The sequence below is a fragment of the Cibotium barometz genome, chromosome 59 (assembly GCF_041138505.1).
Source record: "Cibotium barometz isolate CiBa-2024 chromosome 59, ASM4113850v1, whole genome shotgun sequence".
NCBI lineage: Eukaryota > Viridiplantae > Streptophyta > Polypodiopsida > Cyatheales > Cibotiaceae > Cibotium > Cibotium barometz.
In genome coordinates this window covers 17065665-17209843 of record NC_141104.1, presented here as the reverse complement: position 1 = coordinate 17209843, position 144179 = coordinate 17065665, and the positions used below count along the sequence as shown (strand labels likewise).

At 40.1% G+C, this 144179-nt stretch overlaps 1 protein-coding gene across 5 annotated transcripts; it reads right to left on the bottom strand.

The window, feature by feature from the left end:
- Positions 1–55205: 55205 nt before the first annotated feature.
- LOC147605545 (phosphatidylinositol 4-kinase beta 1-like) lies at positions 55206–107903 on the bottom strand. Of its 5 annotated transcripts, none has more exons than XR_015265174.1 (16): positions 105042–107903; positions 88741–88932; positions 88597–88645; positions 88340–88472; positions 86492–87089; positions 85604–85684; positions 77575–77697; positions 77395–77464; positions 75412–75509; positions 75167–75271; positions 56840–56893; positions 56606–56749; positions 56452–56505; positions 56287–56361; positions 55818–56029; positions 55206–55680 (listed from the first exon to the last, which is right to left on the bottom strand). XR_015265174.1 is itself a non-coding variant. In XM_086793552.1 (16 exons), the coding sequence occupies exons 1-16, from the start codon at positions 106575–106577 to the stop codon at positions 55579–55581; spliced, it is 3498 nt and encodes a 1165-aa protein (XP_086649678.1). In that variant the 5' UTR covers positions 106578–107903; the 3' UTR covers positions 55206–55578. The 5 variants fall into 5 exon arrangements, 2 of the variants coding, with proteins under 2 accessions (XP_086649678.1, XP_086649679.1); XR_015265176.1 differs by having other exon boundaries at positions 55818–55901; positions 56606–56658; positions 105042–106585; XR_015265175.1 differs by having other exon boundaries at positions 86492–87086; positions 105042–106585.
- Positions 107904–144179: the final 36276 nt, after the last annotated feature.

The following is a 144179-nucleotide window of genomic DNA, read 5'->3' as shown; positions in this document are numbered from 1 at the left end:
AAATATCATCATGTCTAGGCCTCAAGCAAGTCAGGGATTCCATACAATTGCGGTACTTCCATTTGAAGACCCAATTACCTATTTATGAATCTTCATTCTGAATATCAATTTGTATGAATTTCATCACACAATTATAACCTTTTACTGCTACTTCATAAATTTTTGACATTTTTGGTTTCTCAGTTGATTCACTTTAGCCAATTTGCTCTAATACTAGCTGAAAGATCCATGCCCCCACCGTGAAACAAATTTTGGGATGCTAGCAGCGGAAGTAGCAATTTGAGAGGCACAACCGTTGATTCTTTTCCATAGAATAATTTTTTTCCATTCATCTATCATACCATAATAGAATTGAGTCTCATTTTAGGGATCCATCAGTCCATCCTAACCCCATCGAGTCTTGTGGGTTAGCCAACCGCCCAACCACTGTAGTGATGGGATCCATTTAAGAATTTGGTTAGGTTTTGTCTCGGGTACCAGGGAAAAGAGTTCCCAGGCCCCCTAGCCAGATATTCATGCAAATTAAAACTAGTCACACCACTTACACACCCAATATGAAATTGCCTTTTTCACAGATTCAGCTGTCTTTAAAACAATCATTTTATGAATCTATAGTATCAGTGATCATAATCCTCCAAAATATATGTTTGAATCCTAATTTCTAATTTTTTCCTTCATCGGTGTACCTATGGCATCATTGGCAACCAGAACGCTCACCACCTGTCCACTCAGGGGCCTTTTCGATAGTTCCTAACTCTCATAGTACCCCACAATATATTCACGTATAAAAATCAAAATGGAATCTCTGTTGTTGAAGTTCAACAAGATCAACCAACACATCCATATAAAAGAGCCATGGACTCATCCAGCAAGGTCAGGCAACAAGATCCATGCCCGAATTCGGAAAACATCTCTTACTCCTTGCTCCAATATCTTCTGCGACGCACGTGTGGGTATCTTCGGCGACCCAGAGCCCAAGCACCGTATGGTCAGCACCCTCTAGGATCCTTCGCAGGTCACCTAGCGCATCACTCATAGGCCACTTCCTTGGTCCCTCATCCACCGTACCAAAAGATTACCACTTAAATCCAACCGAGGCTGGTCAAGACCTCGGCCGAGACCTTGCTACGCGAGACGTCCTCCATTGACTGTGCGTCAGCTATTACAAATTTATCAGTAAGGTCTCCAGGACCTCATTTACAAGACGGTCAAAATGCCTCTCCAACATTCTTGACATAAAATAGTCTTTTAAAAACAGGTCATAAATACGGTTTCTATAACGAACTCTCGTCTTTCCACATTGTTCCACATCAATCCACATTATTTAATCCACATCCATTTCATATGTATTTCCATTCTCATCTAATCACATCAATTTCATCTCATCACATCTTTCCTCATTTATCCTCATCAGATCTCAGTCACTCGCATCTACCCATATATACATCACATTCATTCACATCTCATCCATTCGTATTTACCCTAATCCACATCACATCCATTCACATCTCATCTCATTCATTCACATCTATCCCGTATCACATTCATTCACATCACATATCAACCATTCACATTTATCCCAATATACATCACATCCATTTCACATTTATCCCAATATACATCACATCCATTTCTCATCACATCTCATTCATTCACATCTATCCCAATTCACATCACATCACAACCCACATCTATCCATACATTCATATCTATCACTTCACATCCACATATATTTATGTCACATCACATCTCTTTACTTCACATCACATTCTTCACATACACATCCACATCCAATCTTTCACATACACATCCACATCCATTCTTTCACATACATCCACCTCCATTCTTTCACATACACATTCACATCCATTCTTCACATACACATTCACATTCCATATCATTCATTTACATCATGATTCCCATGACATCACATCTCATTCATTCACATCTCGTTTCATATCACATTACATCTCATCTATTCATTCACAACTATCTGATTCACATTGCATCTCATCACATCTATTCACATCACATCTCATCACATCTCATCCATCCATTCATTCACATCTATCTGATTCACATGACATCTCATCATATCTATTCACATTACATCTCATCACATCTCATTTCTATGCAAGTTTTCACTTTGATTTTCTTTTGAATGCAAGGAGTATTTCTTGAATCAATATCCCCAAAACTTCTTGATCGGAATTTTGAATTTTATACTAGAATTCCTCGAATTCTATAACCTTGATCCACATATCAATTCGAAGGGTCTCAAGAATATTCACTTAACTGATTTCTAAAATAGTTACGAATTCTAATGAGGAATAATTAATTAATCATTTATCTAAATATTTCGATCTCGATAGATTTCCTCAATTTTCTTTTTACAATCTGTGTGAATATAAAACGATAGAAATTTCTCTCTTTAGAGTATTTAATTATTCATTTATCAAATACTCATAGAATTTAAGAGAATTCTAATCTTGATATAAAAATTCTTTATGCATCTATTTATGCATAAAAAACAACTTCAATAGGAATAACACTTTTATAAAAGAAATCCTTTTATGCATCTATTTATGCATAAAATCAAATTTGATAGAAATACCACTTCTAAAATAAAAAGAATTTCTTTATGCATCTATTTATGCATAAAAATCAATTTTTATAAGAATAAAGCTTTTATAATAAAAAATTCTTTTATGCATCTTTCTTTGTAGAAAAATCAGATTTAATAAGAATAACACTTTTGTAATAAAAAACTTCCTTTTTGCATCTTTCTATGCATAAAAATCAAATTCAATAAAAATAACACTTTTGTAATAAAAAAAATCCTTTATGCATCTTTCTATATATAAAAATCAAATTTAATAAGAATAACACTTTTGTAATAAACAAATCCCATTATGCATCTTTCTATGCATAAAAATCAAATTTAATAAGAATAACTCTTTTATAATAAAAAATTTCCTTTATACATCTTTCTATGCATAAAAATCAAATTTAATAGGAATAACACTTTTGTGATAAAAAATTTCCTTTATGCATCTTTCTATGCATAAAAATCATATTTAATAAGAATAACACTTTTGTAATAAAAATTTCCCATTATGCATATTTCTATGAATAAAAATCAAATTTAATAAGAATAACACTTTTAAAATAAAAAAATTTCTTTATGTATCTTTCTATGCATAAAAATCAAATTTAATAAGAATAACTCTTTAATAATTAAAAATTTTCTTTTATGCATGTTTCTATGCATAAAAATCAAATTTAATAGAATAACTCTTTTATAATAAATAAATCAAAATTATGCATCTTTCTATGCATAAAAATTAAATTTAATAAGAATAACTCTTTTATAATAAAAAAAATCTTTTATGAATCTTTCTATGCATAAAAATAAAATTTAATAATTAATATTAGTGATATCCATGCATATTCATAAATGAATATGTACATGGAGTAATCAAAATATTTCTTTTAGATGCAAAAATGGTGGGAATTACTCTTTTAGAATAACATAAAAACAAACTTTCTTTTTCACAAAATTCTAGAAAATTTTGCCATAACCTCCTTTGTATGGCTGACCATTTTTCATTTTTATATTCTTCTTTTAACTTAAATTAATCCAAATTAGATTTATATAACTCTAATCTATATAATTTTTTAAATTCAAGAGAGTAAACAATAAGAAGAGTTTAATTAATCTTTCTAGGATTAAGAAAGGTTGGAATGTAAAGAAGAGAAGGGGGTGGCCTTTTTATCAAGGCATAGCATTTGAATTTAATTCAAACATTTGCAAAACATAAAAATTAAGAAAACCATAGATTTTTCATTAACCAAAGTAAGAAAATTAACTTACATAGAGCTTGAGGGATTGAGGGTTCTACTCTTGTTTGAAGCAAGAGTGGCCACCAATTCACCTTGGAGAGGATTAGGCCAAAAATAATTGAATTATTAAAAAATTCAATGTAGGTGGCTCAGGACCAGGAGCAGAGTAACAGTGCATAAACACCATTAAGATTTTACAAAGGGGGAGGCTTCTATTTATAGGAAAAAGTGAGCCTCTAACCAAGCAAACTGATTCTAGAATTTTCCAGATCAATTTGGTCAATTTTTGACATTTTTGGGTCAGTTCAGCTTACCTTTTGGATCTAGTTTTGAAATAGGAGAGAGGAGAGATGAAAATATCTCATTTTATTGATTAAAATTGGGGTAAATGATGAGAAAAAGGCACCTACTTCATGAAGGGAGATCTCCACACTGAGGTGTCAAAATTCAAATATTTAATTGTTTTCTTTGGTCCTTAGTCCACTCTTCATCTTATGTGAGCATTTACTCATTTTTGGGGGTTTTTTTTATTCTTCAATTGATTTCCTCCCTATATTTGGATTAATCTTATTGGTCCATAGGAACCTTAATTGGACCATAATCCAAAAATTTCTGAAAATCTAGACCCTTAGGCTAAGGTTCTTTATACCTATTTTCAATTAATTCCAATTGCACATTAGAAAGTTCTTTTTGAATTTCTATTTCAGGGGAAACCATTTTAGACACTAGGAGGATTTTTATATCCAAAAGTATCTCAATTTTGAATTACCTCCCTTTAGACATTTTCTCTCTCCAAGCCAAAACAGGATCTTTCTTTTATTTTAGAGAGGGAAATAATTATAAGATCAGAAGGGAAGGTTCTTACACCTACACACCTCAAAAGTTAGAGGAAGAAATCTTACATCCTACCCCACTTAAAAAATGCGAGATGTCCTCATCTTGCAAACTAGAGGACAACTCTTTCCCTTAAGATCCAACTGATTCTGGGGTTTCTTATAGTCTGGTGAACCCAACAGAATCCTGAGATAAAGATCCCTTATATAGAACTCATTCATCAGATAACAATTCATTCACATCATATCATTCATATCCTTAATACAATAATGGTCCATTAGACCAAAATTTCCATCTGAACATTCCTCCATGGGAATTTCAATTATACAGGTTTTTAATTTGTCATCCCTTAACTTGATCCATTGGGTCGTGTTAACAGTAGCAATTTGTAGGCACAATCCACTAATCTCATAGTGATTTGTTGAAGTCATTATCGTCATTCTAGTTACGAGCATGATCACATGGCCTCGTCCCATTCATCCTCATTGTGGTTTTGCTCAGCTTATCGCTTTTCAACCAAATTTTAGGAATCATCATTTTTCAATCAGAATCCAAATCAACTCATTAGTTCTCAACCAGAATTCTAAAATCATATCAACCACATTCGAATTCATCATCTGGGTAGCATTTTTGCTTACAATTTCAAGGTCTTAGATTTACTCATATATACTACCAGTAAAGAGCTGCAGTTATATTCTCGGTATATACGGGTAGTCACGGTCCTTGGAATATTAAGGTAAATATCATCATGTCTAGGCCTCAAGCAAGTCAGAGATTCCATACAATTGCAGTACTTCCATTTGAAGACCCAATTACCTATTTATGAATCTTTGATCTGAATATCAATTTGTATGAATTTCATCACACAATTACAACCTTTTATTGCTACTTTATAAATTTTTGACATTTTTGGTTTCTCGGTTGATTCACTTTAGCCAATTCGCTCTGATACCATAGCTGAAAGATCCCTGTCCCCACCGCGCAACGAATTCTGGGGTGCTAGCACCAGAAGTAGCACCTCTTGCACGGGGCAGGGTCCCTCACTTGGGGCCTCGCCCTAAATATCCGAACAAGAGACTAATCCATTGGTTCTTCCAAAACCGAACCCGAAAAAAACTTCCCTCGTCCGGAAAGCACGGGCGATTCCTCCATGATAAATTTACTCTAATGTAGTCAAGAGTCTTAACTAACAGAACTGATCTGACCAAACCCGTAAGTCCCATAGTCAGATCAAGGAAAAGACTTGCACTTGGATCATAGAGACCATCGCTTTTTTCCTCTTTCAGAGGCACAGCTGTTGATTCTTTTTCTAGGATTTATTTCATCTATCATACCATAACAGAATTAAGTCTCATTTTAGGGATCCATCAGTCTAGCCTAACCCCATCCAATCCCGTGGGTTAGCCAACTGCCCAACCACTGTAGTGATGAGATCCATTTAAGAATTTGGTTAGGTTTTGTCTCGGGTACCAGGGAAAAGAGTTCCCAGGCCCCCTAGCCGGATATTCATGCAAATTAAAACTAGTCACACCCCTTACACACCCAATATAAAATTACCTTTTTCACAGATTCAGCTTTCTTTAAAACAATCATTTAATGAAACTATAGTATCACTGATCATAATCTTCCAAAATATTTTTTGGATCCTAATTTCCAATTTTTTCCTTCATTGGTATACCTATGACATCATTGGCAACCAGAACGCTCCCCACCTGTCCACTCAGGGGCCTTTTCGATAGTTCCTAGCTCATGGTACCCGGCAATATATTCACTTATAAAAATCAAAATGGAATCTCCGTTGAAGATCAGCAAGATCAACCAACAGATCCATACAAAGAGCCATGGACTCATCCGTTGAGGACCAGCAAGGTCAATCAACCAGATCCATGCCCGAATTCAGAAAACAACTCTTACTCCTTGCTCCAATATCTTCCTTGACGCACGTGTGGGTATCTTCGGTGACCCAGAGCCCGAGCATCGTATGGTCAGCACCCTTTAGGATCCTTCGTAGGTCACCTAGCACTTCAATCATAGGCCGCTTCCTTGGTCCCTCATCCACCGTACAGGAAGCTCACCATTTAAATCGAATCGAGGCTGGTGAAGACCTCGGCCGACCTTGCTACGCGAGACGTCCTCCATTGACTCTCCGTCAGCTGTTGCAACTTTATCAGTTAGGTCTCCACGACCTCATTCACAAGACGGTCAAAATTCTCCCCCAGCATTCTTGACATAAAACCGTCTTTTAAAAACAAGTCATAAATACAGTTTCTATTAACGAACTCTCATCTTTTAAAAACAAGTCATAAATACAGTTTCTATAACGAACTCTCGTCTTTCCACATTGTTCCACATCAATCCACATTATTTAATCCACATTCATTTCATATGTATTCCCATTCTCATCCAATCACATCATTTTCATCTCATCACATCTTTCCTCATTTATCCTCATCAGATCTCAGCCACTCGCATCTACCCATATCCACATCTCATCACATCACATTCATTCACATCTCATCCATTCTTATCTACCCCGATCCACATCACATCCATTCACATCTCATCCATTCTTATCTACCCCGATCCACATAACATCCATTCACATCTCATCTCATTCATTCACATCTATCCCGTATCTTTTTCATTCACATCACATATCATCCATTCACATTTATCCCAATTTACATCACATCCATTTCAGATCACATCTCATTCATTCACATCTACCCATATCCACATCTCATCACATCACATTCATTCACATCTCATCCATTCTTATCTACCCCGATCCACATCACATCCATTCTTATCTACCCCGATCCACATAACATCCATTCACATCTCATCTCATTCATTCACATCTATCCCGTATCTTTTTCATTCACATCACATATCATCCATTCACATTTATCCCAATTTACATCACATCCATTTCAGATCACATCTCATTCATTCACATCTATCCCGATTCACATCACGTCACATCTCATTCATTCACATCCCGATTCACATCACATCTCATTCACTCACATCTATCCATTTCACATCACATCACCTCCATCCATTCACATCCATCACATCACATTCATTCATATCCATCACATTCATTCCCATCACCATCCCATCACATACATTCTATCCACATAGCATCACATCACATCTATCCACATCATATCTCATTCATACACATCTCATCTCATTCATTCCACATCCATTCAATCGTTCACATGTATGACTACCCACATCTATCCATACATTCATATCTATCACTTCACATCCATATATTTATGTCACATCACATCTCTTTACTTCACATCACATTCTTTCACATACACATCCACATCCAATCTTTCACATACACATCCACATCCATTCTTTCACATACACATCCACATCCATTCTTTCACATACATCCACCTCCATTCTTTCACATACACGTTTACATCCATTCTTCACATATACATTTACATCCATTCTTCACATACACATTCACATCCCATATCATTCACATCCATTCTTCACATACACATTCACATCCCATATCATTAATTTACATCCCGATTCCCAGACATCACATCTCATTCATTCACATCCCATTTCACATCACATTACATCTCATCCATTCATTCACATCGCATCTCATCACATCTATTCACATCACATCTCATCCATCCATTCATTCACATCTATCTGATTCACATGACATCTCATCACATCTATTCACATCACATCTCATCCATCCATTTATTCACATCTATCTGATTCACATGACATCTCATCACATATATTCACATTACATCTCATCACATCTATTCACATCACATCTCATTTCTATACAAGTTTTTAGTTTCATTTTCTTTTGAATACAAGGAGTATTTCTTGAATCAATATCCCCAAAACTTCTTGATCAGAATTCTGAATTTCATACCAGAATTCCTCGAATTCTATAACCTTGATCCACATATCAATTCGAAGGGTCTCAAACTTAGTTTCAGATTTGGCGGGAGTTTTGAGTGTATTTTTCTAAACTGGTCACACCTTCTTTCCTCGAACTGACGAAAGAGTTTAGTCTTGGTCATAGTCTGATTCAAGGTTCGAGTCGGAAAAAAATTTTCCTGAACTATCTTTCTAAAAAAGGTTTAGTAATTCACTTACTATTTTACTGAATTTCTTTCTTTGAATATTCACTTAATTGATTTCTAAAATAGTTACGAATTCCAATCAGGAATAATTAATCATTTATCTGAATATTTTGATCTCAATAGATTTCTTGAATTTTCTTTTTACAATTCGTGTGAATATTAAACGATAGAAATTTCTCTCTTAGAGTATTTAATTATTCATTTATCAAATACTCAGAGAATTTAAACATAGAATTTAAACATCGAATTTAAGACAAATTTAATCTTGATATAAAAAAATTTTATGCATCTATTTATGCATAAAATCAACTTCAATGGGAATAACACTTTTATAAAAGAAATCCTTTTATGCATCTATTTATGCATAAAATCAAATTTGATAGGAATAACATTTCTAAAATAAAAAGAATTTCTTTATGCATCTATTTATGCATAAAAATTAATTTTTATAAGAATAACGCTTTTATAATAAAAAAATTCCTTTATGCATCTTTCTATGCATAAAAATCAAATTTAATAAGAATAACACTTTTGTAATAAAAAATTTTCTTTATTCATCTTTGTATATGCATAAAGATAAAATTTAATAAGAATAACACTTTTGTAATTAAAAAAATTCCTTTCTGCATCTTTCTATGCATAAAATTTAAATTTAATAAGAATAACACTTTTGTAATAAAAAAATTCCATTATGCATCTTTCTATGCATAAAAATCAAATTTAATAAGAATAACTCTTTTATAATAAAAAAGTCTTTTATGCATCTTTCTATGCATAAAAATAAAATTTAATAAGAATAACTCTTTTATAATAATAAAAATTCCTTTATGCATCTTTCTATGCATAAAAATCAAATTTAACAAGAATAACACTTTTGTAATTTAAAAAAATTCTTTTATGCATCTTTCTATGCATAAAAATCAAATTTAATAAGAATAACACTTTTGTAATAAAAAATTTCCATTATGCATCTTTCTATGCACAAAAATCAAATTTAATAAGAATAACACTTTTATAATAAAGAAACCCCTTTATGCATCTTTCTATGCATAAAAATCAAATTTATAAGAATAACTCTTTCATAATTAAAAAATTTCTTTTATGCATCTTTCTATGCATAAAAATTAAATTTAATAAGAATAACTCTTTTATAATAAATAAATAAATAATTTATGCATCTTTCTATGCATAAAAATTAAATTTAATAAGAATAATTATCTCTTTTATAATAAAAAATTCTTTTATGCATCTTTCTTTGCATAAAAATCAAATTTAAATCTACATAATTTTCTAAAATCAATAGAGTAAACAATAAGAAGAATTTAATAATCTTTCTAGGATTAAGAAAGATTGGAATGTAAAGAAGAGAAGGGGGTGGCCTTTTTATCAAGGCGTAGCATTTGAATTTAATTCAAACATTTACAAAACATAAAGATTAAGAAAACTATAGATTTTTCATTAAACAAAGTAAAAAAATTAACTTACATAGAGCTTGTAAGCTCTCCTTTGGCTTGAGGGATTGAGGGTTCTACTCTTGTTTGAAGCAAGAATGGCCACCAATTCACTTTGGAGAGAATTAGGCCAAAAACAATTGAATTATTAAAAAATTCAATGTAGATGGCTCTCCAGGACAGGAGCAGAGTAACAGTGCATTAACACCATTAAGCTTCTACAAAGGATGAGGCTTCTATTTAAAGGAAAAATTGAGCCTCTAACCAAGCAAACTGATTCTAGAATTTTCCAAATCAGTTTGGTCAATTTTTGACCATTTTTGGCTCAGTTCAGCTTACTTTTTGGATCTAGTTTTGAAATAGGGGAGAGGAGAGATGAAAATATCTCATTTTATTGATTAAAAATTAGGGGTAATGATGAGAAAAAGGTGCCTAATTCATGAGGGGAGATCTCCACATTGAGTTATCAAAATTCAGTTTTATAATTGTTCTCTTTGGTCCTTAGTTCACTTTTAACTCAATTTTAGGAATTTTGGGAAATATGCACAATTTTGGGACAATTCTTTGTTAGATCCAATACAATGTTTACTGTACGATATGCAAGATTTATTATTGGATGTTCTCAATAAGCATTTGAATAATGCGATATGATTTATATACTATTGTACATTTGTAACAAGTATATGATGTTCGTGGGATGTAAATTTTCCTGCACACACACACACACACATGCACACCAAGAATTAAGCTTGTTTATATCACATAGCCTCCAGTTGACCATCAAACACAGAAACTTTAACAAAGAAAGGATATTCAATGTAACTTTAAGTTGTAAGAAAGACTAGGTGATAGAATTAAAAAGATCACCATCTGTATTGAATCAAAATTCTTGAACAATGGGTGAACCATAAATCTAAAAGCTTAAGAAAGCCTTACAATCTGAATAATGATTGAACTATGAGTTTGGTAGCTTCATAAAACATTTCTAAAAGATTACGAAGCTAGTTGCCCATGTGCTAACAAATCATTCTTGCTCAACTGCACTGACATGTTGATTCAATTGATTCTGTTTGGCCTTGAGTATTATAGCCTTTGGAATCTTGATTTTCTCTGGAAGTCGTCCACCCTTGGGCTTCCATGCCCGAATGATGCAGCTAGTGTCTTCCCAGCGCTGAGGATCATTTCTGTTCTCTCGCCAATACTTGTTCCAGCAATCCTTAAACCTCCACATCACTTGCATCTTCTTTGAAATTGGTGCCCAATATTGTATCTGAACTTGTAGGTAGTTTATCGAGTTGTTGTTTTGATCAACATCACTTGTTGTCACTCCCAACCATATTGGGTAATTTGCATCTGCTTTTATATTATTCGATATAGCAGCTTTGTGCGCTTCAACTTCCCTTTGGTGCTGTTCCTCTTGCTGATGCCTTCGCTCTTCAGTTTCCCTTGTGAATTCACCTACCCATCTGTTCTCTTCTTCTCCACGATCATGGACCGCCAAAATAAATTTTTGTACAGCTTTGGTCCTAAATCATTTTATGTGTAATTGAGTATATTTGTGAAGATTAAGTTCCTATACACAAAGGAAAATGTTTTGTCAGAAACCTCATAGCTACGTTAGATGATGGAGATGTAGATTATAAACATCACTTACATCGAGAATATTAAAAATCTTTTTTAACAAAAGAAATGCGTTTAGTCACGTCCTCCATCCATAGCTAACATCTGCAGGCTAGACTGGCACCCTTATTCTTCGATATCTCATGTTCTGAACAAGATTTGGCTCTAGTAAAAGAGGTTCTACAACTGATGCAAACTTTCAAGCACATTTGAGAGGTTGACAAAACAAGCATTAGTTTATCCTACTTAAATAAATCTATCTATATGCTTATAGAAGAGGAAAATGTCAATAGGGACTTAATCTCTAACATGACCATGATATCCTACAATAAAGTTTGCAAAGTAACATATATTTTGTGCAATGTCGTACAGAATCAAACTCCAATGTTGGCTTAAAAAAAACAAACAAGACATAGGGATGGTCCTCATTTACATCAACCCTTCATCTACATTATCCTCCACTTGAAGGTTGAGACTCAGCTTTTTCGCATACCCTCCTTGGCCAAAATTCATGAAATCCAATGTCTTCCCTTGCACTAGGGGTTTGCATGTTTAGCATAAGATTCTCCCAATAGGCAAGGACCAGATTGATCCACTTAGCATAATCACTTTGGTCTCCTTTCTCTTGCAAATTCTCTTTCCACCAATTGACATATTTTTTTAAGCCCTCCACAACCTTCTCATTTTCCGTAACATACTCAAAGGGTGGCAATACTTTTGGAAAACCTTTAGGAAGCTTGGGTCCTCCCTGGTCATTTCTCTTCCATAACTCTATACCGCTTTCTGGTAACCAATCAACATTTTTGGGGTGTACTTTGTATTGCATCAAAGGTATTCCATCACTCATATAAAACTTGAATTGCAATGGCTCTGAATGTCCAATCAAGCTATCGGCTCCATCATGTAAGCATCCCTTGACACAAAGCCTTTGAAGTCTGCCACCTTTTGTAGGAGAAAGGGTGCTAGATGCATGCTAACACACTCATTAAAGATCTTCATCAAATGTGGAAATGTGAAAATGGTTTGTTTCCTCAACTTCTCAGAGAAGTGACTAAACAATGCATCAATATCTTCATGAGTATGACCAACCATAAGAAAACCAAGCTGCACCATGTCAAACACTCCTCGTGCAACCAATACGGATAGATAGGCAAATACATAACAGTTCTTATTTTCAGAACCACAATTGTCAAGTTGCAACAACAACGTCCTTGGCAATCTCTTAAAAAATGTCCTTGAATTTGATGGCATTAAACTCGAGGCATTTCCATTGCCCCTATCCTGCACATGTGTGCTAGTATGAAAGACTGACTACATATGTGAAGAACAATTTCCCTCTGTATCCACATTTATTTCTGTCTCTGCATGTGCATCCTCAATGCTCTGCTTGCAATATGCGTTTCTCTCCTTCAGCACTTCCATATGCTGATACAGGGCCATAGTAAACAAAACACAATAAAAAAGATCTGTTCGTGGTTCAGCATCTGAGTTTTGTGAGCTCAAGTCACCATACATGTGTTGCTCTCCTCTTTCTAAGTTTCTTAAACATTTTGAGAGAGATGAAATTGTGAAGTTGGGATCACTTGGCCATAACCCCAAGGCAAAGTGACCATAAGTTGTTTGTCCATGTCCATGAGTGAGCATTCCTGTTAAGGATACTGGAAGCCTCTCAACCCCATTGAGAGATTTAGGAACTGGTTTAATTTGTGGTATGGGAGTCTTGCTCTGGTCCATCTTATCATGTATAATACACAAATACCTGTTTGGGTTCATTTAGGAAGAGCTCCTCCAAGCATAGTATAGATTTCTACAACTCATTTGTTGCAACATGTGTGCCCTTCTTTGTGCCATGTATCTGAAACGCTCCTCTTGATTTTTTGTTGATTCCAACTTGACCTTGATTGCCGTACAAATGTCGTATTTTGAGAAGGTGCTGGTTTTTGATAAACTAACTGTCTTGAACTCTATGTTCCACAATCTTGAGAATGATGGTTGTGACAGTGGCCGGTATTCGAATGAGACAAGTGTGTCATTCACTTCATGCAATATGTCCACCTGTTTGTACATTGCTGGTAGAACACATTGGGTCTCGTGGGCTCCATGTATAGTTGTCCTTGACCTATGTGGCATTTGATCGGCATTATTATCTATGAAGCCTTGTATGATTGATTTTGCCATCTCAACATGTGTCATGCCCTTCCGTATTATCCCATTGTTGCCATGACTGACATTACATACACCATTCAAGAACTTCTTTCTGAGCCTATAGAACGTTGACTTACCGATGCCATGCATTACATACCATGCTTTACTACAAACCTTCTTCCCATCAAATGTGAACTCAAAGCACTCGTCATCTTGACCTTGTCTATAGGCCATGCCCATGCAATCTAGTACAAATGTGTATCGTGTACTATAGCTCTGTCCCCAAAAGTGTACCCTAGCTTGCATGATTTTGGATCTATCTTCAATTTGACAACATCGGTTCTCGCAACAATTAATGTTGCGACGTTGTGAATGTTTGCAACATCACATTTTTTGCTAGCTCCATGGGTTTTATCGTAATTTTTCATTACCCTTACCCTATGGACATAGCTCCTTTTCTTATTTGTCCCTTCAATGATATCATAGTCAGTGATCATGGCATCATGGTGTCTATCATCAGAACTATTGCCATCATTGCCCTTTACATCATCATCCTCGTTTTCATCTCACTTAAATTGTTTAGGCTGTCAATATTTTTTTACATGAAGTGATCTTGAATACCCTCATCAATAGAAGAAGATTCTGTGTCCTTCACTAATGGTTCACCATTCTCAAATGTGAGTTGCTTGATCAGCCAACTAACCAAATTCAGACCTGAAACACAAGTTGAACTTGGATGCAAAGATCCTTCTATAATGACACCCAAGCTACTCTCCCCTAGTTCTCTACAATTTATAGCCTCGTATGGGTGGACCAGCAATACTACTCCATTGCCAAGTTTTGTAGATCTGTTGTCATCCCAGAGGATGACACTTTTCTCTTTCCAGCTCTCCCTATCTATAAAGTGATCTTCTTGATCAACAAGAAGTTTCGCAAAATTATCCTCTTTGTTGATCTTCTTGATCAACAAGAAGTTTCGCAAAATTATCCTCTTTGGTATTAGTAATGTCTCTGTCCATAACAAGGTTGACCAATGGCCATTTGATGATGCTTTCAACTGCTTTGAGACATTGTTCTTGCATCCATTGTGGAAAATGGAATGAGAAATGTGTCATCAAAGCTTTGTTGAACATGTATTGCTGCACATGTCTCACCAATGAATTGAAAACCAGATGTTTGAGATGCATCAATGGAATGAACAACCCCGCGTGCCTTCCTTGCAGAACCATCAATGAGAAACACTGAAGCACCTTGTTTTAGACCTTGCAATTCCTGAGAAAATCAAAATCTCAATAAGAAAGATTGAAGCGATGTTTTTGTGGTAGTACACAAAACTATAAATGTAATTCAATCTCAACATGAGTTCAGGCTCCAACCAAAGTTTGAATCTCACCTATCAATGCTAGTTTGCTAGGAGGCTAGGCACCATCTAAAGCTTGAGCCTTTGCCTGCATATGATAGCTTGTTATAGTAGGAGGCTCCATGAGCCTCACCATCATATGTTAGTTTGCTAGGAGGCTCCAGTTAAAGTTATCATTCTCACTTGCATCATATATTAGTTTGCATATGTTAGCTAGAATGGTAGGCTCCTCCAACAAAAGTTTAAGCCTCACCCGTGGATGCTAGTTCGCTTCTAGGAAGCTGAAAGTAAAGTTTGAACCTCACCCACTGATGCTAGTTTGCTTGGAGGCTCCAACCAAAGTTTGAGCCTCACCTTCATATGCTAGTTTGCTATTAAGAGGTCCCAATTGAAGTGATAATCCTCACCTCATGTATATGCTAGTTTCCCAAGAGGTAGGCTTCATCACCCTCTGCATGTGGCCACACCGTTTCATTGGGATATTGAATCAAGATATGGTGTCAATTAGCCATCAATGTTTCATAGCTACCAAAGGCAAAGGTGAGTGGTTACAACAGCAGCAAAGGCAAAGAGAAAGCAATAGAGAGAAACAATATGCTAGTGAAGAGAATGTGACATGGAAATGAGCAAATGGACATTGGATTTGAGACTCTTCTCCTTCGTGAGACTCAAACTCAAGTTTGAGCCATTGTGCATTATATAGATTTTAGTTGAATTTTTAATCGCATAGTTTATAAGTATATTTGGGTGTATGGGGAAAGAGGGAAGAAAAGAAGAAATCTCAAGCTCAAGGTCAAGCTCAAGGCTCAAACGTGAGTTTGAGCCTTGTCTATTACACAAGTAAGTAGGAATAGAGAGGGAAGCTAGGATAATCCCATAGAACAAGTGGGGTGTGGGTGAAGATGGGTATATAACCAAAAGTGAAAGTAACTACTATAATCAAAAGACCTGGGACCTGGGCTTGGGCTTGGGCTTGGGCTTGGGGAAGAAACCGAAATCGAAACCCGACTTTCTGCTGCACTAGGATGGGACGGCTTTCTGCCGCGCTCCTCGGGCAATGCTCGGCCTCCTCCCTGGCCCCCTCTCCTCCATCTGGCGTAGCTCGCCTCCTCCTCGCCCGGCCCCGGCCCCCTCTCACCTCCTCCTCTCCCGGCGATGCCGGCCCCCTCTCCTCTGTTCGACGCAGCCCACGCCCCCCCGGCGGGATTTGAAATTCAAACTCCCCCCCCCCGCCCTCCCGAAATTTGAAATTCAAACTTCCCTCCCCCGAATTTGAAATTCAAACTTCCCCCCCCCCCTCGCCCCCCCAAATTTGAATTTCAAAATTTCCCCCCAACCAAATCCAAAATTTTTACCTTCCTCCCACCGACCTCACAAGATTTTTGCCTTCCTCCCACTGACCTCACAAGATTTCTGCCTTCCCCCCACCGACCTCACACGAAAAAAAGGCGGGCCGACCTCGCGTTTCAACCAGACAAAAGGACCTGCGAACCTTGGAGCAATTCTCTCTGGTGAGCGAACACGATTCTTTGTGGTGAGCGTGCGGTTCTTGTAATCGCCATCGTGCGCAATAATCATCTCTGTTTCCTGTCTCTGAAGTCCTCGCTCAGCCCTGCGTTTCAAGCAGTTCCTTTTCCTCCCGCAATCGACACGTCTGCGTTGGTTCCGACCTCTGTTTCTTGCAAAACCATCACACCCACACGCCATCGGGGATACTTCAAGCATCCGTCACGTCTGTGCGACATCGGAGACTTTCGTGTGCCCATCTGTGTTTCATGTTTTCCCTCATCTAATTGAATACTTTACGCAGCAAGTAAGTCCTTCTTAAATTGATTGTTTATATCAATATAAATGCTTACTTGATTGCACACTAAGTGTGCCATTTGTCAATCATTGCTCGTCGTAGATTATTTGCACTTCTTGCTGCTCTCTTTTGTATCTTCACATATGTCGAGAACCTGTAAAACTGATCTTTGTGCACATTATATAATCTAAATGACAAGGGTTCCCTATATAAACATGGCATATGTGTCACATATCTGAGTGCACAACTTGGATATAGATTCCACCTTAAGTTCGAGCCTCCCCTACATAGAACTTATGTGTTAATGCTCGACCTAGATTGAGTCTTTGTTCTCCATGTTAGTGCACCGGCCTTAAGGCTCAAACTCAAGTTCGAGCCTTGAGGCTCAAACTTGAGTTTGAGCCTTTGCTCTCCATGCTAGTGCACCGCAGCCTTAAGGCTCGAACTTAAGTTTGAGCCTTTGCTCTCCATGCTAGTGCACCCCGGCCCCTTAAGGCCCGAACTTCAGTTTGAGCCTTTTCTCTCCATGCTAGTGCACCCCGGTCCCTTAAGGCTCAAACTTCAGATTGAGCTTTTGCTCTCCATGCTAGTGCACCCCGGCCCCTTAAGGCTCAAACTTAAGTTTGAGCCTTTGCTCTCCATGCTAGTGCACCTCGGCCTTAAGGCTCGAGCTTCAGATTGAGCCTTCGTTCACCGGCCTTAAGGCTCGAACTTGGGTTGGAGCCTTGGCTTTCCATGCTAGTACACCCCGGTGTTAAGGCTCGACCTTTAGATTGAGCCTTTGTTCTCCATGCTAGTGTACACCTGCCTTAAGGCTCGAACTTGAGTTGGAGCCTTTGTTCTCCATGCTAGTGTACACTGGCTCGAACTTGAGTTGGAGTCTTGGCTCTCGATGCTAGTGTACACCGGCCTTAAGGCTCGAACTTCAGATTGAGCCTTTGTTCTCCATGCTAGTGTACTCCGGCCTCAAGGCTTGAACTTGAGTTTGAGCCTTTGCTCTCCATCCTAGTGCACCCCTAGCATCTGAGTGCACAACTTGGATATAGACCCCACCTTAAGATCGAACCTCCTCTACATGGAACTTATGTGTTAAGGCTCATTCTCCATGCTTAACTTTACATGGAACTTGGCCTTAAGGCTCCAACTTGAGTTCGAGCCTTGCCTATCTATGCTAGCGTATCCCTACATATGAGTGCACAACTTGGATCTAGGCTCTAGCTTAAGTTCGAGCCTCTCCTACATAAAACTTGGCCTTAAGGCTCGAACTTGAGCTTGAGTCTTGTCTCCATATGCTGGTGTACCCTTGTCATATGAGCTTGAGCCTTGTCTCTATATGCTGGTGTACCCTTGTCATATGAGTGCACAACTTGGATCTAGGCTCTAGCTTAAGTTCGGGTTTCCCCTATATATGGAACTTGGCCTTAAGGCTCCAATATACTAGTGTACCCCTAGCATATTAGGGCACAACTTGGATCTAGACTCCAACTTAAGTTCAAGCCTCCCATACATGGAACTTCACCTAAAGGCTCAAACTTGAGTTTGAGCCTTGCCTCTCTATGCTAGCGTACCCCTAGCATATGAGTGCACAACTTGGATCTAGGCTCCAGCTTAAGTCGAGCTTCTGTATAGATTAAGTAAATTCAAGTGAGGCCCCCGCTATTCAAGAAAACTTTTTGTAGCATGCATTAAGTTTCTTAAGTTTGATAGGTTTTGATTTGATATGTAGCATTTAAATCCATTTTTTTCTAAGGTTTTGAAACTTTTTTTGTGCTTCACAGGAATGGAAGCTAGCAGAGCGCCCGCTATCTCGCAACCACATGGTGCACCAATCTTTACTCTGGATGCTCTCGAAACAACAACTCAAGCTAAAGGTGTCACTCCTAGAATTAAGGTGGATAAAACCTTCGAATTGAGTAACAAAGAAGGAGTAAAATGGTTTGTGGATAGCTACGATGCTAGTGCAAACTTCAAAGGAGTCCTTCATTTGTTTCTGTCTCAAGGTGATACATCATATGGAGATATGGGGATTGTGGTAGGTGCTAAGGATGATGTGGATGCAAGAGCAAACCCATGCTTCACATGCATTGTATTGCCAGAAGGAGAAACTACAAAAGCAAATAAGTTTTGCTATCATTGGACACTTTTCACCTAGCAGACATGACTGGCAGTAAACTAGGAAAGGACAATTCTATTGTAAAGCTAGGATTGAAGATCATTGACTTTTCCAATCAAAGACTCAAGGGTGGATAATGTGGAGGACCTAGTGAAAGCGGTGAGGCATGCAAAGAAGGCTTTGGATTCACGAAAAAAGTCCATACCTGAAAAGGAGACAACCACCACACTCAAGTTAGGAAAATTGTGGAGAAAAAGGCAGGGCCATAGTGAAGAGTGCACTTGAGCATCTACAAATGTTGGTGCAACTTCTTCACTTGAGGGGAGGTGTTGAAATATACAAGTGAATAGGGTGTGTGTGGGAACAAGCCCTTGGTTAGAGGCTGTAAAAGAGATGTAATTGTGAAAGAACCTGTGAAAAGGTGAGAAGAATCTATTGGGAGAGAATAAAGGGTAGCATGAGAGAATTTAAGAAGTGTTGAGTTATTCAGGGAGATATTCAGGGAAAAGAGAAGAGGTGGAGAGAATCAGGCAAGAGGTGGAGATATTCTGGGAGTGAATCATGGAGAAATCAATGGGATTTAATGCTTGATGTAAACTCTATAAATTGAGGCATAGCCCTAATGAGAATTTGCTGGTTTTTTTAGTATCCATGCTTACATTAATCTATTTGTTAATTACCCACTAATTACATCTTAATTATTTGTTAATCACTTTGTTAATGATGTTGATTCTAGTGTTTGATCCACCATAGCTCATCACAATGCTCAAATTTCAACAAAATAGGGGCACTTACTTGCTTCTCCCCCACTCTCGAAGAAGACTCAAATGCTCCAATGCTCAATCAACAATCCAAAATCTAGGAAATCTCCAACAAAACACAAAACAAACAATGTTAACCAACCAACCGGTGGATTTCACTCCAACAGGGCTAAATCAAGCTCTAGCTAATGAATCAAGTAGAGGACCCTAAGCCAAATGCCACTCCTTAGCAGCGTCGCCAAAGATGTTAATGAAATAACATACTACCTCACAAGCACAAGAGAGAAGAAGAAGAAGGAAGTGCATACAAGGGCCAAATCTGGTGATTAGCACTTGTCTAACCCTATTAGTGTTAACTCCACGATGTGATTCCACTAGGGGCTCACTCTACAAAGAGAGATCCAAGCAAGCTAGGTAAGAGCAAGAGGGAAGGAGCTATGGATAGCTTAACCTCTACCTCATGCCAATCGTATGCAAACAAGACAAGGTGGAGAGCAATAAGAAGGGAGTGAAGGATAGAAGGGAGAGCAACACCATAAGGAGGTATAGTAGCCACGCAAAAGGTCATGTTAACCAGAGTAGTTATACTACCGGACTGAAGCTACCAACAACACTATTATGGATCTTCTTAGATCCTACACTATTGCCTCTACTTCAATTCGCTTACAACAATACCTCCCATTCGGCTACTCATTGAGCTCCCTTTGAAATTATCTATGGCAAGAAACTTTCCATTCCTGTCTTTACCATAACTAGTGATGTTCCAGCTGTTGACACTTTAGCTCATGACCGTACTTGGTGGTCTTGAAGGAGGCTTTCATGGAGTTGTCGAGAATGTGTTCCCTTGAAGTTATCCTCAAACTTCAAGGCTGTTAACAATCTAGCTGTTGACACTTTAGCTCATGATCGTACTGGTGGTCTTGAGGGAGGCTTTTGTGCAGTTGTCGAGAATGTGTTCCCTTGAAGTTATCCTCAAACTTCAGAGCTGTTAACAATCCAAAAAATGGGATTGATCATGGTGAAGGACATAGATTATGCAACATAATTAAGGTGGATTAAACCACCTTAAGAACTTCATAAGTGAGAGAGAGAGAATGCACACTCAACAATAGCTCTATTGTTTCATTCACAATAATGAATCATACAATGATATAGGATTTCTAGCCTTATCCCACTTTACACATCATCCTCCATGTGGCACTCCCTTTTTCACTCTTTTGGTCAACACACACACCATACAATATTACATGTGGCATTCTTATCTTGCCACAATATCTTGCACCTCTAGGGTGCTTTCTGACATACACACAACACCGTGATTACATCTCTCAACACCCCCTCTTAATCGAGGTGCTCCACAACTCACCCATCATCCATCACCCATATCAATGTAGCATTGCACAAATGCAATCGCTACCTCTCAACACTCCCCCTCAATGATACATTGGAGTGTACATCAACCAATCATGTGTGCGCATGTCTACTATCTTAGACACACCAAGTCCATTTTGAGCCGACTCGCTCACAACGGAACCATTGAGTCCGATTTGAACGTAGAAGTTCGGGTGGGAACCAACCCATGCGCATGCACCTCACACATACATCGCTCATGCACACATCACGCGACAACCATTTTGAGCTTCTTGGTGAGCTCGGGCAAGGAAACCCTCATACCATGGGTGATTACCAAAAAAAATCCTCGTTTTGAGTATGTAGGTTCGGGGATGATTTGCCCATCATTAATTATTGGTGAAACTCAAAATTACAAAGCCTTTTTGGCCAAAGCCGAGTAGCGGACCCACGTGTGAAGTAACTTTTATTGTTACATCATAAAACAAAAACCAATCCAAATTTATAACTCCTTACACCATGCGGACAAGGCTTTCAAAAGAAGCATGTGTGTGAATGAACCCTTGTTTAAGTGTGTTTTACACCACACATCACACATGAAACCTTATCTTTCTATCTTATGCCTATTTTTTTTTAATTAAAAAAATGTGAGCCACACTCTTTGCTCACAATGGCAACCACCATCCCTGTGCTGTATCATTTTCAACCGAAAAAATATCACTTGTGCTGTATCATTTTCAACCAAAAACATCACTTGTGATAGCCATTCTGGCTTCAGATTCCCCTACTTGAACTTGTCCTAGAGATCGATGTCCTTGAATGGGTCCTCTTTCTCACCATCGTCCGCCTTGTTCACGTTGTGCACCGAGGGCCTTGTGGGGCTCTGTGGGTGCCCGACTGTCCTCTTCGCAGCATCAATGCCACTAGGGGAAGATGTGAAAGAAACCTCAACCAACCTCGATTTTGTCTTCATCTTGAGAAGCTCCCTAGATAGCATCACAGACCTCAAGCTACTCATCTCAACTTTGCCGTTCCTTTCTGCATTAGAACTAGCCTCTAGTGATGCTCCTCCTTGAGCTTCTCAATCTTTAGTTTGCACAAGCTACCAGTTATACTCCCTATCTATCTAGGTCTGTGCCTGTCTCTCTTGGGTGTCTTTCTTATTCATGTATCTTCTCTTGTGATGTACAGGCGCAAATCTAGTTGCCAACTGCTCCCATCTTGTTGCTTTAATTGCTCACGGCCTTGTTCTGCAAAACAGCAGCTTGAGCTTCTCCTTCTTGCTGTGCTGGCTGAGTGATGAGGTCGATGGTGGCTCTCTTTCTTCATGGATGATGTTGGTCATGATGTTAACATTGCTCAAAGTATACCTTCTCACATAATGCTGCCCTTCTATTTGTGCTTAAGGCTTTTTATACAAGCTTATCTTGCATAGCCATGCTATTCCAACAATGTTTGTTGCCTTGCAACTCCTCCTTGAGGTTTTCACAACCATCAGTTGTTAATGAGCTCCCAAGTGAGCCCCTCACTTTGCCTCATCCATTTAACCTCCCTCTGGAGGTTTACATAGCCATTGTTATGACGACCTTGAGCTCCCAAATGAACTCCATAACCTAGCATGCTCTCCTCTTTGCATGCTGAGCCTTCAAGGGTGCTTTTCATATGGTCTCTCAAATGAAAAACCACAGGTGATATACCTTGTGAAAGCTTCCACTTGCTTCCTCTGAACATTGCTCATCTTTCATGAGCAAATAAGCACATCCCTCCATTTGATGTGCACATTCATGGGCTCCTTTTCTTGCCCACAATGCTTGCCCCTTGCTTGGACAAGCCTTTTACTTCCACTTATTTGTACTCTCCGCTTGACCATTTGCTTGTGGATAATAAGGGGATGACTTCTGGTGGACTACAAGGAATCCAACAAGTAAGTGATCAATCACCTCATTAATGAAGTGTGAACCGGCAATCACTGACTAATTCCAATGGGAAGTCGAATCTTGAAATAATTTGTTCGTTTTAAGAACTTAGCCGCCGTTGTTTGTGCATCAGCTCGCTTAGAGGCTCTAGCCTCTGTCCATTGTGAAATAGTCTAGGGCCACGATCACATATCGAGCTTGTGTGATGAATGCGTAGCTGGACTAATAGGTCCAACAAAATAAATTCCCTATTTCTCAAAAGATTTTCTTACAATAACAGGGGTAAGTGGCATTATGTCTCTTTGTTACGGAATAGCAAATCGTTGACACTCTTCGCATCTTTTTATATAAACTCCATGGCGTCCCCGAATAACGTAGGCCACCATAGTCCCACTTCTTGAAGCACCCTGTGAGCTGTAATTTCCCCAGCTATTCCTAAGTGTGCTTCATCTAATATTGTGACAGGTTTTGACCAGGCGATGCACGGACTCGTGGTGCCTAGGACACCCATGCGTATGTCGTGGAAGATATGTATGATGGACGAAATGATTATTGTAATCTGTTACTGGATCTCGTTGTTGCTGACCAGTGGTCTCAATAGAGAGTCCAGAGTGATACTATTTTTTGAGTTGTGATATCTGTAATAACCAATATCTGTTTGTCAATGGATTATTTTATAAGTTAAAGTTGTGATATCTGTAATAACCAATATCTATTTGTCAATGGATTATTTTATAAGTTAAAGTTTTAAAGAGGAGTGTGTGTATATGTATTCAAAAGTAAAAGTTAAGAAAGGCATTCAATTATGGGTGGGTGAGTAATTGTCTGGTTCTACCGATTCCAGTGGTTGGGTGGTGGCTAACCCATGGGCTGAAATCAATGGAGTTTTAATAATTAAATTGAGATAATAGGATTACGCTTAGAATTCAAGTAGTTAAATAAAAACCTGAAGAATTTCTCAAATGAGTAGATCAACGACTGTGCCTGATTTTGGTTAGGAAAAAAGCGTTGAATTCCTCAAATGATTAGATCAACGGCTGTGCCTGATTTCGGTTAGGAAAAAGCATTGATTTCTTCAAATTTAAGTCAGTGATAGTTTTCCTTCTATCTGGCTTAATCAGGTGAAGGATAGTTTAGTCTCTTGACCCCATTAGAAAATTCGTTAAGAAAATCAAAAAGGTGAAATCGTCCCCGTTTTTTGGGCAAGGAAAATTTTTCCGGTTTTGGTTTCGGAATGACCACCAAATTAGTCTCATGCCTGGACATTTGCGGGCGAGTGGGAAACCCTGCCCCACGCAAGAGGAAGATATTTTCGCTCTGCTAGCAACCGAGAATCTGGTGCGTGGAGGGGGCAGAGGGGTCTCACAGCAGCTGGTATCAGAGCGCTGTTGTAAACTTACAAAATAGCAGCAAAAATTACCTAAAATTTTAAAGTAAATCTGGGAAATAATGTTTTCACTTGCTAAGATTATGTTTGAAATGAATTCATAAATTGAAAACTCATAAATTGAACTGGATTTTTAGATGGATACCCCAAATCTGTCTAGCATTCCTGGACTCTCCCAGAGTTAGGATATGATCGCCTTTGCCTTTGAAAATCTCATCAACTCCGCTACTACAACCCGAGAAAGCAGAGTGAGACTCGCTTGTCACTTTGAGGATCTATACTTTCGTGATCCATTAGAGCGACGTTAGCATATGTGGTCCTCTAGAGGGTGAAGTATGTGCGTCAATACCAATCAACGACAGAGACTCAGACAGAATATATCTTGCTAGTCATAATCTTAATAAGGCTAGGAGTTGATGTACAACTCTATAATCATTCACCCCGGAATTTTAGAATTTCTTGCCGTATTTTTAGACTTCTTAGCCACTTTATTCCTAGGAGTAGAATTAGAGCACCATTATCACTGATGAATCGTGTATATCATAGCATGTCTCCATCGCAGTATCACCTTTTTATACATACACAATTGAGGCGATGACTTTTGAAGCCAAGACACTCTATGTATTCTGACACAAAGTTGGGGTTTTGACTTCGGTCACTTCTTAGAATCAAAACACACTTGTATGAAACCTCACAGCCTCCTCACCTCCCTTTCTCTCTCTAGGTTAAGATAAAGATAAACACATCAAAGTTGAGATCATAATTCATGTTAGAAAAAGTGATCTATGTCATATCATAGACAAGGTCAAAGGGATGTGGATGAATGTGGTGAAGGCTAGGAGTTATCCCACATGCAAAGGCAAAGCCCATATGGTACTTGGACCTATATAAAGGGTCATTTCAATGTAATGTGACACAACAATTCATTCTCAAGTACACAATCTCTTGGTCAAGTAAGTGCATCTTGTGTTGCTTTGTATTGCTTTTGTCATTTGTTTATAATCATGTTTAGCATTATGTTTGAGCCTCCTTAGGCTAGCCTAGTCCTAGATCCATGATTTCCAACATGGTATCAGAGCTAGGTTAAGCTAGGCTATGATGAGTAGTATTTTTAATGCAATCTTACTTAGCCTTGGGAGTGGCCCGAAAATGGAAGCTGCTAACCTTGACCATGTAAGTATGCATTAAAATTGAGATTAAATTCCTCTCATTGCATTAGTCTCTTCATTAGGAGTTAGCATTGCATTAGGGTTTCTCTCCTCCTTTACATGTTTTATTAGGATCTCATTTTAGGAGCTATAGATTTGGTCTAGGAGATCCTTAGCATTTGATTATGATATAGAAGCTTCATTGGTATTCATTTCAAAGAAGCATTCATTGGTAAGCTTCATCAAAGCTCTTAGCTATAGCACAATATCCTCTGCACAAGAAACTCACAGCAAAGAGAGAAGAAGAGTGATAGCAGTGCAGAGCTTACACAAAGAGACGGCTCAATCAACAACCAGCTCTTGGGCAAGAGCAGCTCGGCGGGCATCCACTCGTCAATCAGAGCAACTACTAGCATCAAACGCAGCGATAGCGTAGCAAGCTTGCAGAAGCGGCAGCAGGCAGAAAACGAAGAAGCAGCTCAACCTGAAGGCCAACCCACATGCAGCAGTAGCAGCTACTACAGCCAAAGCAAAGAAAAGAAGCAGCAGCTTCACACCGACAGCAGCAGGCGGCTCCTTCAAGCAGTCAACGAAACGGCTTACAGCAATGTCGTCAGCAGGCAAAAACATCAAAAGCACGAAGCAGCGCGACGCATCAAAGTAGCAGCAGCACTCAGAGAAGAAGCTCAACCATCTCCACGCACAGCTCGACACAGTTGGCAGCAGTTGGCAGCAACAACCAACACGAGCTCTTCAGCTCCTCAGCACAAGAAATCAGAAACGGTGAGACAAAGAAGAAGACGTCGAACACCAAGCAGATCCGAAATCGACGGAAAGCGCTGACATTTGGCGGTGCCCATCAAAAATACTAACGGTGCACTGACAACGCAGTTATAAAAACCACCGTTGATACTAAGGTATAAAAACCTTAGTGTAAAAGAGGCCTCCATAGTGGGTGTTCACATGGGAAGCAAATGCTTCATCATCTTGTGATTTCTTTCTTTGGAATTTGTATTCCACAGTGGCATCATCAACAAAAATGCATGCATCAAATATGGGAGATGTTTTGGATCTAGTAGGGGCACAACTCCAAAAATATGTAGGAAAATTTGTTGGATGTAAACCACCTCTAGGCACCTATGATGTAGCCTAAGTGGCAATGGTAGTTAGAATGGGTATGATTGATGGGAATGCACGCAGTCTATGAGCAATGTCAGGACGAAGAAGATGCTATGCAAAATGAAGATGCAGATGAAGATGCAAAAATGAATGAAGACAAAGACGAAGATGTCAATGAAGATGAACAAGATGCTGTCTATGTTGATTATTATGTCATGGCTCACATGTCATAATGACGAATGATTTATGCCCTCTCTTACCCAAATGTTTATGTATGACACTACTACCACCGAACAATGTAATCATATAACCACCTCTTATGATGATGAAGAGGTACCTGATGATGAATGGGCTTTCTAAAGCCATGATGATGCACTCCTTTACTCAAGATGTATGTTCACCTCTGACCACCGATGATGTAGGTCATGTGATATGATGTATGCTCACAGTTCTCCTACGTTGGCCATGTAGCCCACAAGGGGGGATTGATGGGAGTTGGGTCTCCATGCTCAACACATGATGGTGCACATGAGGCACAATGTTCATGGATATGATGATGATGATGCTATGATGATGATGGGGTATGGGAGAGGAATGTTTTCATGTAGGAATGTTTTTCATGTCATTTTCTTTTCGCAATGTAGAAGCTATGCTCCCTATGAGCGATGCTAATTTCTTTTATGTACTGTAGAGCTATACTCCTTATGAGTTAAGCTTTTCCTTTCATGTAATGTTAGAAGCAAGGAAGGGCATTATGATATGCCATGATCAAGGAAGGGTGTTAGAAAAAGTGATCTATGTCATATCATAGACAAGGTCAAAGGGATGTGGATGAATGTGGTGAAGGCTAGGAGTTATCCCACATGCAAAGGCAAAGCCCATATGGTACTTGGACCTATATAAAGGGTCATTTCAATGTAATGTGACACAACAATTCATTCTCAAGTACACAATCTCTTGGTCAAGTAAGTGCATCTTGTGTTGCTTTGTATTGCTTTTGTCATTTGTTTATAATCATGTTTAGCATTATGTTTGAGCCTCCTTAGGCTAGCCTAGTCCTAGATCCATGATTTCCAACAATTCATGGAAGGAAAGATGAAAGGCTCAGGAGAGGCAAGAATTTATGCCAATCTTGCAGCTCCAAACAAGAGGGTAATTCTTTGTTGGAAGAAAATCTTTCGACTCAAGATTATGTGAACAGAAACATACGGGGAATGTTGGTAAGGTTCATCCGTTTGAATTAGGCAATTTGGACAGAACATCTTAAAGTAAAAGAATATACCAATCACTTAGAAGAGGATAAGATACATGGGATTTGCTTTTTGATAAGAGATTAAGAGGAATTAATCATTATTAAGAAGAAATAATGGCCAAAAGTCTATAAAAATAGAGATACACAGAGAATTGCAGTTTAAAATCCATATAGACTGTACAAAAAAGGATTACATAGGTACGTAGAGCTTGAAGAGAGCTTTGTGCGCCTATATAAAAACTTTCAAAAATGGACAACTGAGCGAAACGTTATGAACATTTTACTCTACAAGACTATAAAACTCCCGAAATTTACCGAAAACGTTAGCAACTTTGGGAGAAATTATAATCATCAATGAAGTAAAGGATTAAGAAATTAGTTACATGAGTGGAAAGAGCATATAAAGAGCTTCCTAGTCATATGATCAATTTTAGAAACCAATACCCGAGTGATGAGTAATTACCAGTTGAAATTTGGGTATTAGACCACAAAAACTGCACTTCCCTCTCTTTTCATGAAACCTCAATTTTCACATAGCCTCTTGCCTTTCATCTCCTTCATGATTCAAGCTAGAGGGTAAGAGTTAACATTGCTCAGCAGACAATCGCGTAAAGATTTACCTATGGTCCCCAAAGTCTTTCCACATGCTCATTGCCACACAAAGGAGGGCGGCAATAAGGCAAGGGCTACCTTGAGAAGTCACAGGCCCACCAAGATAATAACTCCTTATCCCACTTATCATGAATCATCAAAGAGGTCCAAAATTGGGATAAGCATGAGGAGCTAATGCTAAATAAGACATTTACATGTAAAGAGACTGTTTGAATAAGGGTTTGAAGATAAGAGAATGGCAATGACACAAAATGATCAATTGAGGAGGCTTCATTCCTTTCTTTAAAAGGGAGAAGAGGGCTTCTTTTATAGGTGGAGAATCACCCTCTCTTCCATTGTTACAAATTACAACATAAAAATCTTCAACCCTTCAATGACATAAGGGTAGATGTCACCATCAATTGTCCTCTTAGGCTAAGTCTTTTATTGATTATTAAATTGAAGACTTTTTTACTTTGAAAGTGTGATGAGATAATAGCCAAGCCTAAGTGGCATGTAGGTGGAGATCCCACTTACACATGGCGGAATTCTCCTTTTCCATGTAGGCATTCTAGAAGAATCTTTCCCAATTATGCACCTACACACACTCCTCCACATGCCTTCCACACTTCCCAACTTGTAGCCTTAGTGAATACTATATTAATAATACAATTAAAATCCATGTGAGCATGAAGGCCCACTTTTATTTTCCACATCACTAGCCTATCTACCATACCAAAGTATTTATCAAGCATACTTGTGGAATTTACAATGTGTGTACCCTAAATCAAATAAAACCATTATATTTGAAGATAGAATGCTGTTATCAGGGTAGCTCAAGCCGCCGCATCACCACGCCATTATTCCATTGTGGGCGTCGCAATCTTCTTGGACAAGCTTCCACCTTATTACCATTGAGAAACCATCAAAATATGTACAAAATTGAAAATGAAAGATATCAATTTTTCATGTCACATCTTTCCCCCCCGAGCAGATCCTCCATGCTTGTCTTGGGGGTCTACTGGCCATGGTGCTTGAAGGTAAAATATCTTTAGCCAGTACTCATCATCGGCACGTCAGGATCCTCCTGGGCCACTTGTATCCTCTAGAAGATAGGTGTTATTTTTAAACTTTTGCTTTATCTTGAAGGGGCCTTCCCAGCGTCGAAGAATCTTCTTATCTAGCCGTTTCTCCACACGGCCATCATACCTCATGACTAAGCTTCCTTGCTTGAGTTCTGGCTTCTTCTTCTTCTTTGTGAGAGTGTCATGCCTTGCCTTGCACCGTTGTTGTGCAGCCTCCAAATTTTGAAGTGCCTGAAGTCGCCTCTTATCCAAGGTCTCCAATTGTACTAGGTGTTGGGCATGTGTTTCTTCTTCATTATTCAAGCGTGCAAAAGATGTGCGAAGGCTTATGATTTCCAATTCTATTAGCAAAATAGCCTCCATTCCATAAACTAACTGAAAAGGTGTGAAACCAAGAGAGAGTTTGTGAGTTGTCCTATAGGCCCATAGGACCTTTGGCAAATGCACATCCCACTTTCTCTTCATAGTATCCACTAGCTTAGACAAAGATCCACAAAGCAGTCCATTAGTTTTTTCTACTAAACCATTACATTAGGGATAATAGGGAGTTGACATAGTATGCTTTATTTTTAATTTCTGCACCAAAGCTTCAATCAAGTCATTCTTGAAAGACCTCCCCCCATCCGTAAGGATTTCTAATGGACACCCGAATCGGGCACATATATATTCCCTGAGAAAGGATGCCACAGCCACTGCTTTATTATTGACCATGGCCTTTGCTTCTGCCCACCTTGTTGCATAATCTGTGGCCACCAATATGTAATACTTCCCATGTGAGGAACGAGGAAGTGGGCCCACAAAATCTAATCCCCACCTTTCAAATGGACCATATGCTGGGATAGGATTTAAGGGTCCGGGAACCAATTGCTTATGCGCATATGCCTGGCATACTTCATAGCTTTTGCACCACTCATAGACATCTTTGTTGAGTCAAGGCCAATAATAACCTATGTTAAGGATCCTCCAAGTTGTGCTGGCTTAGGCAAAGTGACCTGAACATTCATGACATAATTCCATAATCCTTTTAGATTCTTCCAAGCTAACTACCCTCCTAAGAATCTTATCCTTACCTTGCTTGTAAAGAACATCCCCTAGAATTGTGTAAGGATGAGCTTTCCTTGCAAGCCTTTGCTTCTGTTGAGGATTCAATCCAGGAGGGAAGTATCCTGTATCTAAATAGTGTTGAACATCTTGGAGCTCATGCCAACCTGTATCCATTAATGTAAGAATAGCTATTTTGAAAGAAGCCAAAGTTTTAGTAACCAATTCATCAGCCTTTTGATTATCCTTCCTATTAACATGCACAAATTTACAAAACTCAAAAGCTTCTTTTAACTCCATTGTCCTTTTATACAATTCATGGAGATTAGGACTCCTTGCCTTATATTCTCCTTTCATTTGTCGGATGACCAATTGCGAATCCCCTTTAACCTCTACCTCTTTAATTCCATCTTTTATGCAATCTTCTAATCCCCAAATTAATGCATTGTACTCAGTCACATTATTTGATATAGCCCTTGGAAATTCCCTACCCTTGGCCCATACCTCTTTTCCTTCTAGATGAAATAAAACTATCCCCCAGGCCCACATTGCCTGCTGGAAGGACTAAAGGCTCCATCAAAATGCATAGTGAAAGCAGTTGATGGTGTCTCCAAATCTTCATATACTTCTTGAACCTTTGTTCCTGTTCCTTATTCCTCTTCCTTCCTTGTAAGCAAATCTGCAAGAGAGGCCCTAGTAGTGTTTTCTATAATAAAAGTGAAAGAGAATTCTTGAAGCTCACAAATCCACTTTCTGCAGGATTGGGTTTGCAAACCAAGAATTGTAAAGAAGGTTGAGATGTGAGGAAGAAAAAAGGGCGAGGTAACAAGTATGACGACCTGAACTTCTTTACTGCAAAAACAAGAGACAAACCACCTTTCTCCATTTCACCATACCTCTACTCGGCATCAGGTGAGTTGTCGGATTGCATAATACACTGGTTTCATATGCCCTTGCACTCCCTTTTGCAAGAGTATAGCACCCATTGAATGTGATGAGACACTTGGGTTTACATAAAAGTCCTCCCCCCACCTAGGAGGCTACACAATTGGACTTTGACCCATGCATTCCTTGAGCAAATAAAAAGATTGAATTTGATCGGGCCCCCATTGGAAAGAAACATTCTTCTTTGTCAACAGATTTATAGGATACATCTTCTCAGAGAACATGTCAACAAAGCGTTGGTAATACTTTGTTTTACCCAAAATTCTCCTTGCCTCCCTTACATTGGTGGTAGGTGGTAGGAGGGCCACAATTGTCTGCACCCTCTCAGGATCCATCTCTATGCCTTCTTCTGAGATAACATGTCCCAAGAGAACCACCTTCCTTGGTGCCAAAAGCGGCATTTTTCAGGATTAAAACACCATTTTGCATAATCAATACTTTGTAAGGCCAACCTCAACTTTTTCAAGTGATCCATGCGGCTTGAATAAATGCAAAAATCATCCAAAAAGACCCTTATAAACTTTTCCAAGTAAGGTATAAATACCTGAATCATGAAGCGTTAAAAAGTTGCTAATGCATTGCTCAAGCCAAATGGCATCACCCTATAGGCATACACTCCCCCAAGGGGTGATAAATGAGATTTCCTTTGATCTTCTTCTTCACAAATTCGGATTTGAAAGTATCCAGAGTATCCATCACACACTGAATACAACTCATGACCTGCAACTTAATCCAAAATCTCATCCTGAAAGAGTAGAGGATAATTATCCCTCTTTGTGCATGCATTTAGAGAGTGAAAGTCCATACACACACACGCCATTTTCTACCCTTTTTGGGAGTGACTACAACTGGGAAAATCCACTCTAAATTCTCTACTGGAAAAATAAATCCATCTTCAAGCAAATTAGTTACCTCATTCTTAAGCACCTCCACTTACACTACTCCCAAACGCCTCAGCCGTTGTACCACTGGCTTACTTTGGGGCTTGAGATCAATCTTGTGCTCTACTAGGGTAACTTGGCGTACTTATGAGTAGTTGTTTTTGCAAAAAGGTTAGGAAATCTATCCAACATTTTTAAGTTATTCTCTCTTTCAGTATACCTGCTATGGACTCATCAAGAAGAAGTTCATTCTGTTGGTGAAGACTAGTGAGGTCCACATCTCCTTTCTTGAACATGGTTGAAGAAGCATCCCCTCGATCCCTTCTCATGCAACTCCCTCCACCTCCCCTTCCGAGATCCTCGAAGCTACCACTTATCTCGGATGACTTTGACTCTGAACTTTCGAAAGTTGAAGGTTCACCTCTGACCACTTTCTTGCGAGCAGGAAGACTCTTGATGTTATAGTGGACCTTCTTATTCTCACCTTGTAGAATAAGATCACCTGTCTCCCACTTTTGAATTGCCTTCACTTGGCGAAGCCATGGCCTGCTACCCAATATCAATGGATAAGCCCTAGAATTAGGCTTTGTAGGAATGACCTGGAAAGTTGTAAGCACAGAAATACCACATACATCCACTCCCAAATTCCTGACAATTCTTAAGGTTTTCACCCTAGTATTATCAGCAAGTTTGATGTGATAGGGAGAGTTAGTAAAAGACAACTTTAAATTGGCATCTTTCATTGCTTTTTCACTCATGACATTGATTGACACACCTCCATCAATGTATGCATTAGAAATTGTTTGCCCCTCAATGATGACGTCAATCACAGGCACATCATCTCCTACATCAATATCCACCTTTTGAGCCATAGGAGTCCCATTATCCCTCTTCTTCTTTTTCTTAGATTCCCTTGTGCTAGCCAGCTTACCCCATTCTTTTCTGAGCTTTAGAGAGTGCCAAAAGCTGCCCAAATGTGATTTGTGTCGTTTTCTTCCTAAGATCTGTTAAGAGGTCATAAACTAAGAGATCCTTGTCTAAGAGGAAAGTCAAATTGTCCAATTTTTCTCCTAGACGACTTCTTCTTCTTCTTATTTTTCTCCTCTTCTTCAAATTTATCTTCTTGTTCTTCTTCTTCTTGGCTCCTAGTTTTACGACCCCTTTTTGCCAATAATGGCATCAATGTTTCCTCTTCTTCTTCTGAGCATGTTTCTTCTAAAAGTGCTAAACTTTTATCCTCTCTTTTTCTCAATTTTGGACACTCATCAGTGCGATAGTGCCCCTTCTCTTGACATTCATAGCATGTGACACTACTTCTATCCCTAGGTTTATCCTCAACTCGTGGAACCCTAGTAGGTGGCCTTGCATTGACTAAGTGTAAATTCAAATCAGCAAATTCTGCCATAAGTTGTGCAATGTTATGATCCAAGGATGGAGCTTGTACCTGAGATATTGAGGCTATCTCTACTCGTGGGTGGGGTCGGCACACTTGGAGAAGATTGGAATGCGGACTAAGAACTTTTCCATGCAAGCGGGGATCCAAAGCCATGATAAACTTGCTCATCTTAAGGTGCTCCATTACTAAAGAACTCTTTGAATCTCCCATAGAAGGTGAAAAAGAAGAAGCGACATGTAAAGCAACTTGTTGATATTTGATGAACAAGGCTTCATACCTCACTGAAAAGGCAGAAACTGACTCTCCTTCCTTTTGGAAAATCTGATCCAATTGCAATGGTAAAGCATTTGGTGACTCCACTGTCCCAAATCCCTCCTTCACTGCTTTGGTCAACCTTTCCCAATCATTCTTGGACTCCTCTGGCAAAGCCACATGCCAAGCTAAGGCCACACCCTCCAAAGAATTTGGAAGTATTTCTGCCCTCTCCTTCATAGGACCAACCTGTCAAGTGGCATGCTCGGTTAAACTCTTGGAGATAACTCCCCAGGTCTTCTCTTTCCGATCCTTGAAACACCGGAATGTTGATCATCTTGCACCAAAAGATGAGTAGCAACAATGAAAATTTACGTATTTCAAAATAACTTTTCTTTAATCATGTGGGACCTTAAGGTTAAAATAGAAAAATTCTAAGTAAAACCTACCCGCCGTCTCCACCAAAAGATGTGACACAAAGTTGGAGTTTTTGACTTCGGTCACTTCTTAGAATCAAAACAGACTTGTATGAAACCTCACAGCCTCCTCACATCCCTTTCTCTCCCTAGATTAAGATAAAGATAAACACATCAAAGGTGAGATCATAATTCATGGAAGGAAAGATGAAAGGCTCAAGCTAACTATGGACAATTTGGTCATAACCCAAAATTATTAACAAGGGTGAAAATCACATTTTGTATCATTCCATCAATCAACTCAAGTCTCCATCAATCAGCTCGAGTCCTCAATAACAAAACTAGTTTAAACTATGATCCCAAGTAGTAAACTAGAAAGATTTTAAGTTAGGATTGACTTACTTACAGTCTCGAATAAAAAAGAAGAGAGAATGAAGATGGATAACTTGAATACAAGTAGTAGCGGGATAATCTACATTCACACTATATGTTGTCTGGGTGTAATCTACCTATTTCTTCATCTTTTCACATCACCCTGTCTTGTACTTATACTGGCAATGTCAACTCTCCTTTTCTTAGTCCTCCTACCTTTTCTTAGTCCTCCTACCTTTAACAATAGTCTCATCATCATGAATTTCAATCATACAATAGTCCCCGCCGCCAAAGATGGATATGATCACCTCCACTCCGGTTCCACTTATGGATGTTTGAGGTGCCCGTATCCTCATCTTGTTCAATCCTGTCTTCATGCAATATGGGAATTCTTCTTGGTCTTGGTCTTGGTCTTGGTCTTGGTCTCACCCTAGAAATCAAGATACTGAACACCAGTGGTGGAAAGGGTGCATGTCTGTTTTATTGTTTGTGGATGTTGTCAAATCCTCCTCGATGGGTTCAAAACAAGAGAGAGAGAGAGAGAGAGAGAGAGAGAGAGAGAGAGAGAGAGAGAGAGAGAGAGAGAGAGAGAGAGAGAGAGAGAGGTATTAACGTCGGTAGAATGCAACACGAGGACATATACAACCATGGGTAGAAAGAGAGAGTGATATTCCATGAAGGGAGGGTGAGTAGGAAGCGCAAGGGCAAGCTAGCGAAGACTTACAAGGGAGCAACGAAGAGGGAGTGAGGAAAGCCGTATAGGGGGTGGAGCGCATACACGTGAGAAAAAAGATAAGGAGTCGACACCATTATCACTCTGCACAAGGAGGAAGAAAACGACAAAGGGTCTATGCTATAGCAGCATGGGGCTGGCTGGTGGGAAGGAGAAGAAGACGAGAAGTTAGTGGTCGGCACTGTCGTGCAAGAGGAAGAAGGGTCCAGCCAGCGCCGATGTAAGGGGGGCCAACACTAAGAAGAGGGGAAAGTGGTCAGCAAAAATCCTGGGATTTTACATCCTTTCTTCCTTAAAGGAATCGAGATGTCCTCATCTCAACAATCAGTAGGGAAAATCTTGATACGACTTAGATTCATCTTTTCAAATAGCATCTTTTGTTGGGAGGTCTTTCCACTAAACTAGATGTTCTCTACTGGTTCTATTTCTGAGCATTCTTTCTCTAGAACTAAGGATTCTAACTGGTTGAATTTCTAAAGTGCTCTGGGATGGCATAACAATTTGCTCACCATCAGCTTACTTAATATCTTTACTTCTTTAGCATTATTCCTCTGACAAGCTAGGCATTGTGTGGCATACCTAGGTATATCCTTCTTTAATCCCAATCAAAATAAACTCCTTTGTAGAACATTTCAAGCATCATCACATGTCTTGGATGTGTGGCTCTAATGCTTCATCATAAGCTTCATGTATGATTTGATCTTTTAGCTCTTTGATGTTTGGTATACACACTGTAAGATTCCTCCCCCACCCCCTTTTTGATGTCTAGTATCTTTCCCTGTAATCAATCCCTCTTCAGAAATATAAAGACCTTGTTTCTATCTGTTTTAGCCTAGAGAGAGAAAAATATTCTAGAGAGAGAATATTCAGATTTTGAATATTTTTGGATAGAAAAATATCTCTTCTAATTCAGATGAGTTCCCCTGAAACAGAAATTCAAAAAGAAATTTCCAATGTGCAATTGGAATTAATTGAAAATAGCTATAAAGAACCTTAGCCTAAGGGTCTAGATTTTCAGAAATCTTTAAACTATGGTCCAATTAAGGTTCCTATGGACCAATAGCATCAATCCATGTGTAGGGAGGAGATAAATCCAACTTGTAAAAAGAAAATACCCAAAAATGAGTAAATGCTCACATGAGGTGAAGAGTTGAAAATGTACAAGGTTTATTAGTAAAAAAACTATGAGCAATATTAAAAGTATGACATATGTAAGGAAGAGGAGTTCTTTAAAGGAGGTGCATATTTCACATAAGATGAAGAGTTGAAAATGTACAAGGTTTATTAGTAAAAAATTATGAGCAATATTAAAAGTATGACATATGTAAGGAAGAGGAGTTCTTTAAAGGAGGTGCATATTTCACATAAGATGAAGAGTTGAAAATGTACAAGGTTTATTAGTAAAAAACTATGAGCAATATTAAAAATATGACATATGTAAGGAAGGGGAGTTCTTTAAAGGAGGTGCATATTTCACATGCTTGAATGAGTTTTAAACTCATAAAAATTGAGATATTTCATCTCTCCTCTCTCCTCATTCAAGTCTAGTTCCAAAAAGTTAGCTTAACTGACCTAAAAATGGTCAAATATTGACCAAACTGATTTAGAAAATTCTAGAATCAGTTTGTTTGGTTAGGAGCTCAATTTTTCCTATAAATAGAAGCCTCCCCCTTGTTGAAAAATAGTTAGTGTTTATGCATCGTTACTCTACTCCACCTAAGCCAAGAACTGTGAATTCATTTAATAATTCACTAGTTTTTGGAGCTTCCCTCTTTCTTCAATCCCCATTAGTGGCTCCATCAACATACTTAACCAATTGATTGGTTGGGGGCCTCTACCGTGAACAAAGAATCAAGCAAGTTGTAAGGTAATTAGTGAATATTCATCTTTCTATAATTTCTCAATGTTTCTCTCTTCTCAACCCCTCTCAAGCTTGAGAAGTTTAATTGGTATGGTTTTTTTTTAAATGCTATTGAAGTTTGAATAGTAGTGAAGAGTTACATAATTTAATAAATGCTATTGAAGTTAATTTTCATTTATGTTTAAATTATAATGATTCTTATGTAAATTCTCTCTCTCACTCAAGAAATGGTCATACTCATGACCCATTTTCAATCCAAATCAAGCTTTTCATAAAGCTTTTCCTTAACCCAAGATAAAGCTATGCTTGAGGCCAAATTAATGGCTTTTTCTTATGCTTTTAGTTTATGTATATTGATGATTCAATCCATTATGGATTGAGGATCCAATTAGAGAATCATTTTAATTATTTCCTTAATGATAAGCTTTATCCGTTAGAAAAATTGAGATTTATCAGTCATAGCAGCGGAGCTATGGCAAAATTTTTATAAAAATTATACATAAAAAAATTTTCATTCAAAGCATAAAAAGAGGACTTCCTACCATATTCTAGGAATTATCATCCTAGATTAATTGAAAGAATTTCATTATAATCATGGAGAAATTGAATTTTAATATCATGCATAAAGGATAATTTTTTTATATCAAAAGTGTTACTTTTATCATTTTTAATTTTCATGCATAGAAGTATGCATAAAGGAAAAATTTTTATATCAAAAGTGTTACTTTTATCATTTTTTTAATTTTTCATGCATAGAAGTATGCATAAAGGAAAATTTTTATATCAAAAGTGATACTTTTATCATTTTTAATTTTCATGCATAGAAGTATGCATAAAGGATAATTTTTTTATATTAAAAGTGTTATTTTTATCATTTTTAATTTTCATGCATAGAAGGATGCATAAAGGAAAAATTTTTATATCAAAAGTGTTACTTTTGTCATTTTTAATTTTCATGCATAGAAGTATGCATAAAGGATAATTTTTTTATATCAAAAGTGTTACTTTTATCATATTGGATTTCATGCATAGAGGTATGCATAAAAGTTGAATATTTTATTATAAAAGTGTTACTTTTAGCATAATTGAATTTCATGCATAGAGGTATGCATAAAAGATATGGGAAGTGATAAGATATGATAAGATGCATGTGGATGTGGATGTGGATGTATGAATGTGGATGTATGGATGTGAATGTGGATGTGGATGTGGATGTATGAATGTGGATGTATGGATGTGGATGTGGATGTGGATGTATGGATGTGAATGTGGATGTGGATGTGGATGTATGAATGTGGATGTATGGATGTATGAATGTGGATGTATGGATGTGAATGAGGATGTAGATGTGGATGCATGGATGTAAATGTGGATGTGTATGTATGGATGTAGGCATGTAGATGTGGATGCATGAATGTGGATGTATGGATGTGAATGAGGATATAGATGTGGATGTATGGATGTGAATGTGCATGTAGATATGGATGTATATATGTGAATGGGAATGTGGATGTGGATGTATGTATGCATGTGGATGTGGATATGGATGTGTATGTATGAATGTGGATATGGGATGTGGATGTATAAATGAGGGAGTGAAAATGGAGATAAGCATGTAGATGTGGATGTATGGATGTGACTGTGGGTGTGGATGTGGATGTATGAATGTGGATGTATGGATGTGAATGAGGATGTGGATGTGGATGCATGGATGTAAATGTGGATTTGTATGTATGGATGTAGGCATGTAGATGTGGATGCATGAATGTGGATGTATGGATGTGAATGAGGATATAGATGTGGATGTATGGATGTGAATGTGCATGTAGATATGGATGTATAGATGTGAATGAGAATGTGGATGTGGATGTGGATGTATGTATGTATGTATGTGGATGTGGATGTATGAATGAGGACGTGATAATGAATGTATGCATGTGGATGTGGATATGGATGTGTATGTATGAATGCGGATATGGATGTGGATATGGATGTGTATGTATGAATGTGGATATGGGATGTGGATGTATAAATGAGGATGTGAAAATGGAGATAAGCATGTAGATGTGGATGTATGGATGTGAATGTGGATGTGGATGTGGATGTATGGATGTGGATATGGATGTGAATATATGATATGTGATGTGAAGGAATCTGAAGTGAAGAGATGGAAAATGATATGATTGGATGAGTACACATATAAATGAAATGTGGAATAAGTAATGTGGATTGCATGAGGGATAATGTGAAAAAATGAGAGTTAATATAGAAATTGTATTTGTAAACTGTTTGTAAATGCTGTTTGTAAATGGCTGTTTTATGTCAAGAATGCTGGGAAAGCATTTTGACCGTCTTGTGATTAAGGTCGTGGAGACCTAACTGATAAAGTTGCAACTGCTGACGGAGAGTCAATGGAGGACGTCTCGCGTAGCAAGGTCGGCCGAGGTCTTGACCAGCCTCGGTTCGATTAAAATGGTGAGCTTCCGGTACGGTGGATGAGGGACCAAGGAAGCGGCCTATGAGTGAAGCGCTAGGTCACCTGCGAAGGATCCTAGAGGGTGCTGACCATACGGTGCTCGGGCTCTGGGTCGCCCAGGATACCCACGCGTGCGTCGAGGAAGATATTGGAACAAGGAGTAAGAGTTGTTTTCTGGAACCGGGCATGGATCTGGTTGACTGACCTTGCTGGTCCTCAACGGATGAGTCCATGGCTCTTTTATATGGATCTGTTGGTTGATCTTGCTGATCTTCAACGAGAGTCCATCTTGATAAGTGATTATATTGTTGAGTATTATGGGCTAGGAACTATTGAAACGGCCCCTGTGTGGACAGGTGGTGAGCGTTCTAGTTGCCAATGATGCCATAGATACTCTGATGAAGGAATGATGGGAAATTATGAATCAACTGGATAAATTGGGAGATTGTGATCAGTGGTACTATGGTTTCATTAAAGGATTGTTTTAAAGTTAGCTGATGCTAAGAAAAAGGCAATTTTCATATTGGGTGTGTAAGTGGTGTGGCTAGTTTTATGTTTGCATGAAATTCCGGCTAGGGGGCCTTGGAACTCTTTTCCTTGGTACCCGGGACAAAACCTAACCAAATTCTAAATTGGATCCCATCACTACAGTGGTTGGGCGGTTGGCTAACCCATGGGATCGGATGGGGTTAGGCTGGACTGATGGATCCGTAAATCGAGACTCAATTTCTGTTATTACGATAGATAAAGTAAATCCCGGATAGTAATTGTTCTATGGATAGGAATCAACGGCTGTGCCTCCTTGGTGGGGAAAAAAGCGTTGATCCCAATGATCCAAGTGCAAGTTTCTTCTTTGATCTGACCAAGTATCTTTATAGATGCAGTCGGATCTGTTTGATCAGTAGAGTTTTGACTACGTTAGAGTAAAAATTATCGTGGTGGAATCGCCCGTGCTTTCCGGATAAGGGAAGTTTTTCCGGGTCTGGTTTTTGGAAAAACCGACGGATTAGTCTTTTGTCCGGATATCCGTGGACGAGGCCCCGAGTGTGGGACCCTGCCTCGCGCAAGAAGTGCTACTTCCGCTGCTAGTACCCCGAATCCGTTGCGCGGTGGGAACAGGGATCTCACAGTTGGTATCAGAGCATTTGGTTAACAAAGATCAACTGAGAAGACAAATATGTCAAAAATTTATCAAGAAACACAAAAAGATTGTAATTGTGTGATATAATTCATACAATTTGATATTCAAACTGAAATTCGTAATTAGTAATTGGGTCTTCAGATGGAAGTACCGTAATTATATAGAATCCCTGACTTGTTTGAGGCCTAGACATGATGGTATTTACCTTATAATTCCAAGGGCCGTGACTACCCGTATATACCGAGAGTATACTGCAGCTCTTTACTGACAGTATATACGAGTAAATCTAAGACTTGAAATTATAAGCGTTAATGCTATCCAGATGATGAATTCGAATGTGGTTGATATGATTTTTAATTCTGTTTGAGAATTGATGAATTGAATTGGATTCTGATTGAAAATTCTGATTGAAAAATGATGATTTCTGAAATTAGTTGAAATATAAAAATCTGAACAAAACCACAATGAGGATGAATGGGACGAGTCCCAGTGATGATATTCATAACTGGAATGATGATAATGAATTCAGCAAATCACTATGAGATTAGTGGGTTGTGCTGTCAAATTGTTACTGTTAACACTTGATCAGTAGATCAAGTTAAGGGATGACAAATTGAGAACTTGTTTGACCGAAATTCCCGTGGAGGAATGTTCAGAAAGAAAAAAATTTCGATCAGATGGACCATTATCGTATTAAAGATATGAATGATATGATCTAAAATGAATTGTTATTTAATGATGAGTTCTATATAAGGGATATTTATCCCCGTATTCTGTTGGGTTGACCAGAATATAAGGAACCCTAGAATAAATTGGATCTTAAGAAAAAGAGTTGTCCTCTACTTGGCGAGATGAGGACATCTCGCACTTTTTTAAGTGGGGTAGAATGTAAGATTCCTCCCCAGCCTTTGAGGTATACAGGAGTAAGAATCTCCCTTTTTGATCTCTAAAATAAAAGAACGATTCTGTTTAAGAAAGAAAGACCCTTTTCCTAGAATACTTCTCAGGAGTTCCACCTGTTTTAAGGATTCAGAACAATGAGTTCAAAAGTAAAAATCGGTGTTTTGGATACCAAGGTTTTGGTCTTCATTTGAGTACGGCCCAAAAGAAGTTCTTTATCTATTGGGGAGTTTAAGAAGTTATCCCCCAGATATTGTGAGCCTTATCTGAATTCAATGAAAGTAGGTGACTTAGCCTACAAGCTTCTTTTATCTCTTCACCTCAAAATTCTAAATGCCTTCTATAGAAAAATATGCCAAACCCAAATCATGGAAAGACGGTAAAACTTCAGTGGCAAGTTACCGTTGGCTTCTAAGTTACGCTAGCTCCTTCCTTTATATAAGTCGTAACTTTTACTTGTCGCTCACAGTAATCTTACTTCCATCGATCTCCTTTCTTTCTTAATCTCCTTCATGGCTTGGCAACAAGAACTAGTTTTATCCCTAATGATTTCTCACCTTCAAGACGCAAGGGAGTCTGTGAAGAAAGATTTTATAGAGCAGTATGAGCGCTCACTTTTCCCTCACTTGGGAACTTCTGTAGCGCAGACAAAATGGCGGACCTATCAAGACATAACTAGGGTAACACCCTGGGGTCAGCAGCACTTTCGTAACAATGTCCGCTTGGCCATGGTTATTGAAGCTTTGGGTTTGGGTCCCCGATACTACTGCGTCATGAGATCAAGGCATCCTGGGTTTTCTGAGCGGGTCTTCTTACTGGCGTGTTTTCTTCCTCATGAGAAGATATGCCTTTACCCCGTTTTTGGCTTGCCTCTCAGAGGTCCTTTTGTTAGAACACCTCATACCACTGAGATAGGCGCAGCAATAACCCACAGAATCATTCCCATAGATGAGTTACCTTATACTTGTGCAGCTTGTGAGGACTGCTTTTGTGATCATATGATGGACGGGCTTATGGAAGTGTAAAGAGTTCTTCTATCTTTACTGTATAAGTTCCGAGAATGAATAAAGTTTAAATCTTGTTCTTATTTTGAATCTTGCTCTCTTTAAGATGTTTCTTGGTGGTTAATCTTGATTAAAATTTTTCTCTAAGTCTCATATTCGTGAATCTTACGAAATTATCACAAGTTGCGAGATGAGGACATCTCGCGTTTTTTAAGTGGGGTAGAATGTAAGATTCCTCCCCCACCCCCTTTTTGATGTCTAGTATCTTTCCCTGTAATCAATCCCTCTTCAGAAATATAAAGACCTTGTTTCTATCTGTTTTAGCCTAGAGAGAGAAAAATATTCTAGAGAGAGAATATTCAGATTTTGAATATTTTTGGATAGAAAAATATCTCTTCTAATTCAGATGAGTTCCCCTGAAACAGAAATTCAAAAAGAAATTTCCAATGTGCAATTGGAATTAATTGAAAATAGCTATAAAGAACCTTAGCCTAAGGGTCTAGATTTTCAGAAATCTTTAAACTATGGTCCAATTAAGGTTCCTATGGACCAATAGCATCAATCCATGTGTAGGGAGGAGATAAATCCAACTTGTAAAAAGAAAATACCCAAAAATGAGTAAATGCTCACATGAGGTGAAGAGTTGAAAATGTACAAGGTTTATTAGTAAAAAAACTATGAGCAATATTAAAAGTATGACATATGTAAGGAAGAGGAGTTCTTTAAAGGAGGTGCATATTTCACATAAGATGAAGAGTTGAAAATGTACAAGGTTTATTAGTAAAAAATTATGAGCAATATTAAAAGTATGACATATGTAAGGAAGAGGAGTTCTTTAAAGGAGGTGCATATTTCACATAAGATGAAGAGTTGAAAATGTACAAGGTTTATTAGTAAAAAACTATGAGCAATATTAAAAATATGACATATGTAAGGAAGGGGAGTTCTTTAAAGGAGGTGCATATTTCACATGCTTGAATGAGTTTTAAACTCATAAAAATTGAGATATTTCATCTCTCCTCTCTCCTCATTCAAGTCTAGTTCCAAAAAGTTAGCTTAACTGACCTAAAAATGGTCAAATATTGACCAAACTGATTTAGAAAATTCTAGAATCAGTTTGTTTGGTTAGGAGCTCAATTTTTCCTATAAATAGAAGCCTCCCCCTTGTTGAAAAATAGTTAGTGTTTATGCATCGTTACTCTACTCCACCTAAGCCAAGAACTGTGAATTCATTTAATAATTCACTAGTTTTTGGAGCTTCCCTCTTTCTTCAATCCCCATTAGTGGCTCCATCAACATACTTAACCAATTGATTGGTTGGGGGCCTCTACCGTGAACAAAGAATCAAGCAAGTTGTAAGGTAATTAGTGAATATTCATCTTTCTATAATTTCTCAATGTTTCTCTCTTCTCAACCCCTCTCAAGCTTGAGAAGTTTAATTGGTATGGTTTTTTTTTAAATGCTATTGAAGTTTGAATAGTAGTGAAGAGTTACATAATTTAATAAATGCTATTGAAGTTAATTTTCATTTATGTTTAAATTATAATGATTCTTATGTAAATTCTCTCTCTCACTCAAGAAATGGTCATACTCATGACCCATTTTCAATCCAAATCAAGCTTTTCATAAAGCTTTTCCTTAACCCAAGATAAAGCTATGCTTGAGGCCAAATTAATGGCTTTTTCTTATGCTTTTAGTTTATGTATATTGATGATTCAATCCATTATGGATTGAGGATCCAATTAGAGAATCATTTTAATTATTTCCTTAATGATAAGCTTTATCCGTTAGAAAAATTGAGATTTATCAGTCATAGCAGCGGAGCTATGGCAAAATTTTTATAAAAATTATACATAAAAAAATTTTCATTCAAAGCATAAAAAGAGGACTTCCTACCATATTCTAGGAATTATCATCCTAGATTAATTGAAAGAATTTCATTATAATCATGGAGAAATTGAATTTTAATATCATGCATAAAGGATAATTTTTTTATATCAAAAGTGTTACTTTTATCATTTTTAATTTTCATGCATAGAAGTATGCATAAAGGAAAAAATTTTATATCAAAAGTGTTACTTTTATCATTTTTTTAATTTTTCATGCATAGAAGTATGCATAAAGGAAAATTTTTATATCAAAAGTGATACTTTTATCATTTTTAATTTTCATGCATAGAAGTATGCATAAAGGATAATTTTTTTATATTAAAAGTGTTATTTTTATCATTTTTAATTTTCATGCATAGAAGGATGCATAAAGGAAAATTTTTTATATCAAAAGTGTTACTTTTGTCATTTTTAATTTTCATGCATAGAAGTATGCATAAAGGATAATTTTTTTATATCAAAAGTGTTACTTTTATCATATTGGATTTCATGCATAGAGGTATGCATAAAAGTTGAATATTTTATTATAAAAGTGTTACTTTTAGCATAATTGAATTTCATGCATAGAGGTATGCATAAAAGATATGGGAAGTGATAAGATATGATAAGATGCATGTGGATGTGGATGTGGATGTATGAATGTGGATGTATGGATGTGAATGTGGATGTGGATATGGATGTATGAATGTGGATGTATGGATGTGGATGTGGATGTGGATGTATGGATGTGAATGTGGATGTGGATGTGGATGTATGAATGTGGATGTATGGATGTATGAATGTGGATGTATGGATGTGAATGAGGATGTAGATGTGGATGCATGGATGTAAATGTGGATGTGTATGTATGGATGTAGGCATGTAGATGTGGATGCATGAATGTGGATGTATGGATGTGAATGAGGATATAGATGTGGATGTATGGATGTGAATGTGCATGTAGATATGGATGTATATATGTGAATGGGAATGTGGATGTGGATGTATGTATGCATGTGGATGTGGATATGGATGTATATATGTGAATGGGAATGTGGATGTGGATGTATGTATGCATGTGGATGTGGATATGGATGTGTATGTATGAATGTGGATATGGGATGTGGATGTATAAATGAGGGAGTGAAAATGGAGATAAGCATGTAGATGTGGATGTATGGATGTGAATGTGGGTGTGGATGTGGATGTATGAATGTGGATGTATGGATGTGAATGAGGATGTGGATGTGGATGCATGGATGTAAATGTGGATTTGTATGTATGGATGTAGGCATGTAGATGTGGATGCATGAATGTGGATGTATGGATGTGAATGAGGATATAGATGTGGATGTATGGATGTGAATGTGCATGTAGATATGGATGTATAGATGTGAATGAGAATGTGGATGTGGATGTGGATGTATGTATGTATGTATGTGGATGTGGATGTATGAATGAGGACGTGATAATGAATGTATGCATGTGGATGTGGATATGGATGTGTATGTATGAATGCGGATATGGATGTGGATATGGATGTGTATGTATGAATGTGGATATGGGATGTGGATGTATAAATGAGGATGTGAAAATGGAGATAAGCATGTAGATGTGGATGTATGGATGTGAATGTGGATGTGGATGTGGATGTATGGATGTGGATATGGATGTGAATATATGATATGTGATGTGAAGGAATCTGAAGTGAAGAGATGGAAAATGATATGATTGGATGAGTACACATATAAATAAAATGTGGAATAAGTAATGTGGATTGCATGAGGGATAATGTGGAAAAATGAGAGTTAATATAGAAATTGTATTTGTAAACTGTTTGTAAATGCTGTTTGTAAATGGCTGTTTTATGTCAAGAATGCTGGGAAAGCATTTTGACCGTCTTGTGATTAAGGTCGTGGAGACCTAACTGATAAAGTTGCAACTGCTGACGGAGAGTCAATGGAGGACGTCTCGCGTAGCAAGGTCGGCCGAGGTCTTGACCAGCCTCGGTTCGATTAAAATGGTGAGCTTCCGGTACGGTGGATGAGGGACCAAGGAAGCGGCCTATGAGTGAAGCGCTAGGTCACCTGCGAAGGATCCTAGAGGGTGCTGACCATACGGTGCTCGGGCTCTGGGTCGCCCAGGATACCCACGCGTGCGTCGAGGAAGATATTGGAACAAGGAGTAAGAGTTGTTTTCTGGAACCGGGCATGGATCTGGTTGACTGACCTTGCTGGTCCTCAACGGATGAGTCCATGGCTCTTTTATATGGATCTGTTGGTTGATCTTGCTGATCTTCAACGAGAGTCCATCTTGATAAGTGATTATATTGTTGAGTATTATGGGCTAGGAACTATTGAAACGGCCCCTGTGTGGACAGGTGGTGAGCGTTCTAGTTGCCAATGATGCCATAGATACTCTGATGAAGGAATGATGGGAAATTATGAATCAACTGGATAAATTGGGAGATTGTGATCAGTGGTACTATGGTTTCATTAAAGGATTGTTTTAAAGTTAGCTGATGCTAAGAAAAAGGCAATTTTCATATTGGGTGTGTAAGTGGTGTGGCTAGTTTTATGTTTGCATGAAATTCCGGCTAGGGGGCCTTGGAACTCTTTTCCTTGGTACCCGGGACAAAACCTAACCAAATTCTAAATTGGATCCCATCACTACAGTGGTTGGGCGGTTGGCTAACCCATGGGATCGGATGGGGTTAGGCTGGACTGATGGATCCGTAAATCGAGACTCAATTTCTGTTATTACGATAGATAAAGTAAATCCCGGATAGTAATTGTTCTATGGATAGGAATCAACGGCTGTGCCTCCTTGGTGGGGAAAAAAGCGTTGATCCCAATGATCCAAGTGCAAGTTTCTTCTTTGATCTGACCAAGTATCTTTATAGATGCAGTCGGATCTGTTTGATCAGTAGAGTTTTGACTACGTTAGAGTAAAAATTATCGTGGTGGAATCGCCCGTGCTTTCCGGATAAGGGAAGTTTTTCCGGGTCTGGTTTTTGGAAAAACCGACGGATTAGTCTTTTGTCCGGATATCCGTGGACGAGGCCCCGAGTGTGGGACCCTGCCTCGCGCAAGAAGTGCTACTTCCGCTGCTAGTACCCCGAATCCGTTGCGCGGTGGGAACAGGGATCTCACACACACCCTAGAATAAGTATCCACACTAAGAGTATAATTAATTGTTTTGATTATTATTATCCTCCTCTCTTTCTCAGAGTGAGTTGTTTGGCCCATGAGTTGTAAAATTATCCAAATACTCATCTAAGGCTATTTTGTCCTTTACTTCCATAAGCAGAGGGTTACCTGACATAGAGATTGCAGCCACAAACAAAGGACTTCTTACTCAACACATCTACAACTACATTATCTTTACCATGTCTATATTTGATTTCAATATCAAATTTTGATAAGACCTATATCCATTGCCTTTACCTCCTATTGAGATCTGGTTAGGTAAAAATCCACTTTAAGCTCTTATGGGCATGAACTTCCTACCTAGTAGATAGTGTTGCCATAACTTAAGGGCATGAATTATAACCAAAGTTCTAGGTCATGAGTAGCATAGTTTCTCTCATAATCTTTGAGTTTCCTTGAAGTGTAAGCTACTAGTCTTCCTTCTTGTTTTTGAGAGGTCTCCACTGATAGCTAATCCACTAACGTTTATGACTACTACAAAATATGTATCAAAATTGATTAATTGAAGGATGGGTGCAATTGTGAGAGACACCTTGATTTTGTTGAAGCTTTGTTGATGCTCCTTAGGCCCAAACTACTTTTACATTCTTTTTAAGTAGCTTCGTTAAAAGTGTGGCTATCTTTGCATAATCCTAAATAAAGATACGGTACTACCCTATGATACCAAGAAATCTTTGAATTTCCTTGATGTTGGATGGTTGAGGCTATTTCACGATATCTTGTACCTTGGCTGGATCTACCATATTTGGAGACAATGAATCCCATATATTCAATTTTGTCTATAAAGAAGGTACACATTCTTTTTTGTGCTTCCTTAGGATTTCTAGAACTTCTCTAACTTGGGTTTCGTACTCTTTCCCATCCTTAGAATAGATCAGAATATCATCAAAGAACATCAAGCCATGATTGTCTGGCTTCTTGTTGAATATATCTTACATGAGCCTGTTTGAAAGTTGTTGGGATATTAGTCAACACAATTGGCATGACAATCCCTACTTAGAATTGAATGTCGTCTTTGCAATATCACTCTTATGGAGACTTTAGCTCTGTGAAACCAATCTAGAACTTAATCAACCCTAGAAATAGAATACTTGTGCTTCACTATGAGTTGATTAAGACCCTATAGTTAATACATGACCATATGGTTCCATCGTTCTTCTTCTAAAATAGGATCGGAATTCCATAAGTGATACACTCGGCTTGATGAATCCTTGCTTCAACATTTGTCAGGTTTGTTCTTTGAATTCTATGCACTCAAGCACTGACATTTTATATGCCCGTTAAACCACTGGTTGTGCTTTCTCTATGTGGATGGCATCTGAGTAAGCTCTTCTAAAAAGAGATTCTCAAACTCTTATTGTTGGTTTGGGTTTCTCTTTTTACTATCATTATTGACTTCGATGAGTTTGACACCCTTTGATTTAACCCTTGGAAGGAATGAAGTTCTATCATATAATGGATAGGCTAACTATGGACAATTTGGTCATAACCCGAGATGATAAACAAGGGTGAAAATCACATCTTGTATCATTCCAATGAACTCAAGTCCTCATCAATCTTTATTAACAAAACCTATTTAAGCTATGATCCCAAGTAGTAAACTAGAAAGATTTTGAGTTAAGATTGACTTAATTGCAGCTCCGAATAGAAACGAAAAGAGGATGAAATGGGTAACTTGAATACAAACACACATTGTATATGGCCTGGGAGAGAAAGTGTATGAGAGGGAGAGAGAGAGAGAGAGTGAGAGAGGGCTAGCGAGGGAGACGTTGGCAAGGACGGGAGGGTGAGTGAGAGAGCGAGAGGGAAAAGTTTCGGAGAGGTTCACCAGAGGGGTTGACAAAAAGGTGAGCAAACCGGGGGGAAGCTGGAGAGAGGGATGACGAGAAGGGGAGTGAGAGGGTGATTGGCGAGGAGATGATTGAAGCCCTCTAGAGAGGGGAGGGGGTGAGTTGGCAAGGGGATGAGAGGTGGAGGAGATGAGAGAAAGGAGGAGTGAGCCGGGAGAGGGGAAGATAGCTGGTGAGGGAGAGTGAGTGTGAGTGTGAGTGGAGTGAGGGAAGCCAGATGGAGGTGGTGGTGTCGAGATGGTGGTTTTAGAGGAGTAAAAGGGGAGATGGCGTGAGAGAAAAGATAAGGAGTCGGCACCGTCATCCGTATATACATATTACATATATATATGTACATATGTACATATATACATATATACATATATATATATTACATATATATATATATATATATATATATATATATATATATATATATTACATATACATACATACACATACATATATATTACATATATATATATATTATACATATACATACATACACTTACATATATATTACATATATATATATTATACATATACATACATACATATGTAAGTATATATATGTATGTATATGTATAATATATATATATGTAATATATATGTATGTATATGTATAATATATATATATGTAATATATATGTATGTATGTATATGTATAATATATATATATGTAATATATATGTAAGTGTATGTATGTATATGTATAATATATATATATATATACATATATATATGTATTATATATATATATAATATATATATGTATATATTATATATTATACATATGTAATATGTATAATATATATATATATATACATATATATATATATATATATATATATTATACATATATACATACATATATATATATTATACATATACATACATATATATTACATATATATATATTATACATATACATACATATATATACTTACATATATATATATATATATATATATATATATATATATATATATATATATATATATATATATCCGCATATTATACACACAAAGATGCATACATACATATGTATGTATGTGCGCTTGCGTGCACGTAGGTTTAAGTTAAGAGCTTTACTGAATCATATTTTGTTTGGTCTTGCCTTCGAGCTTGTGCACGTGTGTGTGTGTGTGTGTGTGTGTGTGTGTGTGTATGTATGTACGCACGTAAGGTACACACACACACACACACACACACACACATATATATATATATCCACATATGTATACACACACATATATATATACATACATATGTATGTATGTGTGCCTACGTGCATGTCTATGAAATATATATATATATATTCCCAATAGATAATAGTTTACAATTATTTAGGGCAAGCACATCATTAGCAATGCTTGAGAGAATAGCCAAATGGCCATTGAAGGAGACACGGTAAGAAGTTTCAAAACCTAGAAGATTAGCGGAAGTCCTTTTTAATTTAGTAAGGCATCAGCATTGTTAGTTCTAGAGAACTCCCAGAGCTTTGCCAAATTATTATAAGGACAAGGGGTGGAGTATAAGAGGTTTATAGTTAGCAAGGGCATTTAAGTCATGAGCAACTATGAAAGCATGGAATTCTCGATCAATAATGCAAGCCAAGATGGAAGGAGGTGGTAATTTTATGACCCAAGGATTGATCCCAAGAAAACCTTTATATGCAAATGATCCCACGAAACCTATGTATGCAAATGATCCCACGAAACCTATGTATGCAAAGGATTGATCCCACGAAAACCTATGTATGCAAACACTTAAAATGAACATAGGTTTTTGTGACCCAAGGATTGATCCCAACAAAACTTATGTATGCAAACAATTAAAATGAACATAAGTCAATAAAGTGTTGTAAGAAACCAACCAAAGTTACATAAGTGTGTTTTTATCTTAAACCCTTTATCCAAGTCAGATGAAGAGAGTGACCTTAGCATTTAAAAAAGGAATGCAAATATATGATGGAAAAAAAGAAGTGAATCATTTGTATTCAAAAAGTGGTATATGATGGACAAAAGAAGTGAATCATTTGTATTAAAGGAGAGATACAAAGGAACAAAGTGTACTAACTCCACTTAGCTTTAAATTCCTAGAGATTGTTTCCTGCTACCATCCACAAGCAAAAAAAAAAAAAAAAGAGGTTTAAGTATTACACCTTGATTCTGGCTTTAAGGTAAGCAAAGCGTCAAGACTCAAAACCAGTCCCCCTTTGTTATCACTCTCACAAATATTAAGCATTTAAAGCTGAGTTAAATGATATGTTTATTGTGTTGATAGCTCAATAGCATACAAAGTTAAATTATGCTTATGAAAAAAAACAAAAAACAAAACAAAACAAAACAAAGGAAATCATGGGATTACGACGTAAGTAGTGTTATGAAACGAGATTAACAATAAATCAAAATGTAAAGCAATAAAATACAATATTTGTAAACAATTGATTTCACATGTGAGTGCATCCCAGTTTGATTTTGAAACCAGGATATGACTTCAGAGATTAGGTTCTAATTGAATATAACTACATGGTTTGAGTCACCCAATGCCATATCTAGAAAAGCTTCTATCAACTCAATTTCCAACACAATTTCAATATAGATGTTGTGTAGCTAGGAAATATCTAATGTACCTCTTCCCTGTTTTGCTTACCAGGTTTGAGTCACCCAATGCCATATCTAGAAAAGCTTCTATCAACTCAATTTCCAACACTATTTCAATATAGATGTTGTGTAGCTAGGCTCGGATTAGATTGTGTTTTTGATTACTGGATCAAGTGAAACAATTGTCTTTGCCGTTTGGTTTTTTAAGAATAAAAGCATTCCACCAAGCTGCTTCACTCCCACTACCATGTTCCTTGTCCACATCTATGTTCATGGTATATTGAATTCTCCACATAAAAAGTTGTACTCCATGTGTGTAGCATGTAACTCTTCCCCTTCATCTTTGCCTCTGTGTCTCCTTGTTAGGAGCATAAATATTGCACTTCGATTAGAGGAGACCTTTGAATTGAACCTTGTACCCAACACCACCTAGCTTGATCGTCAAATGTTGATGCATACAACTAAGCAATTTCAATTATCCCTCTTACAGTTCCTCCCCTCCCCCTTTCACCAATGTTCTTGATTCCATGTCTCCTTCCTACCACCCTTAAATGTGCAAATGCATTGAGGTGTAGAATTGGGGGTCTGGTGGTCAAGGGCTTAGGGGTAGCTCTTTCTTTGTTTTTAACTTCTTTTCATTTCCCCGGGCCGAAGGGCAAGGAAGCATGGATGGTCCCCTCCTGTTTTTTGGGTATTTCCCTTTTGTGTGGGAACTCCTTTGCATAATGTTTAAGCCCTCCATAATAACAAAAAGGTTTAGGTTGATTCGTGAGGAAAAATATAGCTATAACTCTTACGTTAAAATCAAGAGTGAGACTCATCCTTTTTGTAGATTGAATTGTTAAAATCAAGAGTGAGACTCATCCTTTTTGTAGATTGAATTGGCACGCATGCTCTACAAGTGAAACTAGATTTATATCTACTTGCTTTTCCAACATTGTTTTTAGAGCAAAAAAAATTTCCTCGTGAGCCACTTTCGTCAACGCGTTTGGGAGGCGTGTATTTCAACCCAACATGGCATTTCATCCACTCTTGCTTGTTGCACATCAAAGTTGGGTCACCACCAAAGAATAATTGCCCAAATATATTACTTCCTCTGTTCCCCAATCTCCGAATCTCTTTTATCCACCCAATGAGTTCTATCTGCGGCCTTTGGGTTTCTAATTTTGAAGTACACAAGATTACTTTTACTACTATATTTGTTTTTTTGCACACAACTTTGAGATGCAAAGCCTTTTTTTTTTGTACAAAGTATAGTGGAATCAAGCACATCCTTAACCAAACTCATTTCCTCCTCTGCGCTAAGATGCCTTGGAGTAAAACCATCTCTACTTTCTCCTCACAGTTGAATTTAAACTCGGCTTAAACCCTTTTACTTACCTTAAACTTGTCTTTTTCATAATTGCTTGCCTCCTCTTTCTAGTGATACCTCTCTCCTACCGTTGGTCTTTGAATGTATCCTTCCATGCTTGACACCATGGCATACTGTGTTGTTAAATAGGGTCAACATACTACGTTAGACCCTGTTTGCATAATGGAAATAGCACAAAAAAACCTCACATGTCAATGCGTCATCCTTCTCTATGACATTATAAATGGAGGTAGTGTTCGCTACATAGGGAGTTGGCCTGGAGACGGGTTTCTGTGTGTCATCTCTCCCAAATCTCGACTTGGGGACAGGCAAAAAGCGTCTAGACCTTTCAAGGGATTGTGCACAATCCCTAGTGACTTTAGATATGCGAATCTGGATAGGTGCCTTATCTTGAATCTCGTGACCTCTAATGTTGCGTGGACTGAGTATCTGTCAAAATCACATAGGGAAGCTAACAGAAAATTATGATGATCTATCTGGTGTTCTATCTCAATAGTCTATCTCTATGGTGACTACACTCTAGTGAGTATCACTGTAATGCATTACTCCTGACAAAGATAATCAAGATACCAATCTCCCTTGCTAATCTCTATCTCGGTCTCAAGGGGGCATGATGCTCTCAACTAGCTAACGGCGATCTTCATGGCATGAGACGTGTGTGTAGCCATGCATCACTCGCAATCTCCATGGCTTATAGAAACACATCGTTCAATGGGGAGACCCTTCTTTGGTGTCTATAGAAGCAAGCCAGAGCCCATTCCTGTCCTCCAATTATGTCTACTAGTCATCCCTACGTAAAACATTCTATTCCTTAATAGGCATTGGGTGATTCCTAAATGCTCACCAAACTAGTCAAGAGCAAAGAAATGGTTAAGCGCTTAAATTTCCACAATCGTCGTAAGGAAGCCCAGGATTTTGACCATTAATATTCTCACTTCATGGATTCATGGACAGCACGCACTTTACACCAACCAACACGCACTTTACACCAACCAAAATTGATGGTCCTTTACACATTGAAAGAACTTTACATGTTACATAGCTGCAATCAAATGGAGACAATGCCAGATCTCAAACACTGGCCACATGCTCTCAAAAGTCTCCTCTTGAAAGCACACCTCTTCCAATGCACGTTGAAAACTTGTCACCTGCCATTGTGAAACTGAAGCTCTGGCTTTGACAACATTGAGGCCAAATAATCAAGAGCTTGTATGCCTATGCAAGGTGGATCTCTCACTCATAGAATACAATTTACTCAGGTACACCTGAGTATCTAAGACTTGGGAAGGAACTGAGAAAGCTTTTGAGAAGAGAACCAACACAAAGAATATTGCAGACGACAAGAAGCCATAGCATCAAAGAATGCCATTAAGTACACGCTGATAGTAGTCATACTGCCGTGTTCTCCAAGCATCCAAACTGTTGCTAATGAGGGAGAGCACCAGTGAAACACATTGCTGTTCAGAACAAAACAAAATTTATGATCCTTCTGGCTAGATATGAGTCACACATTCCTACAAGGAGGCATTGAGATTCTGGTAAAGTACACCCTTGAATAACCACACTAACAAGTTCCCATGAGAGAATTTATTACCTCTTCTGTCAAACTTAGGTAAAAGCGTTTTCGTAGATTTTGAATAGTCTTTGCTCCACCTTTAAAGCATGGAAAACCAGAATCCTGTGGCAATACATGGCATGCAACAACCAACGGTAACATCTTTTCATGAGCTCACTTCATCCTTCGAAACCCACGGTGGCAACCACACAGACATGTGTGCTAACTGAGAGAATATATTTGTGTGTCACCTGTGCAACAAACCATGTTCAAACCAGTAAAACCCTCACCACTCAACTTTCTACACACTTACAAGCATCTGCATGCCTGTGCTGCCTGGCGTGTGTGCATGCACAAATAGTGCCTGGGCGTGTGGATCCGTGTCTGGGTGCATGAATGTGGACACATGCAAGCATGGATGCCTGGTTAATTCATTCCTACAACAGTTATATGGTGTACACTTCCCAACAGGAACAAAACTGCCAGTATAAACATCATAAACACACACCTGCATCATTTCAACAAGAAGAATGATACGCTCAGCATGCTTTCTGCATGTCAGAAAACCTTGTATGCACAAAACCTGCAGCAAATTCAAACTGTTTTTAGCAATCCTAAGAACTGACCTCCATGGAAGCTTGCAGAAGTCCATAGAAAGTCCAGACAAACCCACCTTGAAATAGTCAAAAAATTCACTAGCAGTTCCTTCGGCATCGGAATCCATGACCTGGTTTGTACAATGCAATATCAAGGAAGCAAGGAGAAAACTTGATATTTATGTTCAGAAAACAACAAAAACCCAGCGGTGCATATTATTAAACCAGTACCTCCAGTAGTTCACGAGTGAGCTTGAAGGGAGCACTCTCAAAGTTTACTCCACCTGGAGAATTGGAGAGCATAAAGCCAAAATCAATATGTATGATGTGACCCTCTTCATCGATGAGCAAATTCCCATTGTGCCGATCCTTGACCTAAGCAGAGGATAAAAAGAACTATAATTTGTCAAACTGTGCAACTAATAAACCATTAAGCAGTACAATAAGTACGGTTAGATCATTTACCTGAAGAAAATAGCAGAGGATGGAATACCCAGCCATACTCTCTACGAAATTCCTCTGACAGAAAAGAACAATTTATCTGTTAATGTTCTTCTACGGGTTGCTCTGTTCATGCTCTTTTGCTTCAGAGATTGACCCAAAAATCCACATATATGAGACCACAATCCCAAAAGGTACATGATAAATCAATCAGCCATGCAGGACGGATTACAGCAGAGAACTGCATTAGCACAGTATACAAAGGGGGAAGGTGAACCTCGAGAATTATGATGGTGCAGACTGACACAGTCAAGATATAAGAAAACAGTACGCAGAAAAACCATATATACGAGTCCCTCCAATCTGCCAAAGAGCGAGTCTATGTGCCTGATGAGCACCATCAAGTAAAGTCCCAGGCAGAGCTGGTCTGGGAAGTCCAGAAGCAAAAACCCTACCGAAAAAGGCAGAGGAATCACTCCCAGTAGGCCCAAAGGGTAAGTCTAGTAAACCAAAAATGATACATATGATCCATGAGAAAACTGGACGTCAAAAATACAAGCAAGCTCTGTGCTTGCTTGCATGTGTGTGTGTGTGTGTGTGTGTGTGTGTGTGAGAGAGAGAGAGAGAGAGAGAGAGAGAGACAAGAAAGAAAGATAGATATATTAATGTCTTCAAAAGGCCAAAGTGACCTGAGACCAAAAAAATACATCAAGTCAAGTCCATGTGATACAATGTCTGTGTTACATAAAAAATGGAAATGCTAGGAACTGAAAATGAAAAGCTAAAGCTGGTACTAGAACTGAGAGCGTATAGCCCTCTACCCCTCATCGGGAGCTGCTGCATGGTGCCCAGGGTGGTGGGACTGAGCTGCCGAGAGAAGGTCCTCCGATGATGGCCGCGATCTGCCTGAAGTATTGGGGTCGTGGACGATGCCGCTGTGGGCAAGGGCATCGTGCTCTACAAAGCTCAGTGGCTATGTCGAATCGCACTCCTCTCAATCAGGCTCCAACTGCTCCCCCCTAGGGTTCAGGTGATAGGGTGGGGACTCATGTAGAGGTATCTGCATGGGATCCAGATGGAGGGGGGACTGCTCTAAAAGTCTCTGCCCGGAAGGAGTCTGTAAGTTACCTCTGCTTCAGTCCCCTCGCTGCTGCTGGCCTGTGGTGTAGTAGGGATTCTCTATGTCCCTTCGGTTCAGGTGATACGGTGGGGGCTGCTGTAGAGGAAGAGTCCTAAGCATCTATGATCATGGTAGTCCATTACCCTAGAAAGTGGACCAAATCCATCATGGAAGAGACACTGGAATCTCCCCCGGAGCTGGTAGTATACTGGGCACCTACATACGTAATGCTCCTGTGTCTCAGCCTCTGTGTGACAAAGCTCACATATCCGATCTGGTGGTGTGCATTCCTCACTGGTCCATATCTGGCTACCTCTTACCGCAACTGATGGGAGGATGTACAGATCTGCGCAATCGCAACACTCGTTAGAAAGTGGATCAAAGTGAGACCAATGGCCTCACACTTGTCTCTTCAGCTATTGTGTGGCTCTCCGCTTGTCATTGTAGCCTATCTTTCCATTTTCACTCATGGGAGCCCCAAATCTATAAATTGGAGCCCTCTCTCTTCATTTAGGGAGGCTCTCTTGCTTCACACTAGCCTCTATCACCGTTATAGCTCTCTCTCTCTCTTTTCTTTTCTCTCTTTTCTTCCGATGACCGGAAGAACACAGTTGTATTATTTCTTTTTGTCTCATAGGCCGACTTTGGCCTCTCGTAGACGTTAATATATCTTTCTTTCTTTCTTTCTTTCTTTCTCTCTCTCTCACGCTGCCCATGAAATATATCGGCTGTTGGGGACTGTTTTAAAGGCTTCCATCGTGAAGAAATACTTAAGCCCCTATAATGGTTGTACAAGCTGCACCAGCTCCTGTACCATCTGTACCAGCAACTGAACTAGCCCCTGTACCAACTGTACCAGCCACAGTACCTCCTGTTCTAGCCCTTGTACTTGATGTACCAGCCATTGTACTTGTTCCAACCCTTGTACTTGCTGCACCAACCATTGTATCAGCTGCACCAGCCCTTGTACTTACTGTACCAGCCACTATACTTGTTGTAACAGCCCTTGTACTTGATGTACCAACCATTGTACCTATTGTACTAGCCCATGTACTTGTTGTACCGGCTGAATGGAGGACTGTACTAGCTGAATGTAGAGCTGTACCAACTCTATTGCATGAAGACCCGTGGTTTTTGGGGAAGAATCAGTACCCACATGGATGTATGTGGATTATATTGTTGGCTCGGCATTTCTACAGCCTGTGTACCGGCTGAATTTTATGGTTGGCTTGTGTTGGGCTATGTTATGGCATTTGTACATGGATAATCTAGCATCTCCGGTGGGGAGAGTTATGGCCCTCAAAGCTCGCACATAATATTTTCTCCTTGGGTAATAAAATACTCTTTGGGGGGGGGGGGGGGGGGCAGCCCAGTCCGCACTCCATGTGGTGTCAATTGTGCATATCTCTCTTTTACAGTTATGTGGATTAAGTGGCATACGTTTAAGGTTGTGGCCAATTTTAGTGTTCAATTGCATTAATGGACAAGTGTTTTGCGAAACCCCCGGGCCCTCCGGAAGTTACATTGGTACTATTAAATATTAATAGTGATTAATGTGGGAATAAACAAGTGCTAGGTGGTTGAGTAAACTAGCACTGAATGTAGGCCTTAAATAAAGTGGTTCCAATGTGGGTGAACAACCGCTAGTATGTATAAGTCTCTTGTGTAGGAGCAGCCTCTTAAAAGGCATATGTGGTGGCATCATATTTGACATATGTGGTGGCATCATACTTAGAATATTTGGTGGAATCTTATTTAGCACATGTGGTGGCATCAAATCAAGCATAAGCTTAGAATATGTAATGAGGTCTCTCCTATAAAAAGGACCTACTTGTATAATGAATTTATGCTTTCCACTACATCTTGTACTCCCACAATCCACTTAATCTTGTGTTGATCATCTTGTTAATTATCCTCTCTCCCTCTTCTCCTCACGTTTGTGTGGCTGCACTATTGACATTAGCCATCAATTGGTATCAAAGCTAGTATTATACGCCAACTGCCGCTCATCACCGCCGCCCCAAAGCCACCTACTGCCGCCAATCCAAAGCCCGCCGTTCCTGGCCAACTGGGCGGCGCTAGTGTCCAGCACCACCTCTACCTGTGATAGCCGCCTCGCCAGCTCCAACCGCCGTTGTCACGTGCACACCCTTCAGGTGTGCAGTGACATGGCATCATTTTAGCATCATAAACATCATCAAGATTTTTCAGGCATTTAAATGAAGGTTTTCAGCATGTACCACACGGTATGGGCAGGATTAAGCATTGTAGCATCACATTAGCCATCTAGACCAAAGCATTTGGGGCTTGTGGAGGCAGCCGACAGAGTTTGGACAGCAGCCAACAGCATTTGCAGCCAAGATAGCATTTTATGCTATTTTTACATTTATTTTGTCCAAAGTTGCCGACCGACAGCAGTATGCTGGCCGACCAGCCTTATTTGAGCTATATAAAGCAAGCGCCTCTATTCCTCACAGCATTCCAGCATTCAACAGTGTGTTCTTCATCGTTTCTCCTCCAGGAAGCCTTGGGAGCAACAGTTCAGCCACGCATCCATCATCTTCAGCATTCATCTTCAGATTTCAGCATAAAGACATCTCTCATACTCCTACAGAGAAGAAAACCAGCAGCATAAGGATGGACCTCAGCATTGGAGCAGAGATAAGTCATCTACATCAGCATCCCGCATTTATCTCACTCTTCCCGAGTTAGATATCTCATCTAGGACAGCATAGATCTATTTATAGATCTTCATTGTAACTCAGTTCATCTAATATAGTTGCATTGCATTGCATTGACACTCTTCTGTCTTGTGTCTATCTCAATTAATCATCTCTTAAGTAAAGTTTAGCACTAATCCAAGGTTGCTTAACATCGATCAGTCCCCGCATGTCACATTGGTATCAGAGCATAGGGTAGGCAGCCTTAGCAATCAGTGCATGTTCATTGGTATCAGAGCATAGGGTAGGCAGCCTTAGCAATCAGTGCATGTTCATTCTCTAAAGTCATTCAGTCATCATGTTTCACGTTTCCGCACACCTAAATCCAATTCTCAAGATTCTGAAGCCATCCCTAGGGTTCTTCCCTTAGGCATGCATTAGTAAGCCATCCATCTGCATTTTGCATAGCATATAGGCTTGCATCAATATTTTAGTCATCCTAGCAGTCATACCTAGCATCATGCATTCTGCAAGGCCTATAGGTTTCACCCATGAGTTCTCTGGGGAAGAATGACATCCATCATCAAAGGAGTGAATGGAGTTTTTGACTTCAATTGGCAATAGGGAGTTTTTGACTTCAATTGGCAGCAGGGAGTTCTCTTCCACAGAAGAAGAGGGAAGTTTGCTCCAACATTCGCCTCAGGAGGTTCAGAGGTTCAGGAACGACGGAGATGGTGTGTGAAAGGACTCCACAAGCAAGTCAAGGGTGACTCAAGTATTCCAGGTAGATCTGCAGGTTGCAGGTTAGCAGCATTGTGCCATGAAGTTCCCGCAGTTCAGTAGTCTTTGGCCCACAGGGATCTCACTCCAGCATTGACCTCAGTCCCGGCAGAAGAAGTCAAAGGGGACAAGAGTCTCATTGGAGGAAGGTCAACAAAGAGTCAGAAGGTTGCCAGGTTACCACCCAGCAACAGTTTAGCAGAGGGGAATGTCACGTGCACACCCTTCAGGTGTGCAGTGACATGGCATCATTTTAGCATCATAAACATCATCAGGATTTTTCAGGCATTTAAATGAAGGTTTTCAGCATGTACCACATGGCATGGGCTGGATTCAGCATTGTAGCATCACATTAGCCATCTAGACCAAAGCATCGATCAGTCCCCGCATGTCACAGCCGCTGCACCAACTTTCTTCGCCTCAGCTAGTCGTGCGCACAGTCCCACTGCCACCGCCTCCCTGTTTGCCAACTGCGTGCGCCAGCGCCACCCTGCTCAACTCCGCCTCGGCCAGCTCTACGACCTGCCCAGCCTCTGTTCTTGGCTCCAACTCCGCAAGTGTCTTAAGGAAGGGAAAAAGGGAAGAAGAAACTCAACTAACCAACAACTTCTTCGCAAAGGTACAAGCCTCTTTTGGGGCTTTCATTTTCATGCGTTTATTGTCAAACTCAAGGTCTCTCTGCTGCATATTTGGGGATTCTTCCTCATAAGGGGAAGTTTTCTAAGGTGGACGCATCCATAGGCACTCTTGTTCTTGTGCACTACTCCCGGAGTCTTGTTTTTACTCATTCAAGTACACAGCGATCGCACCTTCAATCACGTCATATCTCAATGCTTTGTGTGCACACTCCCATAAGTCTCTTTTTTCTCGTATTTTCCCAAGACCTCACATCAAGGGGGGGCTTTTCCGTTCCTAGTTTTCTCTCCAACTTTGGGAAATCTCATACTACTGTGAGGATGACACAAAGAGCTGCTTCCACTGAGCTTTCTGAATTCGGTGCCTTCATGATAACCGAAGATCGACTTGATGGTCCCAACTACTCGTTATCGAGTTTCATGGTCAAGAATCTCTTAATTGCCAAGGGGCTATGGGAGATTGTCACGAGGCAAGAGCCTTGTCCTATTGCACCAACTCCTGGTGCCTCGACATCAAGGGCGACTCAGATTATGGCACAAGTTGTGTAAGACATTACAACACCGCACCGCCTCTTGGACCCAGTGAAGACCAAAGACGGAGGGATGCCCGTGATGCTCAATCAATGGCCATGATCGCTCTCTAAGTCAAGTGCTCGATTGTACCTCACATCAGATCCTTCCAATCCCGTAATGAAGCACGAGTCATGTACCTAATGCAAGAGCTGGATGACTTGACCATGAACGAAGGTGATTCCATTTCAGATCATCTTACCAAGGTAGGAAACCTTAAAGAACAGCTCCTGAATATAGATAAGGTAGTTGATAATAGGAAATTGATCACCACCGTTCTTAACTCCTTACCTGAGTTCTATCAAAGTTTTCAAACTTCTCTGAATCTAACTATGAGAGAAGGAGGCAATCCTATATCCTTCGAGGAGTTGGTTGGATTACTTCTCCAAGAGGAGCAGACAAGGAAGAAAAGATCCAGGGGTGGTGCAAGCAAAGGAGACGGAGCCTACTTCTCCAGGGACAAAGGCAAGTGGACTCGTCACAGGGTGACACCAAGAAGAAGAAAGGAAAGTGTCACTACTGCCACAAGCCAAGACACTGCATCGAAGAGTGTCGAAAGAGGCTTGCAAAGCTGAAGGCTGATGAACACTCTGCAAATTCTGCTTCCTCTACCTCCAACGGCAAGCAGCACAGCAGCCAGAAGATAAAGTAAACCTAGTCCAAGATGATTGGGCTTTCTAGCCACAATATCACTATGGGGGGAATGTTAAATATTAATAGTGATTAATGTGGAAATAAACAAGTGCTAGGTGGTTGAGTAAACTAGCACTGAATGTAAGCCTTAAATAAAGCAGTTCCAATGTGTGTGAACAACCGCTAGTATGTATAAGTCTCGTGTAGGAGCAACCTCTTAAAAGGCATATGTGGTGGCATCATACTTAGAATATTTGGTGGAATCTTATTTAGCATATGTGGTGGCATCAAATCAAGCATATGCTTAGAATATGTAATGAGGTCTCTCCTATAAAAAGGACCTACTTGTATAATGAATTTCTGCTTTCCACTACATCTTGTACTCCCACAATCCCCTTAATCTTGTGTTGATCATCTTGTTAATTATCATCTCTCCCTCTTCTCCTCACTTTTGTGTGGCTGCACTATTGACATTAACCATCAGGTACCAGAGCATTGGCTCTTTCACACTCTTGTGTGGAGACAATCCTGTTGGGGTATAACCACTGACTATTAGTATAGTTAATTACAGTCACCCTATCCACTTATGGGAGCAATCATGCTTCAAGAGCATGAGCATAAGTCAACATGGTCTATGGCTTTGTAGATTCATGGAATCTATCTTGGAAGCCATGAATTGGCTTTATTATGCCTGTTGGGTATTCTCTTCTATATTGATATCATGGATTATTTCATCAAGCTCAACACAACTTGTATGGAGATACATCTATTGGGCTTTATGACGAACTGGCCAAGAAAGCTAAGTATTCCATTCTTTTTCTTGCAAGATTGGAACATGGGATTTTTGAATGCCTTGTCTATATGCTTTCTTATGACCTTCCACGGATGGGATATGATGCATTACTCTATGGAAGCGATTGTTATTTGAACTATGGACGACATTCATGGATTATTTGGATTTCTTTCTTTCTTGGACGAGATTTATATAGATATTGGGCTTTGTAAGCAATTTCTATAGACGAATCTCTCCGAGTTTATAGAGAAGAATTGGATATCTCATGGATATGATGCTTTTACGGATTTTTCTATCGACGACCGAAATTTTGATAAACTATAAGTCCACCTCTACTCCAAGGTGTGTGGCCAGTACGCAGTTATGGTAATGGTTTGGTATGACAACTCATTTCCATTGACCATGTCAGTATGGGTCTACGGATTTCCAGCTTTAGAAACCAATATTTTGTGTGGTATGGGACACGCACGGTAGTTGTCTTACAACACGATAGTACTATGATCGAAAGACTTCATACTTTGGTGAGTTCACTGGAACTGTGTTGATGTACATGATTTTCTCACTATGTGCATAGTTGCCGGGCGTTTCTGAAACAGGAGGTATGAAACGGGTTTCGTACGAGTTTAGTAAAATGTAAGAAACGGGTTTCGTTCGGACTAAAAAATTACTGTGGAAATTTATACATGTATGACTAATGTCATGACTCATACATGAGGCATAGCAAACACAGATTGATCATGATTCATCATTGTATACAAAAGCATGCTGCATAAATGAACATTCAACAGACTACAATGATTATAGCACTAAGCAAAAGCATAGACGAATAATGACTCAAACAAGATTACATATGAATCATGTAAATGAAATCCCTGCACTCCTGAGTCATCAACGATAAACCATGTCACATGATTCATGAAGAGACTAGAGTAAAGATAAATGTAAATCACACAAGTCCAACTGTAAATGAAATCTTGAATCCTGAGTCCTGATTCCTACAACAGAAGACTCAAGAGTCAAGACTCATCATCGTCCTTGCCCTCAACCAAATCCATATCCTCATCCGTATCATCAATATCATCAGCCTCATCCTCACTACTAGTGTCACTCCCAGAAGACTCTTGAAATGCATCCTCATCAGGTGGAGGTGCATGTGAAGTGCTGACACCAGCTGAAGCTCTTGCCTGAAATCGTGTGCCGCGAGATGGAGCACTGATTTCCTCATAGAGCATGGTGTATATATCCCTCTCCTCCTGTGGAATATCGGGTAGCTCATTGCACTTTGTGATGTAGATCTATCTTGTTTGGGTTGACTTGGCAGGGCTCTATGGGGTAGTCCTTTTGCTCAAGCAATCGTAGATTGCAGTGGCAAAAGACTAACCTCTCCAACTGTGTTGTGGACAGTCTGTTTCCCTTCTTGGTATGGAGTAAGGCCCATGTACTCCAATTTCTCTCACAAGGCCCGAAGCAGTCCTGAGAGAGAACTCGCATAGCTATCCGTCTCTGAAAGGAAACAAGATAGACATCCTCAGTGCTCATATTATAGGACTATTGGGGCTAAATCCCGAGTCCGGAGTCCGGAGTCTTACCAAGGAAGGTGCCTCAATGCCTTATTTCTCCCACCAAGAAACTGGCTGCAACTAAGTCTCCTCTCTCTTTGCAGTGCGCGACCCAAAAACACCGCTTCAATTGCGGAATAGAAGACGTTCATCCTCCACATTCAAGAGCAAATCATCGTCATCTCCCACAAGCCTGCTCATGTAGGATGTCCATCCATCTTCTAATTCTCTGTTCACATACTGCTCCTCTCTCCTCCATAGAGGATGAAGAATATGGCAACGGCATGGATGGGCCTGTGAAACCAATCCAACGTTGGTTCCATATGCCTTTCAGATCCTGGACCCTTTATAAGAAAATCCAAGTGTAACAAAGCTTAGAGAGAATGAAAACATAAAGTTATAAATATTCTTTAGCCGTGGGCAATTGCTAAGAATGAGTACCTGGCTCTAAACAATGCAGTACATAAGTTGCATCCTCCCACCAAGCATCTCTCATGACCATGAGACAGAAAGCCAATGCCTTAGGATCATTCTTATCCTCCCATTGTTGCCACTCACGGAAAACAACTATACACAGCAAGTCATGTCGTACTCTGACAAGCCTCTCCAATACTAAGAACATAACGCAAACCTTGTCTTCGAAGGCTTTAGAAGCTCAAGGTCACTATTTGCCCTGTACGTACTCAAAACCTTGGGTCTCTTGCAAACAAAATTGGCCATGCTTGATGCCGCAGAGAAAATATGAGACACCCAAGCATCCTCAATCATGAGGTCCAAGCTATGTGTGGCACAAGGTGTCCAAACTATTGTGGAGAACTTCTCCTCAAGCATCCTCCCCATGGCCACACAGTTTGACCCATTATCTGTAATGACCTGCACGATGTTGATTGCACCTATTTCATTGATTGTTTGGCATAAGTGAGACCATATAAATGCACCTGTAACCAGTCCCTGCAGTTGATGCATCTATGGCACGGAGAAACATGGTTCCTTTGTAAGAAGAAACCAAAATATTGTATATATTCCTCTTTCTCACATCTTACCATCCATTGCAAAGCAAGGTACATCCATACTTCTCCCACGTTGCCTTCAAAGGCTCCAGCTTTCTTGTCAAAGCTTCCTTCTCATAGCGAAGCTCCTTGGTGCGCAATGTCTCATAGTTTGGACCCTCCCACTCACACCCAATGCAAGAGATGGCACGCATGGCTGACTTCCATCAAGGAGTCCGAGTGATATGAAAAGATAATGCACATTGCACAAACAACTTCGTGACCTTCCTAGTTGCCTCGTTCATAGCTGCCTTTTGCATGGCTTCTCTCATATCTCCTCGCTTCAATAGAGGAAGAGCACTTCTCTTAGCTGTTGGCAAGGACCTTGAGCTTGCAACTTGCGACACCTGCGTGCTCTCAACGTCATCGCTCACATCGATCACTAACCTCTGAGATGCTGCAGGCAAGAACAAGAAGAGAGTGGGTGAAGGCCCAAGGGTGACAGGGTCACCTTCGCTTGGTCCCAAGAGTGTAGATGCCAGAGGTCGACGTTCTCAAGAATCAAGGTGGCGGGTACTCAACGTGGGTGTACTTTCAAATTCGTTTGTGGAAAACGATGCAACCCGTGCCATACGTTTTTTGTTTTTAGGTTTTTAAATAAACTTTGTTTGAAACCACGTTTCCTGTGTACGAAGCGTGTAGACGTTTCATACACGTTTCCTAAACGTTGGAAACACGTTTCATTGCTATTCTGACTATGTGTATGCATTGGACTGGCGTCCATGGCTATTAGTTTATGCTTATGCATGGGATTGACGCCTGTCATGGACATGATCTTCCACTAGGACTTGATGTGTTCATGCCCAAAATGTCATGTTTGGGATTAGATGTTCCGTTGGAACTTGATGTTTTCATCCCCAGAATATCTAGTGGACTTGGCTTTCTACTGAGACTTGTGCCGATGTGTACATGTCCGGAAACGCCTAGAGGATTGGCTTTTCACTAGGTTTGGTACCTCGTGTACTTGCCTGGAAACGTCAACGTCTAGAGGATTGGCTTTCCATTGGGTCTCATACTTCGTGCACTAGCCTAGAAACATCCTTTGGTACAACTTCATGAACGGGAACTTGGTTGGTTCAGTATATGCGTGTATACCTGTAAGGCCAATTGGCAAGGGATACCATGTCAATGTGTCACGTAGTCCATGATATGTGATGGAGGAAGGGTACTTTGGGGACTTGTGCCTAAGCGCTCTTTCTATACATTGTTTGGTATGCCAATCTCATATAGTGGTTTTACGGTGTATACTTGTTTCGGAATGGAGTTTCCTTGTAGATATCTTTGGTTATGGACATCCATTGGTTACGGAGCTTCTTTATGGACGACTTCCTTTGGATTATGGATCTTCCCCATGCATTGTTGGACTTCCTTATGCAAGTATGGTATACAGGTCTATGGATTCCTGGACTTCTTTTCTAGGGATTTGGATCCATCCTCACGTGTACGGATTATGTTTATGGATTACCTTTTACTGGGATGGATTATTCTTTTTGACTTCCTTTATTTGGGATGCATTGGACTCATGAAACTCATGGTTATCTCATGGCTCGAGGATTTCTCTCTAGATTTCTACACCTAGCCGAAATGCCTATAAACTATGTGTAGCAAAAATGCTTATGGAACACTAGGCTATCTATACCTACAAGACTCGAGTGATTGTTTTATCTTATTACTTAAGCCCACCTCTCATCCAAGGTGTGTGGTTAGAGTACCAACACGGAGTGCAAGTGGTAGAGTGGACATGATACCTGGTTGGCATGGGACTTATGTCTACGCCAAGTATCATGTGGATTGGCACTTGCCTTGAGCCTGTTTGTTATTTGATTATAAGGTGTCATGGATCTTATGGATTACAGATTTGGCTTTTACATCCCATGTTTGGAGATATGGTTGACTCTTGTGCCCATATCTAGTATGTTATTATCTATGGAGACATGGTTGGCTTTTACGACCATGACCGGGATATGTTATTATCCATGGAGACATGGTTGGCTTTTACGACCATGACCGGGATATGTTATTATCCATGGAGACATGGTTGGCTTTTACGACCATGTCCAAGATATATTCATGGATATTGGTATTTCTTTATGATATCTAGACTTGGGGGACTATTTTTGTCTCGCCCATTTATTTGGGACATGCTTTTGATATTAATATTATGGAGATTTATTTTGTCTCATCTATTTATGATTCTTAAAGTTTTTGAGACTCTCGTCTTGCCCACTTAATGGGGCATGATTATATCTTGGAGATATAGCTTGAAGCTTAAAGTTGCGGACAACTTTTAAGAAGCTACGGATGATGTCACCAGCCTGGACATTTCCCAGTTTAAAAGCTGCAATTTTGTCATCATTTGATCCCATGAGCAAAAGATCATCCACATAAAGACTGGTGACCAGCAAATCTTTCTCTTCTTTCTTTACATACAAAGTGGCTTCTGATGGACTGTTCACAAAGCCTTGAGTGAGCAGGAAAGTATCTATCTTTGCATATCAAGCTCGTGGAGCTTGTTTCAAGCCATACAAGGCCTTTTTCAGCCTACATACTTTCCCTTCATGACCATGTTCTGCAAAACCTATGGGCTGATGTACATAAACTTTGCATGAGCAAAAGATCATCCACATAAAGACTGATGACCAGCAGATCTTTCTCTTCTTTCTTTACATACAAAGTGGCTTCTGATGGACTGTTCACAAAGCCTTGAGTGAGCAGGAAAGTATCTATCTTTGCATATCAAGCTCGTGGAGCTTGTTTCAAGCCATACAAGGCCTTTTTCAGCCTGCATACTTTCCCTTCATGACCATGTTCTGCAAAACCTAATCCATGATGTGTGCATGCTCATTGGTCCATGTCTCCTTACGAGTACGGCTAGCAAGAGGAGCATCTAGATGGCTGTCCTGTAATGTCCTCAAATACCATCTAGGTATATGTCTGACCTGTGGAGCCTGTTGCCCCATATTTGGCTCAACTTCTGGCTCAATCTCCTGCTGAATTTCTGCACCACCTTCATGATTAGCTGGCTGCCTTGCACCCTCAGGGATTGGATCACCAACTATGGAATGAAACTCCATAGGTAGTAGGCCTTCAAACACATCATTTTCAGCCTGATTTGCATCATAACTAGCCATGGATAATTCTGATTTTTCGTCAAAAATCACATCCTGACTAGTGAATATCTTCTTGGACAGTGGGTCATATAACCAGTAGCCCTTGCTCTCACGGCTGTACCCAACAAAAACACATTTTGTGGCTTTATCATCCAACTTCCTCCTCAACTCTTTGGATATGTGTGCATATGCAAGACACCCAAAAGTACGAAAGTGTGATACCGAATGCCTGCGGCCATGCCAAGCCTCAAAAGGAGTAATGGAAACCAATGCCTTTGTGGGACATCGATTCAAAATATGACAAGCACACATAACAGCTTCCACCCAAAAAGACATGTGGTAGCTTCTTTGCCTTTAACATACATTTGGCCCATCTCCATGAGTGACCGATTCTTCCTTTTTGCAACCCCATTTCGCTGTGGAGTATAAGGAGTAGTATACTGATGCTTGATACCTCTACTCTCAAGAAAGGAATTCAACATGTGTGACACATATTCCCTCCCTCGGTCAGAACGGAGGGTCTTAACCTTGCATCCTGACTCTGTTTCAGCAAGTGCTACAAAGGCCAAAAATGCATCATATACCTGTGATTTCCGTGTCAACAAATAGACCCAGCATATACGAGACAAGTCATCAATAAATGTAGCAAAATAGAAGCAACCTCCTAATGACTTCGTCTGCATGGGACCACAAAGATCACTGTGTATAAGCTGCAACTTTGCAGTTGCTCGTAGAGCCTGATCACGTGGAAAGAAAAACCGATGCATTTTTCCCAAAATACATCCTTCACATATGTGATCTGGAGGCTTCTCCATAAGAGGTAGGTCTGTCAACATGTTATGTCGCTGCATAAGCATAAGACTACCAAAATTTACATGCCCCATGCGAGCATGCCATAACTCCGCATCAACCATAGCTGGAGGAAGAGTGAATGCATGATAAGCAGACTGATCCACTGGCTGAAATGCATCCAACTGATAGAGTCCCCCTGCGAGATGTAATATGCTTTGAAGCACCACTATCAAAATACCAAGTACATGCATGCTCAGTCATACTGAGTGCCTTTGAAGACCAAGAGGCATCATAACTGCATGCGTAGAAACAGTAATCCCTGTCTTCAACAAAGGAAGTAGTCTCTGGAGGAGCTTTAGAGGTATCTTTTATAGACAACCCAGACTCCTCCTCCTTCTCTTTGGCAATCCTCTTCCTACACTCTGTGATGTAGTGACCTGGCTTCCTACAGTAATGGCATTTGTCCTTTTCTTGGGCTGTCCATCACCTTTCTTGGTATCCTGAGATGAACCACCATCACCTGAATTCTGATTTGAACTCTTTGGCTGAAACTTGCCTTTCCCTTTTTGACCTGTCACAAATGCTTGTTCAGCACTTGTGTTCATGTTCATGTTCTTCCTGATTTGCTCTTCCTGTAACAAGAGAGCAACAAGTTCCTGATACTTTAGGGGCTCAATAGCATTCCTCATGCTAAGGTTCAAAGAGGTATGAAAAGCCAAGTAGGATCTTGGCAAAGAGTTTAAGATGGTGGATACAAGCTGTGTCTCAGGAATAATCTCATCCACATTGATGAGTTGCTCTCTCAAATCCTGCAGCTTGTTCAAGTGGCTAGACATATCATCTCCTTCATGCATCTTCTGGTTTTCCAGCTCTCTTTTCAAAAATGAGATCCGTGCCTCATTACGAGCGGCATACATCTGCTCCAAAGTCACCCATGCATTCCATGAAGAGCCAGCTGAACGAATATGAGGTATAATAGACCTCTGTACTGACAATGCAATAAGTGATAAGGCTTGTGCATCTTTGGCATCCCATGTCTTCTGGGCATTTGTTCTTTGAACAGATTGTGGCTGAACCGGTGCCTGTGCCTGTTGTCCTCTTCCACGAGCACCCCCTTGGGAAGGAGTCTCTAGAGCCAATGGACCTGGACGTGGTTCATCACCACTAACAAAATCCCAAAGACCTTTTGCCACGAGCACATTTCTCAGCATGAAACTCCACAAGGAGTAATTCATGCCATCCAGCTTGTCTTCCTTAGACAAGTACGTGAACACATCACTCTGCTGTTGATTTGCCATTATGCCAGTGCACAATGTTGTACCTGTGTATCAAAAAACCCAAAAACAACCACCCTGAAAGCAACTGTACTCCACTGAATACAACTGACCCAAATATGCTTGCACTCTTAATCCTCTGAATGTGCAAAACAATGCACCACTGACTGAGTAGAGCAACAAAAGTGGCTCACACAGTACCAAAATGCCCAAAAAATGCCTAAAATTTCTGCACCCAAAGCTTTGCAAAAGCCTGTAGAAGTTTCTTTGCAAGAAAACCTCTCTGTATCTTCCAGAAAAACTTTCACAGAAAAACGCCCAAATTTCAAAACATGTAAAGCTTTAAATTTTACCCAAGTGATTCAGCAGGTACTGGTCGGCTGTAGGCTGTACGGAACAGCAACAGGTACTAGTCAACTGCTGTACGAAAATAGCCAACGCCTGTATGGACAGACAGCAGGCCTGTACGGATGTACAGCTATCTGTGCAGGACTGTACGGGCAGTTGATGGCGAGGGCAGCTGATGGCAAGGGACTGTACAGACAGGGAAGTCGAACCTGTACGGGTTGACGTAATTCCACCAGTCGGTGTGGAATGTTTGGTTGAACACAATGCTAATCAATACACTTAAATACAATAAGATTTTATGGACAACAAACACAATACAAGATGTACTTTGTTGATTTGACAAGAGACGCACAATGAGCCGGAATGGCCAACCCTCCCTTAAATAGTGTATATTAATCTTGGGATAATCAAGTCTACCATGTGCCCTGACATCGACTTAGCCACAACCCCCCCCCCCCGCCCCCCCTCTCACTCCTCCCCTCTGCCAACGCTCCCAACACCACCTGGATGGCTTCATTCTCTAGGATAGAGGATTCCCTTCTGATTCTCGGCTTGGTAGGAGGCCTACCCTTATTCAGCATGGAGGTTGGTCCCCACGGGAGTCTCACCCACTCTCAATAGGGTTTTGATGGCACTACTCCCACTCCCCTCCAGAGAATCTGCATCATGGGCCTACATGGGCGGAACTGGCAAATCGAACCCTCCCCCCCCCACCCCAGCCACCCACCCACACCACAAATCCCGTTCTTTGAGTACTTGGCCAGACTGAGGCGTTGGATCCTTCCACAACAGATTGACGGCACCCCCACTGCCTATTCACTTCTGACCCTGCCACTACCAACAGCGTTACTTGGGGGGCAGTTGCACGGCAGGTGGAAGCTGGCTCAACACTTTTCTATAAGGATGATGGAAGTGGCCTAGCTCTCGTGCTCGCACATCGCCGCATATCAGTGGCCACAACCCTTGTCCGACATTGGACCCTGGAGACTGACACATGCCCCTTGGCAGATTGTCTTTTAACTAACAGAAGGATTTTTTCTTGGGAGAAAAAAACAGATGGCCTTTTTTCTCGCGCATCGAGAATATTCGCCTCAATGCCAACCACTCTTGCGCTGCTGTTCCGAACCTGCCTGCTGCTGCCCTGCACAATTCCATAGATTGGCCGTACTGCTGATGTACCTGTCCGTACAGGTGACATGGTGATTGTACCTCCTCTGTACTTGGTGTACCTGCTGATGATGTCACTGCCGTACACCCCTGCAGGACCATGTATTTATACTGGATGCACTTTATGGATGAACCGGTTGTACCTGCAAACTGTATTTGTTTGTACTAGTTGCGCTAGATGTACCTGTTGTACCTTTGATACCCAGATTTCGGTGGGGTTTTAGAAATTTTGTTGGCTGCCTATGCTGCCCATACCTCAAAAGTCGACAATGCTCCATGTGAAAGACTTGGATATTCATGTCATGTGCATGCACATGGACATGCTAATCCCAGGCTAATTCCTGATAGGCAGCAAATAAACATCTAGATTTAGGCTCTAGCATAGGTTCAAGTGTGTACAGAACACAGCCAAGAGTGCTTAGATCCTGACAGCCAGATCTGAGAAGGCTTATGGAGCAGGTCGGCAGCATATTTAAATATATGGATTTGTCTTTTGGCCTGCTGCTGGTCGGCCAGCTTCCTGGGCATATTTGGGCCTATAGAAGGCTACGCCATGATTCATTCTTAGTACCTCACTCCCACTTGGAGGCAGTCCTAGAATAGGAACTTGATGTCTAGATTAGGTTTTTGGGGTTGGTAAAGGCAGCCAACAACTTGTACCTTTTGTACTCTATGAATATACTGAATATACAGCCATCTCTCTCTCTCTATTCTACGTCTATGCTGATTGTTCTTGCATCAAGTGTTCCTATGCAATGCTTAGGGCTGAAAGAAGACTACGCAAAGCTTCCGCACGTCACAGTGGTATCAAAGCACATATCCAAGGAGAGAAAATGCAGCATGTATCAAGACCCCCAGAAGCTGGTTGGTGTTGGACAAACCAAAAGGGAGAGTTTCATGAGAGTTGCTAGCGAGTTGGGGCTGCCCCAAAAGCTTTTATGGAGCACTCCCAGGGATGGAGTTCATCCAAGGGGTGGAGCCAAGGGTGCCAAGGTCAGTTTTCCACAAGAAGGATTCATGTTTGTATTTAGGGACAGGGCAAGAAGGCAAGGGGACAAAGTGAAACAGATACATACATCTCTACATCATATTTGGAGTGGATTCAAAGACCTAAGGCAAGGTTTTCAGCGAAAATGTTGCCAGGAAGGGAAGGATGACAAGTATGGGAGACCAACCTTCTTGCGATATCACATCCAGAACAGTTAGGGTCAATGAAATATATGTTACACTACCTCCTGATACCTCGTCCATCGGGCCATCAAGACACCAACCACGCTCCCAGGGAGTCACCACTGATAGAGCAGTCGTCTTATGTCGTGCTCGGCGACCACGCCCTGGTCTGCGACCTCTCCATTCTAGACAACCCCATGGCGGAGATAATTGATCTCAGGAGAGGGCAGCACCTCAACTAATCAGCCTACATGGATCTACTTGATATACATTTTCTAGTATTTTATACTCAGTAAGGAGCACCTCAACTAATCAGCCTACATGGATCTACTTGATATACATAATCTAGTATTTTCTACTCAGTATCATCTAGGAGTCTTACTTACAGTTCTTATAACTGTAAGATAGTCAGTTTATTGTACTTTTCAGTTTCATTTGGTTTTTCTCTTTGATGAGACACCAACTTCAGATGTACTCTCAGTATTGGTCTCATAGGCCATCATGGCCTTTTAGAGACGTTAATATATCATTTCATTTCACTGCAAAGAACTCCTATTTGAAGTTGGAGATAATCATGTGGCCTCAAACATCAATGTCTCAGATAAAAATTGAAGCAATTAAAAAAACAACATTTAAGGGACAGGCCCCTTCTGACTCATAAAAGTCAAATAGGCTGAATCAAAGCCCAAACCTGAGCAATTTTCAAAGCTGGTGAATCATCCTGATATTTGTTGCAAAAGAATTCTTGTAGGCTGGACAAAGTGGGATTTCTGCTTTTGATGGAATGAATAGATGCCTGACAGTCAATGAACAGCATCATCAAATCTCCCCACACTGACCCACACACCCACGTGCGCGCGCGCGCGCGCACACACACACACACACAGGCCACTATGTGTATAACAGCATTTGATACACGGTCGGATTTGGGCTTACAGTATCTGGAATAGTCTCGATTAATGCTGTATATGATGATGTTACAAGCACCTCATAAGGTCGCAACCAAAGAGGTAACCCTGCTTCTTGAAAGATATCTGCTCAGAAAAAAAAATGTTATTTGGAGATGATGCTAGAATTTTGAATACAAACAATTTCAATGTGTGGCAGGTACATTATTAATTACCCAAGGGTAAGAAAACCAGTGCAAGGCAGGCCATAATCTTAACCTATGCAAGATTTAGCCCATAAATGCCTCCCTTTTCAATTCTAACTGATTGTTATCTCAGACCCTCAGTGACTCAGCTGATGAAGTAGATTGCCCCTGGGTCCTTTCAGCCCATTAGTTGTCTGCTAGAATACATCACTAAGTTATTCCTGTTTAAAATCACACAAGGTACCAAGAGATGGAAGTTAGAAGAACCTTGGTCCCATTTCTTGGTACTTCTACAGCTGTTTCTGGTGCATTTCCTTGCACAATCTGTCATCTTTTGCTGCAAAGGATGTGGTGGAAGTAAATCCTCTAATGGTGGTGGTGGATTTCATATCCTGGACCTTTGCAGACACTGGGATATTCTTTGTACTATGGGAGGGTTTTAGGAGGGCCTGGGCACTTTAATGCCCTTGTACCATTGCTCATATCTTATATTATAAAATAAAAGTATTATTCTTTTTTAGAAAGTAAGGGATATGCAAAGAGTTGTGCTTACATATCTTTGAATTTATGCGGGAGAAAAATAAAGCAACCAGCTCGAACTCTATGAGTTCGCATGCAGTCTATGCAGAAAACCCTGAAAGGATGAAGCGCATTGGAATAAAGAAAACAGTCTTTTCCTGTTTCTTCTGCAATTCCAAATTTTGCAGATTAGGCACCAGAGTACCATTCTTGTAATTACTCGTAAATAATTGAGTCACTTGCAATTTAAGTATGGAGCTTCAAATACCACCAAGGCTCAGCCTTGTACTTGGTATGAAACAAGGAGTGGAATGCCATTGGTGTGCGCCTACACATAGTTAAGACACCCAGCGCATGATCTTGGATAGTAGAAACTATCTTTGATGCAATCTTGTACATTGATGAAAGCAATTTTACAGCAGGATTTATAATATTTGAAATTTCAAACAATTTTCAGTAGAAAAGGATTTAAAGCAGAATGACTGCAGGCCTAATTGAGTAGACATCAAGAGCATACTGAGGCTTTATGCAAAGGTAGACATTAATCCCTCCAAGGATGGGGTTCCCCCATTGAATGATGTGATTTTACACTCTTTCCCCTGCCCCTTTGCAAGTTCACCTTTAAGTTTGTTTTCACCATCATGTCAAGCTACGTTTTCAAGTTTGAGAGAAAAGAGTTCAGAAGTTTTCAGGCATAAAATGGTATAGGTACTCTTCTACCCAGTTTTAAATCCTTCCTTACAACAATTAGTGGTTCGTACAACAGCTATGAAAAAAGCAGCATTTACTTTGCGTTTGCAGGTTTAACTGTTATGCAAGGGCAGAATTATTTGTTCAAGTTGCAATTTCAACTTTGTTTCAGCCAGTTTTCAAAATCAAGTGTAGAAGAGCAATGCCTTCTATGAGAGTGGAAGCTAAATGACCAAGTTCTGAATTCATCTAGCATTGCTGTAGTTGCACATGTTTAAGCAAAACAAGATGCATAAGCATTAATCCATTCCTGCACCATGTGTTGCAAGAGGTGGTGACAATCTCTCATATGAGATCCCAAGAAGGAATGGATAGCTGTTCTGGATGTTGTTGTGAGGGATGTTGACAACTTTACATGACAGATAATCTCCGCAGTGCAGCGAGGGATGCTGACAATGCCTCTCTGAGTTGCCCATATCCCTCATCAGGCACCCAAATGCAATAATTAATATGCATGAGTAACATTGACCCTACCAATGCAACAACTCTCTACAAATCTATGTCATCCTTCAAGCAAGGTCTAAATTAACAAGCATAACTCAATTGCAAAAACTAACCATAAAAATGAGAAATTAGCTGCACTGCCAGGTGCTCCTGTCTGCAATCATCTCCACTCTTAACAATCACCTGCAGTAAAAAAAAGTTTTCAGCTCAAAAGACTAGCAAACATCCAGATGTAACGCTTTTCCCAGCATATAAAGTAGCATAGAGTCAAACACTTTAGATTATGTCCTTACAGAGCGAAGATCCCAACCAGGCATGCTCCCAAACTTGGATATTTTCCTTATCCTTTCCTTTTTGACCTCCCACAGCTCACCTGCAAGGGCATCTGTGGCTTTTCCACTTATATCATCAAAATCCTGCAGTCACAAAAATAGGTTAAACACATTGAAATCAGTATTTTTTGTTGTTTTTGACACAAAAAAGAGCTAAGACGTGGTTGATGAAATTTGTGATTAGTCAAGCTTAGCCAAACGACTTCAGAAAGCGATGTTCAGCACAACTGAAACCTCAAAAAGCTTCCTAGGGATAGTCTGACTAGACTCTTTCCACTCCTCCCTCACAACTTTAAGAACTGTCACCTGCTTGTAAGCTCAAAGACCCTTCAGACGGACCTTGATCTGTCCCTTATCATTTTCCATGAACTTTGGGAACTCAAGTTCCATGTGCCTTGTGCAAGCAAACTATATCTGTACTCCACCCTCCGCTCCTTGATGGAACTGAGCTCTGTACGGGCAGCAGCCAGCTGGCCCTCGATCCATGGGCTGTCTGGTGAACTCTCCTGAAGCCGCTGCAAAGAAGCGAGGCTTCAACGGATGCTCCTCTCTTGCTCTTGGAAGCCAGCCAATCTGCTCTGCAGCTGCCTCCCGTAATAAACTGCTGATCTCTCCAAGGCCTACATCCAAGAGGTGCATGCGGCTGATCCTGAGTAAAAATCCGACCTCTCCCAAATCTCCTATATCCTACTGCATATCTCGAAGTCCTGAGTGAGGCTGTCAAGGATCCAGGTGCTCAAATGTTTGTCCTGCCTCCAAGGGTCCTCCAGGGATACAATAATCGGTGCATGATCAGAGAAAATAGTGCCTGCCAGAATACCAATCATGCCACCACGTCCACAAGCCCGCTCATCTACATAGAACTGTTAGAAGTCATCTCCTGTCTTTCTTTAGACACCAGGAACTCTGCTGTGGGTGTGCCCGTCCTTTGTAGGTGTTTTCTCATTTTTTCGTATTTTCCCCCATATTTTTCCCATTTTCCATGGCTTGGGGGGGCAGTCATGAGCTGGCAGGCGCATCTCTTCTGGCCGACTGTACACGACTTCATGTTAGACCTCGCCGACTCAAGGTTGCTGGCCGACTGGTCTATGAGGGCTGGTCGTGGAAATTTGTCCCTGTCGGCTGCCTCTGGAGCAGGCCGACTGCTGCCTGGGGCCCATATAAAATGGACCACCACACCCCTTGCCATTGTGTATCATTCATTCGGGATTCTTGTGTATATACAGAGTTCATACCCAGCCACTCTCTTGTCTGCATTTTTCTCCTGCTGCTCCCAATTCAGTTTGTTGCAGGCTGGCGTTTGTCTTCTACTTGGGCCTCTGTTCAGCGTGGAGTCCTGCATGTGTTTGCTCTCAGTTGTGTGTCTCATATTCCGCTACGCATTCTGACAAGAACCAGTCTAATCTGGACAGGCTAGGGCCTGTACTCCTCTTGTCGGATCTCAAAAAGCACAAACTCCCGGGGCCGTGACCAAACTCCGGTAAATGCCAAGGGTCTTGTCCCCTCAAACGCAAAATCAACTCCTCCCAAGCCAAGTACTCTATGCCAAAAACTATAGCCATGCCACCTCTGAATCTATCCTCTATCGACTCTAACATGTTGAAGTCCCCACCCATACACCAGAAATCCGCTTGTGGGAGGGACTAGCGAATTGTACTCCAAAAAGAGGCTCTCCTTGCTATGGAATTTGACACGTATACGTTTAGAAAGCCCACTCTGTCGTCTCCAATCTTGATGATCACCCACTGAGCTCTCCGAATGACAATGGTGCCCTGAGTTCACCACTGCATCAAAGGCTAGAATGAACTAGCAAAGTTGCCTCCGCTCCGGGTCAACCGTGGCAAGAGTGCTCCGGTGTGTGTTGGGTGGGGGGAGGGGGAGGGGGATTCCATCCCTCTCCCAATAGCACCAGCTATCACCGGGAGGAGAGGAAGGTATTCCTAAGACCAGGAAAGCAACCTGTCACATGAAAGCCTCAGATGCCAACCAAAGGGTCGCACGCTAGGTCGAAGCCATGCTACCACCTCACAACAAAGGCATGGGCCTCAGAGAATTTAGCAACAGATGAGCTTGGGGTGAACCATGGTACCCAGGAAAAAAGCTCTTCACACTAAAATAGTGCACAATAATTTTAGGGTGATAAAAATCCATCGCAGGAATGTTTTACAACTTTCCATAGAGATAGATGAAGACCATGTACTTTACGGAGTTAAAGTACATAGGTGGTGACTTCGGCGCCACATTTTTTGTAGGAAGTCACCACAGTGGTGTGGTTAGGTCAGCCGAGACTCCACAAGACCTATGCACTAGTTTTTAAGTTGACCTCTATGATAAGGACGTCCAAAAATTCGTGTTGTAATACCAGAAATTGTACTGCAATGTGCAATGGAGGGGTCAATTTGTGTAGTCACTTCTTAGCAGCAAGTGACTTAAGCTACATATGATATTAAACACGGTCTACATTTGTTCTTGGACTTATGACACTAGCGCGTAGTCCGCTTGAGAGTAGAGTTTTTGAGGACAAAAACCTTTCTTGAGGGAAAGGAGAGATATCCTCAAATATCACATAAACTCGAATAGTTGTGTGAGTCCAGATAATACTTGAAGGGATGTGTCTGGTAATAGCAACAAAGAGTTGTAAGTGATTGGATGTAACTCCAGACACCCATAGTGGTCAAGAATCTTTATCAAACATCTCCACATACTATATGGTCTGCCCGCATATATAGTATGGCATAAGAGATAGGAAGTTTGATTGTTATATTTGAAGGGAAATCTTCAAAAAGTTACATTTACTCTGAGTTAGAGTGGAGTTTAACCATCCGTAGATTGATGGTAGTTAGAAACTCAACAAGATTCTAGAGCATATGCTTGTGCAAAGATGTTACTCTAAGAGAGAAAGTATCTCTCAACTTTGGAACTAATCCTTGTGATGCATGATTAGATTGGCTCTAGTTTATTTCTCCTATGGCTGTAGAGCTTTCCAAGGAGAAGTTTTAACAAGTTGGTGATGCAACATGGTAGCGTAGTCTACAAATATCTAGTAGCATAGTCTGAGAACTTGCGCTACTAGAGTGCTCTCCAGTACATTAGCTTCTGTGCTAATGACATGATGCAAAATCAAGGCATGAAATTTGCCTTGGGGTTTTGGTTGAAATACCAAATCACGGCTTGCGTGAGTACTACTAGACATTTGCTTACCAATAACTTCTCCAGTTTGTTTTCGAGGACGAAAACTCTTTATCCTGTAATGGCACGTCGGATTGCCCGTAGCGGCGGTCGAGCTCGACCGGACACGTGGGAGAAATATGCTAATTACTCCATTGACGAACGAGTACTTACTTTACAAGGGTAGAGTATGTGTACCAACTATTGGTGACTTTCGGACCCAAATTCTTAAAGAAAGTCATGATAGTCCAAGTGCGGGTCATCCTGGGATTCAGAAGACCTTTGCACTAGTAAAAAGACAGTTTTATTAGCCTAGTTTGTTTAAGGACGTCCAGACTTATGTGCTGAAATGCAGTAAGTGCCAGGTCAATAAACATGAACGTCTTAAGGTGTAGGAATACTCCGTCCGCTGGAGATTCCTCAAGGGAAATGGGAAAGCATTTCCATGGATTTCATTACCGGTTTACCCAAGACGAGTCGAGGGAATGACTCGGTGTGGGTAGTAGTGGACAGGTTAACTAAAATGGCAAAGTTTATTGCCACGAAGAAAACTGTAAAAACACCACAGTTGGCAAAACTCTTTATTGAACATCTCTACAAGCTATATGGCCTGCCCGCAGATACAGTGTCGGATAGAGATAGAAAGTTCAACAGTCATTTTTGAAGGGAAATCTTCAAAAAGCTGGATACTACTCTGAGTATGAGTACGGCGGACCATACGGAGTCTGATGGTCAAGAGAGGCTGAGAATTTCTATGTAGGAGATAGTTTGTGTGGGAAGAGATAGTGTGTGTTTTCATTAGTGTATGTGCAGTGTGTACATGTGTGTGTGTGTGTGTGGAGAGAGAGAGAAAGAGAGAGGCAGATAATTTCTACGTAGTAGATAGTTTGTGTGGGAGAGGAGAGAGTGTGCTTTTAGATTAGTGTATGTGCGGTTTGTACATGTGTGTGTGTGTGTGTGAGCTTGCCCATATTGGAGTTTGCTTATAACAGCTCCAAGCATTCAACAATTGGCTTTACACCATTCATGTTGATGTATGGTTTTCAGCCGAGATCTCCGATGGCTGTAGGCCTAGAAAAGGAGAAGATTCAATCTGTCAAGGATTTCCTTGAAGATATGAATGATATGCTCAAAGCCGCACGTGAGAGCATTCGTAGCGCTCAGGATCGCGCTAAAACTTATGCGGATAAAGGACGTAGAAAGGTGACCTTTGCAGAAGGTGACTTTGTATTCCTCAAGATTCCTGCGCAGTCAGAAACCATGAAAACGGGAAAGTGTGATAAACTTTCTCCGAGATATTGTGGTCCTTTTAAAATCCTTAAGAAGATTGGGGACGTAGCATATAAACTTGAGTTACCGGAGAGTTCTCAAGTCTATCCTTTCTTCCATGTCAATAAACTGAAGAAATCAGTTCACGGGTTAGAGAACACAGTTTCTCCAAAGATTTTGGTGGACTTGATAGAGCCACCAAAGATACCACATGAACCTGAAAAGATTCTAGAGTATCGTGACAGACAAACCCGACATAACGTGTACCAGGAGGTACTTGTTAAATGGACAGATAGGGATAAGGTGGTAGCTACCTGGGAACGCCGTAGTGCAATTTCCAAAAGGTTTCCCCAGTTTGTTTTCGAGGACGAAAACTCTTCTTAAGGGGGGGGTAATGTCACGTAGGCTGTAATGCCTGTGACCGACGACAGACCGGATGGCCATGTCCGGGGTTCAGTGGGAGAGGACGCCCATGCGGAGTCATGGGCGGCCAGGCTAGTGTGGACTGCAGGCCACACACTATATAGCCTGGGGGATGAGGGGCAATCCTCATTCTTCCTCTATGGCTGGGTGGTGAGCCAGAGGCCATCCCCTCTTGTGGTAACGCCCGTAGCGGCGTTACGGATATCTAACACCTCTACTGAGAGGGCCTTTGGCCGTTGATGTGAAGGAGATGCTGATGAAATGTTTATCAGAGCATACATAGTGTTGATTTGAATAGCTCATGATGGTGTGGAGGACCAATGGAGTATGAAGCTTCTTCATTCCGTTAGCCTTGAAGACCTTCACCACACTCATTGGAGGCCAAGATGTCGCTGAATGAAGATGGTGGACCTTCCAAGTAACCATTGTTGAAGACTGAGGCACCAAGAAGCCATTCTATCCTTCAAGCCATGATGACAGTGTTGTGAGTTGTTTTTTGTGACGATTGATGTGAGTGAGGTTCTCTTCATCATTTCTCTTGATTGTTGCTTATTGGCGTATAGCCTTTGTACACGAGGGTTCTCACCCCTATGCCCGCAAATATCAATTGAATTACGAGGGTTGAGTAGTTGATGTGCCCTACTCCCCTCTTTCTTGGCAAATGTGTGCATTTGGGTGGATCTAGGTGTGTGTTCGGGTGGTTTGAAGAGGGTAGATGCGCATTTGAGCGTGTGTGTGTGATTGAATGTGTTTGTGAGTGTATGGTCCAACCCTAGCTTATGGTGCCCCCTTTCTCGTCTTTGGGGTTGTTCCAAGTTGTGGGAGAGTGCTGCTATAGAGGGATCTCTATTTTTTCCCGCTCTCTACAACGCGATTCCAAATCTCTGTTCTTGGATGACTGTCATCATCCCATTGTCTATTCACAGAGTCCCAACTTGTCATCCTTCCCCTCCTCGCAACCCTCTTCACTAAAAACCCGGCCCGATCTCCAAATCTACTCTAACTCTGATGAAAATCTGTGCATCTGTCTTTTCTTGAGTATTGAGTCTGGCACTCTCACTCCACCCCTTGGAGTATCAACCTCGCTTGGAACCATTGCCTGAAAGCCTTTCCTGGTGTGCCCATGTGGCACCCGACTCACAGGACTGCCATTCCCCTTGGGTCTTGTGGAACACCACCGACCAACCTCCTGGGAACTTCTTCCATGTCTCGTGTTCGTTTCCTTGGGCCTCATACCTGTGCACTTTCCTGTACCTTAGACCTGCGCACCTTCATCTAGGACTGAATCAGTGTTTAGCCTTGCTAAGCCTGATGCTGAAACAATGTTGCCTAGTCCCCACACCACCACAAGATCAAGACACGGGCGATGGTTTCAGCCATGCGCGACATGGGCAGCAACGATATCTCAAAATCAGCCTGAAGCTTTGATACCAATGTCACATGGGGAAAGCTCTAAGAGTCTTCTTTCAGCCCTAAACACCATCCTAGAACATGCTGATGCAAAATGCTTACAGAAGAGAGAGAAGAGAAAGAGAGAGCGCTGAGTATTCAGTATATTCATAATGTACAAAAAGGTAGTACAAATCTTTACAACCATAGGCTGCCTTCATGAAAAGGTAGAACACCCTATTCTATGCCCAAGTCTAAGACCCAACTCATAAAGAGTTGAATGATCTAAGCCTTGAGCCAAAGGGCTGAAACCCCTTGTGGATTGGCCGACCTGCTGCTACCGGCCAGATTCAAGACACATATTCACGGCGCACACAGCATCTGAATCCCTTCGTCTCCAAGCTTGGACAAGGTCGGCAGCAAGTGGTACAAGGTTGTCATCTGCATCCCTTGTTGGTGGGGAGTAAGCATCAACACCAATGATGGTGTCCTAGAGCTCATAGAAGTAAAGCATAGCCTTAAGCTTGAACTTCCAGAAAGGAAAATTGGTGCCTCAAGCTTTCCATCAGCATCCAATGGTGGAAGGCAAGATCTTAAGGAAGATGCCATTTCTCACAGAGACTACTAGACAACAATTAACAAAGAATTTTTGTACTGAGCCAGAGCGCTATGATACAATGTAAGAGGATACAACGTGCGGTGTATACAAGAGAACACTCGGAAGAAGTAGGATCTTTCACAACACAAAAAATTAAAACCCAAATTGCACAATAACAAAGATAGAGAAGTAATACAATAGATGGCAAAGGCCCACACCCATGTGCTATTGTGAAGGAAGCTTCAATGGCTGATCTGCGAAGATTGATGCTAGTAGAAGCTGCGTAGTAAACTCAAAGTGATGACTTATGCAATATTTGGAGAAAGGGGTTGGCTGTGTATGTATACAGTCCTATACACAAAGCGACGATAACATGACCGTGTAGGTCCACGGTCATAGTCAGTGCCACCTTCCACGGTGTAGACTCAGCCCATAAAGATGAACTAGACACTAATACACATTGTTCCCACCTCCCATGGCCATCCAAGCTCATCTTGGACCCCCCAATGTCAGGACAGGGTGTCCAAGCGTAAAGTCTACCAACTCCACGTGTGGACCATTATGAGATAATGGTCCAATGTAGCACATAGCATATTTGGCAGTGTGCCAAATCTAATCCAAGCCGTCTCTAAACCATCTAGCCTCCTCGGCCACCTTCTCGTGTGAATAAGGGGATGCCTTGTGCTCGAGCTGCTCAACAATGGCTACTCCTCATAACGGGGGCGGTATAAACATGAGCTCGCTGATACCTGGGCACTACAATATGAGCGTGGAGCATTGATATTCAACATGCACGTGCAACCATGTTATGAACAAATCTCCCGGTCATGGCTCAGATCCATGTACTGGCACGAAAACTGGGATTCTAGACACTCAGATCCACACATTGGCCTCAATACAGGTGGCATAAAGGTTGCTTGGCCCCCAATATGGCACGAGACTGGAGAGAACCGATTGGGTGACACCCATAGATGGGGAAGCCCAGAACACATAAGAGTCTGCACAGAGACGCACAGGACCATCATGTCAAAGCCCAAGTAGCACCACACGGTACCCACCTTTATATCTACATGTAGTCTTGAAAGAAGTACTTTGGAAGGAAGAACAAGATACAAGGTGTAAGGGGAAACTGTCGATTCATACCTCTGATTGACCCTTCCCAGTTCTTGCCATACTCTTCTTCACAGGAAGGCCTAGTGGAGACTCTCCTTTTGCAGCAGCTTCCTGCAAAAATGCAAGTAGCATTCAATTACATACTAAAACAAATTTTGGTATGGCATGTCAAGCTGAACTCTATTCAAATCTCCATTCGGAAACAAAAATCAGGAATCATGCTTACAAACGCAAAATGTTTGATTTTCAAGATGGAAAATTGCAAAGAAAAGGTAAATCCTGCACATTATATACATTTTAGGGGCTTTAACAATGTTTCTCAGCCAAGTGTCCGTTTTTTGGGAGCTGGTGTAGATTTAAAGCATGAAAATTTTGATTGGGAGTTAGGCAGCACGGACGACAGAAGCAAATAATCACACAAGTGGGCATTGAGTTAACGACTAGAAATGACTAAGGTTGGCACAATAAACAGGTAATAGCTGTATAGTTGGCCATGTTACATTTCAGATAGTTAAAATGCGTCAAATGATGGCATCTTCTTGTATACAGGATGGACAGTCTAACACAAAGCAAGGAGCTTGATATTAGCTAAACAAACCAGCTGAAGAGTGAGAAGCAACACTTGACTATAAAGATTTTGCCAAAAACCTTTTAGTCAAGTCTCAGATAGTTGAAATATCTCAAACGATGGCAGTTGCTTGTATGCAGGATGGTTTCCCAAGCAGATAACACATACCAAGGAACTTGATATTTAGCTGAACAAATAAGCAGAAGAGTGAAAACAACACTTCGACTATAAGGTTTTTACCAAAAATAGAATGTTAATGACTTCTTTAAGTAGCAGTCAAGATCTGCACAAATAGAAATATCTCATACATATTTAGAGCATAGAATCAGTCCCAAAAAGTAGGTACACACCTTAACTTGAGCCATTGCAATAGTGCTTGGCACTCGCCGATGATCTTTCCTTCTGACATGCACTTCAGCTTCTATATCCTCCATGTTTACACCAGGCACAGCTGTCAAGTACACGTGCACCCATCGATCGGCATGGGGCTGCTCTAAAACTCCAGCAGTTGCACTCTCCAAACCTGCATTGCTGTTTTCTAAAATGGCCTGCCCTTTATGGAAATTTCTATCTCCGTCTTCTGTACTCCCCACAATAGAATAGCCCTGAGAGTCTAGATCTCCGGCCTTGCAATTGCTTTCTAAATCCGTCAAGGCAGTGCCATCATTGCCAGAATTGTGATCCACGGAAACGGTTGGCCTGTCAGTCACAGACAGGCCCACATGCACGAATTTCACTTTCGTTTCCCACAAGTGAGTCATTGCACGGTCAATAGCCTGAGAGGCTGCCCTGAGCATAGAGTCTGTGTTATTATGTTGCATCTTAGACTGATTCCAAACAGGATAAGCCCAAGGGGGAGGTCGCTGCAGCTGTACATCACCATTTGCAAGTGGAATCCCTCCATGTGACAGTTTTTGTAGTACTCCATCTTTTGTGTCTTTGGTGCTGCTGCATTGCCGAACATAATTTTTCAAAGTTGAGCTTTTCAAAAGTGAAATAATGAAGCTTGTCAATTTTGGTCTTTTCTGCTGTGTTGCCAAACATATGTTTTCAAAATTGCGCAAGAACTATTTGAAATATTGAAGCTTCTCAATTTTGGTCAATATCTTTAGGCTTGTTCAAAATATTGAAGTTACACTCATAGGCATATATATATATCAATTATTTTTTATAAGCATACCCAAAATATCCTGGTACCATTTTTACCATGCTTAGCATTAAAAAATGCTCTCTGCAAAAACATATAGCTTACAAGGCCAAACAAATGCTACTTCCCTGCAACCATAGCACAAGTGCAGTGATGAATTAATTGTAGACATCTCAAGCAGCTAGAATTAGAGTAAAGTCCTACCCATCACTTCTCAGGTTTGTTTTGTGTCTGTATGGCAGTGTCAAAAAGTTTGCACTATTGTTACAACACCTGTTCATTTCAACATCTTTTTTTTTGTTGCAGTAGCGTTTAAGAGCATCCCTTATTATAGTATGATGGTGCCAATTTGTATCCTTTTAACCCCATAGGCCTGCCACCTCCTTCCCTCCCTCCCTCCCTCTTAGCTGAACTGCGTCATTTTCCAGAGCCACATTGAAGTTGCCAAAGTGATAAATTATCACATCAAGCCCCAACCAGATCGATGACTTCCAAAGTACCACATGCGTGACAATTCCTATCAATCTTTATACATAATCAGCACTCATTTGTGATACACCACCCTGAGACACCTATTGTTACTACTCTTTCACGAGGCCTCCAATTCAACAATCTCTACCTTATGCTTCACCCTGAGACACCACCGTTACTACTCTTTCACAAGGCCTCCAATTCAACTCTCTCTCCTTATACTTCAAGCTGAGACACCTACTGTTACTACTCTTTCACGAGGCCTCCAATTCAACAATCTCCACCTTATGATTCACAATGTATGTGGTAGCAACAAATTCGCTTTCATTAAAAGATGGGCTAGGTAACTCTTACTACAGAATCCTACACATTCCATTGCTTTCATGGGACCCCTTACCCCCTCTCTTCATCCCTGAATCACGCACATATATCTAAACGGGCAGATGCCCATGCTTAAGTTTCTTAGTGCTTATGCTTACATAAGCATTGAACAAGAAACGTAAACCTTTTTGTATCAGCATCAAAAGGAGGAGAAGACTTACATCACTAGAACATTAAACATGGAAGACACTATACACACCTTTGTTCATCACACTTGAGAACCTCCATACAAACAAGATAAGGTGCCTTTTCTCTTGAATTCAAAAGAGTGGCCTCATCCTCCAGAATGTGGACTACTCGATAAAGCCCCTTGCCTAAAGGAAAGCACACACCTGATGAACCAAACAAATTGAAGTGTTATGAACAAATGCATACATTAAGGCTTGGCAGTGGTCACAAGGAAGCCTGGTATTTTTGCAGTGATAATCACAAACTAGACTCAAGAATAAACAGTACCTCCATCATTCTGAGCCATGACTAGATGTGTATTAAGCTCTGCAAGGGACTGCAATTCACAAAACCAAGAAATAGGCACCGCGTAAGAGTCATGATATTTCACATTACAGGAATGGAACGTCATCTACTGTGTTAGAGAATGACCTCATATAAAGATTTATGTCTATCCTCCATTGGATAAACATCAACTAGCCCTGTGGAAGTGTCACACAATGACTGAATAAAGTCTAAAGTTGCATGATATGTTCCTTTCCTCAAATGGAATGATGAATACTTTGGGAGTGGCGGCTTAGCAGCTGACCTCTCTGTTCTTTGTTTTGGAGAACCAGGACGCTTCTGTTCAACAAGGGAAAAAAATATATCAAACACATCGACAAACAAGGTTACCAGAACACTTATGAACAAATACAAGGGCAACTATCCAGCTCAAAGACCTGATGATTATTATTTTTTTGAAAATCAGAAAGAATTATTATTTCAGATACATAAAGCAAAAAGCCAGCTCCCCTTCTTCCAAGTGAGACTGTACAATGATCTCTCCAAATATAACCCTTTTCCCCTGAGGTATCCCCATGTTTTGTCACGTGCACACCAGTCAGGTGTACAGTGACATGGCATCATTTTATAGCATCATAAGCATCATCAAGATTTATCAGGCATAATTCAGGCATTTAAATGAATGTTTTCAGCATGTACCACATGGTATGAGTTGGATTCAGTATCACATTCGTCATCTAGGCAAGCATTGGGACATGGTGGAGGCAGCCGACAGCATGATTACTTCAGCCGACTGGCATTATATACCATTTATGGTATTTATGGTATTTATGAGCATTTAAAGTACTCGCCGACTACAGCCAAGCTTGTCATGTGCACAGTGGGTATCTACCGTGTGCTATACGCATGCAAGACTAGTTTTGAGGCTTGGGGAAGCTTGGAACTAGGCAGGCTGATTGACGAGCTGAGTTAGGGAAATACTAACGGGCGGGCACCCAAGTATAGACGGGCGGGCCGCCAAGTGTGGATGCTCGATGACCGGCCAAGAGCCTATAAAAGGGTGGCCAAGGTTAGTTATTGTATTATAGAGAGTCTCGCGAGTTTGTGAGAGCTCTATGGTCTTGGAGCCTGGATCTAGTGCAGACGTGCACCTGCTTTATGCAGCCGAGGCCGGCAGCAATCTCGAGGCCCGCGAGGGCAGCTTCGTGGCGGTATGGGACGTCGCGAGGAGGAGATTGGTCGGTACGTCATCCTAGTTAGCTCAGCTCGTGGCTCGGAGGGGACAGCCAAGACTGTGGGCTCGCCCACGGCTGTCATGGTTGGGAGGTGAGTCAGGCCTGCACCCCCTTGCTTGTTTGTTTGTTCGTTTGTTTGCAGGATTCGAGTTTCGAACCAAGGTCGATCACGAGGGGATCCGTGGGGATTTGACAGTGGTATCGAAGCATACCTCGTGAACGAGCAAGTCGGTAGGTAGAGAAGAAGAGGTCGAAGAACGGTATGTGTTAAAAAAGCTTGCTGTTTTTTCTGTGCATACTGCAGTTTTCAGATTTTGTATGTGTTTTTTCTTCATCAAAGAACCCCATGTTGATGATGGGAGATGGTAGTTTTAATAGGGTTGATTGCTTTTACAAAGAAGAGGTGAATTGTTGTGCATACGCATGAACTGCGGGGAGAGAAAACTGAAAAAAAAAAAAGAGAGCGAAAAAGCACGTTGTTTTCGTTGCTTTTTGGCGCATGAGAGAGAGAGCGCATGAGAGAGAGTGCTGGATTGCTTGCAGGCGGCCAGGTTAGTGCACTGGCGGGAGACGCTAGTTTTCTGTTGGCGGTCTTGCAGGCGGGCGCATGGGCCTACGTGGCCAGGCAACCAGCCCATGTAGGCGCCTAGGCCAAGCGGGCAGGCGCCCAGGCGAGCCCAGGCCTACGCAGGCGCTCCAGCCAGGCAGCGCAGCCAGCCAGGCAGCGCAGCCAGCCAGGCAGCGCCCAAGCCAGGCCTGCGCATCCAACCCTGGCAATGCCCAGGCGCATGTGGACGGGTGACCACACCTATGCAGGGTTGTCGCAGGCGACGGTTGGTGAAAGCACGCTGGCGAGAAGCGCAGGGCCGGCAGGAAACCATGCACCGGCAGTGGTTGACGTCAGCAGCTCACCGACGGGCTAATCTTGGAGAGAGAAAAAAAAAACAGAAGTAAAGCTTACGTTTTTTTTACAAGCTTTCGTTTTTTTTTTTTTAGTTTAAATTTTTTATAAAAAATTTAAAAGTCATCTCTCCTCCAAGGTTTCAAAGGTTTCAAGATGTTTATTTTTTTAAGAAAAGAGAATATATATATCCATATATATATATATATATATATTCCCAAAAAAAACACAAAAGCTAAGTATAGCTTTTCGAGATTTTTTTTTTTGGCTTTTGGGAAACCTTTATAAACCCCCTCACGTGGGCTTCTTGCCACACATCTCTCGAGTTCTCAAGTTCTCAAGTTTTCAAGCTCTCAAGCTCTCGAGTTCGTTCGCACTTTCATTGTGCAAAGATCGAATTTTCTCTCCGCGTACCCTCTTCACGATGTCGACCCAAGAATCAGAGTTGGAGCCCCTCGTGGAACGCGAAGGCTTGCCGGCTACGGAAGGCACTGATGCCGATCTTTTTGACGAGTTTGTGTCAAAATCAGATTTCCAAGAGTTCAAAGTAGCTCTCGAAGCTTCTTCGACGGAACGTCAGGCACAAATCGCAACCCAGATGCAGGCTTTGCAGAACTCCATCGCTCTCTTGACCACTACCCTCTCTACTTTCTCGGGAATAGATACCTTGGATTCTGCTTTAGGTCCCAACATTACTCCAGAACCGTTCGGGGGCGAGCAAAAGCAGAGAACCAAGGAGATCCTGGACACTTGGCTACATAAGTGGCAAGTTCACTTTCAGTTTCATCCATATGATGATGGAAAGAAGATACAGTTAGCAGCAGGTTTCCTGTCCGGCAAAGCTTTGCTTTGGTGGAAGGAACTGAACCCAAAGCCAACGACTTGGGCACAATTCGAAGACATTTTCAAGAAAGAATTCCTCAAGAAAGAGGATGATTATGATGTTGTTGCCCGGTTTTCAGCTTTGACCATGACCTCGCAGCACCTCACTTATGAGGTCTACCTCCAGAAATTTCGTGACTTGCAGATGAAAGCTACAAAGATGGATCCCACTACTCTGTTGGGGTTTTTCGTAGCTGGTTTACCAGACTCGTACCGATTACAGGTTAAAAATAACAAATGTAAAACATTGGACGAGGCCATTCATTCAGCTCGTATCTATGATGATACGATGGTCTCTTCCAAGTCGAAACCCGTTACCGAGCAGGGGAACAAGCATAAAAGAAAGTTCTCCGCACCTATGGCTAACACGACTGAAGGCAAGTCTTCGAACCAACCTTCGAAGAATACAAGTTCGACACCAGCCAAGAAGAAACGACTCCTTCGGGCTTTGAAACTCAAGAAGGAAGGACGTTGTTTTATCTGCGAAGAAAAAGAACACATGCGTAATGAGTGCCCGAAGCATAAGGGTACCAAGTCAAACGCAGGACCCAAGCCAAAGGCAGCTAACCAGTTGTCTTTGACAGGTACGTCAATTACTGTACTTTCTCGCCCTAGTACTTGTTCTGATTGTCTGTTCAATTCTAAGGTATTTGGCATGCATGATCTTCTCCGAGTTTATGGAGAAGTGAATGGCCATAAAATTCACATTCTTTTAGACCCTGGCAGTTCGCATAACTTTGTTAACTACAAACTTGTGCAGAAATTGAGTCTTGATACGACACTCAGCGACCATACCTATGAGGTACGTCTACCTGCGGCGGGCAGACAAGTTTGGGATCGCAAGGTGGAGATGCTTCCAATCCAGATTCAGGACTACAAAGATACTCTGGAATGCTATGTTATGCATCTGGAAAATGTAGACTTGTTATTAGGGATTGAGTGGTTTAAGACTCTTGACGTCCAGATAGATTGGTCTAGTCATATTTTTTCTTTTCAGCATAGGGACACCAAGTATAGTATTTTAGGTGATTGTATCCATCCCTCTCAGGGACCTCTTGTAAATACTATTGATTTTGGAAATATAATGAATTCTTCTTTGTACACCGCTTTCCATTGTGTCTTGATTCCACTTTCTTCTTTTCTCATCCCTTCCATGGATGTGAATGAATTAAGTGTGTTTGAAAGCAAAGAATTACAGAAGATACTTGATTCGTTTCAAGATGTATTTCCTAAGGAATTGCCATCGGGTTTACCACCTGAACGAGCAGTAGATCATCGTATTCACTTGATCCCTGGTGCTCATCCTGTCAGTATTCCACCTTATAGGATGAGCCAAGCTGAGGAAGATGAGTTGGCTAAACAACTCGAAGATTATCTGAGGATGGGCCAGATCCGTCCAAGTAAATCACCTTGGGGTACACCTGTGTTGCTTAGGAGAAAGAAGGACAATACTTGGAGAATGTGTATAGATTACAAAAGATTGAACAAGCTGACAATTAAGAACACTTATCCTCTCCCTAGATCAGATGACCTAATTGACCGGTTAGCAGGAGCGAAATATTTCACGAAGATAGATTTGCGTACTGGCTATCACCAGATACGTATTCATGAAAGGCATGTCGAAAGAACCGCCTTTCGGACTAGGTATGGCCATTACGAGTTTCTCGTATTACCTTTTGGGTTAACCAATGCTCTAGCCACTTTCCAGCAAATGATGAACGATCTTTTTCGTGAACATTTGGGGAAATTTGTGGTGGTGTTCCTGGATGATATTTTGATTTATAGTGGTACTCTTGAGGATCATGTCAAACACCTCACGATTGTCTTATCTATTTTAAGACAGAATCGACTATATGCTAAGTTGAGTAAATGTGAGTTCTTTATGACCGACATCATTTACTTGGGACACAAGATCACTAGAGATGGATTGAGCATTGACTGTGACCGAGTTCAGAAGGTTTTGGACTGGCCTATACCACGAACAGTGAAACAACTTCGTTCTTTTCTCGGTTTTGTAGTTTTTCTTCGGAAATCTGTACGGGAGTACTCTCAGCTCACACTACCGATGACCGACTTATTGAAAGGTCGTGGACGTAAGTCCAATCAGCCTATCACTTGGAATAACGATTTGGATATGGCCTTCAGACTTTTGAAAGATAAAGTCAAGGAAGCACCTATCTTAGCATTGCCTGATCCTGGTCGGCCTTATGTTCTTGAAACTGATGCCAGTGACTATGCTATCGGGACTGCTTTATTTCAAGATGGTAGACCGGTTGCTTTTGAAAGTAAAAAGCTAGACGACACTCAATCTCGTTGGCCAACCCTTGAGAAGGAGCTTTATGCTGTGATTCATGCTCTCAAGGTTTGGAGACATTATTTATATGGCTCCAAGTTTGTGGTATTGACTGATCATCAGTCAATCAAGTATGTGTGTGATGCGGATGATTTGAGAGGCAGGAAAGCTCGTTGGGCAGAGTTAATGCAAGATTTTGATTTTGAGATCCGTTATCGGAAAGGGTCCATGAATAATATTGCAGATGCGCTTAGTCGGATTAGAGAGGTGAATACTTTGTCGTTCACCGAGATTTCTACTGACTTATTTCAGTCATTGAGAGGGCTTTGCAGGACTGATAGTTATTTTGGTCCATTTTGGCAGAAGATCCAGGACGGGAGCTCATTGATTAACCAAGACTCGGTGACTGAGCAGTCTACCATTCAGGCTGCAGGAGGTCAGTGGATGATTCGGAATGGTTTACTATTCCGTAATGACAAAATTTGTGTATCACAGATCCCGGACATTAGGTCCAAGATTCTGAGAGAGTATCACGACGCCCCTTCTGCTGGACACCCTGGGGTACACAGGACACTATCTTTAGTGAAACACACTTTTTATTGGCCGAAGATGAAAGGGTATGTAGAAGATTATGTTCTCAAGTGTCAGATTTGTCAGGCAAATAAAGCTGAACGCTTTAGACAGGCTGGGTTGTTGCATCCTTTGCAAATCCCAGGTAATAAATGGGAAAGTATTTCCATGGATTTTATTACCGGATTGCCAAGAACACATCAAGGCCACGATTCTATTTGGGTTGTGGTAGATCGCTTGACAAAGATGGCTAGATTTTTACCGACCCGGAAGAATATTACAGCTACGCAATTAGCTCGGCAGTTTATCGAGCAATTGTTTAGACTGCACGGGTTACCGCAGGACATAGTCAGTGATAGGGACTCCGTTTACGAGTGATTTTTGGAAACTTGTTTTTGAGAAGTTGAAAACAACTTTGAATTTGAGTTCCTCTGATCATCCTCAATCTGATGGCCAGACTGAAAGAGTGAATCAGATTTTGGAGGATATGCTTCAAGCATATGTATCCAAAAGACAAAGTTCATGGGAGGATTATCTTCCTATGTTAGAATTTGCATATAACAATACTAAGCATACGAGTACACGGTTTAGTCCTTTCATGCTTATGTATGGTTTTCAACCAAGATCACCTGTTACAGTAGGATTCTCAGGACTTCAGCATGATGCAGCACGTAATTTTTTGCAAGATATGCACGAAATGTTACAAGTTGCGAAGGAATCTATTAGAAGTGCTCAAGACCGAGACAGGTTTTACTCTAATAGACATCGTTCACCTAGAGAGTTCTCTAAAGGAACGATGGTGTATTTGAGAGTTCCGAAAGATTCCGAGACTTTACGGACAGGTAGATCTCCGAAATTATCCCCTAGATACTGTGGGCCATTTCGTGTTTCACGACGGATTGGTTTAGTTGCATATGAATCGGATTTGCCTTCTCATGTGAAAGTTCATCCTGTATTTCATGTCAGTAGACTTAAGGAAGTACTGGGTGGAGCAGATCAATTAGTTACTCCTCAAGAAATTATAGATGTCCAGGACATGACATTTGTTCCGCACGAACCTGAAAAGATTCTTGGATTTCGTGAACGAAGATTGCGTCATACGCTTATCACGGAATACAAGATCAAGTGGAAGGATCGTGTTGAGGAGGACGCTACATGGGAGACATTGACTTCTCTTCAGAGAGATTACCCTGGCTTTTTAGTGAGCTCAGGAGTGAGCTCTTAGAGGAAGAGGAGTATGTCATGTGCACAGTGGGTATCTACCGTGCGGCGTGTGCTATACGCATGCAAGACTAGTTTTGAGGCTTGGGGAAGCTTGGAACTAGGCAGGCTGATTGACGAGCTGAGTTAGGGAAATACTAACGGGCGGGCACCCAAGTATAGACGGGCGGGCACCCAAGTGTGGATGCTCGATGACCGGCCAAGAGCCTATAAAAGGGTGGCCAAGGTTAGTTATTGTATTATAGAGAGTCTCGCGAGTTTGTGAGAGCTCTATGGTCTTGGAGCCTGGATCTAGTGCAGACGTGCACCTGCTTTATGCAGCCGAGGCCGGCAGCAATCTCGAGGCCCGCGACGGCAGCTTCGTGGCGGTATGGGACGTCGCGAGGAGGAGATTGGTCGGTACGTCATCCTAGTTAGCTCAGCTCGTGGCTCGGAGGGGACAGCCAAGACTGTGGGCTCGCCCACGGCTATCATGGTTGGGAGGTGAGTCAGGCCTGCACCCCCTTGCTTGTTTGTTTGTTCGTTTGTTTGCAGGATTCGAGTTTCGAACCAAGGTCGATCACGAGGGGATCCGTGGGGATTTGACAAAGCTGGCCGACCAGCCCCCTCACCCATATATATATAGGCGCCTCTCCATTCAGCCATTCAAGCACATCCTCATCTGGATCATCATGCGTTTTCAGCCTATCATCTCAGCATACAGTAACCAGTCCATCATAGCAGCATTCAGCAGGGTGTTCTCCAACGCATCTCCTCCAGGAAGCTTTGGGAGCAGCATATCCAGCCAACGCATCATCATATTCAGCATACAGTCCATCATCTTTAGCAAACGCATCCATCTCCTCAGCGTTTCCTTCCCAGGTAACAGGTGTACATCTGCGTTTCAGCATTCCATCAGCATTGCTTCAGTCCCAAAGCCATCACTTCAGCGTTTCCTTCCCAAGAGACAAGGGAAAGACAATGGGATAGTAGTTCATTCAGCATATCAGCATATCAGCATATTCAGCAGTATAGATCCATTTGGATCTCATTGTACCCGCATTCATCATCTAATATAGCTGCATTGCATTGACACATATTTGTCTATCTCTTGAACATCATTAAGTGCAGTTTAGTTAGACTAAGGTTGTGATTACTACGGTCTTAAGCTCTCACATGTCACATGTTTGTTTCTATGATTTTGTCTTGCTTCATTGAAGACCTCTGCATGAGTGCTACTTCTTCGACATTCTGCAACAAGGTCCACAGTTCTTCCACGCGCCACTCCATCATTTGCGCCATCTGTAGGACTGAATGCATCACCGGGTCATCCGCAATTGTGTAGTAAAACTGGTAAGGGGCTCCAGTTCCTGCCTGTCAGCCAAGAAACATCTTTCCGCCCCGTGCAGGCCTGGACCCTCCACGCTCCCTTTAGGTGGAGCCTGGAGAGGAGACTATCATCGACTGGATAGCAGAATCTCTACCTGGAACAAAAAAAAAAAATTGCAACATCGGGTCTGCGTTGGTGGCATGCTGAGAAGAAGAAGGGTAATGGAGGAATTCAGGGTTTGCTCTTCATCACGCTGACCTTCAGAATTGTTCTCCTCCATGTGTGTGCTCCTACCCAAATGCAAAACCACCACAAACTATCTGAAACTCGACAATGAAACGTCTTTCCACCCAAGAAAAAGAGCACTAAAAACTGTTGTCTAAGCCTTTCTGTTACAAAAGTCAGATAGCCTAGCAGTCTTAAGATAACAGTTTGTTGCTCTGATTCGTCTTAAACAGCAAGTTAACCTTGAAACATCCACACAGGTCACCAGCACTGAGTCCTGAAGGCCACAACCCACCACACCCCTCTCCTACCCCTTCAACATGATGTCACATGCGGGAGCTGTAACAAGAAGCGCAGATCTTGAGGCAATCAACTATAAACTTACTTAAATACATATTTGAAATGACCACAAACAACACCAACAATACTGCACTGGGGGTCCAAGTAGCCAAATCACCTCACAAGCAGCCGAACAGGCCGCTTGATACTCCACCTCAATCGATGAAAGCGCCACCACAGGCTGCTTTTAACTCGTCCATGAAACGGCTCCGTATCCAAGGGTAAAGCAATACCCTGTAGTAGATCGTCGGGAATCCCCATCTCCAACCCAGTTGGAGTCGCGTTTTATATCAGGCCACACTTTGGGACAGCAGCCCACTCTCTGCTACAGTAGAGCACTTCAGCGTTTCTCTACAGCTTACCTTGGGACAGCAGCCCACTCTCTGCTACATACAGTACATCAGCGTTATCTTCTGCATTTTACCTTGGGACAGCAGCCCACTCTTTGCTACATAGAGTACACTATCGTTTTTCTTCTACAGGTTACCTTGGGACAGCAGCCCACTCTCTGCTACAGCACATTATCATTTTTCTTCTTCAGTTTACCTTGGGACAGCAGCCCTCTTTGCTTCTCTTCGCCATTGACACCACTCGAGTCGGCAACCCCCTCTGCTCCTCACCTCACTTAGGTATGCAGCACCCTTGTCACCAGAGCTTGCACCACTCGGGACGGCAACCCTCTCTACTCCTCACCACCCCTCAGGTATTGCAGCACCCTTGTCACCAGAGCTTGCACCACTCGGGACAACAACCCTCTTTGCTCCTCACCACCCCTCAGGTATTGCAGCACCCTTGTCACCAGAGCTTGCAACCCTCTCTGCTCTTCACCATTCAAGTAACGCAGCACCCTTGTCACCAGAGTCTGCATCATTATCGACATCATCATCACTTCAACGTCACCTTCACTACCTTTGCCATCACGATCTCCCTCTTTGACTTTAACAAACTTTGCTTCCAGAGGGGGATACAATGTACATTCCTTCTGCCAGTGTGTTAGTGTGGGACCCTGGTACCGTGGTCCCCTTTTTGGCCTGAGAGGGGGGGTGTGAAAATGGCATTTTATCCAACCCTAAAAAGGGGATTTTTTCTGGATTTGTTAGGTTTTATTTATATTTTTTAGGTCTTGCTGTTGGCCAACTGCCCTTTTCTAGGCCGACCAACAGCCCCCCTGACTATATATAGCATTACCTCTTCATTCATTCTCTTGTACCACTTTGTAGATCATATCCAATACCACTTATGCTATTGTTTGCTGCTACTGGGGACTGCACTACATCTTCTTCATCATCATCGGCTCTTCAGGTCAGCACATCAACGTTTTACATCAGGCCACACCTTGGGACAGCAGCCCACTCTCTGCTATAGGTCAGCACATCAGCGTTTTATATCAGGCCACACTTTGGGACAGCAGCCCACTCTCTGCTACAGTAGAGCACTTCAGCGTCTTTCTACAGCTTACCTTGGGACAGCAGCCCACTCTCTGCTACATACAATACATCAGCGTTTTCTTCTACAATTTACCTTGGGACAGCAGCCCACTCTCTGTTACATAGAGTACATCATCATTTTTCTTCTACACGTTACTTTGGGACAGCAACCCACTCTCTGCTCACCATCTCGCATCATCGGGACGGCAGCCCTCTCTGCTCCTCACCTCACTCAGGTATTGCAGCACCCTTGTCACCAAAGCTTGCACCACTCGGGACAGCAACCCTCTCTGCTCCTCACCACCCCTCAAGTATTGAGGCACCCTTGTCACCAGAGCTTGCACCACTCAGGACGGCAACCCTCTCTGCTCTTCATCACATTCAAAGACTGCAACACCCTTGTGACCAAAGTCTGCATCATTATCAACATCATCATCACTTCAGCTTCCGCTTCCCACTGCCACACTACCACCTCGGAGTGCCTCTGCCTCTGCATCCAACGATGCGAGCCTTCGACACCAATCACCTCACGGAGTGCCTTTGCATCCACCGATGCGAGCCTTCGACACCAACCACCACCTCACATTGACGCGAGCCTTTGTCACTGACCGTGCTTTAGCTCCAACATCATCTTTGCTTCTACACTGGTCTTCTTCTACTCAGAGTCACCTCACATCAGAGGGCTCTTGTACATATATTCACTCACCATTATATATAAACTCACTCACATATTTCATGCATAGTCACATGGGATGGGGGACAGGGACAGACTCAGATCAGCCTGTGCTAGGTAGGGAGCAAGCTGCATCAAGCCAAAAAGTCTAATCAAAGGCTGAAGTAGTAAGTACACAATCCCCAAAGACAAAAAGTCTCATCGACCAAAGTAGCTGGCAGTGCGGCACAAACTGGCAAACTGTAGTGTGTGAAGACTCAAGAATCAAATGAGTATCAATGATCAATCTGTCAAAATATGCAATGGAAATGATAACCAAATCTGAGATCACAAGAGCAAGTAGAGTGCAGAAAATAGACAGCACAAGAGAAGGAGAGAGATAGGCGTATAACTCTTCTCTATACACAAGATCCCGAGGAAAAACTGAATGAATACAATGTGGGGGCTATGGGGCCTATTTATATGGCCCCATGAGTGCAGTCGGCCAGCGCATCATGCCCCACCAGCCCTCACGATTGGGCACAGCCAGTCGGCCAGCAGAGAAAAAACCCACGACTCCTTGTGATCAAGTCGGCCAGCATCAAAAGCTCCTGCCAGCCTGTGGCAGCCACCCACACCATGGAAAAATGGGGAAAAATGGGGAAAAAATACGAGTGAGGAAAAATGATAAAACACCTATACAGGGCGTGCACACCCACAACAGAGGCACTAGTGTCTGATAAAGACAGGAGATGACTTCTAACACCCCCTCTCAGCTCCTGTCTCTGAAATCAACCCAAGGGAGCTGGAGTGCCGCCTGAGCGTAGCCTGAGGTAGAGACTTCGTGAAGAGGTCCGTCGCATTGTCCTCCGTCGAACAATAAAGGAGCAAGATGTCACCAGCCAAGATCTTCACGTACAAAGTGATACTGTATCTCTATATGCTTGGTCCGAGCATGGAAGACCGGGTTCCGAGCAATAGCTATACAACTCTGGTTATTGCACTGGATGACTGTGAGCTTCTTCTATGGAAACCCAATCTCGCCTAGCAGCCTCCGCAACCACACAACCTCGCAAGCAACACCACAAGCAGCCCGATACTCTGCCTCTATCGAAGACAAGGCAATAGTTGGCTGCCTCTTACTGCTCCAAGAAACTGCTCCTAAGCCGAGGGTAAAACTGTATCCTGAAGTAGATCTCCTCGTGTCTGGATCTCCTCCCCAATCTCAGTCACTCCAACCTTGGAGTTTGACTCCATCCCCTCCTGTGTAAAAGAGTCCTAGATCCTTCGTACTTTGCAGATATCGCAAGATACGCAATCCTGCGTCCCAATGAGACTTCAATGGCGTCTGCATAAAAGAGCTCAATAGCCCCACGGAGAAGCTCAAGTCCAATCTGGTGTTCAGCAACCAAATCAATGAACCTACCAACTTTCGATACTACGAGGCATCAACCGGCTCACAAGGATCATTAACGGTTAACTTTGTGTTTGGGTCCATCGGCGAAGTAATAGGCTTGCAGTTCTCCATCCCAAAGGCCTCAAGCAACTCATGAACATACCGAGACAAAAAACCCTCTCTAAGTCTGCCAGATCTCCAATCCCAAAAAAGAAGTGGAGTAAGCCTAAGTCGGTCATCTCAAACTCCTTTGACAAGGCAGCCTTCGTCACCCCAATGTGCTCCACATGACCGCCGGTGAGAATGAGATCATCCACATAAAGGATGATAATTGTAACCATGCCGCGTTCCCGAAAGAGATACAGGTAATGATCTGCAAACCGACCTCTGAAATCCAGTCCGAACAAAGAAGGAATCAATCTTCTGATTCCAAGCCTTGGGAGCCCGCATAATACGAGACATCAGAGCATAGTTTACCTGAAGAAGCTCCGCTGTATTGCTTTTGTCTCGGACTTTGTGTGATCTTCGAGGGCCGTCCTCTGTGGTCCACTCGGAGGGTAACTCCGTGATACCCGACTCCCGAAGGGTGTCTAACAACCACCTAGGTACTCGAACAGATCGTGGAGCCTCCTACTGTTGCGGGGGCTCTACTCCAGCTGCGGGCTCAACCTCCTGTGCTGACTGAGGTTGATCAACTGAAGCAATGATCTGGGAATCATCATCAGACTCTTCTGGATCTCCAAGAAGTTGCGGCTCCTCAACAGTGGATACTGGAACATGCTCATCAAAGACCACATCCCGGCTGACAACAATCTTGTTCCTGTCTGGATCATATAATCTGTATCCCTTGGAAAGAGAATTATATCCCACAAATATAAGCTTGTGGGACTTGGAGTCAAGCTTCCCCCTCAGCTTCTTCGGAATATGTACATACGCATCACTCCCAAAAACACGGAAGTGCGAGACATCAGGTTTCTTGCCAAAGTATGCCTCAAATGGAGTCATGTTAGGTACTGAATTCGTTGGAGACCAGTTGAGGATATGGACAACCGTTGCCACAACCTCTCCCCAAAGTGGACGAGGAAGATCACGATGCTCCAGCATGGTCCTCGCCATCTCCACCACAGTCCTGTTTTTGCGTTCTACAACTCCATTCTCTGAAGGCGATCCTGTATTAGCCAGTTCCCTCTTGATGCCATGGTCTGCACAAAATCTGAGAAATACAATCAAGGAGAATTCACCCCCCTTTGTCGGCCCTAAGAGTCTTTACCTGCAATCCAGACTCTTTCTCCACCATCACGTGCCAATCTTTGAACCGTGCAAAAGCTTGGTCCTTCTGTGAAAGAAAGTAGACCCACGTGGATCTGGTACAGTCATCAACAAGCAGCATAAAATAGAGAGATCCTCCCAATGATGGTGTCTGCTAAGGTCCACACAAGTCAGTGTGAATCAACTCCAACGGTTTCGAAGCCCGCCTGGTAGCCTGCTTCGCAAAGGATTCCCTATGCTGCTTCCCACGAATGCAAGAACTGCAACGTCCTTGCCTCCTGCCAACATCTGGCAAGCCAACCACCATCTGGTCTCGGAAAGCTCGCCGCAGTGTGTCCACATTTAAGTGGCCAAAACAAAAGTGCCACAAATCTCCGACCTGAGAACCTATCAACGAGGAAAGTACAGAGAGTTTGTAGATACCATTCTCCACACCGCCTTCCCAAACAACCTGGCCAGTCTCACGGTCCCGTAGAGCAACTGAATGCTCCTCAAATTCCACCCGAAAGCCAGTCTTGCATACTTCATGCACTGACAGAAGATGAAAACCCAAAGCAAGAACATAAAGAACACAGGAAGCATGCTTGCCCCCCTTGCCGTTAGGAATAATCTCCATCCGGCCCTCACTGTGTATCAGAATAGTGGAGTTGTCGCCAATAAAGATGCGACCTGACTGCCGTTTCAGATCCAAAAAGAAGTCACATGATGGAGTCATGTGCCTGGAAGCACCACTGTCAAGAATCCATTCTCGGGTATCCTCCGCGAGCGGTGAAGCCAACTGCCTCCTCGCTCGAAGACGATGAAGCATCGGAGTCCATCATCTCTAAGTGCACAAATGCACGAGTCTTTGTAGCTGAGGCTGAAGAATCAGCACTCTTCCCAGTCCGCTTAGGACACTTCCTCCAATAGTGGCCTTTCTCGCCACAATCATTGCAGGATCGTTCAACCTTCAGTTTCTCTCATTCTGAGTCAGGCTTCTTCTCAGAAGACTTCTCCGGTGAAGCCTTCCCTTTGCCCTTGTTGTTATTCCGGTCTTTCGACCGTTGGCCAGTTAAGGTCTCCGAACCTCCACTGTGAGGAGGGTTCGTGAAACGTTCCTCCAAGACCATGGGCACAAACTCCTCCCAGGTAATGGTGCTGAGCTTGCCACTCGTAATCAAAGAGGAGTAGAAAGCGAAATACTGAGCAGGCAAGTGGGACAGCAAAGTAATGGCCATGTCTTCAGATGATATCTCCTTCCCAGCCTGGAGGACTTCCTGCTGAAAGGCCTGCAGCTTGTTAATGTGTTCCCACATCGTCGACGACTTTGCAGGGTTCATAACCCGCATCTGCACTTCCAAGGAGATCCTCTTCATGGGTGATACCCTGTTATAAAGAGAAGCCAAGTGCTGCCATATGCCTCTGGCCAACGTCATGTGCTTTACGTGATTGATTACTTGTGGTGTGCAATTGAGGAAAATAAATGACCGGACCCTGGCGTTGACACGATCCCGCATCTGTGCCTGTGCCTGTGCCTCTCGGTCCTTCTTCATCGACAGTAACTCCCGTTCCTCTGCTTCCGGCCGTGGAACCCCGATGACAATGAAATCAGCATGGTCATATGACTCCAACACAGACTTCATCATAACCTTCCACATGTCGTAATTGTTCCCGTCCAACTGACGGTCCATTGGGAACGTGGGGAGAGTCGGGGTCTTCACATGCTTCTCAGCCATCTCTAACAAATCTGCTATCGCGGGGATGTAACTGAAAAGGGTGGGTGGGTGGGGAAAAAAACTTTAAACCTACAAGTGGCTGTCCAGCACCTTAGCCCGCCTTCCTCTTGCAACTTCTCTTCCCGAACAAAGCAACCCTTCTGTCTAAGAGCTCTTTCTACTCCAACATCTATTGCTGCCTTAGTAGTTTACTTTAAAAATTTATCTACGTCATCCTTGGTTCATATAGCTGCATTTTCCTCCCCAAGTCGATCAATGAACTAGAATTCATTAATGCAAGGGATCTGGATGAATGAAATTAGTCGGTTGGGAATCCAGGGGACAGGTGACAGCTCTGAAAGATTCCACAAATTGTTGACAAATTCTCTTTCCTACCCTTCTGCATGCACCACAGTTGCAATGGCCCCATAAAGCCTGCTACTACTAAGCTACTGAATGAAATGAATACACACTGGCCTTCTGAGGCAAATTTGAGGTGGTATGATATGCAGAAATAGGTTCTGTCTACTGCCTTACCAATCTCTCTACGCTCAGGGTGGTGTTACACTAATGCGCAAGGCTGCCTCTTATACATACAAAAACCTACTAGACCTTTCACAGATGCCTTACCAGTCTCCTTAAGGTAGATACAACAAGCTTGATCTAGTCCAACCTGCACTGACAGCAGACGGAGAGAAACCAGGTGTAACAATCTAACGCAAGAAATGTTCCCCTAGACCAATGTGAAGACTACATTTGATATAATAAGTCTGACCAATAGCTATGTGAACTGATGCCAAAAACAATTCAACACGTTCCTTCAAAAACAGAAGTACATTTTATGAGGGACAAAATAGAATAAACAGATAACTGTTTTAGTCATCCCATGGTTCACAATGCAGAGTTACGTAAATTGGCTTGACAGAAGCCATACAGTAAACAAAGCACAGGAAATGAATGCAGAGCTAATCCAATGTCGCATGCACTTCCTTGAACTTGAATATTTAACCACTTGACCTGACAGAGAGAACTTACTAAGACCAATCCACTGGCAACATTTGCACCCATCTCAGTTGATCTTTGACTGAGACCTAAATGAGAATTTTCTTCCCAACCTGGCTTGGTATCAACTTCTTCTGGAGTATAGCTGTTTGCAGCATCTGTCATCCGTGCATCCACCTCAGAAAGCTTCCTTTCTGCACAAAGGCCGTTCTTGACACTAGATTGGGCATCTTTGTGGGGTTCCTTTTGTATCCATCCTACAAGACCGTCACCACTTGCCTTTGTGTCGTCCTCTACTGTACTGGACCCCATATCATCAGTCTTATCCTTAAATAGTTTTTTCAGAATACTAGAGGGGCTCATTCCATCTTCACGCCGCAAGTTGAAGATCTTGGAGTCCTCTGGATTACGATCTTTAAATAACCTTTTGAAAAACCCATCTGTCCCTGAACTGATTTCAGAAGTGTTTAAAATTGTAGATGACAAAATGGGTATGGGCTTGTCTTCCTCTTCAGGATGTACCCTAAAAAACCTTCGAAAAAGAAAGAAATCAGGACCCTCCTCTTCATCAGTATTGGAGATTCCTTTCTCTTCATCAGACCTCTCTTTACCATCTCTTCTCTCCCGGTCATCAATTTTGTCCCGAAAAAGCCTCCTAAAAAAACCCTCATCTTCCCCCATTTTGTTTCCCACTTTCTCTTCTGTCTCTACTTTGTCCTTAAACATCCGGCGAAAGAAACTCTCAGAGTTGACAAGGTCATCACTGCGCACAGCCTTCTCTTCGTCATCCTTCTCTCTCAAAAGTCTGCGAAAGAAACTGTCAGACTCGCCTTCCTTGGACCGCTCGGTATCATCATCATCCTTGTTTTGAAACTTCTTCATGATTGCATGCACTTTGGGACCTGGCATCAGCTTCTTCAAAACCTTTAAGGAGGAATCCACATCTTCTGGTGAACTCCGAATGGTCTCTTCCTCAACTGCAGGAATTGGGGAACCAACCAGAGATGAAACTTTCAGTGAAGGAGGCGAGCCAGTTAGGTTGAGAAGCCGGTGAGATGAGAGAAGCTTAAACATGCGGTTTTTACTACTTGGGCTTGTTTCTGTCTTCTTGGATTGAACAAGAGGAGGCCAGTCTCCCATCAATGCTGCCATCTGACATTTTTCCAGTAACCTTGTGAATTCTTTTGCATCATCAGCCTCCTCAGCTTCAGCTAGCAAAAACCAATGCACTTTCAAAGCAATCCTCAGTGACCTGGAACAGCCATCCATCATAAACTTCTCCAATGCAGCACTAGATTTGTGCACCATCATGAAGCAAAGCTGAAAAAGGTAGCTTTCAATACCAGACAATGGGAGCATATACATCTTGTTGCAGAGATAATCTCTGACCCCCTGGTGCTCATGCTTAAACAAATAGCTAACCGCGATCCATTCACAGAAAAATGCTGAATCAAAAAAGCGTATGAGCCACCCATTCTCCCCCACTGGACTTGGGGTCTTCGATATTTCTCTTGGGAACTCTTCCGAATCTAGCCCTAGTTGAGAGTTGTAACCAAGAACGCCCACCATAGCCCCGTTATGTGCAGATCCTCGTAGTACTTGTCTCAGGCAGCCAAAGGCATCAACCCCATAGTGACTTTTTATGCCCTGTAATAAACGGCTTCCTTCATGTTCGTTTCACCCGGCCAGCCAAGCAGAAAGAAAGCGGAAACCATGCTGCAGATCTCCAACGAATCCTTGGGATGTCCCTGACCCTAGAAAAGGTTTTCCAGATCATAAAAAGCTGTCCCCCGTGTGATTGTCGCTCTCGTGATCACCAAATCCAGAACACCTGAACCAGTGCTGGTACATTACTGACTGTTGCATGGAGAAAATGAACTTGGACATTGCAACCTGTATGGCCTGTTCAGAGAATGCTAACTAACTCATATGTGCTGGTTTAACAAATGCGCAAAGAGTCTCTGAACGCATCAGGCAGAAGAAGAATAATCAATGTGCAGCCACAAACCACGTAATGAACTGATAGAGATCTGGGCAATGGCGTGAACAATTGAAATGAACGGGAATAGAGGATCGGATGTCGAAATCTGAAGAAAGTGAAAGGGACTACGGCTTGCTCAGAAGAACGCAAACGAGAAATCTGAATACCAGTATGTGATGCTGCTGCGCTGCTGCTGCCACTTAGTGCTCCTTGCGTCTTCTGTAGGTGTTTTGGTGGAGAGGTTAGGGTTAGTGGTGAGATAAACGACAGGTATCTTGCTATCGGGGAAGAAAGATTTGTTGCTGCCGTTCCTTCCTGCTTGCTGGCAATAGCGATGGCGATGAAATTGCTTCTGAGAGTGATGGTGCAAGGAATTGCGCTTAGGGAACGGAAAAAAGAGAGCAAGCGAGATGCACAGAGAAGGAAGGATTCCGCGCTGACGACGTCTACTCGTCCTCCTGCTAGCTCCTTGAAAAGCCTGCTTCCGGCGATGGTGATGGGGCTTGGAGAAAGGAAGAGAAAGGAAAGGACAAGGCAAATGGAGAACCTTGCCCAACCTGGTCCTTGTTGCTGCTGCTGCTGCTGCGTCTGCCGGTGAGGTGCTGGCTATGGCCAGGGAGATGGCGATGCTTGTAGGGTTTAAAAAGAAAGAAAGCGAGAGAATGTCGAACGGCAAACCTCGTACCACTTGATTGCCCTTCCTTGCTGCTGTGTCTGCTATTGTTGCTGGCGCTGGCGATGACGGAGATGTTGGCTATAGCGATGGCGATAAGGGTTCGCAGGTGATCTCGAAAGAGCTTCTGGAGATTGCGATGCGATGGGGCTAGGGTTTGCAGGCGATCGAGACGAGTTCTTTTCCTGCTAAATTTTCTTCTGCTTTGGTGGAGAAGACGAGGGCTGGACAGAAAAGCGCTGTGGTTTTTCAATGACAACCCATTTTAACCCCCTTGCGTGTGACCTGTCCCTCCCTCTCTCCCTCTCCCTTTTAAATTTTGAACTGATATAAATACGGGTTATTATTTATTCTGCATTGCCCTCTCTGTAGAACAATACGTACACACCACCTTAGCCACATTCCCCCATGTTTGTACAATAATAATTCACAAGTGTAGTGAGAGGGAACTAAACCCACTCCCTAGCTCGAGCCTCGGATATAGCTTGTGGTTACCTCCAGGCAAATTTCTACAAGGCCCCTTTCTCTTGCCTTCTACCATCAGAGATGCCCTTAATACCACACTGCACACCTTGCCTTCCCCTTCTATATGTCATGCTTCGTTCCATCAAATGCCACGTCCGATATACAAGGGACAATCTAAGAACACTTCTCACTTTGTTTAAGAAAAAAGATTATATTGAGAGAGAAAGAGTATCCTCTTGGTAGAGCTTGCATCATTGCATGGTAAGGAATAGTGGGAACGTGGCCAACTACACTCAAGTAGGGTTAGTGGGGTGTGTGGGTGGCGTACGTCGCGCATGCAGGCTTGTTGTAGGTAGGCATGGGATCAGATTGGATGCAAGACGTACGTCGCGCATGCAGGCTTGTTGTAGGTAGGCATGGGATCAGATTGGATGCAAGACGTTGAGGAGCTGGGGGGGAACAAGATGCCCAAAGCTAGGGTGACTGGGGTGCAGACAATAGTGATGAAATGAAGTGGTCTCGCGACGATGAAGAAGACAAGACTCAAGAGAAGAAAAGGCTTCATCCAGATTGGGTAGCAAGCAGACTAGCCCCCGTACTTCTTTTGTGCACTCATCTATATCCAAGGTATGTACCAAGGTCTCTGCTGACCTGGTAAGGAAGCAGGCGAATCTGTTCTCGTTCTGTAGCGTTATATTGTTCTGCTCTGGTAGAACCCCCTCTAAAGCTAAACTCGGCAGATGGCTTCAAGAAGAAGTTTTGCATGAAAAGGTGGTGCTCCAAACCTTTTATCTTGGGAAAGGGTTTTTTAATGTCCTTTTCTCTAAAGGGCAAGCTATCTCTGACTTGTTCTCCAAGCTCCTCTATTTATGGCCCCTAAACTTGTGCATGCTATACCATTTGATCCACTCTTTGATGTGAACAAAAGCCTGAAAAATGCATGTCCGAGTTGGTAGGCCTCCCTCCTTGGCTTCGGCCAGCTCTTGGTGATTTGGCGATCAACCCTCCTTTGGCTTTGTTAAATGTTAATATGGCCAAGAAATTGAATAACAAAGGATTGAGAAGACTTGCAGATTGTTGGGACTGGGCTCAGGCAGGCTAGAAAAAGCTTGATTAGTTAGCCACTGAGTTTGTCCAGAGAGAGACTTTTGGTTAATCAAGTTTTGGGGGAAATCCATAAAGTTTGGGTATCTACTGCATTTGATGATTCTTGCTAGCTTAAAGATTAGATGTGATTCAATGGGGTTAAGGTGGACAAAGGATTAGCTAAGGCCTTGTACTTAGAATTGAGGAAAACAGATCTAAATACAGAACATTGCAACAAAGCTTGGAAAGTAAATTGGAGAGCTAGAGCTTGGAGGAAGAGATGGAAACTCATCTGGGAATCTAACATGCCTTTGAACTTTTAGGTATTCTTATGGAGAGTATGCTTGTTAGCTCTACCAGTTGGATCCTACTTCATGCTGTTGCCCAAGGTGCAGATCAGCCTTGGAAGATGGGAAGCATACTTTCTGGGAGTGTCCTGCTATCAGGGGATTTTAGGCCAAGATGGGGAAATGGGTGGCTAGGTTCTTGGGAGTTCAAGGTTTATGGGGGGATCAGGTCTTGGGAATCAGAAGAAGTTACTAACTTATTGTTTAGTATGATCGGATATTGTTGTTTATGGGAGATATGGATATCTAGGAATAGCTTAGTGTTCCAAAGGGGGGGGAGGGGGGACTGGTCTAAATGTCACTGAAATAATGTATAAATGTGTTCAAAGGATGCAATCTTTGTATGGAGTATAAAATGGTTGAAGCCATAAATCAAAGCCTAAGGTCTTCTACACCTTCAAAAACCTCTTAATCTCTTGCAAAACCACCTTAGTCTTCAAGAAAACCATGCCTCTCTTATGAAAAGCATCTTTGTCCAATCCTACACATTTTTTAGATTAGCTTTCATCGATGCACTCAGCAGGACAGGAAGTTTCTCCTCCTACCCTCGGAACAAGGTGGCATGGCGATCTTTGCTACCTCATCTCATGGACGGTGGGGCAATGTTTCTCTTTCTTCCCAAGCTTATGTTGTGGTGGGTGATTTCATCATTTCAATCTCTTGTTTTGTATATACGCTTAAGCTTTGAAAAAGCTTTAAGGCCTTAAAGTAAAAAGGCTTAATAAAGCGTTAGTTACAATGCTTGTAAAACCTAAAACAAAGGCCTATTGTGGGCATTAAATGAAGGCTTTAAAAAAATTATCTTCAAGGGCTTAAAATCATAAATGAAGGCCATAAAACCGTGGTTGCAAGATGAGGTTATCTAGTTTCATGTAGCGGGCGCCCTTGGCTTTAGCCAAAAAACATGCATTTTTTCAAGAAGAATAGCCAATCTCTCCTAGTTAGCCAAGGAGTTTCACTTCAAGGTCTTCTAATGAAACATCATATGCAAATTTGGGCACCTAAAACTATAATCTGATCGAATATCCAATAATTGCAAATCCCCTTTTCTTTGGGAACCAAAATTGTATACAGGCCCTGTCGAAGGTTTAGACAGGTACAGTGAATGTGAGTAAATTGCCTATAACTTTTACATTATTACTCATATGATGTTCCCACTTTGCATATCACAAATACAAATAACATAGAGATTAACTTGATTTATCAAGTAATTTTTGATGTGTTCTACTATTTTCTATATTATTTAAAATGTATTGGAATTGTTAAAAAACATACTATTTTATCCTCCCACCATATCTACCATTTAAAATGCTCAAATTGTATGGATCTAGTGATGATTAGATTGGAAAAGATTAGTATAATGTGGGTATAAGGTAAAATTACAAATCTAATGGTTGGATTTTTGTAGATTTACTTTGGAAAATTTGTTATGACTGCTGTGAGAGGCCCATTAAATCAATTATAATTTAATTCTAGAAAATTAAATATTGAATCTTTCAATCAAAAACTCTAGGGATCAATACACTTATTGCCATGAATTTATTAAATTTTTTTTGGCTTAATTTAAGTATGGGAAGGTCCATTTTCAATCCTCCCAACAAGTGAAAATTCTCATATTGTGTCCAAAATCATTCTTTTGCTTTAAATTTCTAAACCTACAATATGGTAGGAGTTCCTCTTTAGTATTATGCATAAAAATAAGATATGTATTTTTTCAGAAAAAATTGCCATAGCTTCGGTGCTATTACTAATAATTTTCAATTTTCTTAAAAGAATAAAACCTTGTAATAAAAATGTGATAGAAGATCTACTTTTAAGCTTAAATCTAAACTATGAATTTAAATCATAATTTTAACCATAATCATGAACTTACTTATGATTATCCCACTAGATTAAGCTAATTCCATTATTCCTCTTTTTGCAATTTGATACGATAATCTATTTCTCATTCAGAATCAATTAAAGTAGTTTTTAAGTACTTATAAATAATCTAAAAGAAATAACCATTATTTTGCTAACACAAAATCATGAAAATACCATTTTCTTATTCTCTAGCTTATCAAGCCTAGAGTTTGGTTTTGAAATAAGAAATTATCAATGAGAAGCATTCTTTTGCTAAAGAATTAGCCATAGAGATGACTATTCTTTTTGAGAGAGACATATACATAAGAAAGCATTATAAATAAGCATAATGATTAATTTTCTCTTAATTAAACATTAAGATTCTTAGCAAAAGCTTTATTTGAATTTAAAACAATCATTTAGAAAGCTTCTCAAGCTTGAGAGGGATTGAGAAGAGAAGTGATTTGGTTAAGCTAACAAAAAATCATAAACATCTATTCTTACCTCAAGGATTAGCTTGATTCTTTCTCCACAAGTGAAGCCCCCAACCAATCAATTGTTAGCAAGAGGAGAAGATAACTCCAAGAGTTGTTGAAGAGAGAGAGAAGGTCCAAGCTCCCCAAAAGTAGAGAAAATCTAAGGGATAATAGAAAATATGATTATTTTAATGTAATATTGGCATGGTATAGCTCAGAGATGAAAATACAAAGGAATGAGGGTCTATTTATACGTGAGGGAGGCCACTAACTAAGTCTAATTAGGTTCTAGATTTTTTCAGCTTCACTCTGACTCAATTTGGACAAGAATTGGACCAGTTTGGGACCTTTCATGATCCAGTTTCATCAAGGAGAGAGGAGAGATAAAAATCACAATTTTTTGAATTAAAAAACCTTCCACATATGTGAAAAAGGCGCCTACCTCAAAGGTCCCCCTCTTCTTACCAAGGTGTCAAAAATGCATCATTTCTCCAAAATATCTCATTTTTTTTAGTAATATCTCTTATTTTTTTAACTAATAAACCTTGTACTCAGTCAACTCTTCATCTTCTATGTGAGCATTTACTCATTTTTGGATATTTTCTCTTATTCTTTGGATTTATCTCATCCCAACACTTGGATTAATCCTATTGGGCCATAGGAACCTTAATTGGACCATAATCTATCAATTTCTGAAAATCTAGACCCTTAAGCTAAGGTCCCTTACATCATTTTTAATTGATTCCTAATACACATTGGAGAATTTATTTTAAACTTGTGTTTCAAAGAAATATATTTTAGATATTAGGAGAATTTTTATATCCAAAACTATCTCAATATTGAATCACCTCTCTTTAGAATTTTTATTCTCTCTAGGCAAAAACAGGGAAAAACAATATTTTCTTGCATTCTGAAATAGGGAATGAATACAGGGGATTGAGGTAAAAGCTTATTCATTAATCAGGCTTAGGAGGAATCTTACATCCTCTCCTACTTGAAAAACGTGAGATGTCCTCATCTCGCAAAGTGGGGGTAATCTTTTACCAACTCTTCTTCTTTCTTCGAGGTGGCGTCTTCTAGAAGGAAGAACTTCCACTTGACTAAAAACTCTCTGAGGACTCTGCTCTTGAGAACGTTCTCCCCAACATCAAGGATTTCTTCAAGTTGGAGTACCATCTGGCCTTGAGTCGGAGAAATCAATTGTTCATCATCAAGCACGTGACTCGGGTGGGGTACATATTTCTTAAGCAAATTAACATGGAATACATTATGTACCTTAAGATGGGGAGGCAAAAGAGGTTTATAAGCTAAATCGCCTACTTTCTTTATAACAGCATACGGTCCACAGTATTTGGGAGAGAGCTTCTTGTACTTCCCTAAAGATAAGGAACTTCTTTTTGGCTGTACTCGAATGAAGACCATATCTGATTCTTCAAACACTCTCTCTGATCTCTTTTTATCTACATACTGCTTTTGCCTATCTTGGGCTGCCTTAATATCTTTACGGATTGATTGCATTTGCTTGTCCATTGTTAAAACCCTAAGGTCTCTCTAGATAATTGTTTGCATAAACATACATAAATCAAGCATAAACTCATCCACCTGACCACCCCCGAGCCCAAGGGATGCACACATGAAATATAATGAAATACATCATACCTTTACCTTGATGTCCCATACCATCAAGAGGTATAACTCCAATCCAATAGCATATACCTATAGTGTGAAATGGTAGGTGAGTAGACATGATCCTCTACACAAGAGACCATAGCCTAAGCCTCCAAGCCCCCCAGCCTCCCTTGAGTGTGCCCCATGCCCCTAATATATAGGAGGGCCCTCAAGTGACTCTCTTGACTCTCCATTTCCCATGTGTGACCCTTGGATGCCTGACCCTAACCTTAACCCTTAAGGTTAGTCCTAACCCATGCTCCACTAGGGCTTGTTCCCATGCTACCATGCTCACAAGCGTGGTTAGCCTCCTAGAATATGCACACATAATGTGCATATAACATACTTCCCCTCTCTCAAAACATGTGCATAATGTGCATAATTCTTATGCATAAAATAAATTTATCAAAATTCCTCTTTTTCTTAATTAAATAAAAATAGCCATTATTTTGAATATGCCAAAAATTTCTCTTTTTGCATTTAAATGATTGAATTCCAAATGTCATGGGATTTAAAAATTCTTATGCATAAAATAAATTTATCAAAAAAATTTCTTTTTCTTAATTAACTATTTATGCATAAATCAACAAAAAGTATTCTTTCCTAAATATGATCAAAATCATTCTTTTGCTTTAAATTTCTAAACCTACAATATGGTAGAAGTTCCTCTTTTAGTATTATGCATAATAATAAGATATGTATTTTTTTCAGAAAAATTTGTCTCGTTGCTATTACTGATAATTTTCAATTTTCTTAAAAGAATAAAACCTTGTAATGAAAATGTAATAGAAGATCTACTTTTAAGCTTAAATCATAATTTTAACCATAATGAAAACCTTGTAATGAAAATGTGATAGAAGATCTACTTTTAAGCTTAGATCTAAACTATGAATTTAAATCATAATTTTAACCATAATCATGAACTTAATTTTGATTATCCCACTAGATTAAGCTTATTCCATTATTCCTCTTTTTGCAATTTGATAGGATAATCTATTTCTCATTCAGAATCAATTAAAGTAGTTTTTAAGTACTTATAAATAATCTAAAAGAAATAACCATTATTTTGCTAACACAAAATCATGAAAATACCATTTTCTTAATCTCTAGCTTATCAAGCCTAAAGTTTGGTTTTGAAATAAGAAATTATCAATGAGAAGCATTCTTTTGCTAAAGAATTAGCTATAGAGATGACTATTCTTTTTGAGAGAGACATATACATAAGAAAGCATTCTAAATAAGCATAATGATTAATTTTCTCTTAATTAAACATTAAGATTCTTAGGGAAAGCTTGATTTGAATTTAAAACAATCATTTAGAAAGCTTCTCAAGCTTGAGAGGGGTTGAGAAGTCATTTGAGGAAATTAATAAAAAATCATAAAAATCTATTCTTACCTCAAGGATTAGCTTGATTCTTTCTCCACAAGTGAAGCCCCCAACCAATCAATTGTTAGCAAGAGGAGAAGATAACTCCAAGAGTTGTTGAAGAGAGAGAGAAGGTCCAAGCTCCCCAAAAGTAGAGAAAATCTAAGAGATAGTAGAAAATATGATTATTTTAATGTAATATTGCCATGGTATAGCTCAAAGATGAGAATACAAAGGAATGAGGGTCTATTTATAAGTGAGGGAGGCCACTAACTAAGTCCAACTGGGTTCTAGAATTTTTCAACTTCAGTTTGACTCAATTTGGACAAGATTTGGACCAGTTTGGGACCCTTTTTGATCCAGTTTCATCCAGGAGAGAGGAGAGATAAAAATATCATAATTTTTTGAATTAAAAAACCTTCCACACATGTGAAAAAGGCGCCTACCTCAAAGGTCTCCCTCTCCTTACCAAGGTGTCAAAAATGTATCATTTCTCCAAAATATCTCTTTTTTTAGTAATATCTCTTAATTTTTAAACTAATAAACCTTGTACTCAGTCAACTCTTCATCTTCTGTGAGCATTTACTCATTTTTGGATATTTTCTTTTATTATTTGGATTTATCTCATTCCAACACTTGGATTAATCCTATTGGGCCATAGGAGCCTTAATTGGACCATAATTTATCAATTTCTAAAAATCTAGCTAGACCCTTAAGGCGAAGGTCCCTTATATCATTTTTAATTGATTCCTAATACACATTGGAGAATTTATTTTAAACTTGTGTTTCAAGGAAATATATTCTAGATATTAGGAGAATTTTTATATCTAAAAATATCTCAATATTGAATCACCTCTCTCCATAATTTTTCTTTTCTCTAGGCAAAAACAAGGAAAAATAATATTTTCTTGCATTCTGAAATAGGGAATGAATACAGGGGATTGAGGTAAAAGCTTATTCAGTAATCAGGCTGAGGAGGAATCTTACATCCTCTCCCACTTGAAAAATGCAAGATGTCCTCATCTCGCAAAGTGGGGGTAATCTTTTACCACTGTTCTTCTTTCTCCGAGGTGGCGTCTTCTAGAAGGAAGAACTTCCACTTGACTAAAAACTCTCTGAGGACTCTGCTCCTGAGAACCTTATCCCAAACATCAAGAATTTCTTTAGGTTGGAGTACCATCTTGCCTTGAGTCGGAGAAATCAATTGTTCATCATCATCAAGTACGTGACTCAGATTGGGTACATATTTGTTAAGCAAATTAACATGGAATACATTATGTATCTTAAGATGGGGAGGCAGAAGAAGTTTATAAGCTAAATCGCCTACTTTCTTTATAACAGCATACGGTCCACAGCTTCTGGGAGAGAGCTTCTTGTACTTCCCTAAAGATAAGGAACTTCATTTTGGTCGTACTCGAATGAAGACCATATCTGATTCTTCAAACACTCTCTCTGATCTCTTTTTATCTACATACTGCTTTTGCTTATCTTGGGCTGCCTTAATATCTTTATGGATTGATTGCATTTGCTGGTCCATTGTTAAAACCCTAAGATCTCTCTAGATAATTGTTATGCATAAACATGCATAAATCAGGCATAAACTCATCCACCCGACAACCCCCGAGCCCAAGGGATGCACATATGAAATATAATGAAATACATCATACCTTTACCTTGATGTCCCATACCATCAAGAGGTATAACTCCAATCCAATAGCATGTAGCTATAGTGTGAAATGGTAGGTGAGTAGATATGTTCCCCTACACAAGAGACCATAGCCTAAGCCTCCAAGCCCCCAAGCCTCCCTTGAGTGTGCCCCATGCCCCTATTATATAGGAGGACCCTCAAGTGACTCTCTTGACACTCCATTTCCCATGTGTGACCCTTGGATGCCTGACCCTAACCTTAACCCGTAAGGTTAGTACTAACCCATGCTCCACTAGAGCTTGTTCCCATGCTTCCATGCTCACAAGCCTAATGTGGGTTAGCCTCCTAGTATATGCACACATAATGTGCATATAACATACTTCCCCTCTCTCAAAACATGTGTATAATTCTTATGCATAAAATAAATTTATTAAAATTTCTCTTTTTCTTAATTAAATAAAAATATCCATTATTTTGAATATTCCAAAAAAAAATTTTACATTTAAATGATTGAATTCCAAATGTCATGGGAATTCCTCTTTTATCATTTAAAAATTCTTATGCATAAAATAAATTTATTAAAATTTTTTCTTTTTTTAATTAAATAATTATGCATAAATACAACAAAAAGTATTCTTTCCTAAATATGATTAAAATCATTCTTTTGCTTTAAATTTCTAAACCTACAATATGGTAGGAGTTCCTCTCTAGTATTATGCATAAAAATAAGATGTGTATTTTTTCAGAAAAATTACCATAGCTTCGGTGCTATTACTAATAATTTTTAATTTTCTTAAAAGAATAAAACCTTGTAATGAAAATGTGATAGAAGATCTACTTTTAAGCTTAAATCTAAACTATGAATTTAAATCATAATTTTAACCATAATAATGAACTTGCTTATTATTATCCCACTAGATTAAGCTAATTCCATTATTCCTCTTTTTGCAATTTGATAGGATAATCTATTTCTCATTCAGAATCAATTAAAGTAGTTTTTAAGTACTTATAAATAATCTAAAAGAAATAACCATTATTTTGCTAACACAAAATCATGAAAATACCATTTTCTTAATCTCTAGCTTATCAAGCCTAGAGTTTGGTTTTGAAATAAGAAATTATCAACGAGAAGCATTCTTTTGCTAAAGAATTAGCCATAGAGATGACTATTCTTTTTGAGAGAGACATATACATAAGAAAGCATTATAAATAAGCATAATGATTAATTTTCTCTTAATTAAACATTAAGATTCTTAGAGAAAGCTTTATTTGAATTTAAAATGATCATTTAGAAAGCTTCTCAAGCTTGAGAGGGGTTGAGAAGAGAAGTCATTTGAGAAAATTAACAAAAAATCTATTCTTACCTCAAGGATTAGCTTGATTCTTTCTCCACAAGTGAAGCCCCCAACCAATCAATTGTTAGCAAGAGGAGAAGATAACTCCAAGAGTTGTTGAAGAGAGAGAGAAGATCCAAGCTCCCCACCAAAAGTAGAGGAAATCTAAGGGATAATAGAAAATATGATTATTTTAACATAATATTGGCATGGTATAGCTCAAGATGAGAATACAAAGAAATGAGGGTCTATTTATACATGAGGGAGGCCATTAACTAAGTCCAATTGGGTTCTAGAATTTTTCAGCTTCAGTCTGACTCAATTTGAACAAGATTTGGACCAATTTGGGACCCTTTTTGATCCAGTTTCATCCAGGAGAGAGGAGAGAGAAAAATATCACAATTTTTTGAATTAAAAAACCTTCCACACATGTGAAAAAGGCGCCTACCTCAAAGTTTCCCCTCTCCTTACCAAGGTGTCAAAAATGCATCATTTCTCTAAAATATCTCTTTTTTTTAAAAAGTAATATCTCTTAATTTTTTAACTAATAAACCTTGTACTCAGTCAACTCTTCATCTTCTGTGAGCATTTACTCATTTTTGGATATTTTCTTTTATTCTTTGGATTTATCTCATCCCAACACTTGGATTAATCCTATTGGGCGATAGGAGCCTTAATTGGACCATAATCTATCAATTTCTGAAAATCTAGACCCTTAAGCTAAGGTCCCTTATATCATTTTTAAAAAGAATTAGCCCATAGAGATGACTATTCTTTTTGAGAGAGACATATACATAAGAAAGCATTCTAAATAAGCATAATGATTAATTTTCTCTTAATTAAACATTAAGATTCTTAGAAAAAGCTTGATTTGAATTTAAAACAATCATTTAGAAAGCTTCTCAAGCTTGAGAGAGGTTGAGAAGAGAAGTCATTTGAGGAAATTAACAAAAAATCTATTCTTACCTCAAGGATTAGCTTGATTCTTTCTCCACAAGTGAAGCCCCCAACCAATCAATTGGTTAGCAAGAGGAGAAGATAACTCCAAGAGTTGTTGAAGAGAGAGAGAAGGTCCAAGCTCCCCACCAAAAGTAGAGGAAATCTAAGGGATAATAGAAAATATGATTATTTTAACATAATATTGGCATGGTATAGCTCAAAGATGAGAATACAAAGAAATGAGGGTCTATTTATACATGAGGGAGGCCACTAACTAAGTCCAATTGGGTTCTAGAATTTTTCAGCTTCAGTCTGACTCAATTTGAACAAGATTTGGACCAATTTGGGACCCTTTTTGATCCAGTTTCATCCAGGAGAGAGGAGAGAGAAAAATATCATAATTTTTTGAATTAAAAAACCTTCCACACATGTGAAAAAGGCGTCTACCTCAAAGTTCCCCCTCTCCTTACCAAGGTGTCAAAAATGCATCATTTCTCTAAAATATCTCTTTTTTAAAAAAAGTAATATCTCTTAATTTTTTAACTAATAAACCTTGTACTCAGTCAACTCTTCATCTTCTGTGAGCATTTACTCATTTTTGGATATTTTCTTTTATTCTTTGGATTTATCTCATCCCAACACTTGGATTAATCCTATTGGGCGATAGGAGCCTTAATTGGACCATAATCTATCAATTTCTGAAAATCTAGACCCTTAAGCTAAGGTCCCTTATATCATTTTTAAAAAGAATTAGCCCATAGAGATGACTATTCTTTTTGAGAGAGACATATACATAAGAAAGCATTCTAAATAAGCATAATGATTAATTTTCTCTTAATTAAACATTAAGATTCTTAGAAAAAGCTTGATTTGAATTTAAAACAATCATTTAGAAAGCTTCTCAAGCTTGAGAGAGGTTGAGAAGAGAAGTCATTTGAGAAAATTAACAAAAAATCTATTCTTACCTCAAGGATTAGCTTGATTCTTTCTCCACAAGTGAAGCCCCCAACCAATCAATTGGTTAGCAAGAGGAGAAGATAACTCCAAGAGTTGTTGAAGAGAGAGAGAAGGTCCAAGCTCCCCACCAAAAGTAGAGGAAATCTAAGGGATAATAGAAAATATGATTATTTTAACATAATATTGGCATGGTATAGCTCAAAGATGAGAATACAAAGAAATGAGGGTCTATTTATACATGAGGGAGGCCACTAACTAAGTCCAATTGGGTTCTAGAATTTTTCAGCTTCAGTCTGACTCAATTTGAACAAGATTTGGACCAATTTGGGACCCTTTTTGATCCAGTTTCATCCAGGAGAGAGGAGAGAGAAAAATATCATAATTTTTTGAATTAAAAAACCTTCCACACATGTGAAAAAGGCGTCTACCTCAAAGTTCCCCCTCTCCTTACCAAGGTGTCAAAAATGCATCATTTCTCTAAAATATCTCTTTTTAAAAAAAAGTAATATCTCTTAATTTTTTAACTAATAAACCTTGTACTCAGTCAACTCTTCATCTTCTGTGAGCATTTACTCATTTTTGGATATTTTCTTTTATTCTTTGGATTTATCTCATCCCAACACTTGGATTAATCCTATTGGGCGATAGGAGCCTTAATTGGACCATAATCTATCAATTTCTGAAAATCTAGACCCTTAAGCTAAGGTCCCTTATATCATTTTTAAAAAGAATTAGCCCATAGAGATGACTATTCTTTTTGAGAGAGACATATACATAAGAAAGCATTCTAAATAAGCATAATGATTAATTTTCTCTTAATTAAACATTAAGATTCTTAGGAAAAGCTTGATTTGAATTTAAAACAATCATTTAGAAAGCTTCTCAAGCTTGAGAGAGGTTGAGAAGAGAAGTAGCAAGAGGAGAAGATAACTCCAAGAGTTGTTGAAGAGAGAGAGAAGGTCTAAGCTCCCCAAAAGTAGAGGAAATCTAAGGGATAATAGAAAATATGATTATTTTAATGTAATATTGGCATGGTATAGCTCAAAGATGAGAATACAAAGGAATGAGGGTCTATTTATACGTGAGGGAGGCCACTAACTAAGTCCAACTGGGTTCTAGAATTTTTCAACTTGAGTCTGACTCAATTTGGACAAGATTTGGACCCTTTTTGGGACCCTTTTTGATCCAGTTTCATCCAAGAGAGAGGAGAGATAAAAATGTCACAATTTTTTTGAATTAAAAAACCTTCCACACATGTAAAAAACCAAGGTGTCAAAAATGCATCATTTCTCCAAAATATCTTATTTTTTTAGTAATATCTCTTATTTTTTTAACTAATAAACCTTGTACTCAGTCAACTCTTCATCTTCTGTGAGCATTTACTCATTTTTGGGTATTTTCTTTTATTCTTTGGATTTATCTCATCCCAACACTTGGATTAATCCTATTGGGCCATAGGAACCTTAATTGGATCATAATCTAGAAATTTCTGAAAATCTAGACCCTTAAGCTGTCCCTTATATCATTTTTAATTGATCCTAATACACATTGGAGAATATATTTTAAACTTGTGTTTCACAGGGAAATATATTTTAGATATTAGGAGAATTTTTATATCCAAAAATATCTCAATATTGAATCACCTCTCTCTAGAATTTTTCTTCTCTCTAGGCAAAAACAAGGAAAAACAATATTTTCTTGCATTCTGAAATAGGGAATGAATACAGGTGATTGAGGTAAAAACTTATTCATTAATCAGGTTGAGGAGGAATCTTACATCCTCTCCCACTTGAAAAACGTGAGATGTCCTCATCTTGCAAAGTGAGAGTAATCTTTTACCAACTCTTCTTCTTTCTCCGAGGTGGCGTCTTCTAGAAGGAAGAACTTCCACTTGACTAAAAAATCTATGAGGACTCTGCTCCTGAGAACCTTCTCCCAAACATCAAGGATTTCTTCAGGTTGGAGTACCATCTAGCCTTTACTCAGAGAAATCAGTTGTTCATCACATCATCAAGCACGTGATGGGTTGGGTACATATTTCTTAAGCAAATTAACATGGAATACATTATGTACCTTAAGATGGGGAGGCAGAAGAAGTTTATAAGCTAAATCGCCTACTTTCTTTATAACAGCATACGGTCCACAATATCTGGGAGAGAGCTTCTTATACTTCCCTAAAGATAAGGAAATTCTTTTTGGTCGTACTCGAATGAAGACCATATCTGATTCTTCAAACACTCTCTCTGATCTCTTTTTATCTACATACTGCTTTTGCCTATCTTGGACTGCCTTAATATCTTTACGCATTGATTACATTTGCTGGTCCATTGTTAAAACCCTAAGATCTCTCTAGATAATTGTTATGCATAAACATGAATAACAATTATCTCTCTCTGATTCTTCAAACACTCTCTCTGATCTCTTTTTATCTACATACTGCTTTTGCCTATCTTGGGCTGCCTTAATATCTTTACGGATTGATTGCATTTGCTGGTCCATTGTTAAAACCCTAAGATCTCTCTAGATAATTGTTATGCATAAACAAGCATAAATCAGGTATAAACTCATCCACCCGACCACCCTCGAGCCTAAGGGATGCACACATGAAATATAATGAAATACATCATATCTTTACCTTGATGTCCCATACCATCATGAGGTATAACTCCAATCCAATAACATGTAGCTATAGTGTGAAATGGTAGGTGAGTAGATATGATCCTCTACAAAAAAGACCATAGCCTAAGCATCCAAGCCCCCAAGACTCCCTTGAGTGTGCCCCATGCCCCTATTATATAGGAGGGCCCTCAAGTGACTCTTGACTCTCCATTTCCCGTATGTGGCCCTTGGATGCTTGACCCTAATCTTAACCCTTAAGGTTAGTACTAACCCATGCTCCACTAGAGCTTGTTTCCATGCTCCCATGCTCACAAGCCTATGTGGGTTAGCCTCCTAGTATATGCACACATAATGTGCATATAACATACTTCCCCTCTCTCAAGACATGTGCATAATGTGCATAATTCTTATGCATAAAATAAATTTATCAAAATTTCTCTTTTTCTTAATTAAATAAAAATATCCATTATTTTGAATATGCCAAAAATTCCTCTTTTTGTATTTAAATGATTGAATTCCAAATGTCATGGGAATTCCTCTTTTATCATTTAAAAATTCTTATGCATAAAATAAATTTATCAAAATTTTTTCTTTTTCTTAATTAAATAATTATGCGTAAATACAATAAAAAGTATTCTTTCCTAAATATGATCAAAATCATTCTTTTGCTTTAAATTTCTAAACCTACAATATGGTAGGAGTTCCTCTTTTAGTATTATGCATAAAAATAAGATATGTATTTTTTTTAAAAAAATTACCATAGCTTCGCTGCTATTACTGATAATTTTTAATTTTCTTAAAAGAATAAAACCTTGTAACGAAAATGTGATAGAAGATCTACTTTTAAGCTTAAATCTAAACTATAAATTTAAATCATAATTTTAACCATAATCATGTACTTAATTATGATTATCTCACTAGATTAAGCTAATTCCATTATTCCTCTTTTTGCAATTTGATAGGATAATCTATTTCTCATTCATAATCAATTAAAGTAGTTTTCTAACTACTTATAAATAATCTAAAAGAATTAACCATTATTTTGCTAACACAAAATCATGAAAATACCATTTTCTTAATCTCTAGCTTATCAAGCCTAGAGTTTGTTTTTTAAATAAGAAATTATCAATGAGAAGCATTCTTTTGCTAAAGAATTAGCCCATAGAGATGACTATTCTTTTTAAGAGAGAAATATACATAAGAAAGCATTCTAAATAAGCATAATGATTAATTATCTCTTAATTAAACATTAAGATTCTTAGGGAAAGCTTGATTTGAATTTAAAACAATCATTTAGAAAGCTTCTCAAGCTTGAGAGGAGTTGAGAAGAAAAGTCTTTTGAGAAAATTAACAAAAAATCATAAAAATCTATTCTTACCTCAAGGATTACCTTGATTCTTTCTCCACAAGTGAAGCCCCTAACCAATCAATTGGTTAGCAAGAGGAGAAGATAACTCCAAGAGTTGTTGAAGAGAGAGAGAAGGTCCAAGCTCCCCAAAAGTAGAGGAAATCTAAGGGTTAATAGAAAATATGATTATTTTAATGTAATATTGGCATGGTATAGCTCAAAGATGAGAATACAAAGGAATGAGGGTCTATTTATACGTAAGGGAGGCCACTAACTACGTCCAATTGGATTCTAGAAATTTTAAGCTTTAGTCTGACTCAATTTGGACAAGATTTGGACCAGTTTGGGATCCTTTTTGATCCAGTTTCATCCAGGAGAGAGGAGAGATAAAAATGTCACAATTTTTTGAATTAAAAAACCTTCCACACATGTAAAAAAGGCGCCTACCTCAAAGGTCCCCCTCTCCTTACCAAGGTGTCAAAAATGCATCATTTCTCTAAAATATCTCATTTTTTTTAATATCTCTTAATTTTTTAACTAATAAACCTTATACTCAGTCAACTCTGTATCTTCTATGAGCATTTACTCATTTTTGGGTATTTTCTTTTATTCTTTAGATTTATCTCATCCCAACACTTGGATTAATCCTATTGGGCCATAGGAACCTTAATTGGACCATAATCTATGTGAAATTTCTGAAAATCTAGATTTAAGCTAAGGTCCCTTATATCATTTTTAATTGATTCCTAATACACATTGGAGGATTTATTTTAAACTTTTGTTTCACGGAAATATACTTTAGATATTAGGAGAATTTTTATATCCAAAAATATCTTAATATTGAATCATCTCTCTCTAGAATTTTTCTTCTCTCTAGGCAAAAACAAGGAAAAACAATATTTTCTTGCATTCTGAAATAGGGAATGAATACAGGGGATTGGAGTAAAAGCTTATTCATTAATCAGGCTGAGGAGGAATCTTACATCCTCTCCCACTTGAAAAAACGTGAGATGCTCTTATCTCGCAAAGTGGGGGTAATCTTTTACCAACTCTTCTTCTTTCTCTGAGGTGGTGTCTTCTAGAAGGAAGAACTTCCACTTGACTAAAAACTCTCTGAGGTCTCTGCTCCTAAGAACCTTCTCCCAAACATCAAGGATTTCTTCAGGTTGGAGTACCATCTAGTCTTGAGTCGGAGAAATCAATTGTTCATCATCATCAAGCACGTGACTCGGGTTGGGTACATATTTCTTAAGCAAATTAACATGGAATACATTATGTACCTTAAGATGGGGAGGCAGAAGAACTTTATAAGCTAAATCGCCTACTTTCTTTATAACAGCATACGGTCCACAATATCTAGGAGAGAGCTTCTTTTACTTTTCTAAAGATAAGGAACTTCTTTTTGGTCGTACTCGAATGAAGACCATATCTGATTCTTCAAACACTCTCTCTGATCTCTTTTTATCTACATACTACTTTTGCCTATCTTGGACTGCCTTAATATCTTTACGAATTGATTGCGTTTGCTGGTCCATTGTTAAAACCCTAAGATCTCTCTAGATAATTGTTATGCATAAACATGCATAACAATTATCTCTCTCTGATTCTTCAAACACTCTCTCTGATCTCTTTTTATCTACATATTGCTTTTGCCTATCTTGGGCTGCCTTAATATCTTTACGGATTGATTGCGTTTGCTGGTCCATTGTTAAAACCCTAATATCTCTCTAGATAATTGTTATGCATAAACATGCATAAATCAGGCATAAACTCATCCACTTGACCACCCTCGAGCCCAAGGGATGCACACATAAAATATAATGAAATACATCATACCTTTACCTTGATGTCCCATACCATCAAGAGGTATAACTCCAATCCAATAACATGTAGCTATAGTGTGAAATGGTAGGTTAGTAGATATGCCATCAAGAGGTATAACTCCAATAACATGTAGCTATAGTGTGAAATGGTAGGTTAGTAGATATGATCCTCTACAAAAGAGACCATAGCCTAAGCCTCCAAGCCCCCAAGACTCCCTTGAGTGTGCCCCATGCCCCTATTATAAAGGAGGGCCCTCAAGTGACTCTTGACTCTCCATTTTCCATGTGTGACCCTTGGATGCCTAACCCTAACCTTAACCCTTAAGGTTAGTCCTAACCCATGCTCCACTAGAGCTTGTTTTCATGCTCCCATGCTCACAAGCCTAATGTGGGTTAGCCTCCTAGTATATACACACATAATCTGCATATAACATACTTCCCCTCTTTCAAAACATGTGCATAATTCTTATGCATAAAATAAATTTATCAAAATTTCTCTTTTTCTTAATTAAATAAAAATATCCATTATTTTGAATATGCAAAAAATTCCTCTTTTTGCATTTCAATGATTGAATTCCAAATGTCATGGGAATTTCTCTTTTATCATTTAAAAATTCTTATGCATAAAATAAATTTATCAAAATTTTCTCTTTTTCTTAATTAAATAATTATGCATAAATACAACAAAAAGTATTCTTTCTTAAATATGATCAAAATCATTCTTTTGCTTTAAATTTCTAAACCTACTATATGGTAGGAGTTCCTCTTTTAGTATTATGCATAAACTATTACTGATAATTTTTAATTTTCTTAAAAGAATAAAACCTTGTAATGAAAATGTGATAGAAGATCTACTTTTAAGCTTAAATCTAAACTATGAATTTAAATCATAATTTTAACCATAATCATGAACTTAATTATGATTATTCTACTAGGACTGATCTACTTCGGGCATGGCACTTCCCTATACATAAGTGCCAGCTCTCGTTCACACCATCACTCCCAGGGGGGATTTGTTGCCATATATATAGGCAATGATGTGTGTGAACACACTTAGGACTGCCAGGGCACTTTTTCCCTCTTTAGGAGGTTTTTTCCCCCGGCTTGTATATACGCCCATCATTCTAGGGCTAACTTATCTTTTGTACATTGACACAATCTAGTACATTGTGTGTTGTGTGCATTCTTGCTTCTTCTTCTCCAAGCTTTGTGTGCTTTCCTGCAACCCTAATTCCAACATTTAGATGTACTTCTTTTATACCCTTTTTAATGCACTTTATGCTCTCTTTAATGCACATTACTCATATTGATGAGGCAGATATGGAAAGATTCTACCATAGAAAGTAAACGAGCATGCCGCCTTAAGAAGGTATGACCGTATCTCTATGAAGTGAATGGCCTTTCACTTCTCACAGAAGTAAGCCAAGACTAAATTGCACTTGTTTTTTCACACCTGGTTTTTCACCGATTTCACCAGCTCAATAATGATTTTTGGGTTTTTCTTTTTTATGGATGGCTTAGGCTAGTCCCAAGCTACCCAATGATGTATAGAATGCCTAGTTAATCCTAATATCCTAAGATTAATTGTGGGATTAAGCTAATATATAGTTTTTAACTAATTGGAGAAAAAACCAAAATTAATGGAATCAAAGGGCACTTACTTATAGCTCCTACTTTTGGTGTGGCCTCCAAAGCTCCTCATGCTCCCATTGCTTCATTGTATAAAGAAAAATAAAATCAAATATACATCTCATAACCACCAACTCCTATCGGTGGATTTAAATTCCATCTCGGCAAATCAACTTTAGCTAAGGAATAAAATGTGAAGGACCCTAAGCTAAGTGCACGAGACCAAGAAAAAGAAGAAGAGGCAAGCCAAAGGAGCATCACCTACATGCACACACATACAACCAAGCATGCATACACACAAGCCCACCACCATAGCCACAAGAGATTAAGATGGAGAGAGTAAAACTCAATATATATTTCATAAGTCACTTATATACATGAGCTCTCTTTTTACTGGTAGGCTGCTCATTTAACAATGGGGGGCCCAAAATTGGATCCCTAGCTCTATGTACACCTAAGCTTATTGCTCATGGCCAACGTTACATGTGTTGTAAGCTCGGTCATCTTATATATCTTTTACATGAAGCTCTTAGCACAGTTTTGCATAAAAAAGGATTACATAAAGCATAATCACGCTTAAAATAATGTAAACCATTATGGTTAACAATTTCTCTATCAAAAACCCACTTAAAACTTTGAACAATGAAAATTTTATAATTGTATTAGAATACACATTGTATTTTTTGCATGAAGTTATTAGAAATAATAAAAACACGAGAATATCACGTAAATAACAAGAAAACGGTGTCCCTAAATGACTAATAAATTTTAGCATAGTTTAGGGGTCGAACGAATTAATTTTGAAATTTTTAGTGAGCTATCCAAAAGTTTTCTAGGACTATGCAGAAATCCCACTCTCGCACATTCGCTTGGTGTGCTAAGAGACTAATGGAAAAGAGACTCGTTCTTTTTTTGAGTCAAAGGAAATTTTTTGAATTTTTTAGAATCAATTGAATTTTCCAAAGGAATTTTGAAACCCCTCTCTAGAGAAGTTTTTCTAAAGAAAAACAAGATCTTGTTTTGGGTGGTTGTTGCAAGATGAGGGTACTCACTTTCGTTCACTCTCTCTAAAATTGGGACATCCACGCATCTCAGGCGGAGTACCTCGATTGTGATATCGCCATGAATCAAAACACGACATGCGTCTCCCAAGCCTAAAGCGACATATCTCGAACGAGATACCAACTAATGCCATGCTAGCACGTCCGGGTTTCCACTCATCATCCATGTCACCAATACAGGTCACCGCCACCACACTATCTCGATCGAGATATTCATGCCACTCGGATCCACATCAATGCCACGTTATATCCCCGTAGGCATATTTGACTAGCCCATCTCCACTGTCCACGTATCTCGAACGAGATATTGAAATAAAATCTTGACCATTCATTCTTCGAGGTATAGGGATACAATCTCCACCATCCACATATCTCGAACGAGATATTGAGATCAAATCTTGACCATTGAAATACCTCATTCGAGGTAAAGAGATGCAATCTCCACCGTCCAAATATCTCGTTCGAGGTACAAAGATGCAATCTCCACCGTCCAAATATCTCGTTCGAGGTACAGGGATGCAATCTCCACCGTTCATTCATGTACATTGGAAGATGCGATCCTAGCCGTTTAAGTATCTCGATCGAGGTATTTAATGAATCTCGACCATCGACATACCTTGACTTAAAATCTAAGCCGCTCGAACGAGATACTAATATCAAATCTCAGTCGTTGATCCTTCACCAACCCTAAAATTAAGTGTGTATCTTGGCCACCCATTAGTTTCACTAACCCTAAAATCCAGAGCGTACATCTTGCAAACCCTAAAGTGCATGATGCCACCGAACCTCGTTTGAGGTTATAAAACCGAAAAACTTTTTTTTACCTCATTGTTAGAAGTCGTTTTCACTCTCCTTGCTCTCTTGATTTGGATTAGCATTAGTGGGCCCATTAGCATTGTTTTATAGCTTCATTAGTGCTACTTAGCACTAAGCATTGGACCCTTCACATTGGACCTTTCACATTGGACCTTTGTCTTAGGCTTAGGTTTTAGCATGGAGTCACACGAGGAGGGCCGCTCATCTATTGTGGACCTCATTGCAGAGATAGACCGCGAGTTAGCACGGCTATCCATAGGGGTGCTAGAGACACACCGTCTACATTACATATCGTGGTGGTAGACTTGGAGGCAATGCTTTCGTCCCTTCGTAGCCTTCATGATATTGTTTATGTAGATGAGTGGATAGCCCACCATCACACTGCTCCTGTGTCACATGGCCTGACATATCACCAGGTTTGTGATCTTGGTCTGATTAGGGATGGAGCCTACTTAGATCTTTTCCTCGATAGTCATGGGATGAGGCCTGGGGCGGACAAGCCCCTTACTATTTCGTGGTGTTCGCATCCTCGTATGGCGGCACATATCTATAGTCGATATGTTGCCACATATGGGAGAATGCCGAACAACCGCCAGATTCCCATATACTTCGTAAAGCAATTATATGTGGAGTTTGTCTTAGGGGGGGAGGAGGTGGATTACACTAGCCATCGACGGCTGGGTGGTGGTACTGGCCGAGGCCGTCTCCAGGACTAGGGTAGGCGGCCTCCACCAGCCCTTCGTGTAGCTCCTACAGATCCTTCACTTGTGCCTATGTCGATAGTCAAGGCTCTTGGCACCCAGGTTGGCATCGATGTACGGAGTACATCGATGTACGGAGTACCACGGAGAGCATCCAGTACGTGGTGCGCTTGTTCTCACGATCGATACCGACGACAAATGTCGAGGTATTTACATATTTATTACTTCTTAAGTTTTTTTAGTCATTTATTTACATGTTTATATGTACTTTTCTATATTTTTACATGAGCGGCATGGTTGATTGTGTCACGTAGGGTCCCACACCTACCACTGAGAGACTCACTCAGGAGTTGGTAGAGGCGAGAGCGGAGATTGACTGCCTTAGAGCTACATAACAGATGGCAGAGGCAGCTACAGAGGCACGGCATGTGAGAGAGTCTGACATCCAGCAGGTAGGTTTCTCTTGTACGTAAAAGAGTTATAATTAAGGTCCTAAGTTATAAATTTCTTTAAGTAATACCTAATGAGAGAGACTAATCAATTATTTTTATGCTTTACTTTTTTGCATAGGCTCGGACTGAGGAGCAGCATCACCACATTATGGAGCGGATTACACAGCATAGGGCAGAGCAGTTGATGTTGCATGTTCGAGAGTTCCGCAGATCCTCAGACATGACAGTGCCTTGCCTTTATATCCATTACAGAGGTTTTTCGATGACCTCTCCCTCAGGATGCACCACCATTCCTACGTGATGCGTGCTGCGCTCTATGTACCGAGGACATTGATAGTACTGGTGGATATGCCCTGGGATGTGGACATTTTTTCCATTTGTCTTGCATCACCCAGGAGCTAGTACGCTTCTCAGCATGTCCCTCTTGTCGTGCATGCGTTGACCTAGCGATATACAGAGTTTTGGGCATTGATGATCTTCAGGCCTCGTTCGAGTAGATGCTAGGACTGGCAGGACTATTGATTTTACCTCAGCTCTACTGACTTGGGACTCGGCGCCTTCGATGATAGAGATCAGGAGCCTGAGGTGTCTCCAGAGATTGAGTGGAGTGCACATGAGTTTGATGCATACCAGAGTCCTTCACCACGAGAGCCAGATCATCACAGCATACGAGCATGTGGGTGGTGCTGGTCCTAGTGGCATCTCGGGTGATGGTGCTAGCAGCAGTGCTACTTCTCATCATGAGCCGCGTGTCCTTACAGAGCAGAGGAGCTTACATGAGCAGAGTGGCAGACACGTACCATTGCTGATTATAGATTTTGGGTTTACAGAAAGACAGAGACGTCTTGCAGTAGCATGACGTAGAGAGAGGGAGAGGGCTATGCAGCTTATGGGACTCGTGAGCTCCCGAGTACACCGGCACCAGCTCATGATCCTACCTTTGAGGCGAACCTCCCCGCAGCCGGCACAGCCTCCTCGACGTGCACAGTAGCCTCGACGCGCACGTCGACTAGCTATTAGAGATAACGATTTTGATTGGGTTGCCGTTGATAGTGACTAAACTCAGACTAGCTGGGTTAGTTCACTTACATTGTACTTAGATTTATGGGCAGTGTCTAACCTTAGACTAGCTGGGGTAGCTCATTTTCATTCTGATGTACTTATTTGATGTTTATATCATTATGAGTTTTTTCATTATTAAGTATCATTATATTTTAGTTGATGTTGTTGATTTTTTTAAATTTTTTAACACTTTGGCTATCATATTGTTTGTTGAAAATCTCCATGCCATTGTACCTAAACATGCTCCGATGGGGGGAACCACACTTTGTAAGCATGTGGGGGGGAACCCAGCCCCACATGCTTGCAAAGTTTGGTTTCCATTGGAGCATGTTTGGGTTAGTAATTAGTGTCCACTGTGGATTTTTCAAGTCTCTTGGTGCTTAAGAGGCCATGGAAAATCCGGGCCTTCCCCATACCATCGTACCCAAACATACTCCGATGGGAACTAAACTTTGCAAGCATGTGGGGGGAGCCTAACCCCACATGCATGCAAAGTTTGGTCATAATCAGAGCATGTTTGGATTGGTAATTAGCGGCCAGTGCGGATTTTTCAAGTCTCTAAGTGCTTAAGAGGCCATGGAAAATCCGGGCCTTCCCCATACCATCGTACCCAAACATGCTCCGATGGGAACCAAACTTTGCAAGCATGTGGGAGGGGCCCACCCCCACATGTTTGAAAAGTTTGGTCACAATCAGAGCATGTTTGGATTGGTAACTAGTGGCCAGTGTGGATTTTTTAAGTCTGTTGGTGCTTAAGAGGCCATGGAAAATCCAGGCCTTCCCCATACCATCATACCCAAACATGCTCCGATGGAAACCAAACTTTGCAAGTATGTGGGAGGGGCCCACCCCCACATGCTTGCAAAGTTTGGTCATGATCGGAGCATGTTTGGATTGGTAATTAGTGCCCAGTGTGGATTTTTCAAGTCTCTTGGTGCTTAAGAGGCCATGGAAAATCCGGGCCTTCCCCATACCATCGTACCCAAACATGCTCCGATGGGAACCAAACTTTGCATGCATGTGGGAGGGGCCCACCGCCACATGTTTGCAAAGTTTAGTCATAAATCGGAGCATGTTTGGGTTAGTAATTAGTGCCCACTGCTGTGGATTTTTCAAGTCTCTTGGTGCTTAAGAGGACATGGAAAATCTGGGCCTTCCCCATACCATCGTACCCAAACATGCTCCGATGGGAACCAAACTTTGCAAGCATATGGGAGGGACCACCCCCACATGCTTGCAAAGTTTGGTCATGATCGGAGCATGTTTGGATTGGTAATTAGCAGCCAGTGTGGATTTTTCAAGTCTCTTGGTGCTTAAGAGGCCATGGAAAATCCGGGCCTTCCCCATACCAGTGTACCCAAACATGCTCCGATGGGAACCAAACTTTGAAAGCATGTGGGAGGGGCCCACCGCCACATGTTTACAAAGTTTAGTCACAATCAGAGCATGTTTGGATTGGTAATTAGCGGCCAGTGTGGATTTTTCAAGTCTCTTGGTGCTTGAGGCCATGGAAAATCCGGGCCTTCCCATACCATCGTACCCAAACATGCTCCGATGGGAACCAAACTTTGCAAGCATATGGGAGGAGCCCACCCCCACATGTTTGTAAAGTTTGGTCACAATCGGAGCATGTTTGGATTGGTAATTAGCGGCCAGTGTAGATTTTTCAAGTCTCTTGGTGCTTAAGAGGCCATGGAAAATCTAGGCCTTCCCCATACCATCGTACCCAAACATGCTCCGATGGGAACCGAACTTTGCAAGCATGTGAGAGGGACCCACCCCCACATTTTTGCAAAGTTTGGTCATAATCGGAGCATGTTTGGATTGGTAATTAGCGGCCAGTGTGGATTTTTCAAGTCTCTTGGTGCTTAAGAGGCCATGGAAAATCTGGGTCTTCCCCATACCATCGTACCCAAACATGCTCCGATGGGAACCAAAATTTGCAAGCATGTGGGAGGGGCCCACCCCCACATGCTTGCAAAGTTTGGTCATGATCGAAGCATGTTCGGGTTAGTAATTAGCGCCTAGTGCTTGCAAAGTTTGGTGATTTTCAACAAACAATATGGTGATGGTGATTTTCAACAAACGATATGATAGCCAAAGTGTTAAAAAATCAAAAAACCATGAACATCAACTAAAATGCAATGATCCTCATTAATGAGAAAACTCATAATGATATAAACATCAACTAAGTACATCAGAATGGGAGCTAACACAACCACTCTGGGTTTAGCCACTAACTCAAAAGATCAAGGTATTTTGAAAATGAGCTACCCCAGCTATTCTGAGATTAGTCACTCCCAAAAAATCTAAGTACAATGTAAGTGAGCTAACCTAGCTAGTCTGAGTTTAGTCACTATCAAGATAGAGATAGAAATCTAAGTACAATGTAAGTGAGCTAACCTAGCTAGTCTGAGTTTAGTCACTATCAAGATAGAGATCTAGTCATCAGCAGCACCCTCTCTAGCTCTCAACAGCTCTAGAATGCTCTCATGGTCATCCACTCGAAGCCAAAAACGAGGGTGAGAACTGTGTTTTCGGCTCTGTACTCGATCAAGAGTGAGCCTGGTAGCAACCACTAGATGAGGGCGTCAAAAGAAAATCCTGGTCAAGGATGCACTTTGGCCTAGTGCAACTCATCAGATAGTAGTCTACTCCCTTGCTATTTCCCTCACTGGCAATAACAGCAAATACATCACCCTCCTGTAGCAAATCTGTCAGGTCATCTCATAACTGACCATGAACGCAGGACCTGTGTGCTCATCAGACAACACTAGATGTGAAGGATGCTCGGGGGAGAGGAATGTCTGTATCCATGCATCTGCCCATCCTCTTGAGGCACAATGTGACCAATCGCCATCCATACATGCTCCACAGAAGCATGCAAACCGTCGTGTGTAAATCGTGGGGGCTTCCATGCACGTGCTCTTGATGGAATGTAAGCCCAAGGTGCCAGGTACTATGTCACAATCATGGGAGGCTCTACGGTCAATCATGCCACCATCCACATGCCAAAAAAATCTCCTGACAAGCCGAGCATCACGTTTGGGATACGATGATGCTGCACTCCCACACAAATGTTGGGATCATCACTCGACTACGTGGCCCGCATCTCTGAACCACTGAGCATCCTGCTATACAGCTGATGACGCCTCAGGGCACGTTTCACACACGCACCTGCACCATCATGCTCTCCCTTCCCGTGACCAGTCTCAAAGAATGACCAAATCGTTGGGATACTAGACTGCACATGCCACCTATAAATCCCTAAAAGATAGTCTTAGTTATTGTTTTCTTTAAGATGTTCTAGTGAATTTAGTTTAATTGCAAATATAAGAGAACCATAAGTACTACGTGTAGAGCCATACGTGTAGAGCCAATAGAATTGTCGTGATGACTTGAACTGTGCACCACAACCATCCGACCAAACCCATCACTAGCCACGTATGATCCCACAATCTCCTAAAAAATCATCATGGAGACGAAAACAGTGTTGCACAAAATATGCATCATGTGAATGATCATCACTGATATAGAAATGATACTCTCGACGAATAATGACACGGGTCTCAAGGGTACTCGCTATCCCATCTACATGAGTCTCTGCATGTCGATAGCTAATGTGGACCATAATAGTAACCTGGTGAGGTAAGCAATACAGACATTTAGGACAAAAAAATAAATAAATAATATAGCTCAAACATGAAACAAATATTATATAACCATTACCCGCTCTGAGAAGTAATACTCAGATTGTATCTCCTAAAAAGGTGTGAAGGTATAGTTATTTGCAAAATCAATCATAGAGACGACCACACCAATAGGAAACTCTGCCAGGCATGCACGGAACTGACGATCCTACCACTTGGCACAATGACTGTGTCGTATATAGGGGTAGAACTGCTCTCTAAATGTAGCTGTGAAGTGACAACGTGGTGTATGTTTGTCCACGAGCTGCAACTTCCTAGACTGTCCACCACTCTGGAGCTGGTGTGTCACATACTCATAACGTTGCCATGGCACTATCTCTTGGTCACTTGCATCAAGATCTACCATCTGTAGATGTGCAAGTGAACCACATGATGTGCAATTGCTCTCCACACAAGGCATCCTATGGAACTGGGCATCCTTTGTGCGTGCACACAAAAGAGAGTGGATGAAATCACGAGGACTACGAGGATACTCTCTATGCCCACTAAGAGAACGGAACACATCATAAAAAAATTTGAACTCAACATGGTAGTGACAACAACATGTGTCACGTTGACGTGAGTACCTCACAAACCAAGGCTTACACCCCTCAAATGACCTTTGCCCAATTTTAAGCTCTAGATACGAAGCCACAAACTGAGAATACAACTCAACTTGGGTCATTTCAAGAAAGCAAGCACCGTGCTCAATGAACACTCCTCTTGTCACTCTCTTACGGAAAGCTTTCTTGAAAACTGGGGAGGCACGACAACTCTCCTCCCAAAAACTTTCTATCAAGGTTCTAGTGATTTCATATAGTAGGCGATCATGCCTAGCTACACGACCACTACTCGCCCACAAAGCACTAACCGCATTGGCATCTAAACTTTATCGTCTAATAGACCCAACTCTAAGTGCGTGTGGTGCTATGGAAAGGATGTGAGATGTGGCACTAACCTTACCCTTCATTTGGGAGCTACTTATGGTGGCTGCCACAATAGCCCGTCGAGCAGCCAAAGTGTCCGCAGAGTTCCTCTTCTTGTTAACTATATAGGAATGACGAACACTTTGTAGCACCGCCATGCCAGCTCTCCTCTCTCTTCGACCTCCAATGTCGAAAAGCACCCTGCAGTTGGCCATGCTGGGCAGATCAATCAAAGCATCAAGCACACATGCCTATAGATTGATTGGATAATTAAGATAAACATAAAGATAATTAAAGATAAACTATTATCCACTTAAAAATTAATATTATTAATAATATTTATTAACAAGTCTAAATATTTATCATTACTAGATATATAAATTTATCTTTTATTTTATAATTATATAACTGGTTTTTTTTAATAATGTATTTTTTTAAAATTTTATTCAAAGGTTTATTCTACATAAAATATTTTTAAGAAATATTAAACTTAAAAATTTATTTTTTTAAATTAAATTATATGAACTTTAATAATAATATTATTGATCTAATATCAAAATATAATCCTTTAAAATTAGTGATTTTAAATTCTTTTATTTAATAAGTTATATATATTTTATTATTTAAAATATTATATTATATTTCTCTAAATTACTAAATTAACTTTTTTTAAAAATATATTTTTGAAAAAAAAGGGGAGGTGGGAAGGAGGTGCCACGTGTCACATGTGTGCATGACACGTGGCATTCTCTTGACATGTGGCACTATTATGGTTGATGTGGCAATTCCATGATGTGGCATGCCATGTCACCAAGTGCGAGGTGGCATGCAAAGGTGGCAAGAAGATGTGGCATTAATGATGACTAGGATGATGAGGTGGGGAGTCAACTAGGTTGACCATGTTGACATGGAGGGTGGAGGTGGCAAACTGCTTTTGTGGATCCTCTCGAAACTCATGTGGACATAAAGTGGCATGCATATATAAGATTTGTGCCTACCCAAGCCTCACACGTCTAAATTTTTAGAAATTGATAGATTATGGTCCAATTAAGGCTCTTATGACCCAATAGGATTAATCCAAGTGTTGGGATGAGATAAATCCAAATAATAAAAGAAAATATCCAAAAATGAGTAAATGCTCACAGAAGATGAAGAGTTGACTGAGTACAAGATTTATTAGTTAAAAAATTAAGAGATATTACTAAAAAATGAGATATTTTGGAGAAATGATGCATTTTTAACACCTTGGTAAGGAGAGGGGGACCTTTGAGGTAGGCGCCTTTTTCACATGTATGGAAGGTTTTTTAATTCAAAAAATTATGATATTTTTATCTCTCCTCTCTCCTGGATGAAACTGGATCAAAAAGGGTCCCAAACTGGTCCAAATCTTGTCCAAATTGAGTCAGACTGAAGTTGAAAAATTCTAGAACCCAATTGGACTTAGTTAGTGGCCTCCCTCACGTATAAATAGACCCTCATTCCTTTGTATTCTCATCTTTGAGCTATACCATGCCAATATTACATTAAAATAATCATATTTTCTACTCTCTTAGATTTCCTCTACTTTTGGGGAGCTTGGACCTTCTCTCTCTCTTCAACAACTCTTGGAGTTATCTTCTCCTCTTGCTAACAATTGATTGGTTTGGGGCTTCACTTGTGGAGAAAGAATCAAGCTAATCCTTGTTGAGGTAAGAATAGATTTTTATGATTTTTTGTTAATTTCCTCAAATGACTTCTCTTCTCAACCCCTCTCAAGCTTGAGAAGCTTTCTAACTGATTGTTTTAAATTCAAATCAAGCTTTCCCTAAGAATCTTAATGTTTAATTAAGAGAAAATTAATCATTATGCTTATTTAGAATGCTTTCTTATGTATATGTCTCCCTCAAAAAGAATAGTCATCTCTATGGCTAATTCTTTAGCAAAAGAATGCTTCTCATTGATAATTTCTTATTTCAAAACCAAACTCTAGGCTTGATAAACTTGAGATTAAGAAAATGGTATTTTCATGATTTTGTGTTAGCAAAATAATGGTTATTTCTTTTAGATTATTTATAAGTACTTAAAAACTACTTTAATTGATTCTGAATGAGAAATAGATTATCCTACCAAATTGCAAAAAGAGGAATAATGGAATAAGCTTAATCTAGTGGAATAATCATAATTAAGTTTATGATTATGGTTAAAATTATGATTTAAATTCATAGCTTAGATTTAAGCTTAAAAGTAGATCTTCTATCACATTTTCATTACAAGGTTTTATTCTTTGAAGAAAATTAAAAATTATCAGTAATAGCAACGAAGCTATAGTAATTTTTTCTGAAAAAAATACATATCTTATTAGTATGCATAATACTAAAAGAGGAACTTCTACCATATTGTAGGTTTAGAAATTTAAAGCAAAAGAATGATTTTGATCATATTTAGGAAAGAATACTTTTTGTTGTATTTATGCATAATTATTTAATTAAGAAAAAGAGAAAATTTTGATAAATTTATTTTATGCATAAGAATTTTGAAATGATAAAAGAGGAATTCCCATGACATTTGGAATTCAATCATTTAAATGCAAAAAGAGGAATTTTTGGCATATTCAAAATAATGGATATTTTTATTTAATTAAGAAAAAGAGAAATTTTGATAAATTTATTTTATGCATAAGAATTATGCACATTATGCACATGTTTTGAGAGAGGGGAAGTATGTTATATGCACATTATGTGTGCATATACTAGGAGGCTAACCACGCTTATGAGCATGGGAGCATAGGAACAAGCTCTAGTGGAGCATGGGTTAGGACTAACCTTAAGGGTTAAGGTTAGGGTCAGGCATCCAAGGGTCACACATGGGAAATGGAGAGTCAAGAGAGTCACTTGAGGGCCCTCCTATATAATAGGGGCATGGGACACACTCAAGGGAGGCTTGGGGGTTTGGAGGCTTAGGCTACGGTCTCTTGTGTAGAGGATCATATTTACTCACCTACCATTTCACACTATAGGTACATGCTATTGGATTGGAGTTATACCTCTTGATGGTATGGGACATCAAGGTAAAGGTATGATGTATTTCATTATATTTCATGTTTGCATCCCTTGGGCTCGGGGGTGGTCAGGTGGATGAGTTTATGCTTGATTTATGCATGTTTATGCATAACAATTATCTAGAGAGATCTTAGAGTTTTAACAATGGACAAGCAAATGCAATCAATCTGTAAAGATATTAAGGCAACCCAAGATAGGCAAAAGCAGTATGTAGATAAAAAGAGATCAGAGAGAGTGTTTGAAGAATCAGATATGGTCTTCATTCGAGTACAACCAAAAAGAAGTTCATTTTCTTTAGGGAAGTATAAGAAGCTCTCTCCTAGATACTGTGGACCATATGCTGTTATAAAGAAAGTAGGCGATTTAGCTTATAAACTTCTTTTGCCTCCCCATCTTAAGGTACATAATGTATTCCATGTTAATTTGCTTAAGAAATATGTACCCAACCCGAGTCACGTGCTTGATGATGAACAATTGATTTTTTCGACTCAAGGCCAGATGGTACTCCAACTTGAAGAAATCCTTGATGTTGGGGAGAAGGTTCTCAGGAGCAGAGTCCTCATAGAGTTTTTAGTGAAGTGGAAGTTCTTCCTTCTAGCAGACGCCACCTCAGAGAAAGAAGAAGAGTTGGTAAAAGATTACCCCCACTTTGCGAGATGAGGACATCTCATGTTTTTCAAGTGGGAGAGGATGTAAGATTCCTCCTCAGCTTGATTAATGAATAAGCTTTTACCTCAATCCCCTGTATTCATTCCCTAGTTCAGAATGCAAGAAAATATTGTTTTTCCTTGTTTTTGCCTAGAGAGAAGAAAAATTCTAGAGAGAGGTGATTCAATATTGAGATATTTTTGGGTATAAAAATTCTCTCAATATCTAAAATATATTTCCTTGAAACACAAGTTTAAAATAAATTCTCCAATGTGTATTAGGAATCAATTAAAAATGATGTAAGGGACCGTAGCTTAAGGGTCTAGATTTTCAAAAACTGATAGATTATGGTCTAATTAAGGTTCCTATGGCCCAATAGGATTAATCCAAGTGTTGGGATGAGATAAATCCAAAGAATAAGAAAAAATATCCAAAAATGAGTAAATGCTCACATAAGATGAAGAGTTGACTGAGTACAAGGTTTATTAGTTAAAAAGTTAAGAGATATTACTAAAAAAATGAGATATTTTGGAGAAATGATGCATTTTTGACACCTTGGTAAGAAGAGGGGGACCTTTGAGGTAGGTGCCTTTTTCACATGTATGGAAGGTTTTTTTAATTCAAAAAATTGTGATATTTTTATCTCTCCTCTCCTTGATGAAACTGGATCAAGAAGGGTTGATGTTCGGGAGAAGGTTCTCAGGAGCAGAGTCCTCAAAGAGTTTTTAGTCAAGTGGAAGTTCTTCTTTCTAGAAGACGCCACCTCGGAGAAAGAAGAAGAGTTGGTAAAAGATTACCTCCACTTTGCAAGATGAGGACATCTCCCGTTTTTCAAGTGGGAGAGGATGTAAGATTCCTCCTCAACCTGATTAATGAATAAGATTTTACCTCAATCCTCTGTATTTATTCCCTATTTCAGAATGCAAGAAAATATTATTTTTCCTTGTTTTTGCCTAGAGAGAAGAACAATTCTAGAGAGAGGTGATTCAATATCGAGATATTTTTGGATATAAAAATACTCTTAATATCTAAAATATATTTCCTTGAAACACAAGTTTAAAATAAATTCTCCAATGTGTATTAGGAATCAATTGAAAATGATATAAGGGACCTTAGCTTAAGGGGCTACATTTTCAAAAATTTCTAGATTATGGTTCAATTAAGGCTCCTATGGCCCAATAGGATTAATCCAAGTGTTGGGATGAGATAAATCCAAAGAATAAAAGAAAATACCCAAAAATGAGTAAATGCTCACAGAAGATGAAGAGTTGACTGAGTACAAGGTTTATTAGTTAAAAAATTAAGAGATATTACTAAAAAAATGAGATATTTTGGAGAAATGATACATTTTTGATACCTTGGTAAGGAGAGGGGGACCTTTGAGGTAGGCGCCTTTTTCACATGTGTGGAAGGTTTTTTAATTCAAGAAATTGTGATATTTTTCTCTCTCCTCTCTCCTGGAAAATGGATCAAATGGTTTTATTCTTTTTAGAAAATTAAAAGTTATCAGTAATAGCAGCGAAGCTATGGTAATTTTTTTTGAAAAAAATACATATCTTATTTTTATGCATAATACTAAAAGAGAAACTCCTACCATATTGTAGGTTTAGAAATTTAAAGCAAAAGAATAAATTTGATCATATTTAGGAAAGAATACTTTTTGTTGTATTTATGCATAATTATTTAATTAAGAAAAAAAGAAAATTTTGATAAATTTATTTTATGCATAAGAATTTTAAATTCCCATGACATTTAGAATTCAATCATTTAAATGTAAAAGAGTAATTTTTGGCATATTCAAAATAATGGATATTTTTATTTAATTAAGAAAAAGAGAAATTTTGATGAATTTATTTTATGCATAAGAACTATGCACATTATGCACATGTTTTGAGAGAGGGGAAGTATGTTATATGCACATTATGTATGCATATACTAGGAGGCTAACCCACATTAGGCTTGTGAGCATGAGAGCACGGGAACACGCTCTAGTGGAGCATGGGTTAGGACTAACCTTAAGGGTTAAGGTTAGGGTCAGGCATCCAAGGGTCACACATGGGAAATGGAGAGTCAAGAGTCACTTGAAGGCCCTCCTATATAATAGGGGCATGGGACACACTCAAGGGAGGCTTGGGGGCTTGGAGTCTTAGGCTCTGGTCTCTTGTGTAGAGGATCATATCTACTCATGACCCATCATTTCACACTATAGCTACATGCTATTGGATTGGAGTTATACTTCTTGATGGTATGGGACATCAAGGTAAAGGTATGATGTATTTCATTATATTTCATGTGTGCATCCCTTGGGCTCGGGGGGTGGATGAGTTTATGCCTGATTTATGCATGTTTATACATAACAATTATCTAGAGAGATCTTAGGGTTTTAACAATGGACCAATAAATGCAATCAATCCGTAAAGATATTAAGCGAGCCCAAGATAGGCAAAAGCAGTATGTAGATAAAAAGAGATCAGAGAGAGTATTTGAAGAATCAAATATGTTCTTCATTCGAGTACGACCAAAAAGAAGTTCCTTATCTTTAGGGAAGTACAAGAAGCTCTCTCCTAGATACTGTGGACCATATGCTGTTATAAAGAAAGTAGGCGATTTAGCTTATAAACTTCTTCTGTCTCCCCATCTTAAGGTACATAATGTATTCCATATTAATTTGCTTAAGAAATATGTACCCAACCCACGTGCTTGATGATGATGAATAATTGAGCTTAAAAGTAGATCTTCTATCACATTTTCATTACATGGTTTTATTCTTTTCAGAAATTTTAAAATTATCAGTAATATCAGAAGCTATGGTAATTTTTTTTGAAAAAAATACATATATTATTTTTATGCATGATACTAAAAGAGGAACTCCTACCATATTATAGGCTTAGTAATTTAAAGCAAAAGAATGAATTTGATCATATATAGGAAAGAATACTTTTTGTTGTATTTATGCATAATTATTTAATTAAGAAAAAGAGAAAATTTTGATAAATTTATTTTATGCATAAGATTTTTTAAATGATAAAAGAGAAATTCCCATGACATTTGGAATTCAATCATTTAAATGCAAAAAGAGAAATTTTTGGCATATTCAAAATAATGGATATTTTTATTTAATTAAGAAAAAGAGAAATTTTGATAAATTTATTTTATGCATAAGAATTATGCACATTATGCACATGTTTTGAGAGAGGGGAAGTATGTTGTATGCACATTATGTGTGCATATACTAGGAGGCTAACCCACATTAGGCTTGTGAGCATGGGAGCATGGGAACAAGCTCTAGTGGAGCATGGGTTAGAACTAACCTTAAGGGTTAAGGTTAGGGTCAGGCATCCAAGGATCATACATGGGAAATGGAGAGTCAAGAGTCACTTGAGGGCTCTCCTAATTGATAGGGGCATGGGGCACACTCAAGGGAGGCTTGGGGCATGGGGCACACTTAAGGGTTAAGGTTAGGGTCAGGCATCCAAGGGTCACACATGGGAAATGGAGAGTCAAGAGTCACTTGAGGGCCCTCCTATATAAGAGGGGCATGGGGCACACTCAAGGGAGGCTTGGGACATGGGGCAAGCTTAAGGGTTAAGGTTAGGGTTAGGCATCCAAGGGTCACTCATGGGAAATAGAGAGTCAAGAGTCACTTGAGGGCCCTCCTATATAATAGGGACATGGGGCACACTCAAGGAAGACTTGGGGGCTTGGAGGCTTAGGCTATGGTCTCTTGTGTAGAGGATCATATCTACTCACCTACCATTTCACACTATAGCTACATGCTATTGGATTGGAGTTATATCTCTTGATGGTATGGGACATCAAGGTAAAGGTATGATGTATTTCATTATATTTCATGTGTGCATCCCTGGTGGATGAGTTTATGCCTGATTTATGCATATTTATGCATAACAATTATCTAAAGAGATCTTAGGATTTTAACAATGGACCAACAAATGCAATCAATCCGTAAAGATATTAAGGCAGCCCAAGATAGGCAAAAGCAGTATGTAGATAAAAAGAGATCAGAGAGAGTGTTTGAAGAATCAGATATGGTCTTCATTCGAGTACGACCAAAAAGAAGTTCCTTATCTTTAGGGAAGTACAAGAAGCTCTTTCCTCGATACCGTGGACCGTATGATGCTATTATAAAGAAAGTAGGCGATTTAGTTTATAAACTTCTTTTGCCTCCCCATCTTAAGGTAGATAATGTATTCCATGTTAATTTACATAAGAAATATGTACCCAACCCGAGTCACGTGCTTGATGATGATGAACAATTGATTTCTTCGACTTAAGGCCAGATGGTACTCCAACCTGAAGAAATCCTTGATGTTCGGGAGAAGGTTCTCCAGAGGAGAGTCCTCAGTCAAGTGGAAGTTCTTCCTTCTAGAAGATGCCACCTTTGAGAAAGAAGAGAAGTTGGAAAAAGATTACCCCCACTTTACGAGATGAGGACATCTCGCGTTTTTCAAGTGGGAGAGGATGTAAGATTCCTCCTCAGCCTGATTAATGAATAAGCTTTTACCTCAATCCCCTGTATTCATTCCCTATTTCAGAATGCAAGAAAATATTATTTTTCC

Excerpts from the sequence above, each read along its gene's own strand:
- LOC147605545 (XM_086793552.1), bottom strand. The coding sequence starts at position 106,577 with ATGGTGGGCGTTCTTGGTTACAACTCTCAACTAGGGCTAGATTCGGAA. Across the intron at positions 88,933-105,041 it reads TTGCCAGTGGATTGGTCTTA|AAGCGTCCTGGTTCTCCAAA; the intron begins GTAAGTTCTCTC and ends CTTGTTGAACAG. Across the intron at positions 75,510-77,394 it reads GCTAATTTCTCATTTTTATG|ATATCTTTCAAGAAGCAGGG; the intron begins GTTAGTTTTTGC and ends TTTTCTGAGCAG.